The sequence below is a fragment of the Silene latifolia genome, chromosome 5 (genome assembly GCF_048544455.1).
Source record: "Silene latifolia isolate original U9 population chromosome 5, ASM4854445v1, whole genome shotgun sequence".
Lineage (NCBI taxonomy): Eukaryota > Viridiplantae > Streptophyta > Magnoliopsida > Caryophyllales > Caryophyllaceae > Silene > Silene latifolia.
The window spans coordinates 9,315,052-9,459,230 of record NC_133530.1 but is presented as its reverse complement, the minus strand read 5'-3'; the positions used below and the strand labels follow the sequence as shown (position 1 = coordinate 9,459,230).

The following is a 144,179-nucleotide window of genomic DNA, read 5'->3' as shown; positions in this document are numbered from 1 at the left end:
CTTTAAAATGTTATAGTGTATAAATGTACGCATATATTGACACAAATTTGTAAGGAATCTTCTAGTTAAATTTTGAACGACAATTAATTAGCACTACTACAAATCCAGGCAACTACAACGCCCCTTTAACAACGATTATTCACGAAAATCACAATAGACGTTGTAGAATGTATGACGCGAATTTTACTAAAATGAATTACAACGGGTATGGTTATAAACACCGCTGTTATAAGTTTTAACAACGGGTTACACATGCACAACCGTTGTTAATAATTTGGCGCAAAATTGGCGCAAAGTTAGTGAAAAGTAATCACAATGGTTACTTTTGGAACCCGTGTTGTTAAAACTTATTTGACAACGGTTGGTTTACAACCGTTGTTAAAACTATTTGACAACGGTTGTTCTTTAATAACCGTTGTCAATACCTTCCACACTATAAACCACACAAACACAAGTCTGCTACAGCCACAAAACACAAACCTTAATACACAAACACAAACCCAGCAGACAAACACAAACACAAACACAAAACACACACTTTCTCATCGTCTCTTTCTCTCTTTCTCATCGTCTCTTTATCTTCTCGCCGTCACTGTTGATTTCATTGTCTAATTATCAGGTAAATCTCGCCGTCCATGTTGGTTTCATCGTCTTTCATCGTCATTATTTTATTTTTCTAATTATTTCATTTGCATGTGTATGTGTTAGTTTTTATCGACCATTAATGTTATTTCTTTAAGTATTATTCGCTTAATTAGCTAGTAAAACAAATTAAATAAACTAAAACAAAGAAGAAGCAAGATGATAGAGAGGAATGCATGATAAACATAATTAATATATACGGAGTATATATATATAATAAATACATAAATTAAAAAAAAAAAATTACATTAATAAAAATGCAATTCTTATATTTTCATAGAGGGTCTTATTCTCCTCTATGATATCCGTCCTCTCCTCCTTGGCTATTTGGAGGTTCCGTTCAGCAGTTGCTATGTCGTCATATAGCTGCAACTACTGCTGCTCCGTCAAGCCATCTTCTGGCGTCCTTCAGAATGGATCGAGCATCCGCAAGGTAGCTCCTGAAACTTTCCTCAATGTGGAGCAACCGGCGGATGAAACTGTTGTTGTTCTCGATCATAGTAAGAGTCTTAAGGATGATATCATTCATCATTTTGTTGGAGTTTGGAGTTTGTTTTGAAAGATAATGAGGGTTAATTTATTTGGAGTTTGTTTTAGCAGTTAGGGTTTGGAGATGTATATAGTGAGATAATGGAATGTTAGTTGAGATAATGCTTGTATTTATACTAAGTAATGTGTGAGTTGAGTTGTTTTTTAATTAATATATATATGTTAGGAAGTTGTGCCATAATCATCATCATATCTCTCAATGTTGCTTCAAATCTTATTAATAACCCTTCTCATTCCATATTGTCCGTTCATATGCACAGTGATGACAGTAATAATGCATGTATCGGAATTATAACGGGCCGTAATTATGCATGCATCTAGTAATATTTAATTTAATTTTTTTAATTTTTTAAGAACAAACAACAACGGTTATTTATTAAAAAACCGTTGTCTTTAGTTATAACAACGGTTTTGTATATTACAACCGTTGTTATAACTTTCCCACCAAAATTGAGTCACACTTTCCACAACGGGTTTTTATACTTAAAACCGTTGTTAATAGTTTTAACAACGGATTCCTTAAGAAAACCAACCGTTGTTAAAACCTTTTACAACGGACGCTTTAACAACGTCCGCTGCCTGTATCTATAGTAGTGTAGGGATTATTTAATGCAATTGTATTCCCTTATTTATGCTAATCATAATCTTTTTTTTCTTATGATTGAATGCATATTCCAACCTGCAGCAAACCTTACCTTAGTAAGAGTAGCATGATTAATTTTATCACTTGTCTTCATAAGACATAAGTAGCTATTTTTTTTTTTTTTTTTTGGTTTAAATCGGGGTGTCCACCGTCGACAATAGTGTATAATTCCCTCTCCCATTGGCAGAGATCGAACCCCTGACCTCATGGTTAAGAGATGAGGTGAGCAACCACCACACCAAACACATTTGGTTAGACATAAGTAGCTATTAATGTGGACATTAGTGCAGAAGAAATTTAATTCCACGAAATAAAAGTCATGCCTATATTTACACGAAATTACAACGTGAAGATTGGAGCAAGTTTTAATTTATACTAGGTAGCATCCCGTGCTTCGCACGGTCAGTTTTAATAATTTGTTATTATATTTTTAATGTATTTGAAACTTATGTAAAGTTATTTAATTTTGTATTAGTATGGAGTATTTTATATTTTTTTCTAAGAATTATTATTTAAGAAAATATTGCTTATGTTTCCTATTTTACTCTTTTTTTATGCTGCTTTATGATTTGACATTAATATAATATTGTGTTATAAGCCTCATACTATTAGCTTTTTCTTTCTACCAAAAAAAAAAAACACTACTTTTACAATTTGATATTGATCGAGGACATCAAGATTCACTTGTTTTCAAAATGTGCCTCATGTATTTTTTGTATAGGTTTGAACTTTGAATTGAAGTAGAAGCTAAGTTCTGTTATCCTTCTTGATAAATGTCCTATTTTAAAATGTTGTCTAAAAGTGTTTTTTCTTAAAGAAATTTATAATTTTGAAACCTAGTGGTTTTTATGTTATTAATTTTTTGCATATTCACGTGTACAAAGCCAACTTACTCGTCTACCTTTCACCACTTTATTACAAATGAAAATTTTATTTCTATACAAAATTATTTGGGCTGATTAAAAGAACAACGTGAATTTGAAAATAAAAACACAATATATAAATATAGTTTATTTTTTCTTTTCTCAAAAAATAAATATATTTATTTTTTTCTTTTATTGTTTTTTCTTCCTAAAATTATTACTACGCTTGTATGTAAAAAAAAATAACTTTTAATCTTCATATGTACATCTTTATTCATTGATAATTGAGTATAACAAAACACACTAACTGCATAAATCATAACTATTTATATTAGCAAAGTAAAGCAAAATCTAATTTACAATACATTACAATAAATAAAGTTTTAACTAATCATGTCAAATCTAGTTTGATTAGGCTACGTGGGTTCATTCTTTGTGTTTTGTATGGCTTCAATATTGATGCACGTTGATATAATTATGAAATTGCTCTTCATCCGTGACCGCCTGCGAGTAAAGAGTGTAAAATTGGTTTTTATTATAGAAAAAAAAATTTATAAATAATTCTAAGCTTGCCACTTTATCTTCAAGTGTTGTTGAATCCCACAGAGCACTTTTTCACTCACTCGTATCACCGTCTTTGCTTGCTATTTAGAAGAAATTTGAAAAAAAAAATATTGAGGAAATTATTTCTAGTGGAACAGTAACTTATTATGTATCAAAATATTCTATATATAATTTTGTAAGTTTTACATTATTAATACACATACTATAACACAATCAAAAGTGATTGTAAACAAATAGTTTATTACATATATATAGAAATGAATTGCATGTATCATGTATGCATCTTGTAATCCGTCAAAACATGGTTGGACTACTTTTCATTTATTGTTTTGTCTTTTATTTGAAAGTTGTTCTTTGAAATTTTGTATACATTTTCTATGTTCAACACACAAATATTTTATATACAATTTTCAAAAAAGAAATGCACATATTCAATGTATATATATATAGTGTACATACATAATTCTTAGTTAATTTTTATTTTGACTTATTTATTTAATTCTACCAAACCCATTAGAAGATGATAAATGTCTAATCCACACTTTTTCAATCCAATTTTATATGTAGATATAAGATATCGCAAAAAAAAAAAAATGTTATATATAAATATAAAATAAGATATAGGATTATGTCAATAAGTATAACGGAAATTGTAGTCAATTGAAAGCATTTTTCACATAAATCGTAATGGTTTATATATATCTAATATTTTTTATAAAAATAACTTTTTATTAAATTTAAAAACAAATAACCATAATTATTTAATATAATTAATTAATAAAATTTATTAAACTATATTTAATATTTTACTAAGATTAATGCTACATTTATTATGTACATATTTAATAATTTGTCGTATTTAATGCTTGTAATTAAGGTTGAAACGCCACGTGGCGCATCCACAGCGTTTCAACCCAGTTTTATATATATACTAGGTAGTATCCCGCGCTTCGCGCGGCCTGTTTTAAAATTTTATTATTATAATTGAAGAAAAATAATATAATTCATATATAACCTTTAATATTTTTACCTATAAATAAAAATAAATTATTTTTTTCTCAATTTTTTTTTTTTTTAGGTTTAAGCTTAGTGTTTTAAATAAAATACGTATCATTTTAATTAAAACTAATAAGTTATACGGAGTAGTTAATTACGCATGATCAACGTTTTACAAAAAAAAAATTGTAATTGATCAAATATCATATTAATTAAAATAAAATTTATTTGAATAATGCAACAACAACATTAAGCTATCAAATTATATCATTTCATGATACGTTATGTTCCAAATCAGTTAAAATATTTATTCAAAATGATGTGAATATAATTTTATGTAATTTTTAATTTTGTCTGTATAACGTTTGATATTTATTTATCAAACATATAGGGTCTAAACTAAATTTATTCAAATGTTTTGGTTGTGTCTTACATGTGCTATGTGTCAAACATATATATAAGAAATTTGCACCTTTTGTTTTTTTTAACAACTTTATATAATGATGTTTAAGAGTTTACCCATAAATAAAATAGGTTGAACTTACTCAAATATCATTTTTATAAGATATAATTAGTCATAATCAATGTTTTATTCTTGACTTATATATATTTAACTGAAGATATTTACAAAAAAATTGTAACTGAATATCTAGTGGTACCCCTAAACATAATTAAAACATCTTAAAATACCTAAAATGCTCTAATCCGCCTCTTTAAAATGTTTAATTTATACATTTTTTATTGATTTTTTTGGCAATAATTTATCATGTCATTAAACATCGTCTACTCAATTATAAACATATTTTCTTTACAAAATTTAACATATTAAAAACGTGATTTTTAGTAGTTTGGGTATTTTTAGAACATTTTACTAAATTTAGGGATACCACTTATATTTTCAAAAATATAGGGGCACCAAGTAGAATGCGAAGAAACACGGGATACCACATAAAACAACCCTATATAATTTTATATTACTTAATAATAATTACTTTTCTTTTATTTATTCAAACTCACTCGCGATCACTATATACATACATGCTCATTATCACAGTATTTAAACCTCTCAAAATCTCATATGTATTTAATTTGTCGCAATATAATTTTTCGTTTCCATACTATCAAAACGTATACCTTAGTAGTTTTTTTTTTTAAAGTTTTGTTTTTAATAAATATAATGACTATTCCAAATATATTTTTCTTAACAAATTTAATGGTCTAAGTTTTATAACTTTCTCAAAATGTATTTTTACATAAAAGTAAAACATTGTAAGATACTCACTTTAATCATCTCTACATATCAAAATATGTTAATAAACATAATGAAAATTATACTCGATTGAAAACATTTTTCGCAATGAACATTTTTATTTACAATTTAGACTTTTTATCAAAATATTTTTTTAATAAATTTAGAATCAAATCAACGTCATTATTTAATGTAATTTTATAATAAAATTTATTAAATTATAATTAATATTTACTAAGATTAATGCTACATTTATTATGTTCATATTAAATGATTAGTTGTAATTAATACTTGTCATTAATGCTGTCTGGGACACGTGGCGCATCCACAATGTTTCAACCCAGTTTTATATATATATAAATAAGATATAAGATTCCACAAAATTACATGCCAATTTTACTTGTCTACATTTGTTAATAACTCGATCATTGTTATTGTCAACGAGGAAGTAAATGAACCCCATATGTATACTACTTTTATTACCTTTGTCCCAAGCATTTGTTTACTTCGATTAAAATTTCTTCGCAAAGAAATGACTCGGATTGTGGAAGTAGTTTCATCGTAAGGTTGAAACTTGCAAGTCAATGTATGGTAAAAATAGAATTTGAACTTTTTATTGCGAAAACAAAGACCTGAGATATTACAGAGGTGAATTACTATTAGAAGAACACGCAAAATACTTGCTCTCCTTGTTCCGCCATGTATTGATGTTCCCAACAAAGACTACCCATTGATCATAACAGGATACGATCCTAATACATTCCTTGAAAGCAACTTCAGCAAAATCCAACGATAAATCCAAAAGTGTACGTACAAGATCAGTGGACATCAACATCTCCTCCAAACTCTGTGTATATTCAGAACCACACTTATGTACACTCCTAGCAATATCAGCAACCCCTGAACAAAAATAAGCAAACTGCATAATCAATTCTAACACAAAAAAAAAAAGTTACAGACAAAATCAGCTCATTAGAATATCAATTTAGAAAGACTTACAAGATCGCCTCAAGTTCTTCTCCAAACTCTAGCTATATTCACAACCACCATCACATAAATCCGATCTTTGATGTCATCATAGAACCGGAAGAAGGCATGTCTCCAAGACGTTTTGATAACTAAAGTACCACAAACTCCCCAAAATCCAAAGATAAATCCAAGCAATACACTTATGTACAGCCCTAGCTTAAAGTTATCATTAGGCAGCTTCTCTTTGCCTAAATTATGTGGAATTATGGCTCCGTCGTCTTCATGACATTTAGGGAGTGGCGCTCCACAAAGTCCGGGGTTTCCCGCGTATGATGAAGTGTCGAAACTTTGTAGTTGAGTGCCATCTGGAATCTTTCCGGACAAGTTATTATACGACAAATCCAATACTCCTAGATAACTTATTTTAGCCAAACTAGTTGGGATTACACTGGAAATCTGATTATGTGATAAATCAAGAGATTGCAAAGCAGTCAATTGACCTATGCTCGATGGGATGACTCCACTCAAATGATTTCTTGATAAATTTATGGATACTAAACCAATAAGGCTTGAAATTTCGTCAGGGATATGTCCTTCCAGTAGATTGCTAGATAAATCCATGGCTTTTACGAGTCCAACTGAATCACGTCCTCCTCCAAAATTTTGTTCTTTTCTTTTCCACATTATCGATGGGTTATCAGTGAGATCATAGAGAATGGAATAATCAAAATATGTTAAATCAAAGGAGGCAGGTTGTAAGACAATAGTTGTGTTAACCATGCCTTGGAGATTGTATATGCATCTTGGGATGGTTCCACTAATGCGGTTGTTAGAAATATCCAATATTTGAAGTCGAGTGAGATGACATAAGCTCGAAGGTAACGCTCCAGAAAAGTTATTATATTGGAGGGTCATGATGCTAAGATTTTTAAGAAAATTTCCAACGGCATAGGGTATGTACCCAGACAGTAAATTATAGGCAAGATCTAGACTAATCAAAGATCTGCAATTCAGTAGGGACACAGGGAGTTCACCCCAAATTTTGTTGTTTTTGAGCTGTAAAATTAATAAATTATCAAAGTAACCCCAACAATCAGGGAGCTTCTCTGAAAATGAGTTATTTGAAAGATCGAGAGCGATTAGAGGCATTTTGGCTTGCGGGCACAAAAAAGAAACAATACCTTGAGAAAAGTGGTTGTTGTTGAGATATAACACCTTCACATAATTCAAAAACGGTGGTATTGTGCCCACGAAATTGTTTGAGCGCAAGTCTACTAATACCATGGAATCAAATGTGGTTGATGCATTTGGAAGTGGCCCATACATCATGTTTTGAGACATTTCTAATTGCTCTAATTTGGGTGATAATGAGTCGAAAAAAGAATTAGGGATCATGCTTGAAATACTAGTGTTGGATATATCAATTCTAGTTAAGTTTTTTTGAGTTATAAGCCACATTGGAAAATCTGGGCCAACCTTACATGATCTCAACCGGAGTTCTTGTAATTGAAATGGAGGAATCCAATTGGCACTAATGTTAAACTCCAGTTCTGTGTTATTCTCCAAGTTTAAATAACTTAAATTGGAAAGATTTGATAAATGTACACTGGTTAAAAACCCCTCCAAAGAATTAAAACCAAGATCCAACGTTTCAAGCTTAGAAAGTCCCCCAAGTGCTTCACTAATGGTGCCGTTAAGCTGATTCTCATAAACGTATAAGTCCCTCAAGTATGAAAGGTTGCCAATGTTGTCAGTAATGGAGCCCAACAATTGATTACCACTTAAATCTAAAAGCATTAGTGATTGGTGTGAACATGCAGATAAAAATTGGATAATCTCTGAGAAGTTGTACTTAAGACCGGTATTTCTTAAACCTAGGGTTTGCAAACTACATAAGTTACCAAGGAAATTCCAAGTATGGCTGGACAGTTGGAAAGTACTTCCAAACAGTTGAAAATTGTTAGAGAGGTCAAGGGAAACAAGGTTGCTCTCAAGTCCATTCAAATTCGACAACCAATCAAATATTGATGTATCATTCAAGTTATTTCCTAAAAGGCTAATAATACCAAGGGTTGTGGAAGAATTAATATATGAAAGAGATGAAGGCAACTTCAGAGATAGGTTACACAAATCCAAGCGAAGGGCACGTAAGTGAGCGAGATTGTTAACAGTAGACAACCAATTGTTTGTAGTTAGACTCAAATCAATACCACCCAAATCCAACTCCCTCAGCAACTTCAGTTGCGATAGCCACCTCAAAGTCTCCACCCCCATACCATCATCAGAATTAAGATTAAGAGATGATAATTTAGAGAGATTTCCAATTTCATGAGGAACGACTCCAGTAAACCCAACATAGGAAAGGTCAAGGTGCTCTAAGTTGGTAAGTGAGCCTATAAACTTGGGTAATTGTCCTCCAAAATAATTTCGACTGAGGTTTAAGTATTTTAAATGTTTCAACTCAAGTAGAGATATACCGATTCTACCTTCTAGGCAGGCATCCTTATTACTGGCGGCATAGTATGGTACCTGTGTAGGAAGATCGATGGCGATCACGTGGCCAAAGTGGTTGTGACACTGAATACCGCGCCATTGGCAGCAATCTTGAGTAACTCTCCAAGAATCAAGGAGTCCACAACGGTCGACACACTACTACAAAAATCATCATAGACATCTGACATTTTCATCAATAGGCATCAGATTTTCAACTGATGCACAGTTGACACATGTATATTCTCTAAGCTTATACATCAGTCTTAAGTCTGATGTCTATTCAAGAATAGACATCGGTTTTAATTTTATCTGATGCCCATTCCATGAATACGCATCAGAGTTTTACTAAAACCCAATGTCTATTGCATAAATAGACATCGGTTTTTAGTAAAGTCTGATGCATATTGTTTTATTTTATTTTAAAAAAAAAAATTATTACCGAATAAACTACATTCCTTTCATCGATGAGACAAACATAACTGACTAGTTTGCAAAATATTGTATACATATAATTGTTGTTTATATACAACCAAACCCATCATCTACACAAACTAATGAAGTACATTACATTATACTGAACATTCAGAAAAACATGGAATAGATAATTTGATGATGATCACTGTACCACGTCAAACAAAAAAGAGCACAACTTTGTTAGCTCAACAGCTCTTTTAAACTCACAAACTCCACCCCCTACAACAACAACAACAACAACAACAACAACAACAACATTAGATAGGTCCCTCAAGGGCTCCCACAAATAATGAGGTATAGGGTTAGTCAGACACAATATTATGCAGCTTTAACTATGTCGGAAGGTTGTTTACGACCCAAGACGAAGGTTGCATCGAATGACTCCTCTAGCCATGTCGCATACAAAATGGCACATGAGAATTCACAGCTACTCAAATATTCATGGCCTTTAAATTTGTCTAACGACAACGTCTTCTTCCATCATAAAACTCTTGAATGAGATCTAATAACCAGTTCAGTTTTTCACATTTTATTTACTATCAGAAGTTAGAACATAACCAAGATGTTGGCTAGTACAACTAACCATTTAATAATTGAAGTATGAGCCTCCACTGTGAACAAAACACGCTACTGCAAAGTCTAAGTCTTCAACTGTTGGCCGGTCATAAAATAGACCACCAAATGCTGTAAACCTTCAATCCACAGAAAAAAAAAATGTTGTAAAAAACGACTGGTGAATGAAAAAGTTAAAAGAAATTATCAAGAAAACTTATATGAGACAGTCTTGGTCTCGGACTGAGACCAACCCTCCCTCTAATCCCGTGAAATAACTGAACAAAACACCAAGGAAATTAACCCTTCAATGTTCCGTTTTCTATTCAGTGTTCCTGAAAAGACCAAGAAAGGAGAGGCAGCGCACCCATTTAAACAGTTATCCATGGTGTTCCTTCCATGTGTATGGAATTTTCATGCCAAATATTGCCCCTATCGACGAGTACACTGATAAAGAGATAGTTCCAGAGCTAAGGAAATGCTCGAACTGTGTCCATTAGAAGCGATGAGGAGATAGATAGATAAAGATTGAATTTAAGTAGTTTGGCGATAACGAAGTCATAAAATATATTACATACCTGAATTTTATCAGAAATGACTAAATTGTTGCATACCATCTGACACCCTTATCCTGCTTACCTGTTAACCCACCGAAAACTGAAATTAAGGATCAAATCAAACCAATGTAATGTAACTCAATTAACTAAAAGTATCTGCCTGGTACCTGTTGAATCCAATGAAAACTGAAATTAAGGAATAACTACATCAAAATATGATTTAGACATATGACAATCTTACCATTACACCTTTCATAGAAAAAATTGTGTGATTATATCAAGTAGTTAAAGAAATGGTTTAAGAGTTTTGCCTAAGAGAACCATCTTCAGCATAAGTTGGGACCAATTAATTTAGTATTTTATCAGTCAAGCCGCGACAAGTTAGTAAAGAAGTTGACTTTAGCACAATTGTTGTGTAATTTTCAACTCTGAAAATCAAGTTTCCATATGACATTTAGCAGAATAAAGTTGCATAGCCATCACAAACACTGAAATAAGAACACTACCTGTTCACCATCTTTAACAGTGCCCTGGTCTTGCCAAGTTCCGGCTGTCAATTCCGGGCTATTGCGAGGAGCATCCACGCCAACTGTACAACATTTACAAACAATTTGCGATTACATTTATAGATATCAGATATTAAACCATTTTTTTCTTCAGTCTGCTAGATATCTTGAGGCACTAGGGTAATTTGTGAAGCATGTAACTTGAGATTACGACTAATTTGAGTCGCTTAGAAACAAGACAACTATGAACAAAATATTCTGAAACTTTGAGCAATAGAACAGTGAACAAACAAAGGAAAAGGTTGTTTTTGTGAGGATTTTCTGGATTGTAATGAGAATAATAAAACAGACCAATGTATAGCATTGTTGACATTAGACCCAGCTTGCAGAGACCATATCGTGCTCCTCAGAATGAATTAGAATGCCCCATAGGTGCCAAATAAAAGCTAGATGAGTTAGCTTTCATTTCCAATTGGAATCACATGAAATGGCCTCCTGGATTATGAGTTATGTACGTTTGAGTGCAAGCAGGTCAAGGCTGAACTATGCTGTAACAGTTCAGCATTCAGGGACATTTTGCAGACCTTATAACTATTGCCTCAGGTTGAACCACTAGGTGTCTCATATACCAAATCGAAGCTAGATGAGTTAGCTACACTCTCCAATTGGAATCATGCAATAAAATGTCTTCAATTAAGAGATATATGGGTTTAAGTAAGTTCAGGTCAGAATTGTGCTGTAGATTATTCTCCTGCAGGGTCTGTTTGCAGAGGCTATAACTCGAGATACACATAAGCTATGAGCATGATTCCAGCTCTCAGTTTTAACTAACATTCCAAGCTTTGCAAAAATATAAAGAACATCAAGAATGACTGAGTGTAGCTCAAGATATGATGTAAAGAACAGGGCCCTGAATTCTGTTTTGCTGTTAGACTGCTCTTTTGAGTATGAATTTGTTACTTTGATACAACCATGATCTTTAAGACTTGTAATGCTTGTTATAAACAATAAACTTAGAGTTATCTTGATTACTCCTGTGAATTAAAACATAAAAATGAACAATCGCTTACTCTTTATTTCTTTTATCCAATTATAGAAATGAGAAGAGACCTACAATAATGAACAACAGCAGCAACAACACTTAAATAACAACAAGAAACCCCTAAATTAAGACAAACCCCTAAATTAACAATAGGAAAACTAAGTATTGAACTAAAAAATTGATTAACATTAAAGTTAACCCTAATTTTGATTAACGAGTAGAATTAGAGATTTGCTATGTTTATTAGCTTCAACTACAATTAAACTGAACGGTAAATCGCAGCTTAAATCAACTACTTCAGCATCAACACAACAAAATATTTGTTAGCACCAATTCTTATTTCAGACCAAGGTATCCGTCTTATTAATAAGACGGATACCATATTCTCTCACAAAATACCCATTTAGGGTGAGTGGAGAAGCACATGGGAGGTCCCACCTTTGTCCCCTCTACCCATTTCCTCTCACACAACGACCCGTCTTAAAATCCAACCCGTTTTAAGCAAGACTTACTCATTTGTTAGTCATATACTACTCTTTTGGAATACACAAAAGAATACATAAATGAACCCAATTTACAAATTAGAGAATCTAAACCCTAAATTTGAAAGAAACATAACCCTAAATCGAACCAAGCAAAAAATATAGAAGATTGAAGTAATTAGAATCGAAAATATACCTTCATGGATTCTGGAAGAGAGGCTGGCGGCGAGCAAAACGCGGTGGTCGAAAGGTGAGAGCGAAAGTTGGCGGCCAAAGGCGAATGAAGGTATTCGGTCGTTATTAGCTATGGAGAATGACGAGGGTCTACAGCCAATGGCGGCGAAGGTTTGACCCAGGTAGTGTATATCTGTATTATTTTTACTCAAGCAATGCATCTCTCTCACTCTCCACACATTGTATATCTGTATTATTTTTACTATCAGTCTCTGAACTAGCATGACAATCAAAGTAGGTCAAGCAAACACACAATAGAAGAAGAAAAAGTGATTGACCATATAATTTGAAGGTAAATTGAGGACTCATTTTATCTTTAATGTTGTGGATGAAACTGTAAATGTGAGTCGAACAAATTGTGTGAGTGGTTTATATAGAGGTCTCTACTCTTTTTTTCATGACTTGTAATTTTGTGAAATAGCTTAAGGTCATTTTCACTTGGACTTAATTTTCAGTTTTATTCAGGTCGATTCAATTTTTAGACACTTTCAGTCCACAAGAAAAAGGGACGAAAACTCGCTCCATTCCCTATGGTTGTAATGAATTTGAAGTCGTGCAACGACTTGAAGATGTGAAGTAGTATTGTCTTCATCTTCTGGAATGTAACTTGGGCATGACTTTTCAAGAAGAATCACTAATTTCTGCACTAACTAACAAAACAAAACAAAGGCTACTGATGAGTAATTAAACCTGTGATGGTTTGACAATGTCAAAGTGATTACATTAATTTTGTGGTTCACGTTTTTATGTTTACTTTTATTATTGGTTCCCAATTTGATCGGACCGTTCATAATTAATTGTATTCTTCTTGTTCTTATAATAAAAAATCTTAGCCTGTGATGCTTACCAGTTGACACGTTTATCTTCTGAACAAGGGAAGCCTGTATGGATTGCTTCAGCTTTTGCGGTGCGGATCTCAATTTTAGCTGGTATTAGCTGCGAGTTAAGAGCGCAGACATGTAAGAATTCATTTTTATAAAAATCGCAGACATGTAAGAATTCATTTTTATAAATCAAATAATAAATAGCAAAGAGGCTTTTTTTTTTCATAAGAATCCCAGTCCACAATAAACCTATCCATATTGGACAATTCTTTTTGCCTGTATGTCGCATGTCCAAATTCCGACACCACAAGAAACTTTCACACTTCAATTTCAATAAACAAAAAAGATAGTAAAAAACTAAACTGGTCGAAGTTTGCATGGCATCTTTTACTAGCTGGTACCGAGTTATACAGTAAAAAGCTATGCTAGCCGAAATTTATCAGACAAACAATACACAGAAAAATCTGTTAAGCAACCACTATACAAGATTGGAAGGTCTCTCGTACTTGATTCATTATCAGAAACCTAAAACACTGAAATATCAACTTTGTATTTAAGCTCCTAACATTTCTTCTTGTATTCTTATATGAAGTGATTGTGACATACAGCAATACAAAAAAAAAAAACAAAAACAGGAAACTGAGACATAAGCCACATGACAGACAAGATCTCCTCCAAATTCTGTGTATATTCACAACCACCATAACATAAATCTTGTTTAGGCCTAGAAGAAAGGCATTGGTATCGGGTTCATCATCTAAATTTTGCAGGAGATGTTTCTAGACATGGCAAAATAAATAAACCCGAACCTGAAAAATCGATGTAAAATTATCTGAATTGATAGCCCATCGAACACCCAATATGAGTAACTTAGATAGTACCCGAAACCCAATTCAATCCGAATTAAACAGAAACTGAACCGAATTCAATAATAATCGATGATACCCGCAACAAAACAAAAATTATTTGTTTTCTCATAAAACAATCGTTTTTCTAACACCATAAAAAGCTACGAAGTGCACACAATTTCACCTACGATCACATCAATTTTAGGCAATATCTCAATAAAAATCAAGTAATTAACCTAAAAAAACAACAAAATTCACCAAAACACTAACAAATCATCGCGTAACAATAAAAAGAGAGAAAAACGCACATATACCATCGCCGAAAACCTTATCAACAGGCTGGTTTCGGCCGAAAAGACGGGCGGCGGACAACTCGCCGCCGAAACTTCCTCTGAAGGACTAATATACGGCGGCGGAAACTGTAACTAGAGACATTCAAACAGCAGTCAGAGCTGAGAGACCCACCAAAAGTATAAAAGAAAGAGATAGCATTAAGAGATTTTAGAATTGGACAGAAAATGAATGTGTGTAGATAGCATTAGATGGGAGGATGGAGCAACGGAGTTTAGAATTGGACAGAAAATGAATGCCTCCTACCTTATTTGCTAACCAAAGTAGGCAATTTAGAATGTGTTTAGTTAAGGTAATCTACACTTGCGGTTTACAGAACAATAAAACTAATTACTCCGTATTTATTTTCAATAAGAGTCTCGAGCTCTCGATATAGGAGTCACATATATTCTTACAACTAGTTTAAAACCCGTGCAAAGTAGCACGGGTATATATAAAACAGTATTTTAATTTAGTTTCAAAATTATTTTTGAGAAACTTCAAGGACTTAGATATAAGTATGTATGGAACAATGAAATATTGTATTCCCTAGATGTCAATGATGGTACATGTAAAATACTACTCCCTCCATTCAACTCCACTTTGTTTTGTTTCTTTATCACGTTTCACAACACGACTTTTACGCTGTAAATATCTTTAAAGAACGTATTTGCAAAAATTATATCCGGTGCTTGTTCAAGAAGCTTGAATAGATTAAGAAAATACTCACTGCGTTCGAATCATTTGTTTCATATTAGATTAAAACACCCCTATAAAAATATAAAAGTAAGACGGCAGGAGTAGTTCTCTAAGCGCTGCACAAGCGGCAAATTTCTTCATTACAGTTGATAAATTATGCTATTAAAGATAATTTACACAATAAGACAACATCTAATGACACCCAAATATAATCATTAAATTACATGGAATAGGCCAAAAAAAAAAACTCTGGGACTGATATTAACTGAACTCAAACTCATCCTTGACCCCTGGGCCCTGAGAGTATTGATGAATCAACTTAAACAGGATGCGCATGAATTTGTCCCACCATTGTTGTGTATAGCTAGCAATCTGGCATTAGTATTGAATGTTCTAAAAAATCATAAAAGAAAGAAATCTTGAACATTTCCATGGCCTAAACCGGCCTAAACTATGAACCGACTGTATAATTGCAAAAGAAATAAGCGCAAGCTGCAAAATTACGACATGAAGTGTTTAATTCTCGTAATAAAAATAAGCTCTTGAAATAAAGTCTTATTAAAAATGTGTAGTAATAAAGCATTAGGAAAAATTCGACAAAACAAAATTTGTAAAATGTTAATTAAATCACTATGTGAAATTCGCATATGGTGTCACTAAATCTGCATTTTTGCATGATAAGATAAATATGTTCCCAAAAAACTTTTAAAAGTATAAAGTCTAATAGAATTTGCAGATATATAAAACTTATATTGAACAAAACTTTCCCTTAATAATCCCACACATAACCCAGTTAGTATTGTCACTCTTTTTAAAGACGTCCATGTCTAGTTGAGTGCAAAAGTAAGTCGTAAGGAGAGTAATGGAGAATTGGACCCTTATCCTACAAAGATAAAGACTAATAGATAGAACATGACAATTGCAACAAAATTATCATACTATAGAGATGCATAAACAGGATGCTTAATTAGTTCGATTGGAGAGCTACTCATTAAAGATGATCAAGCATTGTTACTGAGGAATATAGTTAATTAAATCTTATAATCCACATTAAGAACGGAAGTTACATAGGCTAGGGTAAAAAGAATAGAAATAGAATACTCCCTCCGTCCCAAATCCATAAAGCTAAAGACTACGAAGTATGTGTAAATTATAAATGCAAGAGAAAGCGAGGGGGAAAAAGATGAAAGATTAAGATAAGATATTTGGAGTGGAAAAATAGGAGAGGCAGAGGTATGAAAGTTTGACTCTTGAGTTCTTTGTATTGTTTAGGAAGTAGTATTATTATGGTAAAACATTTGTCCTATATACTCAAGTGGGATGATATTTGGCCGTTTCAATGTTAAGACGGATCTATTAGGCGGAAACTTTTTCATCCATGAGCGCGTGTTTCATAAAACGGTGTATAATTTGGTGAAATCTAATCATAAAAGATGCATCGTAAAAATTAATGCCGGATACTTACATACCAATTCCCAAATCTAATCACTATTTTAAGAACCGAAATCCCAATAAATCTACAATGGTATAAAACACAAAGGTTAGTAAGGATATCTATAGTACAAAGTTGTGTATGCAATTTTTTTCGTGTGAGATTCGAACATAGGTCATGTGTACTCCTCGTGGCTATACCACGAACTAAGCTAGCTAGTGCAAAATGGTGTATCTATATCTACTTCTAAGAATATTTGTTGTCACACCATTTTATCCCCTGAGACCATTCTTCCCTCTATATAATAAATATTCAACTTAAACATTTGACATATTCATCTATTGAGCTAATACAAAAAAGAGACTTAACTCTAACATTTCAAGAATAATACTTATTTGATATGCAAAAATACTTTAAAAGAGCAAATGGTGTAGAGAAGCCTATCATAGCTCAAGAGAAGGAGCATTTTGTATAGTTCATCTTTTTAAATTACCTGAAATCATTAACACATAAATCATATGGCAGCCCACATAAAATTATTTTGATCATGCCACAGGAGCCATGCCAACCATTCTTATTAACAACAGAGTTTGCGTAGTAACCGCTTCCTTTGATTACAGTGAAAGTTTGAGATTGCTAGCTTCTAAAAGATCAAAATGGAAAGCAAAATCAGTTGATATTATTTCACACACTCACTATTATCAAAATCTTAATTGATTACATCACATTAATTGTCATTATTATCAAAATCTCATTTGATTATCAAAATCTCAATGGAAAGCAATATTTCACGGTATCAAAATCTCAATGCAAAGCAATATTTCACAGTATCACTGCTATCAAACCTTAGATTTGCAAAAATTCCATAGATTAAAATGATAAAATGTCGGAGAACCATATTCAACCATATTCAAAATCATTTCTTGAATATGCGATAAAATCAGATAACTTCGAAGGCTAACTAACCTTATGTAATCTCAATCAAAATCATAGATTCATAGCCTCAATTATGCTATCATCATGGGACTAAATAATCAAACCTACATCCAAATCCAAAAATTAGAATGTAATTAAGATTAATATACTCAATTTTGTAAGCGATTATAGTTTAACGAATTTAAAGGGTAAGTAGTGAATTTACCGGAAATAGAGCATTACCTTTGATTTTGGGCAAAATAATTAATCAGAACCGAATTTATCAACATCAATTAATAATCCATCTTCTTCGATAGATAATTACACTTGGATGTAACTTTGAGAAGGATAGAAGATTGGTGAATGAAATAAATTATCAACCTCAACTTCACCGTGAATGGTAGAAATTTGGTTTAGCTACTGGATACATCATACATGAGGAAGGCGACGGCTAAAACGTTGGATGGAGATTTTTCTTTTATAAATAGGGTTGAGTAGTGTTTTGAGTTGAGCGGGAAAATTAGTGTGGAGTGGTTCTTGTTTTATAATTTAGTATAGATGAACATTTTTGATTTAGGAGCTAGTTGCATATTATATAAATGACTACCGATTACAATTGGCCTGCCGTTATTAATCACTATAGGAAATTGTAGTATTATGCCTTGAAAAATTGAAAGCAACTCGATCCAGCAACTCCTACAACAAGATGGGCAAACTGTAGAGTTATAGTTATAACACACATGTAGTTTATATAAAAGATTATTGCCTTACTACTGGATAAAACGTAGATTAGAAAGACACCCAACAAAAGTATAAAAGAAAAGGCCGAAGAGGGTTTGCGATGAGGAAGTAGAAAACAATACTCCGTACCATTTGGAATGTGAGGATGGAGCAACGGAGTTCAGAATTGGACAGAAAATGAATGCCTACATTCCCCTCGATATAGGAGTCACATATATTCTTACAATTTAGAATGTGTTTAGTTAAGGTAATTTAGAATGTGTTTAGTTAAGGTAATCTACACTTGCGGTTTACCGAACACATATCATACCTTCAAAAACTGTTCTCCGTGATTTCAAAGTGCAACGCCTTTTTTAAAGTCATGCGTTTACTCTGGTTTAGGTGAGTGCTCTAGCGAGGATTTGAGTATTCTCACATAGATGGTGGCTAAACCATCACGCCCCCATAGGTAGCTCAAGTGCTTTTCAGTAGCACTTCTCATAAGTGCTATGAAGGACAAAAGTCCAACCTCAAATAAGACACAATTCATCAAGTGCGTCTCAAAAGCACCACCATAAATAGCTATGGATTGTTAAATGCCATAGGAATGAAAACTATAGAGTCCATCAAGAATCACTCAATCTTGACTCAAGGACCTAAGCCCCATTTCCCTCGACATCTCAAGGAATACTCTCCTTGTTAACCCCTTTGTAAAAGGGTCGACAAGATTACATTCGGACTTCACATAATCCAAAGCAATCACTCCATTTTTCTGGAGTTGTTTTACCACACCGTGCCTAATTCGAATATGTCGTCTCTTACCATTATAGACATTATTCTTAGCAACACCGATCGCCGCTTGACAATCACAATGTAAGGAGACGGGTGCAACTTGTCCCCCCACATAGGCACGTCTGCTAGTAGGTTCCTCAACCAATCTGCTTCTTGACCTGCCAACTCAAGAGCAATAAACTCAGACTCTATGGTAGAGCGTGTTATACAAGTCTGTTTTGCAGACTTCCACGAAATAGCACCTCCACCTAAGGTAAACACATAACCACTAGTGGAACAAGTTTCATCATTACCTGAAACCCAGTTTGCATCACAATATCCTTCTAACACAGCAGGAAATTTATCATAATGCAAAGACAAATCAATTGTTCCTTTCAAGTATTTAAGTAAACGACAAAGTGCCACTACTACAGATATAGGCTAAAAACCGTTGTTATATAAAAAAGCGGACGTTGTTAAAGCGTCCATTGTAGAAGGTTTTAAAAACGGTTGATTCATCATTACCTGAAACCCAGTTTGCATCACAATATCCTTCTAACACAGCAGGAAATTTATCATAATGCAAAGACAAATCAATTGTTCCTTTCAAGTATTTAAGTAAACGACAAAGTGCCACTACTACAAATACAGGCTAAAAACCGTTGTTATATAAAAAGCGGACGTTGTTAAAGCGTCCATTGTAGAAGGTTTTAAAAACGGTTGGTTTTCTTAAGGAACCCGTTGTTAAAACTATTAACAACGGTTTTAAGTATAAAAACCCGTTGTGGAAAATGTGACTCAGTTTTGGGGGGAAAGTTATAACAACGGGTTGTAATATACAAAACCGTTGTTATAACTAAAGACCACGGGTTTTTTATAAATAACTGTTGTTGTTTGTTCTTAAAAAATAAAAAAAATTAAATTAAATATTACTAGATGCATGCATAATTACGGCCCGTTATAATACCGATGCATGCATTATTACTGACATCCCTGTGCATATGAACGGACAATATGGAATGAGAAGGGTTAGTAATAAGATTTGAAGCAGCAAAGAGAGATATGATGATGATTATGGCACAACTTCCTAACATATGTATTAATTAAAAAACAACTCAAACTACACATTGCTTAGTATAAATACATGCACTATCTCAACTAACATTCCATTATCTCACTATACATCTCCAAACCCTAACTGCTAAAACAAACTCCAAATAAACCCTACTTAATCTTTCAAACAAACTCCAAACTCCATCAACAAAATGAATGATATCATCCTTAAGACTCTTACTATGATCGAGAACAACAACAGTTTTTCATCCGGTTGCTCCATATTGAGGAAAGTTTCAGGAGCTACCTTGCGGATGCTCGATCCATTTTGAAGGACGCCAAAGAAGATGGCTTGAGCGAAGCGATTGCGGCTATATGACGATATAGCAACTGCTGAACGGAACCTCCAAATAACCAAGGAGGAGAGGACGGATATCATAGAGGAGAATAAGACTCTCTATGAAAATATAAGAATTGCATTTTTATTAATGTATTTTTTTTTTAATTTATGTATTATTAAATATATATATATATATATATATTAATTATGTTTATCTTGCTTCTTCATCTTGCTTCTTCTTTGTTTTACTAGCTAATTATGCGAACAATACTTAAAGAAATAACATAATGGTCGATAAAAACACATACATGCAAATGAAATAATTAGAAAAAGAAAATAATGACGATGAAAGACGATGAAACTAACAGTGACGGCGAGATTTACCTGATAATTAGAGAACGTAAGAGACGATGAAATCAACAGTGACGGCGAGAAGATAAAGCGACGATGAGAAAGAGAGAAAGAGACGATGAGAAAGAGAGAAAGAGACGATGAGAAAGTGTGTGTTTTGTGTTTGTGTTTGTCTGCTGTGTTTGTGTTTGTGTATTAAGGTTTGTGTTTTGTGGCTGCAGCAGACTTGTGTTTGTGTGGTTTATAGTATGGAAGGTATTGACAACGGTTATTAAACAACAACCGTTGTCAAATAAGTTTTAACAACGGTTGTAAAACAACAACCGTTGTCAAATAAGTTTTAACAACGGTTGTAAAATAACAACCGTTGTCAAATAAGTTTTAACAACGAGTTTCAAAAGTAACCGTTGTGATTACTTTTCACTAACTTTGCGTCAATTTTGCGCCAAATTATTAACAACGGTTCTGCATGTGTTATCCGTTGTTAAAACTTATAACAACGGTTTTTCTAACCATACCCGTTGTAATTCATTTTAGTAAAATTCGCGCCATACATTCTACAACGTCTATTGTGATTTTCGTGAATAATCGTTGTTAATGGGGCGTTGTAGTTGCCTGGATTTGTAGTAGTGTGCGTTCCAATGTTCAGCACTAGGGTTATGTGTATACCGACTCAGTCTACTAACAACATAAGCAATGTCTGGTCGAGTACAGTTCCTATAATTTTAGCATACTCTTCTTGGGAGACACTATCACCCAAGTTTTTACACAAAGATAGACTAGCATCATAGGGAGTTCTAGCAGGTATAACATCTAAACTGTTAAATTTTTTCAACACTTTTTCAACATAATGAGATTGACTTAAGAATATTCCATTTGAGTTTTTAACGACTCTAACTCCAAGAATAACATCAGCTTCCCCTAAGTCTTTCATCTCAAAACGTGATGACAAAAATTGTTTGGTTTTATTTACAACAAATAAATTACTACCAAGAATTAGCATGTCATCAACATATAAGCATATAATCACACAATCTGACCCAAACAATTTAGAATAAACACATGAATCAGAATTATTGGTAATTTAGCCATCATCAATTAAAGTGTCGTGAAATTTCTCATACCACTGTTTAGGCGCTTGTTTAAGACCATATAGTCATTTTCTTAGTTTACACACTTTACTCTCTTGACCCTTTACCACAAACCCCTCGGGTTGAGACATATAAATCTCTTCCTTTAGGTCACCATTCAAAAAAGCAATTTTGACATCCATCTGATGTACTACAAGATCATGAATAGCAGTTAAAGCAATCAGAGTTCTAATGGTGGAAATTTTTGTCACGGGTGAGTAAGTATCAAAATAATCAATGTCTTTCTTTTGTGTAAACCCCCTAACCACAAGTCTGGCCTTAAACCGTTCTATTGTGCCATCATGTCTCATTTTCTTTTTAAAAATCCATTTGCTACTAATGGGTTTACTACCTTTAGGCAGATCAGTCAACTCTTAAGTCTGATTAGAAACAATAGAATCAAGTTCATTTTTAATAGCTTCTTTCCAAAAATTAGCATCAATAGATTTAATTGCCTCGTCATATGTTTTTGGATCATCTTCTATTAAAAAAGCAGAAACAAGCTCATCACAAGCGCAAATATCACAAGCATTTTCAGTTAGGTGAGTTCTAACAGAATCAGTTCTAACAAAATCACTGCCAAAGTTCTTTTCAATTCTAGGCCTTTTACTCCTAGGTTCAAAAGCATGATCAACAGAGGTGCTACTACTAGCATGCATAGAACTATCAACAGGATTAACAGGCAAAACAAGAACAATAGACAAAGATGCATCTTTCTTTAAAGGAAAAACATGCTCAAAAAATTCGGCGTCTCTAGCCTCAGAAATAGAACGGTCACTCAAAGACATGAATCTATAAGCAGAACTATTTTTAGTATAACCAATGAAAATGCAATCATAAGTCTCAATTAGGTCCAATGGTAGGCCTTTTAAAGCTAGGTAAGCCTACTTTAGCCAAACACCTCCACACCTTAAGGAATCTCAAGTTGGGAGCATAACCTTCTCTATCTCATAGGGTGTCTTGTCTAGTTTTTTATGAGGTACCCTGTTAAGAATATGACAAGCGGAAACACCGCTTCCCCCCACATATCATCAGAAAGGCCAGAACTTAAAAGCATAGCATTCATCATTTCTTTCAAAGTTCTATTTTTGCGTTCAGCTACTCCATTAGATTGAGGTAAGTAAGGTGGACTCTTTTCATGAATTAAACCATTTTTCTCACAGAGATCTACTAAATAATTTGAGCCATACTCACCACCTCGATCTGACCTGACTCTTTTAATCTTTCTATCAAGTTGATTTTCTACCTCAGCATTGAACTTTTAAAAACATGTCCTCAGCTTCACTTTTATTTCTAAGCAAGTACACTTTAGTGTATCTAGAACAATCATCAATAAAAGTGACATAGTAATGTTTACCTCCTCTGTTCATAGTGTTTTTAAAGTCATCAGCTAGGTCGGTGTGAATTAACTCAAGAAGATTTGTATGTCTAGTTGTAACAGGTCTACTAGGTTTTTTAGCAAATCTAGCCTCGACAAAACTAGGACATTTTTCAAAAACTTTTGAAGATAATGACGGTATAAGCGATATAGACTTAAGCTTTTTAATCGAATCAACATTCACGTGACCTAGTCTACCATGCCAAATATCAATAGACTCAGCAATATAAGCAGAAGTAGAAGCATTATTATTAATGATAGGAGAATCAACGTTTAAAACAAATAAACCCCCACAAAACCCTTGTATGGCCACAAAATCCCCATTGCGCAACATTACAACCTTGTCAGCCTCAAAAACAAGTTTCACTCCAGCTTTGTTTAGTAAGGCAACAGACACGAGGTTTTTACTATCTTTTTTGTTTATCGAAATCAATTTGGACATGCGACATTTAGCAGTTTTGTTATTCCCTAAGGCATAGGGTATGTAACCAGACAGTGAATTATGGGAAAGATCTAGAATATTCAAAGAAGTACAATTTAGTAGGGATACCGGGATTTCACCCGAGAGATTGTTGCTGCCCAAATGTAGAACACTGAGATGACTTAATACACCTAGGGAGATCGACAATTTACAGAAGTCTGTCCTGCAAAATCCGAGCTGAAACCCTCCTCCTTACCCTCTGTTAGATATTGAGTATGTACGAAAAAAGGAATTGACAATAAAACCGCACCAAATCGACTCTGCTTTCCTAATTGAATAATTCGACCCTTAACAGTACCTGGGTATAATCGAACTTTCTACTGAGATAAGACTGTGCCCTCTGATTTTTGGCACACAAAAACAGAGACGTAATATAGAAGTATTTTGTTGTAGAATGTTATATGTTCTTTGATGCAGTAGAAGATTTTGTTTTACTGTAACTTTTTCTTCTCATCCCTTTGTCTATTTATAATGACAAAGGAGGGTATAGGGAGATGTATTTCTGAAGAGTTACAACTCTTCAGAAATTCCGGTTTCAATTAAAACCCGAGTAATTTAATTACTACCAACCTCCGTCATAGTTATTCGAACCGAAAACTATACCGTAATTCCGTAAATAATTATGTGAGTGTACACTCCGTACTTCCCGAACTCACATTATATTATTTAGAAATTACCCATTTACGAACCAATCTTAATTACGCTAAATGAATCGGTAATTACTCTTAAATCACCAACATTCCTCCCCCATTTAAGCGTAATTCAAGAATTTAAATAACCTAACAAACATACCAATTTATGAATAAATGAAAATGTCACGAAGATTGAATTTTCACATAGTGAAATTACACATTCCAAATATTCGAGTATCTGGGTGTGACTAAGCATTGAACCCTTTCTACCCATTTTGAATACATGAAGATAACTCACACATAAACTAATTTACTTCTAAAAATTACATAAACCGACACTTAATTACAAGCCTAGTGTCCCATATCTATTCATGAACATATCGGGAGTCAAACCCATACTCCCTTGAAGCAGCTATACTTCATGTTCATATAGGTTGATTCTTTTCATCGTGTCCTTGCAAACACACTTTTTCAAAAGATCAACCTTACAACATGCAAGTCTAAGCACACACCTCGGGATATAAATTATTTTGTGCTTCAATCTCTTAACAATAGGCCTTCCACATTGAATTCAGCCTCTAACATTGTATTAAAGGGGAATTGGGTATCCTATCGCCAAAGATCTTATACGAGTTTTAGTCTCATCCCGTCAACCGACTTTATAACCGGTCAAGTCCCTAGTTGACCCTTTATGCAAAGTGATCAACTAAAACTTGAGATCTCACAAAAGACAACCAAGATTATCCCCATTTATGATAGTCCATAAACCGTGTTATAGCAAACACCCTGGTGCACCGATATTCACTATCAAAATTCAAGGATGAAATTGGTCTAATACTTTTAAGTAATACCGTAGATTAATTAATTTCCTTAGCTACTTATCCTTAACCGGCTATGCTAACACTACGCGTACTAACTCCAATGTCAAACTCATAATGCAAATTCGCTTCTTGGAAGTCCATATACTCATGATACTTTCCAAAGTAAAATACACTACCACTAGTAGAAAATCACCTTCTATATTTGGTACTTCAATTTGCAAAATACTATCCCTCTAAAACCGAAGGAAAAATGACATAGGACAAACCATAATTCATGGTTTACTTTATACATTGTCACACTTGCTTAATCCTTTGCCAAAGATGAGTACTAGCTATACTAGTATACTTACACAACTTGTCAAACCGCAATAATTAAGCCCTTGTGAAAATCCGAGTTTTGATTCCACTTTTACCATTGGATAAAAATATCACACTCGATCCAAGAGTAAAAATAACCAGAGAATAATAATCATACTCTCACCCTTGATCCAAATATCAAAGATCATTTTACCTCCCCCATGTCCTTTATAAAAGAACACGATAATAGAATCGCCTTTTACAAGGCAAATCATCTTTAGTCTATTGCCAAAGATCAACTTGTCAATAATCTTACAACAAAAGACTACTCCTTTACCGGACTCATTAAATAACTATACATTCAATGCTATTGATATACCTCTAACATGGTTAAACCATCATGACTCCATAATCTCATTATGGTTATCACAAAACATCATTCCCAAGATTATATGGTAAAAGCATTTTATATCAACAAGATGTATCCTGCTAACATGCCTTACAAAGACTATCAAATAGGCATGAAAGATTTGCTATAACTTTCTGATTAGTAACAATAAAATTCATACAAATACTCCCAAATTATAGCACACTCTTCATGTTCATCAACAACAATGGCAATTGGCAATGGACAAGAAACCGCGCGCATGGTTCACGCATAGTACATACTATGCCAACCCATAGGAATTTATACATGATATGGGAATTTATGCATGATACAGAGTGTAAACTTAACTTCAAACTTGTCAAGTTATTTATGTTATACAAACACACTTAACAAATTCATTATCAAATCCATCAATAGTGGTGGATAACCCACTATGACAATAACGACACATATAAGGCTATTACAATAATTGAACAATCATATACTATTGTAAACCTCCTTAGCAAAATTATTAACCATCATATCCTCATAATTATGCATGACAAATATCGTACACAAAAAAATGTGCAAAACCTACGTAACTATGATATCGAAACGACCAAATCATAAACATATTTACTGATTAACCAAGATTATAAGTTTCATGCATCCACTCTTAAACATTGCAATAATTTGCATTTTTGATTTCATAATACCACAAATTTATGCTTGTTTAGAATATCAAGAACACCAAGACAATTACAGAAATCATCATTTACGTAAATGATAACCAACATCAGTAATCAAAACAACGAAAACCAAGTACAAAAGAATATATATATACTTATCTGTGCAGTGTGTTTCCGTTGCAGATATTAATTAGTGCAAATACGTCCATGGCAATCATGAAAAGCAAAGAACCATGATGAATAGACATTCGGCCCCTTTTTACCCTTCCTTTTGCTAATCTTTTGGACTACTTAGGCACGATCTTAGGCCTTTCTCTTGCATTTTGCTCCATATTCTCGCTACTATCGATTCCGGTGCTCTATTGTAGGTAATTGAGCTAGCTAGAGGAAATTTGGGAAGAAACAAGGCACAAGAGGAAGATAGCAAGGAAGAAAGAGGAGGAAAAGACGAAGAGTGACCCCGAGCGGGTGGCCGGCCGCCGGCCGACCGGCGGGCTGTCATATTGCCAATTTCGAGCTTCAAATTTGAGATTCCTCGGCGCCGGATGGGCAGCCGGCCGCCGGTCGACCGGCTGGCAGTCACTGCTACGCGTGTTTTGTATTAATTTCCCCTTTTTGTAACTTAAGTAGGAGGACACTATAAATACCCCCAATTTTCGGTGTTTTGACACATAACCCTAGATCTGAATTATTTCCCTTTCCAAGTTTCAAACTTTGTTAATTACTTCACTAATCTTTCCCTAATCATTCCTTAATTAGTCTAGTTCTTCAATTAATTAGTAATTGGAGTTGGGTTGTAAGAAGAATTGAAGGTTCCTCCTTCTTTGATTTTCTATCCTAATTCCTTTCTTACTATTTGATTGGTATTATTTCTTTCCTTGTTTTCATTTGTTTACATCTTGTTCTTCCTTCTAGTTTATTTGATTGTTTATGTTAAAATTGTTGATTGTTGTTTGTTTGTTGTTAATTTCATCTTTGTTCATCTTTTCATTGTTCCTTTTTGCTTTGATTCTCTCTCTTTTGTTCATCCTTGGATAGTCGTCCCCAAAGACTTAATCTTTGGGTTGATTTGGTTAAAGATTGTGTCTTTTGGATTAGTTAACCTTGTTATTAGATAAAATCTCTTTCTCTCTTGATTATTGTTGGATTTGTTGCATGATTAGTAGTGAGATTCATCTTCCCACCATGTTTGTGACCAAAGTTTCCATCTTTATTGTTTATTTTGCAATTAGGACCATGATTAGTGAGTAGTCTCCTTCTAGGACTCGGTTTGACCCGATATGGGTAATTTCACTAATTAATTGTCACTAAGGCTAATTTGTGGGGAAAATTGGTTAGGGTAGTCTTGGGGAATTTTCATGCTTAAGGTTTGGTTTCCGGATAATGTCGGCTTTTAACCCTTGTCCACCAACGGAAGTTGGTTAGGTTGTTAGTCGAGTATTTGGGGACCGACCCTTGTCACCAACTAAGGTTGAGACCGGAAGGGAGAACCGAGGGAGGGTGCCTCTAGGCTAGTGTTTGAAATCGACCTCCGGAAGGGGGAGTGGGATGACCCGGAATATGATGAGGGCTTAATGACCTTGACCTTTTACTTGACCTCCTTGGGAAAATGCATGTTCTTGGGGTTGTCGGGTTTTGAGTTAGGGAGACCGGCTTTCGAACCCGGGAGGGGGGTTAGTCGGAGTAGCTAGTGTCCTAGTGCGAGACCGGAAGGGAGGTTCTAGGCGAATTAGAGCCATCTCCCCCTTACCTCTCTACCCCTTTTGATTAGCCGAGACGATTAGTGTGTGGAATTACTCATATTCATGGTCGGACCGAGTTCTAGTCTTTCTCTATATTTGATCTATCTCCTATCCTTAGCTTGTTTTTACCTTATCTTGTTGTTTGTCTTTAAATTTGTTAGTTTAGCGTTAGTTTGCTACTACCCTCTTTGTTATCTATCGACTTAGCTAAGCTCAAGAATATAGACAATTAGTAATCACCCCTACTCCTTGTGGATCGACCCTCTAGAGTGTACAACGATAAAATCGTGCACTTGCGAGGTTTAACTTGAGACCATCAAACCACTTTTATCATATCATTCGTATTAGTCATAATATCAATGTTTGATCTCTTATTCTCCCTTACTTTTGGTGATAATCATCATCCTCTAATATCCTAGTATCAAAAAACTTGCGTGATGTTTTTGTTGGATTAATCTCCCCAAAACTCCTAATACTAAATGGTGAAATAAGTGTGTTGATGTTACAATGTAAATGTGTAGATGTATTACGTTTAACAAGATGGAACATACAATGCACTATATGTTATGAGATTGTTTTAATTAGAACAATCAATAACTTGTTGGAGGTTTTGAGATTAGTGTAGTATAAAAAGCTATTGGTGGTAATAGTTTTATGACACACAAAATTAGAAAGACAAATTACATTATATAGGTGAGAATACTTCTTGTTCTAAAGAGTGAAAAGAGAGTGTTCAACATCCATTAGAAATAATAAGAGTGAGGCAAAGTTTGAGAGAAAGTGACAATACTAGTGTGAGTGATTGTACTTACGAATTTTGTAATATCTTATTAAGTGAATTAATTTGTCGAGAGAGCCGTGGTTTTTCCCTTAGTTGAGAAGGGTTTCCACGTGATAAATTGTGGTGTCATTTTTATTTGTTCTTACTTACGTTCGTTGTGTGTGTTCCTTTGTAGTATCGTTGTTGGGTGAGATTCTTCCCACCTAGGGTTTACGGGACGCTTCCCCAAAAGTGGTATCGAGCCAGAAGGTTACGTATCTTTGGGAGGTGTGGGAGATTCTGATTTAGGGAGGAACTTATTTATCGTAAGTAAGATGGCGGAGAAATTTCATGTTCCATTATTTGATGGGAAGATGAATTTTATGGTGTGGAAAAGCACAGTTGAAGACTTGCTAGTCCAGTCGAGTCTTGATGAGGCTTTGGAATTGACTAAGCCATTAGAGATGAGTGAGTCTAATTGGGAGTCAAAGAAAAAGAAAGCCGTGAGTATGATAAGGTTGGCGGTAGCACCGGAGATTAAGTATAATCTTTTGAGCGAGAAGGAGCCGAGGGCCTTGTTAGAAAAGTTACAAGGCATGTATTCGTCAAAGTCGCTCACCAACCGATTATGTTTGCGATGGGAGTTGTATCAACTCAAGATGGAGGAGGGTGATACAAATTTACAAGACCACATAAATAAATTCAACCAGCTCGTGTGTCAACTCTTGAATGCCGATGAGAAGATAACGGATCAAGAGCAAGCTCTCTTATTATTGGCTTCATTGCCGAAAAGTTTTAGACCCATTGTGATGACGATGCTCGTGGGTAAAGAGAAAATTTCTTTGGATGAAGCTATAACGGTGGTGAGAGAAAATGAGAGGATGATGGCGAAAATAGATGGAGATGCATCAGCAAGTGATGGGGCACTAGTGGCAGATGGTTGTGAAAGAGGGAGAAGATCACAAAGACATGTAAATGGCCAAAGAAGTAAATCGAAGTCGCGCGCGAGGGACATAGATAGTGTAGAGTGCTACTATTGTCATGAGATGGGCCATATTCAACGAAATTGTCCAATGATGAAAGAAGACTTGAAAAGTGTGAAGTCTTTAAGAGAAAAGTTGGGCAAGGCTAAGGTTGATGATGTAGGTGATTCTTCCAATGTAGTGTGTGGTAATAGTAGTGATGATGAAGGTATATTCTTAACTATTCGGGACGAGGTGGAGTGTCAAGAAAAATGGGTGATGGATTCGGGTGCCTCTGTGCATGTGTGTAAAAACCAAGGATCATTTGATACTTTGCAAACTAATGGAGACTTTGGGCATGTCAAAGTGGGTGACGACCTCAAATTAAAAGTTGAGGGTGTAGGGAGTGTAAGAATGAAACTCCATGATGGCACCATAAGAACTTTAAAAAATGTGAGGTATGTCCCTAAAGCTTGTTCCAACATTATTTCTTTGGGTGTATTGATGACTCAAGGTAATCGATATGTTGGTAGTGGTAAATGGTGCAAAGTGTATCGTGGGAGAAGCTTGGTGGTGCAAGGGAGGAAGACGAAGAATAATATTTGCTATGTGGATGGACATAGCGTGAAGAGAAAGGCCGACGTAAAGAAGAAAGTCCGCTTTTCTGAGATAGTTGAAGTATTTGGAGCTTTGGGTCGAGGGAGGAAATTGTTGGATTAATCTCCCCAAAACTCCTAATACTAAATGGTGAAATAAGTGTGTTGATGTTACAATGTAAATGTGTAGATGGATTACGTTTTACAAGATGGAACATACAATGCACTATATGTTATGAGATTGTTTTAATTAGAACAATCAATAACTTGTTGGAGGTTTTGAGATTAGTGTAGTATAAAAAGCTATTGGTGGTAATAGTTTTATGACACACAAAATTAGAAAGACAAATTACATTATATAGGTGAGAATACTTCTTGTTCTAAAGAGTGAAAAGAGAGTGTTCAACATCCATTAGAAATAATAAGAGTGAGGCAAAGTTTGAGAGAAAGTGACAATACTAGTGTGAGTGATTGTACTTACGAATTTTGTAATATCTTATTAAGTGAATTAATTTGTCGAGAGAGCCGTGGTTTTTCCCTTAGTTGAGAAGGGTTTCCACGTGATAAATTGTGGTGTCATTTTTATTTGTTCTTACTTACGTTCGTTGTGTGTGTTCCTTCGTAGTATCGTTGTTGGGTGAGATTCTTCCCGCACCGGGTTTACAGGACGCTTCCCCAACAGTTTTCGCCATCAGTGTCGTCAACCAGTACATAACAATCAAGCATATGTACATCTTCATGTATAACAAATGGCTCAGCAAATTGTGCCCGTTCCACTTTTAAACATTAAATTTCCAAAATGAATTCGCAACTTGCATGTAAAATCTCCACCGAGACAATATAGTCTCCTTGCTAACGGTATCGATCATTATCACAAAACGATAAATACTAGAATGTATCCTTCATTGTCATTCCTCAACATTCGTCATCTTGACAGATTTCGAAATTATTCTATTAGATTGTTAGTTTTTGAGTATGTACGAAAAAAGGAATTGACAATAAAACCGCAACGAATCGACTCCACTTTCTTAATAGAATAATTCGACCCTTAACAGTGCCTGGGTTCGGCCTGGGTATAATCGAACTTTCTACTGAGATAAGACGGTGCCCTCTGATTTTTGGCACACAAAAACAGAGACGTAATATAGAAGTATTTTGTTGTAGAATGTTATATGTTCTTTGATGCAGTAGAAGATTTTGTTTTACTGTAACTTTTTCTTCTCATCCCTTTGTCTATTTATAATGACAAAGGAGGGTATAGGGAGATTAATTTCTGAAGAGTTACAACTCTTCAGAAATTCCGGTTTCAATTAAAACCCGAGTAATTTAATTACTACCAACCTCCGTCATAGTTATTCGAACCGAAAACTATACCGTAATTCCGTAAATAATTATGTGAGTGTACACTCCGTACTTCCCGAACTCACATTATATTATTTAGAAATTACCCATCTACGAACCAATCTTAATTACGCTAAATGAACCGATAATTACTCTTAAATAACCAACACCCTCTGCCTTTTTCTCTCTTTTGTTTTGAGATTTTGTGTGATTATTATCCACACAAAGTTGCTGCTCTTATTTCCCTTGTACACAAAACATGCTTCCCGAGAAGCTTTCACAAAGTCATAGTAATTGGGTCAAACAAGTTAATCCTTTTGTAATTAACATACAAAACACAATAAGAAAGTGGGCTGGATGCATAACAAATACTTGTTTCCCTCGTTCTGCCACGTACATATAATTCCCTCAACGAAGAGAAGGCGCTGATGTTGTCAAGAATGGTGTCCTATAGTTTGTTTCTTAGCACGCTTAGACGATAGCAAATGATCAAGACATTCAAGGCTGGTCTTAACTCTTAACTGCGCAGTAAAGTCGAATAATCACTCAACTATTGATATATCATTCAAGGCTGGTCTAAACTCTAAACCCCAAGAATCAAGGAGTTCGAGTTCTTCAAGCATGTATTATTCAATCCATATCACTCTCCACACAAGAGTAGGAGAAGGTAATTTTGTAATTTTGCTGCAAATTCGTAGTGACACCGATCCCCAAGAATCAAGAAGTTTTGTCACAAGTTCAGGAAAAAAAATTCACGGATCAAGATCATCGGCAAAAAGGTTTCATACTTCCAAAACATCTGGACGACGAATACCTAAGTAACCAATATCACGCCTCAGCGAAAATGGTTTCTGCATGTGGTTATAATGAGAAATGAAAATCGAGCGATGAGACTACTTCGAAAACAACACAATGCCATATAAATGTTGATACAAATGATATTGAAGTTATATTGCAACTCCACATTTAGCTCAACTAAAATCAGAAACATGAATAACCTGATGTCTACATATTAATTTAATGTTCCCAACAAAGAAATCTACATATTTCATCTAAATCTTCAAGATTTTTATTTGCTCATCTTGCGTTTTAACAAGACGACTATCAATCGATCATAACAGGAGATCCTAATATATTCTTTGAAAGCAATATCAGCAGCCCCTGAAAAACAAAAAAAAAAAAGCAAACTGCAGAATCAATTTTAACAAAAAAAAAAAATTACATACACAATCAGTTCATTAGAATATAAATTTAGAAAGACTTACGAGACGGCCTCAAGTTCTCCTGCAAACTCTAGCTATATTCACAACCACCATCACATAAATCCGGTCTTTGATGTCATCATAGAACCGGAAAAAGGCATGTCGGCAAGATGTTTTGACAACTAAAGTACCACAGACTCCCCAAAATCCAAAGATAAATCCAAGCACCACACTTATGTACACTCCTAGCATAAAGTTATCGCTAGGCTGCTCTTTGTCTATATTTTTTGGAGTTATGGCCCCTTCATCTTCATCACATTTAGGTAGTGGTGCTCCACAAAGTCCAGGGTTTCCCATGTATGCTGAAATGTCGAAACTTTGTAGTTGAGTGCCATCCGGAATCTTTCCGAACAAGTTATTATACGACAAATCCAATACTCCTAGATAACTTATTTTAGCCAAACTAGTTGGGATTTCACTGGAAAGCTCATTATGTGATAAATCAAGAGATTCCAAAGAGGTCAATTGACCTATACTCGATGGGATGACTCCACTCAAATGATTTCTTGATAAATTTATGGATACTAAACCAATAAGGCTTGAAATTTCTTCTGGGATATGTCCTTCCAGAAGATTTCTAGATAAATCTATGGCTTTTACGAGTCCAACTGAATCATGTCCTCCTCCAAAATTTTGTTCGTTTCTTTTCCACATTATCGATGGGTTATCAGTGAGATCATACGGCATGGAAATATTTAAATATGATAAATCAAAAGAGGCATATTGTAAGATATTATTTATGTTAACCATGCCTTGGACATTGTATATGCATCTTGGGATGGTTCCACTAATGCGGTTGTTGGAAAGATCCAATATTTGAAGTCGAGTGAGATGACACACGCTTGAAGGTAAAGCTCCAGAAAGGCTATTATTTGGTAGGGTAAGAATGCTAAGATTTTTAAAATTATTTCCAAAATCAGAGGGTATGTGCCCAGACAGTGAATTATAGGCAAGATCTAGACTAATCAAAGATGTGCAGTTTAGCAAGGACATAGGGAGTGCACCCGAGAGATTGTTGTTGCTCAAATGCAGAAAATTGAGCTTATTTAGCGCACCAATGGAGATAGGCAGATTTCCCCAAATCTTGTTGTTTTGAAGCTGTAAGACCAATAAATTATCAAAGTAATCCCAACAATCAGGGAGCTTCTCTGAAAATGAGTTGTCTGAAAGGTCAAGAAAAATCAAAGGCGATCTGGCTTGCGGACACAAAAAAGAAACAAGACCTTGAGAAAAGTGGTTGTTGTTGAGATATAACACCTTCACATAATTCAAAAACGGTGGTATTGTGCCGACGAAATTGTTTGAGCTCAAGTCTACTAATACCCTGGAATCAAATGTGGGTGATGCATTTGGAAGTGCCCCATACATCATGTTTTGAGACATTAATAATTGCTCTAATTTGGGTGATAACGAGTTGAAAAAAGAATTAGGGATCATGCTTGAAATACTATTATTGGATATATCAATAGTAGTTAAGTTTTTTTGAGTTATAAGCCACATTGGAAAATCTGGGCCAACCTTACATGATCTCAACACGAGTCCTTGTAATTGAAATGGAGGAACCCAATTGGCACTAATGTTAAACTCCAGTTCTGTGTTATCCTCCAAGTTTAAATAACTTAAATTGGAAAGATTTGATAAATGTACACTCGTTAAAACTCCCTTCAAAGAATTCCTACCAAGATTCAACGCTTCAAGCTTAGGAAGTCCCCCAAGTGCTTCACTAATGGTGCCGTTAAGCTGATTCAAATTAACGTATAATTCCCTCAAGTAAGAAAGGTTAACAATTTTGTCAGTAATGGAACCCCACAATTGATTACCACGTAAATCTAAAAACATTAATGATTGGTGTGAACATGCAGATAAAAGTTGGATAATCTCTGAGAAGTTGTACTTAAGACCAGTACCCGCTAAATTTAGGGCTTGCAAACTACAAAAGTTACCAGGGAAATTCCAAGTATGGTTGGACAGTTGTAAAGTACTTCCAAACAGTTGAGAATTCCAAGAGAGGTCAAGGTAAACAAGACTCGTCTCAAGTCCGTTCAAATTCGACAACCACTCAAATATTGATGTATCATTCAAGTTATTTCCTACAAGGCTAATAGTACTAATGGTTGTGGAAGAATTAATATATGAAAGAGATGAAGGCAACTTTAGTGATAAGTTACATGAATCCAAGAGAAGGGCATGTAAGTGAGGGAGGTTGTTAACAATAGACAACCAATTGTTTGTAGTTAGACTCAAATCAATACTACCCAAATCCAACTCCCTCAGCAACCTTAGTTGTGATAGCCACCTCAAGCTTTCAACCTTCATATCATAATCGTGAAAATGATATGCACAATGAAGATTAAGAGATAATAATTTAGAGAGATTTCCAATCTCATGAGGAACGACTCCAGTAAACCCAACATAGGAAAGGTCAAGGTGTTCTAAGTTACTAAGTGAGCCTATAAACTTGGGTAGATGTCCTCCAAAGTAATTTCGACTGAGGTTTAAGTATTTTAAATGTTTCAACTCAAGTAGAGATACACCGATTGTACCTTCTAGGCAGGCATCCTCTTTACTGGCGGGATAGTATTGTGTAGGAAGATCGACGGCGATCACGTGGCCAAAGTAGTTGTGACACTGAATACCGCTCCAAAGGCAGCAATCTTGAGTAACTCCCCAAGAATCAAGGAGTCCACAATGGTCGACACGAATACCACGTTTGAACTCAAGCAGTGCATCTCTCTCGCTCTCCACACATTGGATTCTAGCATGACAACCAAAGTAGGTCAAGCAAACACACAATAGAAGAAGAAAAAGAGATTGATCATATAATTTGGAGGTAAATTGAGGACTCATTTTATCTTTATTGTTGTGGATGAAACTATAAATGTGCGTCGAACAAATTGTGTGAGTGGTTTAGTTAATAGCTTGTTGGCGTATGTTTATATAGAGGTCTCTACTCATTTTTTCACGACTTGTAATTTTGTGAAATAGCTTTAAGGTCATTTTCATTTGGACTTAATTTTCAGTTTTATTCAGGTCGGTTCAATTTTTAGACACTTTCAGTTCACAAGAAAAGGGACTAAAACTCGCTCCATTCCCTATATATGGTTGTTAAAGCTTTTGAAGTCGTGCAACGACTTGAAGATGTGAAGTAGTATTGTCTTCGTCTTCTGGAATGTAACTTGGGCATGACTTTTCAAGAAGAATCACTAAATTCTGCACTAAGTAATAAAACAAAGGCTACTGATAAGTAATTAAGCCTGTGATGGTTTGACAATGTCAAAGTGATTGTATCCTTGGTGCGTTTTGATCTAACCTTTTCATACGTACCCCTTAATTATTTTGGAAAATGGTAGGGCACCCGTGAGACTAAAGTTTCAGTACCACTGTGATTAAAATAATTAAAAAGTTAAATTTCGATTTTGCACTAAAAAATTCGTGCACTGTTAATCTTCAATTGAAGAGGCTTTTAAATGAATTTTTTTCCAAAATAGGGTTTTATAACAAACAATTTAACGAAATGTGGTAACTTTGAAACTAATTACCCAAAATGGGTCCACGTAGGCTCGGTTTTGGCGATGCTAGGTTCAGATTAAGGTCGATGTGGTAACTTTGAAACTAATTACCCAAAATGGGTCCACGTAGGCTCGGTTTTGGCGATGCTAGGTTCAGATTAAGGTCGCTTAGCGGGAGAGCGACTTGAGGTCAAACCGCCCAGCCACTGAGCGACTAAGGGAAAAAAAAAGGTAGCTGATGGGAATCGAACATCGAACATGGAATTTAAAACAATCCCACCACACCCCTAACCATAACACCCAAGATAATATTATGATTTAATAAGGAGAATAAAAGTAGATATTTAATGTTAGTAGTAATAAATGCGTTCTGGGACTTGCACAACAATTACTCAATAATATTTTTAAGCACTTTAATTTGATATATAAATTGGATTGCTCTGCTGGTTAGGTAGTATAGAATAAGTGTTAATTTCGTGGGTGGTCTTGAGTTTGATCCTGTTAAACTGCGTTTTTTTTTTTTCTTTTTTTTCTCCAAAGACCCAAATCGCTGTGGGGGAGGACGATTTGAACTGAAATCGCTCACTCCCCGAGCGACTTGCCTTGAAGTAGCATACTGCGGTTTGGGCGAACATTAAGTTACACTTTGGGTAAGGTCGTTGAGCGGGAGAGCGACTTGAATCCGAGCCTAGCTTCGGTGAAGACGTGGACCCATTTTAGGTAAATACTTTGAAACTCAACCCATTTTATTAATTTGTATGTGTTTAGACCCCAATTTGGAAAAAAACTCCTTTTAAATGGTGTACATAGACGACTGACTTATTCCATTCTTTATTTACGTTTACTAAGACTTGTATACTTGGTGCGTTTTGATCTAACCTTTTCAAGTCTTATAAAAAGAGAATGAATGATGAGCAATTGAGAATGAATGCAGTCTATAAATAAAAAATTCGTGCACTGTGATGGAAATCAATATTATGTGCGCCAAATGAATTGAAAAAGGCTTTGTGGTCAGTCAATCTACAGCACTATGTCAGAAGATGGAAATCAATATTATGTGCGCCAAATGAAAAAAGCGAACAGGATATGATGAAAAATGGAAATACACGCCATGTTTCACAATTAGACAAGTCAAGACATAACAATTTTAACAATTTTTTTTATTTATAGACTGCATTTCACACACATTCATCCCTAAAAATAAAGGGAAAATGGAAATTAGAGGGGAAATTATTATTAAATGGGTTAAGAGAGAGAGAGATGGAGAGAAAGAAATGGAGAGGATTCTAATCCGTTTGTACCTATCAATACAATATCACAACGCCTTTAATAAGTATACACCTTCTACTTTTTCATTAACCTAGCAAACAACATAATTCACCAACTGTAACACCCCCGATTTTTCAACTAAATTAAAAATTACATTTACATTAAAAAGGCGCCAAAATACGGGGATATTAAAATCAATATACAAAATCTCTTTACAAAATGGTTTTTATATAAAATGATACGAAATAAAATAAAACATTTACAAGGTCTTTAATCAAAAGCTCGACTTGAAAATCTTTTGAACCGAAGCGGAAGTCACCTGAAAATAAACCGTCAACATGACGACACTACCTCAATATAAGTGGCCTCTATCAATTTAAATATTAAAACCAAAGGAAGGGAAACGAAAACTCTTTAGTTTAGCATTTCAAATGATAAAACAAATGAACTAATTTTGTCTCTACAAAATGGTTTGGTCCGAAGATGATTCAACAGCTAGAAAGTCAGAAACTTTACTTTCTAGAGACTAAGAGGTTAATAAAAAAATGACTAATCACATACTTTATGTGCACACCTCAATGTCCTGTGAGCTCAGAGAGTATCTAATGGCTCACTCTACCTCATACGACTACTAATGGCATTTTTGTAGGCATAGCTCGCCACTGCGGGTTGTGAGCAAAACTATAAACTTCTAAAGACACTTTTGTATGCCGGCTCGCCACTGCGGGTTGTGAGCCAAAATATAATCTTCTAAAGACACTTTTGTATGGCCGGCTCGCCACTACGGGTTTTGAGCCAAAATATAATCTTCTAAAGGCACTTTTGTATGGCCGGCTCGCCACTGCAGGTTTTGAGCCAAACCATAATCTTCTAAAGGCACATTTCTATGCCCGGCTCACCACTGCGGGTTTTGAGCCAAACTATAATCTTTTAATCGTATAGCTTCATGGTATAAGATATCTAATCTTTAACTACACAGCAATGTTTAGTTGTATACTCTCTTTATGGGACTTGCTGACCTGTACATGAAGCAATGAGCTGATAGAATTCCCTTGGATATTAGACAAACCAAATATAGCTTAAAAATCAAAATAAACTCCTCTAGATAAAATCATCTGCACAAAATACAAAAACGTAGGAAGAAAATCTACCAAATGCATCCTCTTAAAAAAACAAAACATCAATTAATATTTATGAAAAATCATCCTCAGATAGAAGTCGATTAGATAGTTCAATACTCGACCGTAAAAGACAACTTGGCACACATGCCTTATCAGTGGCGTCTCTAGGATTCTAGTAACGGAGGTGCGGATTTCTACGAAAGTTTTTTATCATTGAAAATATGATTTTATCCCCATTACAAATAATAAAATAATAAAATATTTATCTTGGTCATCCATAACATCAAAATATAACAATTTATATCATCTATAGAATAACACTTAAACATATCGTAATAAAGGTTGCTTAAATGAAAATAATTTTTTTTGAGGTTCATACATGAATACATCCAAATAGCTAAAAGTACTAATTAATATTTAATAATAACCCAAGTATGATACGGAGTAATAATGCCATGAATATATGAAATGGGCTAGAAGTGGGAATTAATGCTTGAGTTTTTAGTTGATGAAATGGGCCAACAAATCGCGCCACCCAAAGACCAAAATAAAATAAAATGCTAGTAGCTGGATTTGAAACTGAGTGGCAGGGGGAAGAAGGTGGGACTCAAACCAATGCACCAACTAAATACTACTGAAACATATATGCTGTTCTTTTTACTTATTTTTGCAGAAACATGGGGGTGCAGGTGCATCCACTGCACCCCCCGTGGATACTCCACTGTGCCTTATAACTCTATATAATACCAATATCCTAATCTCAAGATCAGTGGCATACCGTCAAATGTTCCTTTTAAATAAAAACTGCTCAACATTCGGAGTAAATCTCCGAATTACTCACCCACGAATTAAAGCAACAACCACAGTGCTGAGTTGTCGCACTGTGGTTAAAAGTCAATTTGTCAAAGAGTCCCTTTTTTCATGCTAATCTACACACCCACGTTCCAAGAGTGATTTAATTTACATTGTTTGGTACTCTCTAAGAGTAGATCTCTTAGGCTCATTAAATAAATAATCAATAAAAAAATGACATAATTTATCCCATAAATTTATCTAAATTATCAACTAATTATAATTAAGAAAATTAATATCCCTAAAAAAAATAACACATAAATCACAATTAATATCAAAGTAATACTAGGCGTTAAAAATCAATTTTAAAAACAATATTTAGTTATGTCAATTGTGATGACAGTTTTTTTAATAATAAGTTATATAAACAAATGTTATTAATAATCAAAGTTAATTACTTAAACTACCTTATAAAAAAAATCAAAGTAACGATAGTTAAATTTATATCGCTCCAATTTTAAAATGAAAAAAAAAATACAAATAAATATGGAGAAAACAAAAAACAGTAGTAAGTAGTTTTTTTAAAATAAATTAAGAAATCTTTATATTAAGTGATCGAAAATACACTGAAAGAAAACCTAAAGAATTGTAAAAGTAAATAAAAAAAAATGCTTTTTTGACGTGCTAATATAATAAATAATAATTATACATGAAAATCACACTAAAAAATTTGGTGACCAACTGACCATACATGCAAATTTAAAACACAGATTAATTAGGGAGTAAGAAGAGATGTATACAAAATTACAAACTTGAAGATTAAAAATTTTGCCCGGGTACGGAATTCGGAATTAAAATTAGGCTGTGTATAAACTTCAAGATATTAGGGAGGAAGTAGAAAAGATATGAAAGCATGCATGGAGTTGGGATAGATGAAAACGGCGGAAGTGAAAACATTGAAATATGGAGTTGAGATAGGGTTTATGTATATATACATGAGTCAACTTAAGGAGGAGGGTTTCTCTCCATTTCCTAAAAAGAAATGGAGAGGTCATTTCCTTTCGGTGGTCCAGATCATATTCTGACATCATCGAACGGCTCAAAATTAATGGGTACAAATAAAGGAATAATGAGGTTTGGTGGAAAAAATATTATTAAATGAGTTTAAGAGAGGAAATGGAGATGAAATGGAAAGAAAAAAATGGAGAGGATCCATTTTGCAACTCAAGGGGTGTTATTAGTGCTGGGATTTTGGGCCAGTGTGCTCTTCACAGTAATCCCGATTATTTATGGGTTAATACTCGATAAAAATGAGTGGTTTTTATTTATGGGTTAATACTCGATAAAAATGAGTGGTTTTTAAAAACAATATACGTATTCATCTTAAAATTAAAACGGGTTAAATAATATTTCATTTGTTTAAATAAGAAAAATATTTTATTAATCCTAATGCATTTTATTTTTTAAGTTTAAGACGGATACTTCCGTATTTTAAATGAGAATTTGTGTCACATAATTGGGTTGAAATAGTTGTCAATTATCTTAATTGTTTGTATAGATAATGTACATAAATGGATTACGTATAGAAATTTTATATACATAACGTTTTTTTATAGTGTGTACCGAATCTAGCTTAGAAGTTATTGTATTAAATAGTGTACACATAATGACCACATTTATGTTGTGTTAAATATACATATATAGCTCGAAAAAGGAATTGTAAAACTTCGGTTGAATTTATCGAAAAAGAAAAATACAAAGAGTTTAAGGAAAGGGAGAGAGTATGTTATAGTATGTATAAAATGAGAAATGGTTTAAAAGTGTCATTTTAAATATGCACGGGTCAAAATTTTCATTTTCTTCGTGGCTAGGTCCTACAATCGAGCATGGGTTGGACCAAATGAGAAATCGTTTTAACAATTGCACGGGCTTGGAATTCTATTCGGGCCGTTTCAATCTTACTGACTTTGTGTTATTTTTCATCTGAATAATTTTGTGAGAGACCTCTCATAACCTCTTATGAGAGACCTCTTTAGTAGTTGTTGTATTAAATAGTGTATACATTTTATTTCTGAAGCTTAAGACGGATACTTTAGTGTCTTAAATGAGAATTTGTTTCACATAAATTGGTTGAAATAGTTGTTAATTATTTTAATTGTTTGTATAGATAATGTACATAAATGGATTACGTATAGAAATTTTATACATATGAATCTAGCTTAGTAGTTGTTGTATTGCTACTTACATAATGACACTTATGTTGTGTTAAATATACATATATAGCTCGAAAAAGGAATTGTAAAACTTTGGTTGAATTTATGGAAAAAAAAAATTGCAAAGAATCTAAGGAAAGTGATAGAGTATGTTATAGTATGTACAAAATGAGAAATGGGTTAAAAGTGTCATTTTAAACATGCACGGGTCAAAATTTTCACTTTCTCTGTGGCTACACTGGCTAGGTCCTACAAACGAGCATGAGTTGGACGAATGAGAAATCGTTTTAACAATTGCACGGGCTTGGAATTCTATTCAAGCCACTTTCATTTTACTGACTTTGTGTTATTTTCATCTGAATAATTTTGTCTCATATATATAAGTCAAGTTTGTATGAAGTCGCCTAAGTAATAAAACAAAACAAAAACTCAAATTTAGTTAAGCAAGACGATATGTATGCCTACAACAACTATTCAACCAATTGACCCTAATGCATCATTTACGCTAATCGTAAATGAAATTTATTATTCAAATATAACTTAAAATATGACTAATATAAAATTGTGTAATATTTCTAAAGATAACTAATTTTAAAAGGAAATAATTAATTACTATAAAAATGATCAAATTGTTACTAATCTTTTCATAATAACAAATTTAAAATAGCTTACCCGTGCAATTTGCACGGGTATAAAACTAGTCAAATAAGAAACCAAAATTCGTCATGTCTCAATCAGGTACAAAACCATTGCCTACTCTAATCTCATGAGCAAAGTCATCTCATCATCTAATTAACTTCAAGAGTTCTAATAATTATATTCATATATCACTTGAACTAAGACCTACTCATTATGCTAATTTCTAATCAACAAGAATTCTTTTCATGAAAAATGTAACCGACACTAAGCTAATCAATTACTCTGTATACAAACTAATTCTAACATAATTGAATTCGACATCCCATCCCACCGAAAGACTACTTTACGAAGTACAAAATATATAACTAATAATATAGTTAACTAATAGCCACAACAATAATATATCTTCATTAGAATTTCAGCACATAAACCTATTAAGCCAATAATGATTAGCAACCTGGAACAATTATAATAATATTAGGGTTGATAAAATCGGGTTACCTTAAACTGTAAAATCAACGGTAAATCATTCGCAGGTTATTACAGAAAACCAATCATGCAATAAGGAGGATGCACTGACAGTGGCACATACTATAGAAGCCTATGGCCGATCGATGAACAGGGAGCTTTGTTGGTAGTGAATCGACAACAATTTGAGAGGGTCCGAAAAGCGACGACGTTCCCGCTCGACGAAACAGGTTCGAAAAATTGCGGCGTTCCTGTCGATTAATCGAAAGGAGACCTTACATGTGAGAGGGCGTGTGAAGAATCACATGTAGGTCTCCCACATCGAAGAAATAGAGAAGAGTGATCCAGCTTATAACCCAAGAGGCTACTCCTCCCATTGCCAATTGGTTTTGGGATGGAACCTCCTTGGACTTGTAAACTGGACACTCTCCCCTCCTCGACGGGTGCGGCCTAGGTCGGTGTGCGATCTAACAGGTTACACAAGCTTGAAGGAAGGGCTCCGAAAAAATTATTACCTCCCAGGGTAAGGATAGTAAGACTTTCAAAGGCGGAGGGTATATGTACCCATTTAGCGAATTATGGGTAAGATGTACAGTTTGCTAGGGTATATGTACCCATTTAGCGAATTATGGGTAAGATGTACAGTTTGCTAGAGAAGGGGGGAGTTCACCAGAGATATTGATATTATGTTGCTCAAATGAAGGACATTGAGATTGTTTAGAGCACCGATGGAGCGTAATAAATTCCCCCAAAGTTTGTTGTTTTCTAGATGTAAAATTAATAACTTGTTGAAGTAAACCCAACAATCTAGAAGCTTATCAAAAAAAAAGAATTGTTTGATAAGTCAAGATAAATTAGAGGCATTTTGATTTGTGGACACAAAAGAGGAACCAAGCCTTGAGAGAGGTTATTGTTCTTTAGTTGGAGTACTGAAGCATTTCTCATAAATGGTGGTATTATATTGCGCCACTGAAATTATTTGAACTCAAAAATTATTTGAACTCAAACTTATCCATCGTGAAGCCTCGAATGTAATTGATACGTCTGGGAGTACTCCGTTCATCATATTTTTATACATTGCTAGTTCCTCTAATTTGGATGACAACGAGCTGAAAAAGGAAACAGGTATTAAGGATATCAAAACCGTAAACGATAAATCCGAAACTACTAATCCCACGTGACCTATTCTATTGTAATTTAGTTATGCTTAGTCCTTGTATTTAGTTAAGCTTAGTCAAAGTCTTAGCTTGTATATCCTAGTTTATAGTTACTGTTATAGGAATTAGTTTAAGCTAAGTTAACCCTAATTCTTAGTATATACTCCTATATCAATGTATGTAATCAGTAATATTTATCTTAATCAATACAATTCTCATCTTATACTTTACAACAGGTATCATGTCTGAAATACTAGCGTTGGATATATTAATATAGGTTAAGTTTTTTTTTGGGTTATGAGCCATATAGGAAACTTAGGGCCAACCTTACATGATGGCAAATAGAGTTTGTCCAACTAAAATGGGGGAACCCAGTTGGCACTAATGTTAACCACCAGCTCTGTGTAATACCCCATCCTTAAGATCTTCAACTTGGAGAGATTTGATAGATGTGCGCTAGTGAGAACTCCTTCCAAAAAATTCGTAGAAAGACCCAATATCTCAAGCATAGGAAGTCCCCCAAGCGCTACTTGACTAATAATGGTGTCGTTAAGCTGATTACTAATAACATATACTCCCTCCATTCAACTTCACTTTGCATGTTTCTCTTTTGTACACTATTCACAAACGGACATTCAACTTCAATTTTCTCACGATACATAAGTAAAAATATATTCATGTAAAATCTTATTTGATTCGTTTTTAAGAGTACATTAAAAATATCTAACTTTTATAATTTTTGCAAATACGTAGCTAAATATTTTGAACTCAGGTCTATAAATTTGGTTAATTGTCCTCCGAAATAATTTGAACTGAGGTCTAAATATTTTAATTGTTTTAGATTAAGTATAGATACATTGATTGTACCTTCTAGGCATGGCTCCTCAGTATTGGAGTTGTAATTTACGAGTGACGGAAGATCGAGGGCGATAACGTGGCCAGAGTGTTTGTGACACTGAACACCGTGCCATAGGCAACAATCTTCAACAGCTCCCCAAGAATCAAGGAATCCACAAAGATCGACACGATTTATTTGTCATGTAAGTTGGCATCTGTATTTACGACGAATGATGGAGTAACCAATATCACAACTCGGCGATTATGGTTTCTGTGGTTATGAGAAATGAAAATCAAGGGAGATGAGACTAGTCGGAAAACACAATGACAAACAAACGCTGATACATGAGATAAATGCCATGAGGTTTTATTGTGACTCAAACTAAAATTAGAAACATGAACTTGATTTCATCATATCGACGCACTTAATTCAAACTAAAATTCAACAAAGGAATCTCTACATCGTCTGAATGTACAAGATTTGTGTCTTAACAAGACGACTACCAATTGATCATAGCAGGAGATTCCTTGAAAGCAACATCAGCAACCCCTGATGAACAAAATAAGCAAAACTGCAGAATCAATTTCAACACACAAAAACCAAGTCCATGTACAAGATTAGTGAATTAATTTTAGATTAGAAATACTTACACGCGAGATGGCCTCAAGTTCTCCTCCAAACTCTTTGTACATTCGTGATAACAACCACATAAATCTTGTCTTTGATGTCTAATTTTTTGGGAATTATAGCTGCTTCATCTCCATCACACTTAGGGAGTGGTGCTCCACAAAGTCCAGGGTTTCCCATATATGCTGAAGTGTTGAAACTTTGTAGCTGAGTGCCGTCTGGAATCCTTCCAGACAAATTATTGTACGACAAGTCCAACACTTCTAGAGAGCTTATTTTTGCTAAACTAACAGGGATTTCACCGAAAATATGGTTATGTGATAAATCGAGAGATTCCAAAGAAGTCAGTTGACCTATCTTTGGCGTAATAGCTCCACTTAGATGGTTTCTTGATAGATTTATTTGTTTAAGGCCAACGAGGATTGAAATTCCTTCCGGAATTTGTCCTTCTAGTATATTGTTAGAAAAATCAATGACTTTATTGTGTCCAAGTAAATAATCGTCTTCAAAGTTTTGTTCTTTTCCTTTCCACATTATCAATGCATTATCATTGTTTTCAATTGATGATTGCATGTAAACTAATGAGATATCTTGTAAGCGACTATCTGCGGTAACCATGCCTTTGAGATTGTATATGCATCTTGGGATGGTTCCACATATGTGGTTGTTTGAAAAATCCAGCATTTGAAGTCGAGTGAGGCGACACAAGCTTGAAGGAAGGGTTCCAGAAAAGTTGTTATCTCGCAGGATAATAATGCTAAGATTTATAAAAACTTTCCCTAAGGAATAATCAAAGAAGAGCAATTTAGTAGGGACTCCGGAAGTTCACCTGAGAGATTGTTGCTGCTCAAATGTAGAGAATTGAGTTGATTTAGGGAACCCATGGAGATTGGCAAATTTCCCCAAAGCTTGTTGTTTTCAAGATGTAAGACTAATAATTTATCAAAGTAACCCCAGCAATTCGGAAGTTTATCTGAAAATGCATTGTTTGCGAGGTGAAGATACATTAGAGGCATTTTAGTTTGTGGGCACAAGAAAGGAACTAGGCCTTTAGAGAAGTGATTGTTGTTGAGTCGTAATGCTGAAACATTTCTCAGAAAGAGTGGTATTGCTCCACTGAAATTGTTTGAACTTAAATCTATCAATGGTGAAGCTTCAAATGTGATTGATACATTTGGAAGTATCCCATACATCATATTTCGAGACATTGCTAATGCCTTTAATTTGGGTGATAACGAGGTAAAAAAAGAAACAGGTATCGTGTCTGAAATACTAGTGTTGGTTATATCAATAATTGTTAATTTTTTTTGAGTTGTGAGCCAAATAGGAAAATCAGGGCCAACTTGACACGATCTCAAATACAGTTCGTCCAACTGAAATGGGGGAACCCAGTTGGCACTGATGTTCAACACCAGCTCTGTATTAAAAACCAAGCTTAAAATAATCAACCGGGACAAATTTGATAGATGGGCATCGGTGAGAACTCCTTTCAAAGGATTGAAAGAAAGACTCAGTGTCTCAAGCATAGAAAGTTTTCCAAGCGCTTGACTAATGGGACCGTTAAGCTCATTATTCTCAACGTATAGTTCTTTCAAGTAGGAAAGGTTGCTAATGTTTTCAGGAATGGAGCCCCATATTTGGTTAGAGTTTAAACCTAGATACATTAGTGACTTGTAGGAGCATATAGACAAGGATTGGATAATGTCGGAGAAACTGTAGTTGAGACCGGTGTTAAATAATTCTAGGGTTTGCAAATTACATAAGTTACCAAGGATGTTTAAACCAGTCTGTTGGAAATCACTTTTGAACAGTTGTTGATTATCCGAGAGGTCAAGGTAAAAAAGGTTGGTCTTAACTCGGCCCAAGTCATACAACCACTCAAATATTGATGTATCATTCAAGTTATTTCTTCTAAGGCTAATAACACCAAGGGTTGTCGAAAAATTAGTACTCCGATATGAAAGAGAGGAATCTAAAGGCAACTTTAAAGATAGTTGACAATCATCCAAGCGAAGGACTTGTAAGAAAGGGAGATTGTTAACAATAGAGACCCAATTGTTGCTGGTTAGACTCAAATCAATACCACCCAAGTTCACCTCCCTTAGCAATGTTAGTTGCGAAAGCCACCACAAGCTTTCAACCCTTATGTTATAATCAGAATAATAATGTACATAATTAAGATCAAGGGATGTTAATCTCGAAAGATTTCCAATCTCACGAGGGATAACTCCCGTAAACCCTGCATAGGAAAGATTAAGGTACTCTAAGTTAGCAAGTGAACCTATAAACTTGGGTATTTGTCCTTGAAAACGGTTATAACTAAGGTCTAAATATTTTAAATGTTTCAAATCAAGTATAGATACACTAATTGTACCGTCTAGACAGGTCTCTTGGTTGCCATCATCGTAAGGTGTTTGGGGCGTACGAAGATTGAGGGCAATGACATGACCAGAGAGGTTGTGACACTGAATACCTCGCCATAGGCAGCAATCTTGACTGACCCCCCAAGAATCAAGAACTCCACAACGGTCGACATTAATGCCACGTTTGAACTCAAGCAGTGCATCTCTCTCGCTCTCCGTACATTCTATTCCCTTACTCTTATTATTATTATTATTATTATCTATCTCTGATTTAGCTTCACAACAAATGATGGTTAGCCAAGTAATCAATAGTAGAAGAACAAGCGAGTGCATTTCTCTCATTTTTTGTTTAATGTGAGTGAGTGATTAGTTGTATTGGTTGAGTATGTATATATAGAGGGTTCATATCTCCACAGGAAATTTTTTTCTAGTAATCGAATTTATTGGCAATTTCCAATTTTACCCTTTAAAGAATCGTAGCAAACTCATCGCGACTTGTAATTGGTTGTTTAATGCTTTTTAAGTCGTGCAATATAATTTATCTTTATCTTCCATTTTTTTTCATACACTAACGTCCACAAAATGGTTACTTATGTGGATGATGGACAAGTGATTAGATTAATCATGCTACTCTGATTAAGGTAAGGTTTACTCCAAGTTGGCTTATGCATTCATACACCAGGCCAGTCTCTTGATTATCATTGTAGGTTGGTCTTAAACTCTTAATTGGGTTCAAGCATTCTACGCCCTTATTTTCATGATCAATCCCTGATCTAGCATGACAGCTAAAGTCAGCTAGCCAAACACACACCACCACCAACAACAACAACAACATCAGAGCCTTAATTCCAAAATGATTTGGGATCGGCTGACATGAATCATCTTTTCGAACCGTCCATAGATGAACACACGCCTCAAAATGCGAATAGAAAAGGGGAAATGAAAAACAAAAAGGGAGAACGTAAATGTAATGGAAAGTCAAGGTAAACTTAGGGGTTTTAAAATCGAATTCCGGATTTCTTTTATAAAAACTTAAAATTTAAATCGAGAGAAAAGATTAAAACGATTTTGAAAACCGAAATACAATTAGGGATCCGGAATGCCTTAAAAGTAAACTAAGTAAAATATATAAGAAAGTGGTTGGTAAAAAAATGTAATAAAGGAGAAAAGAATAAATAATTTAATTTCTTTAAATTAAATAAAAACACTAACTATGTCAAAAAAACATCAAATACTAAAAATCCACATGTATCATTTCCCTCCATTGTGCCCTCTCCATTACCATACTCTCCTCAAGCCCCAAAAATCTCATGTCGTGCTCTATCACTCTCAACCATGTATGTCTCGGTCTTCCTCTACCTCTAGGGACCTTTTCTGTTCTCCAAGTCTCCAGCCTCCTAACTGGTGCGTCCATAGGTCTCCTTCTCACATGGCCAAACCATCTGATGAATAGCATTTTAGTCACTTTTTACCCCGAATTTATATCTTATTACGACTCGATTTTGCGTGTTTAATTGTCTAAATAGCTCATTTAATTACTAATTTATAATAATTAGTCGTCTTAGCTAGAATTAATAATTAGTCGGATTCTTGTTTCATATTAGTATTATTATTACTTTATTATGATAATATGTAGGTAAGGAGGAATGACACGGAGTCCGAGTAAAATAAGACGGAAATAAAGCGGGTTAAGACGGAGTCACATGAAATGGTGAAAGAATGTGTTGAATTATGTTCCACAAAGTCAACGCTTGCCTATTGTTTTACGCAATAATACAAGCCCAATTTGACCCTTCCATTTTCGTTGGAATTAACCAACAAACACCCAAATTCATTTCACCATCATCACTACTGTATACCTCTCCTCTCCATATCGTTCTCCATGTCCACTATAACCAATTTGTCCATCATTGCATCCCAAATTGTACACGAAATTAGCCCATTAATCCGACTATCAATCGACCTCCATCACTCTTGAACCGGGTTCGAAATGGGAGCCCAAGTTGCAGCTATCATTTGCAATCTCCATCATTGAATCACCATCACCAACCTCGTGCATCATCAATCCAGCCAGCAATCAGCCGCTCATCATCACTGTTCTACTCACCACGAGCCGTCATAGCCTCCACCCTACGGCCAGAGCAGCAGCACCACCGGCATCCACCGCCACCAACAGCCAGCAGCTCACATTCTTCAACTCGGGACTGAAATTCAAGCACCAGCCGACAACACGGCCGCCGGTCAACCGGCTGCCACGACATTCCTCCCTCCTTGTTCACGCATGAGAAAGAAACAAATGCGCTGAGCCGTGCGACCGGCCGCCGTCCTCCACCGGCCTTGAACACAGGTGTATTTGTCGTCCAATTCTGAAATGTCTCGGCGCCGTTCAATTCTCCGGCCGCCGGACTGCCGGCCCTTGGCCCCTGCTACTATTTTGCATCCGTCCTTTTCCTCCTTTGTTTGTCTTTTTGTTTTTGTTTTGGGTTTTGGAATCAAGGTGTCGTGTAATTAGAGGGTTTTAGGATTATTATTATTATTATTATTATTATTATTATTAAATTATTGTTATTATTACTAATTAGACTAGTATAAAAGGATGTCTCTTATTAGACACCAAGACATCCCTCATTACTTACCTTAGAAATTAGACTAGATTATTATTCTCTCCCAATATTGTAAAACCCTAATATTTACTCTCTCAATATTTATTCAATTAAAGTTTTAGTCTTTTCTTAATATTAGTGTAATTGTTCTCTAGCTTATCCAAGTTCTTCTCTTTTCATTAGTTTACAATTAGTAATTTTGGGTTGTATTTGGAGAATTGAAGAATCCTTCCATATTTCAATCCAAGTTCCTTTTTTTGCTATTAAATTGGTATAATTCTCTCCCTTAATTTCATTTGTTTACATTTACTTTTTTTCTCTTCCTTATTCATGTTCCCAATTGTAGTTTCTCCTCCAAAGATTGAGTCTTTGGGTTATTGAGTTAAAGTTTGTGTCTTTTTGCATTAATCTCTTTCCATCTTAGATTAATTTGTCTTTCCTCATAATTTTGTTGATTAATTGCATGATTAGTAGTAGAATTTATTCTCCCACCATGTGTATGCTTAAAGAATCCATCTTTATTGTCTCTATTGCTTTTAGAACCATGATTAGTGAGTAGTATTCTCACTAGGGTGCGATTAGACCCTAACATGAGTAATTTATCTAATTGAGTTCATTAAATTAGTTGTTGAGGAGGGGTTATTGGGTTTAAACAAAGGAATTGGATTGTTGTGTCTATTTGGGAGTAATTGTCGGTTTTGACCCTTGTCCACCAACGGGAGTTGGTTAGGTTGGGATTGATTACATTACCCTTTTTGGTCGTGTGCCGACTTGGGCTTGAGGTTGAGCAGGGAGGAGAACCAAGTGGGGTGCCTTTGTTTTTCGGTTTGAAGTTCACCTTCGGGAGAAGGGTAGGGATGACCGGGAGTTTATCGCGGGCTTAAACCCTTGATCTTGATGAGAGGTGAGCGGAGTGGGCCCACTTTGGTGAGCCTTGAGTCTTGAGTCGGGAAAATCGAATCATGAGCCCGGGAGGGAGTTGATTTGGTATCACTAGTGTCCCACCATGAGCCCGGGAGGGAGTTGGTGGGCGAATTAGAGGCGTCTCCACCCATTACACTTCCCCCTTAACAACTAGTTGAAGGAACTCATGATTTATTACGAATGTCGGTGGTTTAGTCGCTCCCTAGGCTTTAATTAATTTGAGTAAATCGTATTTGTTAGCTTGCTTTCTCATTCTATAGTTTAATTAGTTTAATTTATTTCTTGTTATTTAGTTTAGTCCTTTAGATAATAATTCATCCTTGTTTTCTCCGACTTAGCTAAGCATAAGAATTTAGACAATTAATAGTCACCCATGCTCCTTGTGGTTCGACCTCGACTACCCTACTACATTAGTTGAGTAAATTGTTTGATTGGGGGAGTGCGACAAAACCCCGCTATCAAAATGGCGCCGTTACCGGGGAGCATTGGCTTGATATTAATTGTTTCGTTCTAGTTTAGACTAAGTTATTGTTGTTTTTGCACACCTTGGTGTGCCATCTATCTTGCTAATCTATTCACTTGAGTGTGTAGTGGTTTTTAAGAATCCATTTGAAAATTCGGAAAGTACAACAATGGGTGAACCGGTTCCGATTAGGGACTACATGGCCCCAAAGCATATTGTGAATTCTAGTGTTCAAAGGCCTAGGATTCAAGCCAACAATTTTGAAATTAAGAATGCTTTGCTTAACCTAGTGCAAGATAACCAATTTTGGGGAGGTCCCTTGGAGAATCCTAATGACCATCTTAATGATTTTCTTGACAATTGTGACATGTATAAGATGAATGGGGTATCCGATGATGCGGTCCGTCTAAGGTTGTTCCCTAGATCACTAAGGGGAGCGGCTAAGGATTGGCTAAAGAATTGTGATCCCGACTCTTTCAAGACTTGGGATGAGCTCTCGTCGGCCTTCTTGAAAAAATACTTTCCTCCTTCAAGAACGGCTAAGGTAAAGAGTGAGTTGCAAGGGTTCACTCAAGAGGAAGATGAGACTTTGTACGAGGCTTGGGAGAGGTACAAGAAACTCCAACGGTTATGCCCTCACCATGGCATATCCGAGCCCGAGTTGATCAATAATTTCTACAAAGGTTTGACACAAGACCTAAGGCTATTTCTTGATTCGGGTTCGGGTAAGGGAGCCTTAGATATCTTGGGTCACAAAGAGGCAAAAGAGTTGATTGAAGAGATGGCCTCAAGGACAATGGATTGGAACAATGAAAGACGAACAAGAAAGGGTAAGGGTAAAGACTCTAATACTGATACGGTGCTCAATGTGGAAGTGAAGAGTATGCTTGAGGACCTCACTCAACAAGTAGCATTATTGAACTCCAACAAGCCCTTCAACCCCAACATGAGGCAAGTGTTATCTTGTGAACTTTGTGGTGAAGAAGGACATACCCCAATTAATTGTCATTTGATCCAAAATTTTCAAGTCCAACAAAATCAAAAACCAACTTGGGAGCAAGCCTTTGAGCAATTGGTGATTGCCAACCAAAAATCCGGTTCTAAACTTGACAACCACATTGCTTTTCAAAGTCGTGTTAATGATGAGATTAGAGCTTCTCAAAGGGCCACGGAAACTCATGTTGCTCAAATTTCACAACAATTGTGTCAAATGGCTCAAAATTCGGGCAAGTTTCCAAGTAACACGGTAAAGCCAAAGCAAATGAATGCGGTATTCTTGAGAAGTGGAAGGCAATTGGAGGAGGTTGTGAAGACTCCAAGGTGGAAAAGGAAGAGGGTTTCTAGTGGATCAATGAAAGAGACACCGGTTGAAGTTGAAGTGGAAAAATCAAAGGAAGTTGAAATGGTTGACCCACCAAAAGAAGATGAACCGGTTCCATCAAAAGTCAAAGAACCTACTCCACTTCTAAGGGTGTATGTTGAACCAATTCCCTTTCCACAAAGGCTTGCAAGGCCAAGAATTGAGAAGAAATATGAGAAGTTCATTGATATTTTGAAGAGTATGAATGTCACCATACCATTTCTTGACATGATCACCGAAATCCCTAACTATGGAAAGTTTTTAAAGGAACTTGTGACTATGAAGAGAAAGAGTGAAGGGGTACAATCCGTTAACCTCTCTAGGGAGTGTAGTGCAATCCTCACTCACAAACTTCCTAGCAAACTTGAAGACCCGGGAAGCTTTTCTATTCCTTGTTCTATCCAAGGGGTGAAGATAAAGAGAGCTTTGTGTGACTTGGGAGCTAGTGTTAGCTTAATGCCTCTTTCCTTGTTTAAGAAGCTACACTTGGAAGACTTGAAGCCTTCAAAGATCTCCTTACAACTAGCCGATCGTTCGGTTAAGTATCCCTTGGGTGTGATTGAAGATGTTCCTTTGAAGATTGGAAAACTTGTGATCCCATGCGACTTCTTTGTCATGGACATGCCCGAAGATAGCCATGTGCCAATCATTTTGGGTAGGCCTTGCTTAGCCACGGGAGGTGCTATGATAGATGTTAAGAGTGGAAAACTCTCACTCCAAGTAGGTAATGAGAAGATTGAGTTTGAACTCAACAATTCCATGAAGTCTCCTCCTATGGGCAACTCTTGTTGTAGGGTGGATATGGTGCAAGATAAATTGGATGAACCTAATTTAGAGCCTTCATTTTTGGACCCATTGGAAGCTTGCTCAACAAATGAAAAGGGAAATGAAGGTGATCTTATGTTGAGAGTTGATGTGAAAGAAGTTTTGGGTGAATATGATTCAAGAAAAGATGAATTTGAAGACCAAATTGATTATGAGATTGAATTATATTTGAGCTCTCCGGATTCTTTTGGTCTAGGCTCTCTTGAAGGTACACCTTGGTTGGAGAACTCTTCAAGTGATTGGGAAGCTCAAATTGATGCCTTGGAGGCGGCTCTCAATGGAAATAGTTCGGCTCAAAAGGAGAGTCAAGAAAATGGGGATAAAAATGACAACATCATGAACCTCAATGTTGAGAAGTTGACTCCTCCACCTACTATTCCCTACCAATTTCCTTACTTTGGTGACCAAGAGGAGAGTTGCCCAACAAATGAAACTTATGAGATTCCATTCCTCCTACCACCTAGCTACCATTCCAAGTTTAAGGGTTCTAACCATCAAAAGGACCCAAGAAAGGAAGCCAAGGAGGGTAAGAGGAACTATGATAAGAAGTGTTGGAAGAGAGGTCGGGTGCGGTTTGCTATAGCTTGGCACTATTTGTGTCTAGTTGAAGGTTTTGATAGAGCATTTGACCGTCTCCTCCGTGCCTTGAGTGACATGGATCATGCTACTTGGAATTTGAAACAACAAAATTTTGCATGAGAGGTTTGGTGGAGTCCCTCAATAACCACTTGTATGTATTCTCTTCCCTTACTTATACTTTACTTGCATTTTTGTTTCCCCCCCCCCCCCCCCCCCCCCCCCCTTACATTTGTTCCATTGAGGACAATTTCACGTTTTAAGTGTGGGGAGGGGATTCATTACATAAAAATCTTAAAAACTTGAAAAATTTAAAAATACCAAAAACATGTTATTTATTTTCAAATATTCAAAAAATCAAAAACATGTTCTTACATTTTGGAAAATTCAAAAAACCAACAAAAATATGTTATTTATTTTTCCTATTCTCCCCCTATGCTTTGTTCCATTGAGGACAATGTAAATGTCAAGTGTGGGGAGGGAAATATCCACTTTGTGCATATTGTTTATAATTGTATATATTTGCTTGTTAATTTGAGAAAAATACAAAATGCCTAAAAATTGAAAAATTTGAAAAATTTCAAAAAAATTGCATTGTTTATATTATATTATATATATTGCATTTGTCCTAACCATTTTGATAGGCAACACATGAATCATCGGAGAAGACGCTTGGTAAAATTCTTCCAATTCTTTCTCCTTTATCCTTCGTTTTCTTTTTGTATATATAAGCATGGAGGAGGACGGGATATGTGATGTGGGTGTTCCTTTTGGGAACCGTTTTGGATATGCTTGTGTTGTTGGTGTGTTGTTAGGACTAGAACTTGTATGCATTTAGATTAGACATGAATATATGTGTTCACTCTTGCATTCACGTAGTTTGTTCATATGTTTAGTTGCATTTCATACACGTTGCATCTCGTATGTAAATAATTGCATAGATGGTCTAAATGTGGAGGGTATATGTCGTCAATGATGATAATTGTTTTGCCCGTGTCATTTCCCTCTTGATAGCTCGTGCCTTTTGATGACACATGTTAGGGTTTTTGCTTGCAAAAACCCGGAAGTCTAGCTTAACAACCAAGTTGCGACCGCCTTGTGAGACCGTGTTAGACCCGAGACTTGACCTAGGCTCGACATAGCTACTAAAATGTGAGGATAGAGCCTCCATATGGCCGGTCCATCAAACCGGTCCTGTTTAGGTCATGAGAGTAGTTCTCCTTACGTGGTATGTCATGTCAAAACGCATAAGTATGGAGCTCGTTCCTTGATTCCGTAGAAGTGTAGATGTGCATATTGAGACAATTTTGTTCAAATACAGTAACCTCGCAATAGCCAAATAAGCTTTTGTTATGCCCTTGAGTCAATTGTTTCCTTTTGTTAACCCATTTTGAGCCTAAGCCTTATCGTTTTTATTGCCAACAAAATAACTACATCCCATAAACAACTCACCTTGGTTGAGTAGTTCGTCATTGTGGTTCTTTTGTGGAGTATATTTGGGTTGAAATTTTGACTCATCTTGAGGTGTATGATCTTAATGCCACATGAGTGAAATGCAACTTTGGCTACTTTTGTTTAATAAGAGGTGAATAATTCGTGAAAAATGCAAGAAAGAAAATCAAAGAGAAAAGAAAAAAATGAAGAAGAAAAACAAATAGAAAAAGAGAAAAATGAAATGAAAAAAAAAGAAAAGAAAAGAATGTATATTTTTGTTTCAAATAAAGGGTTGGTAGTTTGCAAATTGAGTTTGTTTTGAAGAGTATTGAATAATTTTTGGAAATAGCAATCTTGCCATATTGTGTGGAAGAATTCATTTGCATGGGTAGAGTTTAGCGGATTGGTTGGATGTGACGACTACTTAACCGATAGCCTCACATGTCATAAAACGGTGTTTGCACCAATCCCTTTTTACCTAACCCAAGCCCCGTTACAACCCGATTGTCTCTCTTGTATGTGCATCATTTTACATTTCTCTTGCGGAAATTGGATATAGTACCATATTAGATTGCGGGCATGCTTCGCAAGTCGAGTTAGAAGAGTGATTTCGGTTACTTTTTGTCACAAAAATCACCCTGTTCTTTCATATTGAGTGACTAGTGAAACCCGTGAGAGTCGGACTTTGGTCTCCTTTTGGTCAAAGGTTTGATATGGAGTCGAATCTTGCGTGTGTCGTGTCATTCTTGGGAGTATAGCGAAGTACTTCCCCTTTCCCGCCTAGAATTTGTTTCTTAGGCACCTCGTGTTGTCATAGGTTGCTTGAGCTAGAATTAGGGGATAGACACCTTGGTAAGACCTAGAGACGACATCCTCCATTAATGACTCTCTTTGTTCGATTTTTGAAAGTAAAACGGCCGCTTAGATGAGGAAAGCGGTTTGACTTTTTGTGATGCATCTTATATGTTGATTCGTACTTAAATGTTAGATGTGTCAAAATTTTCCGCAAGCCCCCACTTGCCTTGCATCGGAATGCATAACTCATTGTGTTTTGGTGTGAGTTGAAGGGACGGAGAAGGCCCGTTAATTGCCTTTCATCGGATATTAGTAGTTTAGATAGTCTTTTATATTAAGGGTCTCGGTTTAGTTTAAATGAGCTTACTCGAGGACGAGTAAGGTTTAAGTGTGGGGAGGTTTGATGAATAGCATTTTAGTCACTTTTTACCCCGAATTTATATCTTATTACGACTCGATTTTGCGTGTTTAATTGTCTAAATAGCTCATTTAATTACTAATTTATAATAATTAGTCGTCTTAGCTAGAATTAATAATTAGTCGGATTCTTGTTTCATATTAGTATTATTATTACTTTATTATGATAATATGTAGGTAAGGAGGAATGACACGGAGTCCGAGTAAAATAAGACGGAAATAAAGCGGGTTAAGACGGAGTCACATGAAATGGTGAAAGAATGTGTTGAATTATGTTCCACAAAGTCAACGCTTGCCTATTGTTTTACGCAATAATACAAGCCCAATTTGACCCTTCCATTTTCGTTGGAATTAACCAACAAACACCCAAATTCATTTCACCATCATCACTACTGTATACCTCTCCTCTCCATATCGTTCTCCATGTCCACTATAACCAATTTGTCCATCATTGCATCCCAAATTGTACACGAAATTAGCCCATTAATCCGACTATCAATCGACCTCCATCACTCTTGAACCGGGTTCGAAATGGGAGCCCAAGTTGCAGCTATCATTTGCAATCTCCATCATTGAATCACCATCACCAACCTCGTGCATCATCAATCCAGCCAGCAATCAGCCGCTCATCATCACTGTTCTACTCACCACGAGCCGTCATAGCCTCCACCCTACGGCCAGAGCAGCAGCACCACCGGCATCCACCGCCACCAACAGCCAGCAGCTCACATTCTTCAACTCGGGACTGAAATTCAAGCACCAGCCGACAACACGGCCGCCGGTCAACCGGCTGCCACGACATTCCTCCCTCCTTGTTCACGCATGAGAAAGAAACAAATGCGCTGAGCCGTGCGACCGGCCGCCGTCCTCCACCGGCCTTGAACACAGGTGTATTTGTCGTCCAATTCTGAAATGTCTCGGCGCCGTTCAATTCTCCGGCCGCCGGACTGCCGGCCCTTGGCCCCTGCTACTATTTTGCATCCGTCCTTTTCCTCCTTTGTTTGTCTTTTTGTTTTTGTTTTGGGTTTTGGAATCAAGGTGTCGTGTAATTAGAGGGTTTTAGGATTATTATTATTATTATTATTATTATTATTATTAAATTATTGTTATTATTACTAATTAGACTAGTATAAAAGGATGTCTCTTATTAGACACCAAGACATCCCTCATTACTTACCTTAGAAATTAGACTAGATTATTATTCTCTCCCAATATTGTAAAACCCTAATATTTACTCTCTCAATATTTATTCAATTAAAGTTTTAGTCTTTTCTTAATATTAGTGTAATTGTTCTCTAGCTTATCCAAGTTCTTCTCTTTTCATTAGTTTACAATTAGTAATTTTGGGTTGTATTTGGAGAATTGAAGAATCCTTCCATATTTCAATCCAAGTTCCTTTTTTTGCTATTAAATTGGTATAATTTCTCTCCTTAATTTCATTTGTTTACATTTACTTTTTTTCTCTTCCTTATTCATGTTCCCAATTGTAGTTTCTCCTCCAAAGATTGAGTCTTTGGGTTATTGAGTTAAAGTTTGTGTCTTTTTGCATTAATCTCTTTCCATCTTAGATTAATTTGTCTTTCCTCATAATTTTGTTGATTAATTGCATGATTAGTAGTAGAATTTATTCTCCCACCATGTGTATGCTTAAAGAATCCATCTTTATTGTCTCTATTGCTTTTAGAACCATGATTAGTGAGTAGTATTCTCACTAGGGTGCGATTAGACCCTAACATGAGTAATTTATCTAATTGAGTTCATTAAATTAGTTGTTGAGGAGGGGTTATTGGGTTTAAACAAAGGAATTGGATTGTTGTGTCTATTTGGGAGTAATTGTCGGTTTTGACCCTTGTCCACCAACGGGAGTTGGTTAGGTTGGGATTGATTACATTACCCTTTTTGGTCGTGTGCCGACTTGGGTTGAGCAGGAGGGAGAACCCAGTGGGGTGCCTTTGTTTTTCGGTTTGAAGTTCACCTTCGGGAGAAGGGTAGGGATGACCGGGAGTTTATCGCGGGCTTAAACCCTTGATCTTGATGAGAGGTGAGCGGAGTGGGCCCACTTTGGTGAGCCTTGAGTCTTGAGTCGGGGGAAATCGAGTCATGAGCCCGGGAGGGAGTTGATTCGGTATCACTAGTGTCCCACCATGAGCCTGGGAGGGAGTTGGTGGGCGAATTAGAGGCGTCTCCACTCAATACACTTCCCCCTTGACAACTAGTTGAAGGAACTCATGATTTATTACGAATGTCGGTGGTTTAGTCGCGCCCTAGGCCTTAATTAACTTGAGTAAATCGTATTTAATAGCTTGCTTTCTCGTTCTATAGTTTAATTAGTTTAATTTATTTCTTGTTATTTAGTTTAGTCCTTTAGATAATCATTCATCCTTGTTTTATCCGACTTAGCTAAGCATAAGAATTTAGACAATTAATAATCACCCTTGCTCCTTGTGGTTCGACCTCGACTACCCTAATACATTAGTTGAGTTATTTGTTTGATCGGGGGAGTGCGACAAACCCCGCTATCACCATCTTAGTCGGTTTTCTATCATCTTGTCCTCTACTGGCGCCACTTTTACCTTTTCCATAATCACCTCATTCCTTAACCGATCTTTCCTTATATGTCCGCACATCCACCTCAACATGCGCATCTCCGCCACACTCATCTTTTGAATGTGACAATGTTTCACGGCCCCACACTCGGAACCGTAAAATAAGGCAGGCCTAATTGTCGTGCGATAAAATTTTCCCTTTAATCTTTGGGGCATATATTTATCGCATAAAAACCCTGAAACACTCTTCCATTTCAACCATCCCGCTTTAATTTTGTGAGTCATATCTCCGTCTAACTCCCCATTTTTTTGAATAATAGATCCTAAATATCTGAAGAAATTTGACTCTGTAACGCCCCGTAAATTTCGGACCGTTAATATGTTCGGAAATAGTTTATTAATCAAATAAAATTTGATATTTAAGGTAATTAAAGTAAAAAGAATTCAAGGAAATATAATTTTATTATATTTTGAAGAAAAGTATTTATTTTGATAGTTTTGAAATGTTTAAAAATAGTTTAAACCGTGTAAAATCTTTTATTTCGAAATAAGGGCGTATCGGGGGGAAAATGACAATTCGTTTGAACGTTGGGTAAACGAATTTGGAAATGGGTCGTATGAATACTCAATTTTATTATAATCTCGTGTTTAAAGACTTTGGACTTGACGGAATTTGCATTTGACTTACGGATTTAATTATTATTGAAACAAGTCAAACCCGACTCGTAAAAATCCCGACTAAAAATCTCGCACTTCCTTTTTCCTCCTTTCCTTCCTCCCTTACGCGGACCACACCTCCCCCCTTTTCTTTTTTTTCTGATTTCCCCTATCATCATCATCAACATTTTACCAAAAACACCATTTTCACATTCAAGCTTAAAATCGCCATAAATTCTTCGTTACTAGTCCGTTTTTCGCATAATTTACCTTTCCGGAATCCCCTCGCCACGATCTACAACTTAGTATGTTCTAATTTCAGTTTTCATTAAGTTGTTTTAAGACCAAATTTCGGAATTTTCGGTTTATATGCTTATTTTTGTGTTTTAATTGTTTATTTAGGTGAAGAATTGGAGGACGAGTTCGGGGACTCGTATATTATAGAGGATAGCGGCTAGTTGTTGTTAGGGTTTCGGTTTTGAGGTGCTAATTGCTCATTTTCTAGCTTAAGGTAACATATTTCGAGTTACTCGACGAAAGATCGTCACATGTTTTTGATTTTTGTATGTTTGGTGATTTTTACTTGAATAGTAGTTTTCACATGATAAATTTGTTGTATGCATGTTTAATTTGTGCCTTTTGTTAGTTTAAATTATTAAAGTTGAATTGGGGACGATTAATTAATTTTCAGACGGTCTCTTACTAAACAAAAAAGGAAAAATAAGGTGGTGTAGGGGGACGGGCAGCAGGCCGTGGCAGGCCCACGGCTGCCCGGGTTGGTCCGTGCTTGTTTTGTGGTTTTCGTACAATATTGGTCATTTTAGGTTGAGTATAACTAATGTAAGTAACAAAGGGGTAGTATTTTGAATTGATTCATACTAGTAATAAAAAGTATGTTAATGATAAAACTATGCTTATGTTAATAGTTATCACATGTTAGGATAGTTTACAAAATGAATTTGTAAATAATAGGCTCAAAATGAATTTTATAGCGATAATTGTAATGTTTTGTTGATTGTGCCGAAAACTGAGCCTTAGTCCCTTTGACTGATGCGATGTCAGTTAATTGAGTGATTGGTCACCGCAATTTGACCTGCACTGCCGCAGGTGGGGTTGCGGGTAAAAATTCGGTTGAATGAATTAGATAATCGGCCTTTTTCTTGTTTTAGGCCATTTATTATATCTCTATTTCACATGTGTAATTAGTTGAATTTAAATAGCTTCTTATTTAGTTAGTTGAATTTAAATAGCTTCTTATTTTGTAGTAATTGCCCTAGATTCCCTTAAAGCCTTAAATATTGTTAGAATTGCTAGGATTGGAAATTAGTATTGAGTACTTATTGAGGAACTGTTGGATTGTATGCTGTATATAACCTTTCACATGATAGAATATTAGATTTTATGTTGGTAAGTAGGACTTTTTGCCCTCTTATGGTTAAGTGGGTGTCTTAAATGACTTGTGTGGTGAGTCTTGTGTGGTGTGGGCTAAAGTATTCAAGCTGGGACTAGCTGGGACTAGGTCCTAGGTGAGTATTTCGGCCTTCATCATAGATAGGTCTTTATAGTCTCTGACGAGTATATGTTCACTGCTTGATAGCCTTTGTGTTCCTGACTAGTGGATTTATATCCAAGTTGGGGCATGACCTCGGTACTTATTTTGATAGTAAGTGGTCGGCTTAAGTACTAGCCAACCCTTCGGTGGTGTCCTTAGGGTACTCACTTCACTTTGTTTTAAAAAAACGTTGTGGGTCTTGGGTGCGGTGGTGTGTATCCGCATGTCTAGGTCTGCGCAGATTTTAGGCTAGGGTTGTGTTGTCTCTTGGCCATGTTTTCTTAATAGTAACCGCTGAGCCAAGATACCGGTTCGATTACCTTCCCTACCTCGTGGTATAGACTCGAGTTACAAAGTGACTATTGACGGTGCTAAGAACTTATGCCTGTCTTTGATATATTGCCCTTTCTTGTTTGATGATTCTATGAATCATAGAAGGTGAGATGCAAGCCGGCTATGGTTGATAGAGTTTGGATTACAATTTGTTAAATGTTTCACATGTTAGTTTAGTTTGGTCAGTTTAGGGCTCATATGTTAGAATAATTGATAATTGTATTCTTTATCATCTTGTTTACATGTTTTACTACATGTACATTAATTTTGACGATTCGTGGCTGGGAGGACTCGAAGTTACTCCCCACTGAATTGTGGCTTTCGTGTTTGTATAAAATGCGATTGACAGGTTGTTGATGCTTTGTTGGGGGTCACAGACGAGCTAGTGAGCAAGGAACCTTGGACCTAGTTGGCTTTCTTTTGTAGAACCCCTTTACACTTTTGGTTTGTATATAATTTGAAGGGACATATGTCTCCCTTTTCTATTTTGGTTTGTATCCTTATATTTCCGCGTCTTTAGTTATGTATGTAAAGTAGTTCATCAGCTTTTGTAGGGTTTTGGCACCCGCTTCTGGGAATGTTGGACTTCTTGAGTTGGATTGGTTGTGAATGGTTTAGTTAGAAAAATTTTTGAAATTGCAGGTTTTTGGACTAGTTGAACCATTTACAAACATATCCTACCAGTTTTTCTGTAGAATTTACGTATTTAATTAAGGCTAGAATTAAGGGTGTCACAGACCCGGCCCCTGAACAACATTCCCATCGAAAATAATACTCCCCGCCTCTGTCGATCTCAACCCCGCCACTTTAGCGAACTGACACCTCAAATACTCAGTCTTACTCCTGCTCAGCCAAAACCCATGAGTCTCTAAAGTCTGCCTCCACAATTCCAACTTTCTCTCCACCCCCTCTTTCGTCTCATCAATCAACACAATATCATCAGCGAACATCATACACCAAGGGATGTCGTCCTGAATATCCCTTGTCAACTCATCCATAACTATAGCAAAGAGAAAAGGACTAAGTGCGGAACCTTGATGCACCCCGATGGTTATATAATTTGGAGGGAAATTGGGGACTCATTTCTTTAGGGTGAAGGACTAAGAGGGGTAATGCTGAACGAATTGTGTGAATGGAAACCTCTATCGTTTCAGACCCCAACTTTCTGAAGTAAACTGAATCAAACGTATAACCTGAACGAAACTTAACCGACCTGAAGGAGTAGTAAAATGAATTATGTAGGACCTAAACCGAACTGCATTGAACTACAATAAATCAAAACGATTGGGGCCTAAGTCGAGCAATGATTTGAAGATGTCAAGTGGTATTGCATTCATCATAACGACATAACAAAGGCTACTGATAAATATGTCTACGATTTTGACAATGACAAGTAGTTAGATTAACGGTGTCGTTCATATCATATCGTCCTGGAATTCCATGATTGTTATTGCAGTATAACCTGAAGTGCTCACTGATCGACAAGAGTGACATTGTATCTATGTTTACTTTATTATGGTAAAGTTGAAACCCACATAATTAACTACAATGGTAATATATAGAAGAGATGTGTACTCAATTCGTCATGACTTGTACTTTCCCGGAAAATAGATTAAGACTACTCCATTCCATTCTGTACGTTGGTTAATGATTTTTAGGCCGTGCAATAAACAAGATAGACATAGAAACATAATGATGTAAGTTACTCCGTTATTGAATAGAATAGAATACAATACAATACAATGAATTTGAAATGAGCGACCTATTAAGTAAGTATGACGTCGACCTCTTATATTGGCATCTTCTCTTATTATGCACAACTGCACAAGCATAACGATTAATTCGTCTAAACCATCATAATGAGCGTGACTTGAGTGACTTGAGTTTGTTAGTCGCCGCTTTAAACGACTATGGGTGAGTTATTAGCAAGATCAATGAGGAGTCTATTGATCGAATACGAAAGAGGGGGGTGAATTGAGTATTAAAAACGATGCCCACTTTTTCGAAATATATGATGTAAAATTAATTATTTGATTTTATTGATTAAAATCAACTAATTAATTTACTAATAGCGCAAAATCGAAATAACAAAAATAAAGAAAGAGAGACATACAGGATTTTTGAAGTGGTTCAGTTTCACAAGTCGAAACCTACGTCCACTATTCTCGATTAATAATTTTTAGTACCTTTCTACGGATTACAAAAATTATCAATCCACTCGTATAATCAATTATATGATTATAACTCAGATTGAGTATCGCTAAATACTCTAGATTGCTCTTACGTTAATAAGAAAAGCACAACGATAAATACTAATCTCACGTTATGCGAGTGAGTATAATATCTTTGTGTACTTAGTATCCTATAACGATTTCTCTTTGAATGATTGACAAAATTGATGCGCAACTTTTGTATAAGCAATTTGTAAAATAAGAATTAAAGCTCAAATAATTTTTGCTTAAATATTTTTCTCTTGAAAGTGTAGATGTGTGTCACTGATAAATGTTGAATGAAGAGAGGTATTTATAGTTGTAGAGAATTAGGGTTTAGAATATTCTGGAAGGTGTGAAAACCCTAAATAACTTGACGAACAAGTAGGAGGCAAGGGTGTGGAGATTTCGGCCTATAGGGTTTCGGCCGGCCCCTAGGGCTTCCTTCGGTCCATTCGGCCTCCATAGCCCCCAACTAATCGAGATAGAATTTTAGTTGAAACCCTAGGTTGCATGACGACATAAATATCGTGTTACAAACCAATAGTACATCTAACTTAAATTCTAATTAAATAATTCCAATTATATAAATACTCTCTTATTCTTATAAAACATTAAAAATATATTTTCCAAAAATTAACGCATAATTTTTGTCTATCAGTGCAGTTATGGCTATGAGGTAATAACTTCACTAACCTTTAAATCAAACAAAGTAAAACCATTACCAGATGACGACCTATACTATCTAATCTTCAGTAGATCTTCAGTAAACGAATCGTCTCTTCACAAGTCTCTCATCTTGAGTCTCGTTGTTGATATTTGATCTTGATCTTGAATATTACGATCAAATGTCTTTGAAGTAAACCTCCTTGGTCCAATACTTCAAGCTTGCGTCATTGTAATTGTTCATTTCTATATTAAGACTTGAGCACACAATTACACGCATATGTTTATAATATTAAGTCCACATATAAATCATTACTGTCATTATCAAAATAATTAATTAGGACTAAAGGTCCAACAGTAAATAGCATGGTCGATCCTTGTATACGTTTGTTAATAACATGATCAACATTGTCGACGAGGAAAGAATACGTATCCAGGTCTGCTTCTTTTGTTATGGTAAGGTTGAAACCGGCGGAATGAATACAGTGGTAAAAAATTGAATTTGAAAGTTTTCTTGCGAAAACAAAGATCGAAAATATTAGATAGTGCGGTAGTGGCGAACTTGTAACAGAATTTGATGTTAATGGACTGCGCGTATACTCCATCTTTTTATCGAGTTTGTATTTGTCACTTGTCAGTCTTTAGCAATGGCAAAGTCAGGATTTTAAGTTAGCGGGGGCGAAAATTTTCAGCGGGACAAAAGGGTTATTATAAGGGGACCTCGAAAAAATCCAAAAGTTTAACTAAAAAATTTGAAAGTGTACATATATTGTTTTGAATACATAAATTGAGTGGTTGGCGTATGCATTCATACACCAGTCTGTCGATTATCGTTGTTTGTACTGTGTTTGTTGAAAACTCAATCTATGTCGTTGTCGACAAGGAAGGAAATGAATTATTCCATGTCTACTACTTTTACTCCCTTTGTCCCAATCATTTGCTTACATTTGATTGAAAAAACACAATCAAGATAGAGGATGTAAAATGGTAAGGTCGAAACTGGCAAGCGGATTTACAATGTATGCGGTAAAAGCAGAATTTGAAGTTTACGGCTAAAACAAAGACCGGAAAGTGGCGAAAATAGTACAGAGAGGCGAATTGAACTAGTATTGGAAGAACCAGCAAAATACTTGCTCCGATCCCCTCCTTCTGCCACGTACATTGTACATATAATTCCCTAATCAACAGAATGCATCGATGTTGGTTGTCGGGAATGGAGACTTATATTTGTTTAGAGCTTAATTCTAGGCGAATTGAACTATTATTGGACTAATTATAGAAAGTCATGGCCGTGGTTGGTGTCAGACAAGTGTATATTCGATTCAAATCATTCCATAGCACGGTTCGTCGATCGCATATCTTTTCTGAATATTTGATTACCAGAGATGTTAAGAATATATAATCAAGGCTGGTTTAATTGCAATCAAGCTTAATAACCACTCAACTATAACCATTAGGAATGACATCCATAAATCCAACATTGGAGAGGTTAAGGTGCTCTAAGTTAGCAAGCGAGCCTATAAGCTTAGGAAATTATCCTTGGAAACGGTTACAACTAAGATCAACTAGAGAATTACCAATTGTACCTTCTAGACATGGCGTATAGTCATAATAACTGCTCACTTGGGGCGTAGATAGACGGAGGGTGATGACGTGGCCAGAGTGGTTGTGACACTGAATACCACGCCACAAGCAACAAGGTATGGCGGTCTGTTAAATCATCATTGTAGTTTGACGGACGTATAACATGGTTGGTCCCTCACTCCCTCATTTACGTTTGTTAATAATACAATCAACGTTGTCGTCGTTGAAATTGGCACGATGAAGTACAATGTAAGCTAAAAACATAGAATGCTGACTATAATAGGAGTAAAGTCGCTACTTTATGTAGCCGCTTTCCCTTTCGGGTTTTTCCTAAAGCATTATGTTGCGTTATATATATATATATATATATATATATATATATATATATATATATATATATATATATATATGTCACCTGTTATTCTCCATTACAGATCAATGTTTGTTGTTGATCACGTATCTAAGCCATTACATCGAACAACTGCTTATTTTCAAGCATTAAGAAAAACAATCTAAAATAGAAGCTGGTAAGTACAACAACGTTGTAGTTGTGATCAGTGGCATGTCTTCGATACCAAGTTGGTGTCGCGGTTAAACAATCTATACAATTAAACTTATTAAGATTTGCAATTTAGTGAAGCTGAGTAGTATCTAACATCGATTTTTAATAACCGCCTCGAACTCGCGGTTAAACAATGAGCACTTTTAATTTAGGACTTTGCATATTTCAAATGACTACCAATTGTAATCGGTTTGCCTTTATTAATCAAAACAAGAAATTCTAATAGTACATGCCTACTTGATAAGTTGAAAGCAACACAATAAGCAAACTGGAGAATCAGGTTTACAGACAAGATTACTAGATTAAAAATAGATTAGAAAGACTTACGAAATGGCCTCAAGATCTCCTCCAAACTCCGGCTATGTTCACCATCACCATCACATAAATCCGGTCTTTGATGTTGTCATATAACCGAAAGAAGGCATATCTCCAAGATGCTTTGAGAATTAAGGTGCCAAAAACCCCCCAAAATCCAATTATGAAACCAAGCACCACACTTATGTATACTCCAAGCATAAAGTTATCATTATTATGGTGCTTATCATTTACATTTACGGGGATTATAGCCGCTTCGTCTCCATCACATTTAGGGAGTGGTAATCCGCAAAGTTCAGGGTTTCCTATAAATGATGAAGGATCTAAACTTTGTATCTGAGTGCCATCTGGGATCTGTCCGAACAAGTTATTGTATGACAAGTCCAACACTTCTAGAGAGCTTATTTTAGCCAAACTAACAGGAATTTCACCAAAAAGATGGTTATGTGATAAATCAAGAGATTCCAAAGAGGTCAGTTGACCTATCCTTGACGTAATACCTCCACTTAGATGGTTTCTTGATAGATTTATTTCCTTTAAGCCAGCAAGAATTGCAATTTCTTCTGGAATCTGTCCTTCTAGAATATTGTTAGAAAAATCAATGCTTTTTACGTGTCCCAGTATATACCTGGTTTTTAAGAGTTGTTCTCTCCCTTTCCACATTACCAATGTATTATCAACGGGACCAAACGATTTGAAAATGGGTGACAAATCAATTGAGATATCTTGTAAGAGACTTTTTGTGTTAACCATGCCTAAAAGATTGTATATGCATCTTGGAATGGTTCCATTTATGCGGTTGTTTGACAAATCCAAGATTTGAAGTCGAGAGATGTGACACAAGCTTGAAGGAAGGGTTCCAAAAATTTTATTATCTCGCAGGATAAGAATGCTAAGATTTTTAAGATTATCTCCTAAGGTAGAGGGTATGTACCCGGACAGTGAATTATGAGCAAGATCTAGAATAGTTAAAGACGTACAATTTAATAGGGACGAGGAGATTTCACCTGAAAGATTATTGTTGCTCAAATGAAGAGCCTTGAGCTGATTAAGTGCACCTATAGAGATTGGTAAATTTCCCCAAACCTTGTTGTTTTCGAGGTGTAAGATTGCTAATTTATCAAAGTAGCCCCAGCAATCCGGAAGCTTATCTGATATTGAATTGTTTGATAGGTCAAGATAAGTTAACGGCATTTTGGTTTGTGGGCACAAGAATGAAACCAGTCCTTTGGAAAATTGGTTGTTGTTGAGGTGTAATACGGTAACATTTCTTAGATAAAGTGGTATTGCGCCACTGAAGTTGTTTGAACTCAAGTCTATATACGAGGAAGCCACAGATGTGATTGATAAATTTGGGAGTACTCCATACATCTTATTTCGAGACATTAATAGTGATTCTAATTTGGATGATAATGAGTTGAAAAATGAATCAGGTATCGTGCCTGAAATACCAGTGTTGGATATATGAATATAGATCAAGCGTTTTTGAGTTATGAGCCACATTGGGAAATCAGGGCCAACCTTACATGATTCCAAAATGAGTTCGTCCAACTGAAACGGGGGAACCCAATTAGCACTAATGTTAACCACCAATTCTGGATTATACTCCAAGTTTAAAAAACTCAAGTTGGAAAGATTTGATAGATGGGCACTCGTGAAAACTCCTTCCAATAAATTCCAAGAAAGACTCAATGTCTCAAGCGTAGAAAGTCCGCCAAGCATTTGACTAATGGTGCCGTTAAGTTGATTATTATCAACATATAATTCCCTCAAATGAGAAAAGTTGCCAATGATTTCAGGAATGGAGCCCCATACATTGTTATCGGATAAATCTAGAGTAACTAGTGACTTGTGTAAACATGCGGATAAGGACTGGACAATTTTGGAGAAGTTGTAGTTGAGACCGATGTTGGCTAACCTTAGGGTTTGCAGACTACACAAGTTACCAAGGAAGTTCATAGTATGCTCTGTCCGTTGAAAATAATTTTCAAACATTTTTGTATTAGTAGAAAGGTCAAGGTAAACGAGGTTGGTCTCAAGTCCACTCAGGTTGGACAACCACTCAAATATGGATGAATCATTCAAGTTATTTCCAGAAAGGCTAATAATAGCAAGGGTTTTTGAAGAATTAATATGTGAAAGAGATAAAGGCAACTGTAGAGATAGGTTACAATAATCCAATCGAATGGCATGTAAGAGAGGTAGGCTGTTAACAATAGAGAGCCAATTGTTTGTCGTTAGGCTCAAATCAATACCACTCAAATCCAACTCCCTTAGCAACCTTAAATGCGATAGCCAACTCAAGCTTTCTACCCTCATCATATTAGAATAATATTCACAATTAAGATCAAGAGATGTTAATTTGGAAAGGTTTCCAATCTCATGAGGAATGACGCCGGTTAACCCAACATTAGAGAGGTTAAGGTGCTCTAAATTAGAAAGTGACCCTATAAATTTGGGCATTTGTCCTTGGAAATAATTAAAACTGAGGTCTAAGTAATTTAAATGTTTCAAATCAAGTAAAGATGCATCGAGTGTACCTTCTAAACATGACTCGTCGTTATCATAGTAATTTTGGGGTGTTGGAAGACGGAGGGAAATAACTTGAGCAGAGTGGTTGTGACACTGAATACCGTGCCACTGGCAACAGTCCTGAGTGACTCCCCAAGAATCAAGGAGTCCACAACGGTCGACGAGAATGCCACGCTTGAACTCAAGCAGTGCATCTCTCTCACTCTCCACACATTGAATGGCTTTTTTAGTATTGTCAATCTCTGATTTAGCATGACAACAAAAGTAGGCCAGACAAACACACAAGAGAAGAAAAACAAGCAAGTGATTATATAATTTGGCAGTAAATTGGGGACTCATTTTATCTTTCATGTAGTAATGACTTATGGGTACATGTATATGATTAATATGAACCATTGGCGTATCGCGTATGTATATATAGAGAGTGCTCATTTCCACGCCACGGAATTGGATGGTACGTTGCCAATTATACCCTTGAAAAATCGTATATGTACGGAGTAGCACTACTTCGTAATTTATTTGCTATATTCCGTCCCTAGTATTACTCATTTCATCCCTAACATAAACCTTATTGTCCTTGAATTTTTAAAACTCCTTTATACATTAGTTCCTTTTTTTTTTCTCACTTTCGAATTCCGATTTCAAAATTTAAAAAACTCGCTGTATAAATTAACAAAATCAAAACCGCTTCAAAAAATTAAAACCCCACATATCACTTTTCGTTCCTTACGTATTTTAGTAACGTTGATTTTCATATATTAATAAACGGTAAGTAATAACAATTATAATTAATAACTAAAAACGATTAAATTTAAAACAAAAATGACGATTAGAATCGAACAAAATTTCAAACGACCATAACTTTATGCTCGGGTGTCTGATTTTGACGAATTTTTTTTCAAATCGCATAACTTTACGAGGCGCATAAAATGGTAAAAAAAAATTGAAAGTGATCCAATTCGTGTGAAAAACACGAACTGACCTAGGCCGGTTCATGTGATTTCCACGAACTAGCTTAAGCTAGTTCGTGTAAATCACAGGAATAGGCCTAGGTCATTTCAAGTGGATTACACGAACTGGGCTAGGCTGGTTCTAGTAAACCACATGAATCGGCCTAGATCAATTCGTGTGTTTTACATGAATGGACCATTTCAAATTTTAGTCACTTTTTACCCCGCATTTATATCTTATTCCGACTCGATTTTGTGTTCTTAATTGTCTAATAAGCTCATTTATTTACTAATTTATAATAATTAGTCGTATTAGTTATATTTAATAATTAGTCGGTTTTATATAATATTAGTATTATTAACATTATTTATTATTATATTAATTTAATGTGTAGGGAAGGCGGAATAATAAAGAGGGGATTCGAGTCAAGCGCAATTTGAGACGGAACTTAAAGAACAAATCGGATCGAGATGGAAACAAGACGGGTCAAGGTAGAGTCAAAGGAAGGTGATGGAAAGAACCACATAAGCAAAGTCAACTCCTGACTTTAGTAACAGAGCAACAACCTTTCGTCCCTGCACTCCATCACCATTAACAACCCATCACCATTAACAACCCAACACCATTTCGTTTTCTGCTATTCACCATCACCTTCATCATTCATTAACATCATTCTCCTCATCACCATTCCCGATCAACCTCCATATTACCATCACTAACCTCATCCATCACATCCCAAATCACCATTAACAACCTCAACCACAACGACATCACCTGCATACACCACCAATTCCGTCCTCAACTTTGAATGACAATTACCCTCGCATCAAACTCCGCTCTTCTTCATCATCAATTCATCACCTCGCATTAAACCATCATCAAACCACCATTTCAGCAGCCGCAATTCGCCATCTCCATTAAAACACCTTCACCACCATTATTCAACACCTCCTCCATAAGCTCACCTCCATTCCTTCATCCTCCTTCTTCATTAATTCGCATTCCATCAACCACCATGGACATTGTCTCCGTGTTCAGATTCGAACTCGGGATCGAAACCGAGCTTTTATGAAGCTTCGTGCTCCATGCCGGTGCCCCGGCAGTCGACTCCATCAACCGGCAGAACACACCCAATTTGTTCTCCTTTTTGTGATGGCCTCGCTACCGGTATAGGGACCGGCAGCCGTCTAGCCGGCAAAACGCACCAAATCAACATTCTCGCATCAAATTGTGCTCTATACCGGTGCCCCGGCTGCCGACAGGCCGGCATAACGCACACCCATCCTTTTTCTGCTCTTTCTTCAATGGCCTCGCTGCCGGCATCAAGCCCGGCCGCCGGTGGACCGGCAAAGCACCTCTGCTGCGTTTTACTCGTGTTTCCCTTCCCCTTTTTCCTTTTTCTTTTGTTTTTGAATTGATTTGTCTGGGATGTAATTTGTGTCGATGAGTTTGGTAGTTAGGATTAGAGTCATTATTATTATTATTATTAGTGTCATAATTATTAGTAGTAATTAGTATAAAAAGACTACCCCTTTACTTACATTAGCTACCACATAACTACTCATTACACATTACTACCTTAGAAATTAGATTATAAATTAGTCTCTCTTACTCTCTCAATATTTGTAGAACCCTAAATATTTTCCTTTCAATATTTCTTCAATAAAATTTGTAATCATTACTTAATTAGTTTAAGCAATCTCTTGTTTATCCAAGTTATTCATTCCATCAATTCAAGTCCCCATGTTATTGGTATAATTCCTTACTCTTATTTCACTCTTTAATTTCAATTGTTTACATTTGCCTTCTTTTAAGTTTTGTTTAATTGTTTATGTTTGAATACTACTTCTTATTGTTTAATTGATGTTATTCTCTTTCTTGTTCATCTTTTCTTTGTTTTCCATTGTTGTTGTTCTCAAAGATTGAGTCTTTAACTTTCTTGTGTCAAAGATTGAATCTTTGAGTTGTTTGTGTTAAAGGGTGTGTCTTTTAGTTTAATTCTCACCCATCTTTAGTTTAATTTGTCTTTCTTCATAATTTGTGTTGGATATTTGCATGATTAATTGTAGAATCCATTTTCACACCATGTTCATGATTAAAGACTCCATCTTTGTTGTTTATTTATCCTTTAGAGACATGATTAGTGAGTAGTCTCCTTCTAGGACTCGGTTTGACCCGATATGGGTAATTTCACTAACTAATTATCATTAAGGCTAATTTGTGGGGAAAATTGGTGAGGGTAGTTTAGAGGAATTTGCTTGCTTAAGGTTTGGGTTTTGGGTAGTGTCAACTTGTGACCCTTGACCACCAACGGGAGTTGGTTAGGTTGTAAATTGGATACCCGAAATTTGACCTTGTCACCAACTAAGGTTGAGACCGGAAGGGAGAACCGAGGGAGGGTGCCTCTAGACTAGCGTTTGAAATCGACCTCCGGAAGGGGGAGTGAGATGACCCGGAATATGATGAGTGCTTATTGACCTTGACCATTTACTTGACCTCCTTGGGAAAATGCATGTTCTTGGGGTTGTCGGGTTTTGAGTTAGGGATACCGGCTTTCGAACCCGGGAGGGGGGTTAGTCGGAGTAGCTAGTGTCCTATCGAGACCGGGAAGGGAGGTTCTAGGCGAATTAGAGCCATCTCCCCCTTACCTTTCTACCCCGTTTGATTAGCCAAGACGATTAGTATGTGGAATTACTCATGTTTATGGTCGAACCGAGTTCTAGTCCTTCTCTTTATTTGATCTATCCTTTATCTTTTAGCTTGTTCTTATCTTGTCTAGTTTATAGCCTTTAAATTTGTTAGTTTAAGTGCTAGTTTGTTACCACCCTCCTTATTTTCTCCGACTTAGCTAAACATAAGAATTTAGACAATTAGTAATCACCCTTGCTCCTTGTGGTTCGACCTCGACTACCCTACTACATTAGTTGAGTTATTTGTTTGATCGGGGGAGTGCGACAAACCCCGCTATCAAAATGGCGCCGTTGCCGGGGAGCATTGGCATGATATTAGTTGTTTTGTTCTAGTTTAGACTAAGTCTAAGTTGCTTTGCACACCTTGGTGTGCCGTTTGTCTTGCTAACTCTCTCCTTTAAGTGTATAAGCTTTTTGCATGAGAAGATTGAGTTTGAAATCAACAAGTTCATGAAGTTTTCCTCTATGAGTGACTCTTGTTATAGAGTGGATGTGTTGGAGGTTGATATGAAAGGAGATTTAAATGAAGATGGTTTGAGGGAAAGTGAGTTTGAACCTCAAATTATGAAGGAAATTGAATTGTATTTGAACTCCCCAAAATCATTACTTGATGTTGGGTCTTGGTTAGATGACTCTTCAAATGATTCTTGGGAGGCTCAAGTTGATGCCTTAGAGATGGCTCTTAATGGAGGTGGAATGGAGTATACTAAGAGTTGTGAGGAAGATGAACTTGGCCCTTCCATATGGGACACTTATGAAGACTCCTTGCAAAATGATAAGTGTGGGGAGGGAAGTTATGAAGAGCTTGGTGCCCCTATTTGGGATGTTTATGATAATGAGGAAGACTCCCCACTATCACCTCCTTTCGAAATCTTTGAAGAAGAAGTGCTTGTCAATGACAAGTGTGAGGAAAAAGAAAAAAGTTGGGAAATGGAGGTTGATGAATTCGAAATTGCCATTCTTGGAGAGTTGAGAATCCATGACAAGAACTACGATCTTGGAAGTTTTGACAATATTTTGGAAGAAATTGATGGTTTTCTCTTCGGAAATGGTTCGATTCACATGGAGAGTCAAATTGAATGTGATATGAATGGTAGTAATTTGAACCTCAAAGATGAGAAGTTGACTCCTCCACCTCATTTTCTCCACCATTTCCCTTGTCTCGAAGACCATGTGGATATTTATGAGATTCCATCCGTCTCTCCTTCTAGCTACTACATTGAAATGGAGGATCCTATACACCAAGAGGATCCTAGAAACAATACCGAGAGAATCAAGAGGAAGAATGGGAGGAAACGTTGGAAGAGAGGTCGGGTGCGGTTTTCTATAGCTTGGCATTCCTTGTTTCTAGTTGAAGGTTTTGATAGAGCATTTGACCGTCTTCTCCGTGCCTTGAGTGACATGGATCATACTAAGTGGAGATTCAAGCAAGACAATTTTGCATGAGAGGTTTGGTGGAGTCCCTCAATAACCACTAAATTGTATATATTCTCTTCCCTTACTTATACTTTACTTGCATTTTAATTTCATTATATAAAAATCATAAAAAATTGAAAAATTTGAAAAATCTCAAAAACATGTTATTTATTTTATTGCATCTTTCTTTCAAAAAATTCAAAAATTCCAAAAAATGAATATTTCAAAAACACAAAAACATGTTCTTAATTTGAAAAATTTGAAAAACACAAAAATATGTTCTTTAATTTTCCTTTCTCTCCCTATACTTTGTTCCATTGAGGACAATGTAAATTTCAAGTGTGGGGAGGGAAATATCCATTTTGTGCATATTGTTTATAATTGTATATATTTACTTGTTAATTTGATAAAATCACAAAAATGCCTAAAAATTGAAAAAATTTCAAAAATTTCAAAAAATTTGCATTGTTTATATTATATTATATATATTGCATTTGTCCTAACCATTTTGATAGGCAACACATGAATCATCGGAAAAGACGCTTGGTAAAATTCTTCCAATTCTTTCTCCTTTATCCTTCCTTTTCTTTTTGTATATATAAGCATGAAGGAGGGCGGGATATGTGATGTGGGTGTTCCTTTTGGGAACCGTTTTGGATATGCGTGTGTTGTTGATGTGTTGTTAGGACTAGAACTTGTATGCATTTAGATTAGACATGAATATATGTGTTCACTCTTGCATTCACGTAGTTTGTTCATATGTTTAGTTGCATTTCATACACGTTGCATCTCGTATGTAAATAGTTGCATAGATGGTCTAAATGTGGAGGGCATATGTTGCCAATGATGATAATTTATTTTGCCCGTGTCATTTCCCTCTTGATAGCTCGTGCCTTTTGATGACACATGTTAGGGTTTTTGCTTGCAAAAACCCGGAAGTCTAGCTTAACAACCAAGTAACGACCACCTTGTGAGACCGTATTAGGCCCGAGACTTGACCTAGGTCCGATATAGCTACTAAAATGTGAGGATAGAGCCTCTTTATGACCGGTCCATCAAACCGGTCTCATTTAGGTTATGAGAGTAGTTCTCCTTACGTGGTATGTCATGTCAAAACGCATAAGTATGGTGCTCATTCCTTACCGTAGAAGTGTCGGTGTGCATGTTGAGACAATTTTGTTCAAATAAAGTAGCCTCTCATAGCCAAATAAGCTTATTTTTCACCCATTTGATCATCTTTCCCTTTTGTTTACCCAATTTGTGCCTAAGCCTTGTCATTTTATTTGCCAATAAAATAACTACATTCCATAAACATCTCACCTTTGTTGAGTAGTTCGTCTTTGTAGTTGTTTTGAGAAGTATAATTGGGTAGGAAATTTGATTTTTATTGAGGTGAACGGTCCGAAATATCACAAAAGTGAAATGAAGCTTAATGGTTGACTAATTTTTGCATATTTAAGAGGTTTACAAGAAAAAGAAGAAAAAAAAAATGCAAGAAAGAAAATCAAATAGAAAAAGAGAAAAATGAAATGAAAAACAAAAAGAAAAGAACGTATATTTTTATCTCAAATAAGGGGTTGATGGATTTGCAATTGATCTTGTTTCGAAAAGAAATGAATGATTTTTTTTTTTTTGGAAGTGGCAATCCTTGCCAAGCTTTGTGGAAGAATTCTTTTGCATTGGTTTAGTTTAGTGAATTGGTTAGATGTGGCGACTACTCGATCCGATAGCCTCACATGTCATAAAACGGTGCATGCACCAACCCCTTTTCACCTAACCCAAGCCCCATTACAACCCGGTTGTCTCTCTTGTATGTGCATCATTTGACATTTCTCTTGCGGATATTGGATATAATACCATATTAGATTGCGGGCATGCTTCGCAAGTCGAGTTAGGAGAGTGATTTTGGCTACTTTTGTCACAAAAATTACCCCGTTCTTTCATTTGAGTGACTAGTGAAACCCGTGAGAGTCGGGCTTTGGTCTCCTTTTGGTCAAGGGTTTGATATGGAGTCGAATCTTGCGTGTGTCGTGTCATTCTTGGGAGTATAGCGAAGTACTTCCCCTTTCCCGCCTAGAATTTGTTTCTAAGGCACCCCGTGTTGTCAATGTTGGCTACTTGAGCTAGGATTAGGGGATAGACACCTTGGTAAGACCCGGAGACGACATCCTCCATTATTGACTCTCTCTATTTGATTTTTGAAAGAAAAAAAAAAAAAAAAACAACCGCTTAGATGAGGAAAGCGGTCTGACCTTTTGTGATGCATCTTATATGTTGATTCGTGCTTAAATGTTAGATGTGTCAAAATTTTCCGCAAGCCCCCACTTGCCTTGCATCGGAATGCATACCTCATTGTGTTTTGGTGTGAGTTGAAGGGACGGAGAAGGCCCGTTAATTGCCTTTCATCGGATATTAGTAGTCTAGATAATACTTTTATATTACGGGTCTTAGTTTATTTAATGAGCTTACTCGAGGACGAGTAAGGTTTAAGTGTGGGGAGGTTTGATGAATAGCATTTTAGTCACTTTTTACCCCGCATTTATATCTTATTCCGACTCGATTTTGTGTTCTTAATTGTCTAATAAGCTCATTTATTTACTAATTTATAATAATTAGTCGTATTAGTTATATTTAATAATTAGTCGGTTTTATATAATATTAGTATTATTAACATTATTTTATTATTATATTAATTTAATGTGTAGGGAAGGCGGAATAATAAAGAGGGGATTCGAGTCAAGCGCAATTTGAGATTTTTTAACTTAAGGAACAAATTGGATCGGATTTTAAACAAGACGGGTCAAGGTAGAGTCAAAGGAAGGTGATGGAAAGAACCACATAAGCAAAGTCAACTCCTGACTTTAGTAACAGAGCAACAACCTTTCGTCCCTGCACTCCATCACCATTAACAACCCATCACCATTAACAACCCAACACCATTTCGTTTTCTGCTATTCACCATCACCTTCATCATTCATTAACATCATTCTCCTCATCACCATTCCCGATCAACCTCCATATTACCATCACTAACCTCATCCATCACATCCCAAATCACCATTAACAACCTCAACCACAACGACATCACCTGCATACACCACCAATTCCGTCCTCAACTTTGAATGACAATTACCCTCGCATCAAACTCCGCTCTTCTTCATCATCAATTTATCACCTCGCATTAAACCATCATCAAACCACCATTTCAGCAGCCGCAATTCGCCATCTCCATTAAAACACCTTCACCACCATTATTCAACACCTCCTCCATAAGCTCACCTCCATTCCTTCATCCTCCTTCTTCATTAATTCGCATTCCATCAACCACCATGGACATTGTCTCCGTGTTCAGATTCGAACTCGGGATCGAAACCGAGCTTTTATGAAGCTTCGTGCTCCATGCCGGTGCCCCGGCAGTCGACTCCATCAACCGGCAGAACACACCCAATTTGTTCTCCTTTTTGTGATGGCCTCGCTACCGGTATAGGGACCGGCAGCCGTCTAGCCGGCAAAACGCACCAAATCAACATTCTCGCATCAAATTGTGCTCTATACCGGTGCCCCGGCTGCCGACAGGCCGGCATAACGCACACCCATCCTTTTTCTGCTCTTTCTTCAATGGCCTCGCTGCCGGCATCAAGCCCGGCCGCCGGTGGACCGGCAAAGCACCTCTGCTGCGTTTTACTCGTGTTTCCCTTCCCCTTTTTCCTTTTTCTTTTGTTTTTGAATTGATTTGTCTGGGATGTAATTTGTGTCGATGAGTTTGGTAGTTAGGATTAGAGTCATTATTATTATTATTATTATTATTATTATTATTAGTGTCATAATTATTAGTAGTAATTAGTATAAAAAGACTACCCCTTTACTTACATTAGCTACCACATAACTACTCATTACACATTACTACCTTAGAAATTAGATTATAAATTAGTCTCTCTTACTCTCTCAATATTTGTAGAACCCTAAATATTTTCCTTTCAATATTTCTTCAATAAAATTTGTAATCATTACTTAATTAGTTTAAGCAATCTCTTGTTTATCCAAGTTATTCATTCCATCAATTCAAGTCCCCATGTTATTGGTATAATTCCTTACTCTTATTTCACTCTTTAATTTCAATTGTTTACATTTGCCTTCTTTTAAGTTTTGTTTAATTGTTTATGTTTGAATACTACTTCTTATTGTTTAATTGATGTTATTCTCTTTCTTGTTCATCTTTTCTTTGTTTTCCATTGTTGTTGTTCTCAAAGATTGAGTCTTTAACTTTCTTGTGTCACAGATTGAATCTTTGAGTTGTTTGTGTTAAAGGGTGTGTCTTTTAGTTTAATTCTCACCCATCTTTAGTTTAATTTGTCTTTCTTCATAATTTGTGTTGGATATTTGCATGATTAATTGTAGAATCCATTTTCACACCATGTTCATGATTAAAGACTCCATCTTTGTTGTTTATTTAGCCTTTAGAGACATGATTAGTGAGTAGTCTCCTTCTAGGACTCGGTTTGACCTGATATGGGTAATTTCACTAACTAATTATCATTAAGGCTAATTTGTGGGGAAAATTGGTGAGGGTAGTTTAGAGGAATTTGCTTGCTTAAGGTTTGGGTTTTGGGTAGTGTCAACTTGTGACCCTTGACCACCAACGGGAGTTGGTTAGGTTGTAAATTGGATACCCGAAATTTGACCTTGTCACCAACTAAGGTTGAGACCGGAAGGGAGAACCGAGGGAGGGTGCCTCTAGACTAGCGTTTGAAATCGACCTCCGGAAGGGGGAGTGGGATGACCCGGAATATGATGAGTGCTTATTGACCTTGACCATTTACTTGACCTCCTTGGGAAAATGCATGTTCTTGGGGTTGTCGGGTTTTGAGTTAGGGATACCGGCTTTCGAACCCGGGAGGGGGGTTAGTCGGAGTAGCTAGTGTCCTATTGCGAGACCGGAAGGGAGGTTCTAGGCGAATTAGAGCCATCTCCCCCTTACCTTTCTACCCCGTTTGATTAGCCAAGACGATTAGTATGTGGAATTACTCATGTTTATGGTCGAACCGAGTTCTAGTCCTTCTCTTTATTTGATCTATCCTTTATCTTTTAGCTTGTTCTTATCTTGTCTAGTTTATAGCCTTTAAATTTGTTAGTTTAAGTGCTAGTTTGTTACCACCCTCCTTATTTTCTCCAACTTAGCTAAACATAAGAATTTAGACAATTAGTAATCACCCTTGCTCCTTGTGGTTCGACCTCGACTACCCTACTACATTAGTTGAGTTATTTGTTTGATCGGGGGAGTGCGACAAACCCCGCTATCAAATTACTTATATTCGTGGGAGAACCGAGTTCTAGTCCTTCTCTTTATTTGATCTATCCTTTACCTTTTAGCTTGTTCTTATCTTGTCTAGTTTATAGCCTTTAAATTTGTTGGTTTAGTACTAGTTCGTTACCTCCCTCTTTGTTTTTTTATCGACTTAGCTAAGCATAAGAATTTAAACAATTAGTAATCACCCTTGCTCCTTGTGGTTCGACCTCGACTACCCTACTACATTAGTTGAGTAAATTGTTTGATTGGGGGAGTGCGACAAATCCCGCTATCACGTATCGCGTATGTATATATAGAGAGTGCTCATTTCCACGCCACGGAATTGGATGGTACGTTGCCAATTATACCCTTGAAAAAGACTACTCATTAATCTTTAATACCAACAATTATATGTATGTTTGACTGTTGATTACAATGAACAAGATTGAAGATTCAAACTAAAAAGAGTAACGTTGTTAAATAAGATATATGTGCATATGTGCATCACATATAGATTATAGCATGGTTGTAACTGGCAAATTGAACTACAATATAATTTATGGTAAAAACAGAATTTGAACTCTACGGCGAAAACAAAGACGTGATATATTACAGAGGCGAATTAGTATCACTCTCCACACAAGAGTAGGAGATGATGATTTAGTAATTTTGCTGCAAATTTGTAGGGACTCCGATCCCCAAGAATCAAGATGTTTTGTCACAAGTTCAGGAAAAAAAATTCATGGATCAAGACCATCGGCAAAAGGGTTTCATACTTCCAAAACATCTGGACGACAAATAATGGAGTAACCAATATCACGGCTTGGCGATTATGGTTTCTATGGTTATGAGAAATGAAGATCGAGCGATAAGACTACTCGGAAAACACAATGCCATATAAAAGCTGATACAAATGATATTGAGGTTATATTGCAACTCCACATTTAGCTCAACTAAAATCAGAAACATGAATAACCTCATGTCTACATATTAATTTAATGTTCCCAACAAAGAAATCTACATATTTCATCTAAATCTTCAAGATTTTTATTTGCTCATCTTGCGTTTTAACAAGACGACTACCAATCGATCATAACAGAAGATCCTAATATAGTCCTTGAAAGCAATATCAGCAACCCCTGAAAAAAAAAATAAGCAAACTGCAGAATCAATTTTAACAAAAAAAAAAAAAAAAAAAATTACATACAAAATCAGTTCATTAGAATATCAATTTAGAAAGACTTACGAGATAGCCTCAAGTTCTCCTGCAAACTCTAGCTATATTCACAACCACCATCACATAAATCCGGTCTTTGATGTTGTCATAGAACCGGAAGAAGGCATGTCTCCAAGATGTTTTGACAACTAAAGTACCACAAACTCCCCAAAATCCAAAGATAAATCCAAGCACCACACTTATGTACACTCCTAGCATAAAGTTATCGCTAGGCTGCTCTTTGTCTATATTTTTCGGAGTTATGGCCCCTTCATCTTCATGACATTTAGGCAGTGGTGCTCCACAAAGTCCAGGGTTTCCCATGTAGGCTGAAATGTCGAAACTTTGTAGTTGGGTGCCATCCGGAATCTTTCCGAACAAGTTATTATACGACAAATCCAGTACTCCTAGATAACTTATTTTAGCCAAACTAGTTGGGATTTCACTGGAAATCTGATTATGTGATAAATCAAGAGATTGCAAAGCAGTCAATTGACCTATCCTCGATGGGATAACTCCACTCAAATGATTGCTTGAAAAATTTATGGATACTAGACCAATAAGGCTTGAAATTTCGTCAGGAATATGTCCTTCCAGTAGATTGCTAGATAAATCTATGGCTTTTACGAGTCCAACCGAATCATGTCCTCCTCCAAAATTTTGTTCTTTTCTTTTCCACATTATCGATGGGTTATCAGTGAGATCATACGGAATGGAAAAATCTAAATTTTTTAAATGAAAGGAGGTATATTGTAAGATATTATTTATGTTAACCATGCCTTGGAGATTGTATATGCATCTTGGGATGGTTCCACTAATGTGGTTGTTGGAAAGATCCAATATTTGAAGTCGAGTGAGATGACACAAGCTTGAAGGTAAAGCTCCATAAAAATTATTATATTGGAGGGTCATGATGCTAAGATTTTTAAGATAATTTCCAATGGCATAGGGTATGTACCCAGACAGTGAATTATAGGCAAGATCTAGACTAATCAAAGATTTGCAATTCAGTAGAGATGCTGGGAGTTTACCCGAGAGATTATTGTTGCTCAAATGCAGCAAACTGAGCTTATTTAGTGAACCGATAGAGCTAGGCAGATTTCCCCAAATCTTGTTGTTTTTGAGGCGTAAGACCAATAAATTATCAAAGTAACCCCAACAATCAGGGAGTTTCTCTGAAAATGAGTTATTTGAAAGATCGAGAACGATTAGAGGCCTTTTGGCTTGCGGACAAAAAAATGAAACAAAACCTTGAGAAAAGTGGTTGTCGTTGAGATATAACACGGTCACATAATTCAAAAACGGTGGTATTGTGCCGACGAAATTGTTTGAGCTCAAGTCTACTATTACCGTGGAATCAAATGTGATTGATGGATTTGGAAGTGCCCCATACATCATGTTTTGAGACATTATTAATACTTCTAATTTGGGTGATAACGAGTTGAAGAAAGAATTAGGGATCATGCTTGAAATACTAGTGTTGGATATATTAATAATAGTTAAGTTTTTTTGAGTTATAAGCCACATTGGAAAATCTGGGCCAACCTTACATGAGCTCAAATCGAGTGCTTGTAATTGAAATGGAGGAACCCAATTGGCACTAATATTAACCACCATATCCATGTTATTTGACAAACTTAAATAACTTAACTTGGAAAGTTTTGATAAATGGACACTCGTGAAAACTCCGTTCAAAGAATTTGAAGAAAGATCTAATCTCTCGAGCAGAGGAAGTCTCCCAAGTGCTTCAGTAATGGTGCCGTTAAGCTGATTCTCATAAACGAAGAATTCCCTCAAGTATGAAAGGTTGCCAATGTTGTCAGTAATGAAGCCCCACAATTGATTTTGACTTAAATTTAAACGCATTAGGGATTGGTGTGAACATGCAGATAAAAATTGGATAATCTCTGAGAAGTTGTACTTAAGACCGGTATCCCTTAAACGTAGGATTTGCAAACTACATAAGTTACCAAGGAAATTCCAAGTATTTGACAACTGAAAATTATTTCTAAATAGTTGGTAATTATCAGAAAGGTCAAGGTAAACAAGGCTGATCTCAAGTCCGTTCAAATTGGACAACCACTCAAAAATTGATGTATCGTTCAAGTTATTAAATGACAGGCTAATAGTATCAAGGGTTGTCGAAGAATTAATATATGAAAGATCAGATGAAGGCAAGTTTAGGGATAGTTTACAACTATCTAAACGAAGGACTTGTAAGTGAGGAAGTTTGTTAACAATAGACAACCAATTGTTTGTAGTTAGACTCAAATCAATACCACCCAAATCCAACTCCCTCAGCAACCTTAGTTGTGATAGCCACCGCAAGCTTTCAACCTTCATATCACAATCGTGAAAATGATATGGACAATGAAGATTAAGAGATAATAATTTAGAGAGATTTCCAATCTCATGAGGAACGACTCCCGTAAACCCAACATAGGAAAGGTCAAGGTGCTCTAAGTTACTAAGTGAGCCTATAAACTTGGGTAATTGTCCTCCAAAATAATTACAACTAAGGTTTAAGTATTTTAAATGTTTCAACTCAAGTAGAGATACACCGAATGTACCTTTTAGACAGAATTCCACATCGTCATTATTAAAGTGATTTTGCGGCATAGGAAGATTGAGGGCGCTGATGCGTCCAGAGTGGCTGTCACACCGGATACCCCGCCATAGGCAACAATCTTGAGTGACACCCCAAGAATCAAGGAGTCCACACTGGTCGACAGTAATACCACCTTTGAACCGAAGCAAGGCATCTCTCTCACTCTCCACACAATTTATGCCCGTATTATTATTATTATTATTATTATTATGAGTCCCTGATCTAGCATGACTACTAAAGTATGTCAGCCAAAGACACAATAGCAGAAGAACAAGCAAATGGTTCATTTTATGTTTAATGTCGTTGATAAATGGACGTTGAGAATGAATCGTCAATTATTGTGTGAATGGTTTGGTTATCGAATTGGCGTATGTATATATAGATGAGATGTGTACTCAATTCGTCATTACTCCATTCCATTCTGTACGTTGGTTAATGATTTTTAGAACTAAAGTGCTCAATGGGAAGAGTGACATTATTTGCATGTTTGCTACTTTTATTAAGGAAAGGTTCACGGATGCATTCACACACCAAACTGTTGCTCGTCATTTTAGTGTGATATGTAATTATCCGACTTAGACCCAAATGACTTACTCATAACCACGAGATGCGAATTACCCGATTGGAACTTTACCAAAATTTCATCATACACAAAGTCATTAGCAGAAACAGGCAAAACCATTACTCAATAACTCAAATGACCCGTTGGTTGCGTCTAGATGCAATAAACAAGATAGACATAGAAACATAATGTTGTAAGTTACTCCGTTATTGAATACAATACAATACAATACAATGAATTTGAAATGAGCGACCTATTAAGTTTGACGTCGACCTCTTAAATTTGCATCTTCTCTTATTATGCACAACTGCACAAGCATAACGATTAATTCATCCGAACCATCCTAATGAGCGTGAATAGATAGGTTCTCCGAATCATTTGTGATATACAAGCTCAACGGTTAACTCTTAACTAATCTTAGGGGAAGCGGATGAGTCATAATATAAGGTACACTCGAAAAAAATTCAAAAAATTTAATTAAAAACTTCGAAAATCCCAACCACCAGGAGGGCAAGGGCCCCTGCTAGCCCCCCTAACTTCACCACTGTGTATAGTTCCATTAAATAGATGACTTACGGTCTTCAATTATTTTTTCTACACTATTGTACGCGTCCACACGATGGCTACTTATGTCTATGATGACAAAGTGATTAGATTAATTATGCAACTCTTATTATGGTAAGCTTTACTACAAGTTGGCGTATGCATTCATCCACCGGTTTCTTGATTATCATTGTAGTTTGACGACGGAAATAGCATGGTCGATCCCTTGTATACGTTTGTTAATTTCATGATCAACATTGTCGACGAGGAAAGAATACGAATCCAGGTCTACTTCTTTTGTTATGGTAAGGTTGAAAACGACGGAATGAATTACAATGGTAAAAATAATAGAAATTGAAATTTATGGCGAAAACAAAGATCGAAAATATTGCATAGTGCGGTAGTGGCGAACTTGTAACAGAATTTGATGTTAATGGACTACGCGTATACTCCATCTTTTTATCGAGTTGTATTTGTCACTTGTCAGTCTTTAGCAGTGGCGAAGTCAGGATTTTAAGTTAGCGGGACGAAAATTTTCAGCGGGACGAAAAGGTAATATTATAAGGGGACCTCGAAAAAATCCAAAAATTTAACTAAAAAATTTGAAAGTGTACATATATTGTTTTGAATACATATATTGAGTGGTTGGCGTATGCATTCATACACCAGTCTGTCGATTATCGTTGTTTGTACTGTGTTTGTTGAAAACTCAATCCATGTCGTTGTCGACAAGGAAGGTAATGAATTTTTTCATGTCTATTACTTTTACTCCCTTTGTTTCAAGAGAAATTCTTGGGTACACCCATGGGCGGATCCAGAAATAAAATGAGAATCTATATCTATATCTATCTATCTATCTATATTAATAAAGGAAGCTTTTTTCGAGCAATTTGGTAGTCTCCAAGCTTTTTAAACTACCTAAATATTATTAATTTGTTTTTAAATACCTAACTATTAATATTTATATTAGAGGTGATAATATTTGATTATTATCTTATATACGCTAGATATCAACCTCCACTACTATTGATATGTTTTTTAATAAATAAAATAGAACTTTATCCAAATTTCACCTCCAGCTAATTCTTAAATCCAAATAGAAATACATTATGTGTAAACCTTCTCCTGCTCAACTACATACACCTATGAGACGATCAAGGAGATGGACTCAATTTGTTGTTCTACAAACATAAATAAATAATAAAAAAACAAAAAAAACAATGAATATTCCATATAGGAATTTTGGTACATGACGACAACTAAGCTATATATCTAGGATATATATTAAGATAAAAATTGAACTAGCTATAATTATAATATAACTTCTACTTTTTGCATTTGATGACTATAAAAACTCTACTGGGAAAGAACTATGTCATGCCTTCTATATATACTCAACGAGGAAACAAGCAAGACGTTGTATTGATAATTTGTTTTCCGTTCATAATCAATATATATATGTCATACGACTCACACCTTCTTTTAGGTTGTAGTTTATTCTTAATAGTAGTTAATGGTCCTAATTGTATCTCATATTCATGTGTTGTTTGTTCTTAATGATGATATGCACATTGTTTTTGTTTGAGTTAAAACTTAGTGTTGATTTGTTAATATAATGTTGTTATTTTACTCACACTAACTAATAGCTTGAGTTTTCAATTTTTTTTTTGTAGGAAGTATTCCATCACGATCGAGACAAAATCAATTAGCAGCTCGAGCAACTTTTAAATGATAACATCGTCATTGATGCGGTTAGAAAAGTTTTTCTTTTTTCCCGAGAAACACGTAAAAGAAGCACGCTTTTAAAACTACTCATATTTTAGAACTATTAAATTTAAAACTCAATATTAAGATATTGAAAACATTCGTTGAATTTGTATCCCACCTCTTTCATCTCTTTTAAAACTAAAAATTTAGAATTATTAAATTTACACTTTGATTTTGGTCGTGTGGCTTATGTGGTCGGTGCGCAATACGGTGAATTATGATCGATGAGCAATATGGTGAATTGCGATCGACGAGCAATACAAAGAGATGGAGTACTATATCACCACGTGCGATGTAGACAAATTTCTTAGAAACGAATATTGTTAAATTAGTTAAACCAAGATATTACTTAATCATTGAAAAAGAATCTCATGCATGAGAAGAGTAGAGTAGTACATATATTAGTTGGAAATTGAGAAAGATAATATTCTTCTAGATTTTTTACTTTCAAATTAAATAACACAATTAACCAAAATAGATGGAGTATGCTGCTTTGCTACTTATTATTCCTACTGCCGCAAACTTTATGTTCACAGATAAAGTTTAGAAGTTGAGAATATCAAAATGGACTCAAGAGTTAGGATCAATGGCATGTTACTATATTGGTCTGATACGCTCATACGCATAACAAGCATAAAAATATGTTGAAAATTAAGAGGATCAAAATACAAACAAGTTGAAATAATGGTATTTTTTGGGAAAAATCTTAATAATCGATTTAATCGATTTAATTACAATTATCAAGCTTCCTTTTAAAGCTATTAAGGTAGTTTTAAAATTATTAGATTCATTTACAAGTTATTAAAATATATTTACAATAATTTTGTAAGCGAATTGAACTACATTATAAAGTAACTTAGCAAACTTCAGTTAACACAAATTTTATATTGTACAAAAAAGTCCAATAGAGACATGAATAATTATGTTTGCTTTATTTATGAGGGTAAAAAAAAATAAACGTAAACTATCGAATGGGACGAAGGAATTTTTCAATATCAATTCTATAGAAATCAATCATTAAAATATAAAATAACATGATACAATGATATTACAAAGTAACCTGCCTTAGTCCTATAATCCGGCCTAAAATTAGATGTGTCATGGTCATGATTCATGAAGTTTATTCTTTCAATATGATTATAAGCTATTTGGGGTACCAAACACATACGAGCTAAGAAATACCATGCGTGATTAACCTCACAAAGTCACAACAGTTTTCATTAGGGAGTATTATTTTTGCAAAAAATTGATTTATTAGGTAACTGCGATGATGAAAAATGCCACTTTTATTAATATAATGCCAGTATCGAACAAATAGTGGCAGCTTTTGAGAACCAATTAACTGAAATATATTGATTTGCAATTTCCCATTTTTTTGCCAGCCTGAAAAATTAAGATCGTTTGATACTTATAATAAGTATTTACGAAACAATCTAAACAAAGCGGTTTTTAATAATCTTCACGGGACTTATTTATTACTAGAAATCAGCCATTAGAGAGCTAAAGAATACCTTTTTTTTATAATTAAAAATATTACAAAAGATTTTACCAAATGGCCCGTGCATCGCACGGGCATTAAATCTAGTATATATATAAAAGAGAGTTTTTTCGAGCGATCTTAGAGCGTCCACATCATCAAAAATAAATTTAGGAAAGTATAATTTTGATGTAAAAAATAAACTGAAAAATCTTTTAATTATTATAATATGTATATTTCCTAAATTATATTCTAAGTGATATTTCCAATTTTTATATCAAACTTTTACATTTCATTTGGCAAAAAAATATCGTTAAAAAAATTATGAAAATAATATAATTAGCTTTGTGGTAAAAAATGCTATCATTAGAGTATAGATTTCATATTATTTGCACATATTAAAGATTGTGTACTTCTTAATACGTAAAATTGTGTACTTTTTAATACGTTTTGTCCCACATTGGAAAATAAGTAGGTGTGCTGAATATACTACATATAAATATTAGAATTGTCCCACATCAGAAAAAAAATCCAATTTTTGTGAATATATTACTTATAAATAGTAGAATTGTCCCACATCGAAAGATTAGTATAAGTTGATGTGATCCTATGATTATAAATAGGAGGCATATTTGGAACTTATGTATCCACCCAAAAAATTTGGAGTCTCATAAATATTGTTTTAAAGAGCTCTTAAGATTTTTTTATCATTATCTACGATATGATATAAAAAATAAAACTAAAAATTTCACTAATGGTTGTCTTCTGAATGTAGTAATAGAGCGTTAATGAGTCGTTATATGTACGAGTTAGTTAAATATGTAGAAGTTGTGTAATTGGTGTGAATTTCATTAACTGACAATAGCGTACATATATAGAAGAGGCAATACAATAACCTAAAGATACAAAAATTCTAGGGCAAGCAAAGTATACAAAATACAAGAGGCTGGCCTCTGTTCGTCCCCTCCCACCCCATAAGTCCGTTCTATAAATATAAAAGATATGTACTTTTTAGTATGTTATATGTCCCACATTGAAAAATAATTTAAGTGTGGTGAATATATTATGTATAAATAATAGAACTGTCCCATATATATACATTTTCTATATTATATAAAAGTGGTGTTTATAATTTTGATATCAAAACTTTATATTTCATTTGACAAATAAGTATTGTATGAAAATTATATAATTAGATTGTGACAAAAAAATGTTATCATTAGAGTGTAGATTGTATTGTATTTTCTCATTATTAAATCGGGTTGATGTCAAAGTAGGTGCATAAAAAATGGTGTACTTAGTAAGTTATTTGTCCTACATTGAAAACTAATGTAAGTGTGGTGAATATACTATATGTATAAATATTAGAATTGACCCACATCGGAAGATTACCATAAGGCAGGGTGATCTTATGATTATAAATAGAAGTCATAACCCAAAATCTTTTGATTCTCTTAAGTATTGTCAGAGAGAGCTCTTAAAAGAGTTTGTATTACTGTCTCTACAATAATAATTTCTAACCTAAGTTAATCTTTGGAAAATCTTTTAGTTATTATAATATATACTCTGTATTTCTTATTTTATATTCAAGTGATGTTTCTAATTTTTATATAAAAACTTTTACATTTCATTTGGCAAAATAATGTCGGTAAAAAAATTATGAAAATAATATTATTAGATTCATAGTAAGAAATGTTATCATTAGAGTATATATAGATTTCATATAATTTGCACATATTAAAGATGGTGTATTTCATAGTGTGTAATATGTCTCACATTGAAAAATAATATAGGTGTGATAAATATACTACATATAAAAAATAGAATTTTCTCACATCGAAATATAGCATAGGGTGGGTGATTCTATGATTATAAATAGTAGGCATCATTGGAACTTAGGCATCAACCCAAAATCTTTTGAGTCTCTTAAGTATTGTCTTAGAGAGCTCTTAAAAGATTATATCATTATATTTTCTACCTATAGATTTTATATGTCCCATATTGAAAAATAATGTAGGTGTGGTAAATATACTACTTTTAAATAATATAATTAGAATTGTGTTAAAAAAATTTTTATCGTTAGAGTATAGGTTCCTATCATTTGCACATATTTTAATTATGATAAAAAAAATAGAAAATAAACGTCCATGGTAACATGTGTAATCTATCAAAGTTCAAGGTTACCATGAGAAATTTCCAATATTATAATGATATAGTTAATTAAATTTTCATTTAAAAGAGAGATATCCGTACCAATAAAATAATAAATGGGGTATTATTTTTTAATTGTTATTTTATTGCCACGACATCAAAGATAACGTCCATTTAACAGCTTTTACATTAGGGGGTACCATGGGCAAAAAAATGGAACCTCAAGGGTACCATAGGTAGATTCTTAAAAGTAGGGGTAACATGGAAAATCTGACAAAATTAAGGGGTACCACGGGAAATTTCCATATCTCAATTATGTTAAATTTTTTTTGAAGAAAAACAACGTACAAATATTAATGGAAGATCTTGATCATATTATTAAATTTAAATATAACTATTAGATATAATGAGTAGCAATTGTCTGTATTCGGTATTCGAGATCTGGTTGGATGTCGAACTAAGTGCAAAAAAGATGGTGTAATTCTGAATATGTTATTTGTCCCACATTGAAAAACAATGCAGGTTTAATGAATACTCCCTCCATTTATCTATTTTCTTCCCATTTGCTTTATTGCGGTCTCCAAGACGGAACTTTGACTGTATTTTTTTACATCTATATGTTACTTTTTTTTGTCGGAATTTTTTTAAGTGAAAGATGCATTGACAATAAGTGTAAATGTTTTTGTTTTACAAATTTATATATTTTATTCCCCAACTTATCTGCGGTCAAAGTTCGGAAACTTTGACCTTCAAAAAGCAAATGGGAAGAAAATAGGTAAATGGAGGGAGTATATATTACGTATAAATAGTAGAATTGTCCCACATCAGAAAAAAATCCAAGTTTTGTGAATATATTACTTATAAATAGCAGAATTGTCCCACATCGAAAGATTATTATAAGGTGGGGTAATTATATGATTATAAATAATAGTTAACCCACGTATATATATTAATCTTTTATTTTTTTTGAAAGAGATATTTTAATAATATGTAAACAAATCATAAGACATAAAATGTAAATATTAAGCCCTTATAAATTTTTTTTTTTTGCATTATAAATTAAGTTAATAACCCCGTTGCAACGCACGGACATTCAAACTAGTATAAGAATTAAATCAATTCTCCATAAATAATAGCACATAATCTTAATAAAACAAAAACTAAGGCATCTTATTGGCTAGGGTGTACGATATTCTTGTACTCCCGGTGGACCTTAGGATTTGACTAATTATAGGAAGTCATGGCCGTGGTTGGTGTCAGACAAGTGTATATTCGATTGCAAATCATTCCATAGCATGGTTTGTCGATTGCAAATCTTTTCTGAATATTTGATTACCAGAGATGTTAAGAATATATTCAAGGCTGGTTTAATTGCCGTCAAGCTTAATAACCACTCAACTATTGAGATATTTCCAAACAGGTCAATAGGCATATATATATCCTTGGCGTAATGATCCGCTCAGACAATGTCGTGACAGATTTATGAATTTAAACCAACAACATAGATAACCGACAACTATCATAGCATGCTTAGACGATTACAAATCTCTTCATAATATTTGATTGCCACAGGGGTCAAGACATTCAAGACTGGTCTTATTTGATATCATTCATGTCATTCTGTTTTAATGAATAAAAAACAGAGGTTTTGCAACAGGTTCAGGAAGAAATTCACAGGAACATGAAGATAAATACCAGTGTGGTTTTATTATACAACTCAAGTAAAATGTGTAACATAAAGTTGATGTTGCGATGTCGACGTACATAAATCAATGTTCCCAATTCAACAAAGAAATGTACATACTTCATCTATGTCTACAAATTTGTAATCAGTTTCTGCCCATTTTGAGTTAACAAAAGACTATCAATTGATTGCAGCAGAAATTTGGTCTTAAAAGCAACATCAGCAACCCAACCCCTGAACAAAAGAACCCAACTGCAGAATCAATTTTCACACATAAAAGTCTATGTACAGTACAGTAGATTAATCTTAGATTAACAAAGACTTACAAGAAGGCCTCAAGTGCTCCTCCAAACCCTGGCTATAGTCACAAGAACCATCACATAAATCTTGTCTTTGATGTCGTCATACAACCGGAAGAAGGCACGTCTCCAAGATGTTTTGACAACTAAAGTACCACAAACTCCCCAAAATCCAAAGATAAATCCAAGCACCACACTTACGTACACTCCTACCATAAAGTTATCGCTAGGCTGCTCTTTGTCTATATTTTTCGGAGTTATGGCCTCTTCATCTTCAGGACATTTAGGGAGTGGTGCTCCACAAAGTCCAGAGTTTCCCATGTATGATGTAGTATTGAAACTTTGTAGTTGGGTGCCGTCTGGAATCTTCCCGGACAAGTTATTGTACGACAAATCCAATACCTCTAGAGAGCTTATTTTAGCCAAACTAAGTGGAATCTCACCGGAAAGATGGTTATGTGATAAATCTAGTGATTCCAAAGACATCAGCTGACCTATCCTTGACGTAATAACTCCACTTAAATGGTTTCTTGATAGATTTATTTCAATTAAACCAACAAGACTTGAAATTCCTTCAGGAATCTGTCCTTCGAGCATATTGTTTGAAAAATCGATGATTTTAATGTGTCTCAGTAAATAATCCATTCCAATGTTTTGTTCTTTGCCTTTCCAAATTATCAAAGCATTATCCCTGTGAACAATTGTACCGACTTCGGACGGGAAATAAAAGACGATAGTTTGTAAGAGACTTTTTGTGCTAGCCATCCCTGTGAGATTGTATATGCATCTTGGGATGGTTCCACTTATGCGGTTGTTTGAAAAATCCAACATTTGAAGTCGGGAGAGATGACACAAGCTTGAAGGAAGGGCTCCGAGAAAGTTGTTATCTCGCAAGATAAAAATGCTAAGATTTTGAAAAGTATTCCCCAAGGCAGAAGGTATGTATCCAAACAATGAATTATGGGAAAGATCAAGAAAAATCAAAGAAGTACAATTTATTAGGGATGCAGGGAGTTCACCAGAGAAATTGTTGTTGCTCAAATCTAGAGCTTGGAGCTGATTTAGTCTACCTATGGAAACTGGCAAATTCCCCCAAAACTTGTTGTTTTCGAGGTGTAAGACTAATAATTTATCGAAGTAACCCCAACAATCCGGAAGCTTATCCGAAAAAGAGTTGTTTGATAGGTCAAGATAGATTAAAGGCATTTTTGTTTGAGGACACAAAAGAGGAACCAATCCTTTAGAGAAGTTATTGTCGTTAAGTTTTAATGCTGAAGCATATCTCATAAATGATGGAATTGCGCCACTGAAGCTGTTTGAACTTAAATCGAACACTGGTGGATTCACAAATGTGGTCGATACATCTGGAAGTACCCCATACATCTTATTTTGATACATTGTGAGTCCCTCTAGTTTGGGTGATAACGAGTTGAAAAAAGAAACGGGTATCATGGCTGAAATACTAGTGTTGGATATAATAATAATGGTTAAGTTTTTTTGGGAAATCAGGGCCAACCTTACATGATTCCAAAGAGAGTATGTCCAACTGAAATGGCGGAACCCAGTTCGCACTGATATTAACCACTAATTCTGTGTTCAATGCCAAGTTTAAGGAACTCAAATTGGAAAGATTTGATAGATGGGCACTCGTGAAAACTCCTTTCAAAGAATTCCCAGAAAGTCCCAATGTGTCAAGCATAGAAAGTCCCCCAAGTGCTTCACTAATGGTGCCATTAAGCTGATTATTATCAATGTTGAATTCCCTCAGGTAAGACAGGTTACCAATGTTGTCAGGAATGGATCCCCATACTTGGTTCACGGCTAAATCTAGATTTTCTAGTGACTTGTATGTACATAAGGATAAGGATTCGATTATGTGTAAGAAGTTATAGTTGAGACTGGTGTTGTATAATAGTAAGCTTTGCAAACTACACAAGTTGCCAAGTAAATTCATAGCATATCCAGTCCCTTGGAAATTACTTTCAAAAAGATGATTATTAAAAGAGAGGTCAAGGTAAGTAAGGCTAGTCTCAAGTCCATTCAAGTTTGACAACCACTCAAATATTGATGTATCATTCAAGTTATTTCCTTGAAGGGTAATAGTACCAAGGGTTGTCGAAGAATTAATATATGAAAGAGAAGAAGACAACTTTAGAGATAGGTTACAATTATTCAAGCCAAGAACTTGCAAGAAAGGTAGGTTGTTAACACTAGAAAGCCAACTGTTTGTAGCTAGACTCAGATCATTACCACCCAATTCCACCTCCCTTAGCAACCTTAGTTGCGAAAGCCATCGTAAGTTTTCCACCCTCATATAATTACCATTAAGACCAAGATATGTTAGCTTGGAAAGGTTTCCAATCTCTTGAGGAATGACGCCCGTAAACCTCACATAGGAGAGGTTAAGGTACTCTAAATTTGAAAGTGAGCCTATAAACTTAGGCAATTTTCCCCCGAAATCATTATGACTGAGGTCTATATATTTTAATTGTTTCAAACCAAGTATAGATTCACCGATTGTACCTTGTAAGCAGGGCAACAGCATGTCGCTAGTGTAATTTATGAGTGTCGGAAGACTGAGGGCAGTGACGTGGCCAGAATGATTGTGACACTGAATGCCGTGCCACATGCAGCAATCCTGAGTGATTCCCCAAGAATCAAGCAATCCACAACGGTCGATACGAATACCACGTTTGAACTCAACCAGTGCATCTCTCTCACTCTCCATACATTCTATGCCTGTTTTATTACTATTATTACTATTATTATCAATTCCGGATCTAGCGTGACAGGTCAGCCAAAGACACAAGAGTGGAAGAACGTGCAAGTGATTATATAATTTGGAGGTAAACTGGGGACTCATTTTATCTTTCATGTATTGATGAAATGATAAATTTGGGTTGAGTGAATTGTGTGAGTTGTTTAGTTAAATTAGCTTCTTAGCGGATGTTTATATAGAGGTCTCTACTCTCATGACTTAATTATTGTCTGAATACTCTATTTGTCTACCTTTGATTAAAATAACACGAATGGCTTATTATTTTGAAAGTACGAATTACTTCTTAATAAATTAAAAGCTAAATGAATGATTGAGATAGAGGGAATAAATTCAAGTCGTGTTCTTTTGGAGTTAATTTCAGTTCAATTTAGAAGATTTATGTGCCAAAAATACAAGGCCTAAGACTCGCTCCATTTTTCTATGGTTGTTAATGCTTTTTAAGTCGCGCAACGACTTGAAGATGTGAATGGTATTGTCTTCATCTTGTGGGAGTGTAACTTGGGCATGACTTTTCAAGAAGAATCAATATTTTCTGCACCAAAATTGACACAACAAAGAACAAGACAAAGGCTACTAATGAGTAAGCCTATGATAGTTTGACAATGTCAAGTGATTACATTAATTTTGTGGTTCTTGTATGTCGTCCCGGAATTCCTTGATGTTTATAGAGCCCTAGTGTTCACTGAGAAGAGTGACATTTTGTCTCCATATTTCCACAAAATTACAAGCCAATTTTTCGCTGGTCTACGTTTGTTAATAACTCGGATCATTCTTCTTGTCGATGAAGAAGTAAATGAATCCCATGTCCCCAACATCTGTTTACTTTTGATTAAATACCCTTCACAAAAAATGACTGGGGGCGATAGTTTACAAAAAAATGACTGGCAAGTTGAAATACTCAATTTATGGTAAAAACAGAATTTGAACTTTACAGGCGAAAACAAAGACCGGAATTACAAGGAGGTGAGCAAGTATCGGCTGAAGTACCGCTGAACGCGCAAAATACTTGGCTTGCTCACCTCGTTCCACGGTTTCTTCGTGAAGACGAGGATTGAACTAAATAAATCGTCGAGAACTTTCATAGCACGCTTAGACGATTGCATATCAGTGGTAAATACTTAATTATTAGAGATGTCAAGATGATATTTAAGGCCTCTGTCTTAATTGCAATCAAGTTCAATAATATATTCCCTCCGTCCCGCTTAATTGTTGTTCTTTATTTTTGGCATAAAAAAGAGTCAATTACTAAATGACAGATGGAACAAATTGAGTATAAATCATCAAATTGCTCATCAAGTTCATTCTTAAAATAGAAAGGATACCACAATATGAAAAAGGACAACAAATGACCGGGACAGAGGGAGTATCATTCAAGTTATTCTGTTTTACTGTTTTAGGCTTGTCAAGCTTGTTCAGTTAAAAATTACCGCAAGCGAACGGGTCCGTTGTAGTGCTTAGTTGCTTACGGGTTGATCTGAGGGAGGTTAGGAACTAAGTACTAGTCAGTCTTAAACACCGAGTCAGCTACACGGATCAATAATAAGTGGTGATTAAGTAAACTAAATAAACTATTAAAGCAATAATAAAATTAGAAAAGACGAAATCAATAATAATTAAAAGGCTAGAGTTTATATCATCGCTAGACAAGCTCATAAATAGTGACACGATTGCTTAATTATTATTCAAGTGAGACTACGCCTCTAACATATTAACGATCCCTTCCGGGTAACGATAACTCTTCCTAAATATGTATAATCCCCGCTCCCGCATGTAAATTAGACACATAGAAGCAATAAGACCATAGTTTTATCCCAAGTATACAAACTAACATTCCCATGAAAAGTCGTATAATCAAGATTAGAAGTATGTTCTTAAATGAATCGCCGCTCCCGCATATAAATTCAATTGTAACAATAATAAGTAAATGAATAAGACGGTTTAAACATACAATAAAATATCGTCCAACTTCCGTTGATAACTACAAGTCATTTTTTGTAAAATCATATCAAATTTGTTACCCAATTCATAATAAATTCTAATCAAACTCGAACAACAATTTCGCAATCGGTTGCAATTAAAACATGCTTGTATTGACTAGCAATGATACAAACCCTAAAAATGAACTACTCGCTAATTAATCTAAAATTAATCATAATAAACATTATAATATAATAAAGCACAATAAAACTAAATAAGAATAAAGGGAAGAAGAAACTTAGTCTTGTATTAGAAGGAAATGAAAGAAGATCGCAGAAGTAAAATTCAATGGCCGAAGTAGTTCTGTACATTTTAGACTTAAGTAAACACTATGAACCATCGGGAGAAATTGACATGTAAACAAACTAAAAAGTTTAGACTTAAGTAGCAATGTAGTGTCATTGAGATCCAAAATTTATATGAAATTGAACCATTGATTTTCAAAGTACAATAAAACGGGGACGGATGAAATGTTTGTCTTCAATGTACACTTTACAAATATGAAAGTGCCCCTGAAAAAGGATTTTAAAAGATTGATTTAATGATTGTGTAGTGGTCAAATTGGTCAGTCTATGCAATGTGACTGGTACCCAGAATGATCTGGGCTTACGTGGTCGCGCAAAGCAAGCATGTCGGCGTCGAAAAGTAAGAGCGTGGTCTTAAAATGCAAAGGGAGAAGATAAGGGCGGACACTCACGTGAGAAATATGTGAGGCGAAGACCTCTATTTATACTAATCACGAGGAGGGGTTTAGAAAAAAGACCTAGAAGAGTCACAACGAAAATAAGAAAGAAATAAACTGACTTTGATTTTTGGCGCTGAGACACGCCCGGAAAGGCTTGCTTACAAGAGAATTGCCACTGAAATAAATAAATTGAATTTTTAATTTCCTCTTGATAATCCAATATGTTAAAACGAATATTAGCATACTTAAATATGCACGTTAATAAATTACGATAATTTATTGTGTACGATAAAACCGTTTTATACGAGAATTGACGAATCCGGACTTGAGTTTCCTTCTTTGAGCCCATCTTGTCATATCAATGCAGCAACGCCAAACTCCCGTATAAGGTACAACGGTACAAGAACAATAGGACGCTCCCAGAGTCCAAGTCTACCACAAATTTCAATTTACCTCATATTCATTTGTTGTACAAGTATTATTCACTTGCTTAGAAAGTAATTCGTATTTGTTTCTTACAAAAGTTGTAGTTAAACTACAAATCCATAGTTATACAAATTTAATCTTATATAAAAAAAAATTACAATTGCAATACAACATGAGTTACTTTCACCCTAACCAAGTTTTACCACAATCCTACGTCAAAAATTTGCAAACCACCAAGAAAGATGAACAACTTCATCTGCTTCGTTTACTCTCCGACATACTCAATGCCCATATTGCTTATTATTCGATGGAGGCCATGCCGCTAACATTTTTTTTTTTTTTTACAAAACCTTATTCTTTATGTGAAATAATTTCATGAATTAAATACATGATATTACTACCCTTTTAAAATTCTATTATTAGTGTTTAATTTCACTTAAGTATTTACAGAATTTGTTTGTAAATTACTTAAATTAAATAAATATTTTCTTTTCCATATATTTTATATTTTCCTAAGAAAATATTTTATATGATCTTTAATACTCATTTGTCGATTAATTAGTTTTGTAAACATCTTCTATAGACAACAAAGTTATAGTATATTTTTTTTTTAGTAACAACAATAGTGAATTAGTGCCTTTCAAAAAAAGTAGTGAATTAGTGACAATACAATTTTTATTTTTTTTAACTTCATTTATTCTTCTTCGTTCTTAATTTTATATGTATTCAGTTTTTTTATTTCGAATACATATAATACTACTCCATATGAAATATCTTGAAATTATAAACTTATAGTTAATCCATACTTTTTTATTATAGTTTTGTTTAGTTAATTAATTTTAAAGCTAATGGAATATGGATGGATTTTTAAAGGAAATAAATGAATTAAATTAATACAATATAATAATAAATTGGTAATCCATGTTATATTAGTTTGTCATGTCACATTGTTATTGTGTATGTGGCTTTTTTTCATCCCATGTGGCATTATCTACGTAGCATTTTTAGCCTAACCTTTTAATAATATTTTATAGATTAAAGATATGACTTTGATTAAATCCTCCTAACTGAATGTGTTAATTGGAATCAAACCCAGAGGGGGAAGAAAGACAACACATTAAACAACCCGAGTTCCCGACACTCATATTTGTGTGGAATCCACCTCTTACTCGTAAAGTTGGCCAAAGGAACGGGTCAGCCCGGCCCTACCCGCCACACAGGCTCCTTTTCGCCCGCCCTGGCCTGCTCCTGGCCATGTAAGGCCCACCTAATACACGGACCTGGTTCGCCCTAGCCCATTTATTTTAGGAACTACGCAAAAAAGGAACTAGGGCAAGTTTAAGAATTCGAGGGATTTTTAGGGTGTGTTTGGATAGCAAAAGTGGAGGGAAAGAAAGGAGACGGGGAAGGATGGAAGGGAAAGAGAGAGTAGGGAAAGGTGAGGGGAAGGAGAATGAACTATGGTTGTTTGGATATAATTTATCTTCAAATATTGCTTATTGTGGAGAGATTTTGATTAGGATGGTAGAGAAATTGGATCTCTCCATATCTCTTCCCTCCATTTCCCTCCACCCCTAATTTGCTATTCAAATCATAGATTTAAATCCCTACTTTTCCCTTTGTTATCTCTCCAAATTTCTCAATTCAAACACGCCTTAAAAGTTTGACCGAGGTTAACTAGATAAATGAGGGTGTGAATGACACGTGGTGGAAAGAGAGCTTTGAAGATGTCAAGGTCTATGAAGCATCAAGCAAGTGCTCTTTGGCGGCGTTACCACCTTAAGTTTTTTATGACCTCCTTAGATCATCCACAATAGAGAGAGCTTATCTTTCTCTTATTTTGCCTCACTCCCTCTAATTTTTGGACACCTCATTTTTTCTTTCATTCACTTAATTCTCACCATATCTATCCTCTTTTTTTTTATTTTCTCACACAATAGAGAAGATCATCTTATGTTCCTCTCTTATTTAAATTACTCACCAATTTTTATTAAAGAAAATAGTAAAAGAATTATTGTCCATATGGCAAAAAGTAGTTGATTAGTAGGTACAAGGGCCAAAGTTAGCTTTCCTCTAAAATCCTATAAAAGTAGAGGAAGTGACTACCTTCCTCTTGTTAAGAGGACACTTAACATAAGTCCCACAATAGAGAGGATGTCCTCTTAAAAGAGAGAGTACTAAGAGGATGTTCAATCCTGTCTATTGTGGATGCTCTTAACTTTGCATTGGAGTAAACAAACCTCTTAACTTTGTTATAAAGTGAAATCAAGTCCTTTCTATTTTTCCGGTCAAAATCTCACCGAAATTTTCAATTTCTCTTCAAATCCGATGGAATATGAAATGCGGTTAAACCCGTCTCAATATCAGCAGAATATAGGTACCCAGTACTCGACTTATCGAAAAAAAATGAACAAACTCCTAATCATAACCTCCCTCTCCTCCTTTGTTTTCTGCAATGCCAATAACACATCTTCCAATGTTTGACTACTTAATTTGAGATTTTGAGTGCAAATTCCACAAAGTAACCACTAATAATTCCAAGGAATTTGTTATGTTAATTACCAATAGCAAAGAACTAAAGATGAATATGAAATTAATTAATACCCTAGAATTCAGTTGCACAATAAATAATGATGTTGATCCGACAAATTGAGGTTGTCGGAAACAAGGACGAATGTTATCGGAAAATCGACGGTCGCCGGAGATCACCTGAAAATGGCATTGATTTTAATTTGGGGGAACTGTGATGATTAATGCATTGATTGAAGAGTGTGCAAAATGTGTGATGTTGGTATGAGCAAATCAAACTGAGAAATTGAAAAATCCGGTGAGATTTTGGCCGTAAAAATAAAGGGGACTTGATTTCACTTTATAGCAAAGCTAAGGGGCTTGTTTACTCCAAGGCAAAGTTAAAGGAGTTAATCTCACATTATAGCAAACTTAAGGGGGTTGTTTACCACTTTCCCGCTAATTTGGATTAGTATTTCGATTTTGACATTAAGATTACGGTATAGTAATTATCGTATAACAACGTTTTATATTATCATCAGGTGATTCTATTATCTAAAAAAATAACTTGCGGAGTATTTATTACGGAGTAACATTGAGGGGTCGTTTGTTTCGCGCGTGGGTATGAGTTTGGAATCAGGAATCATATCTGGGTGGTATAGGGTTGAAACTTCATTCCTCATTCCAGGTGTTTGTTTCAATTCATGGTGATATGGGTTTGAAACTCAATTAAGGCTAAAATGTGTAAAATATAGTATTTTAAATAATATTTTTTAATATTATAAAATCATGAAAATAAATATTTAATCAATAACTATATAAAAGTTCATTTACAATATTGCCATAATTTTTATTTTCACATACTCACCCCCACCTTGGGTATGAGAAATCCATACCTCATGGGTTTGAGGTATGGGTATGAAACCCTTATGTTTGCTAAACAAACACTTGGTATGAGTTTGACTCATTCCAAACTCATACCTCATACCTTTTGTATTTGAACCAAACACCTCCCACTACAAAAAGAAATAAAACAGGTGACCGATTTTGGCGACTGCAATCAGTCGCTAAAATCAATTTAGCGACTGATTTCAATCGCCAAAAGCCAGTCGCAGACATTAGTCGCCTTTTCTGATTTTGGCGACTAATGTCGGTCGCCAAATTTGGCGACTGAAATATCAGTCGCCAAATGATAAAAATAGCAACTGAAATGGTAGTCGCCAATTTGGCGACCGAAACCAGGTAGTCGCCAAATTAACGACTGAATTTCGGTCGCTAAATTCACTTTTAGTCGCCAAATTTGGGTGACTAGGCCAATATCACTGAGGCAAATTTGGCGACTGATTTCAGGGTAGTCACCAAATTGGCGACTGAAATTCAGTCGCTAAATGCCTTTTCAGTCGCCAAAGCCACTGATTGTTTTGGTAGTTTTTTTCGTTTTCATTGCTAGCCAAATATTTACAACCTGCATACAAACCGAAGTTCCACAACGCCATACATCCCAAACTTCAACACACACAACACCATACATTTTAAATTTCAACCCAACACCGCACATTTTCCCAAACTTCATTTCATATATTGAAAATGAAAGTTATACAAGCTAACATATTCTAAAGTTCAAGTCTTATTACATGCTAAATTAAACTTACTTAACTACTTGGAAGCCAACACCGGCTCCACTCCCTTCTTGTGGACCATGCAGATCAAAAGGATCGTAGTCGGGTCTAGGTCCGGGGTTACAACCTTGCCACCAAGTCTCAAACACTGCCATTTTTTCCTTCATTTGGCGGAATTCTTCATCACGTTTTCTTTCACGTTCATCACGCTCTCTTACTTGAGCTTGAAGTTGACTAATAACTCCCGGTTAATACGTGTTGCTGGGAATTGTTGAAGTCGATCTCCTACGCGTGTTCTCATAGAAAGCCGGTATTGAACTTCTGGTACCATACACGTGCCCTTTCTTGAATCCATTCACCAACTCAAACCATATGTCATTATCCGCCTTTTCTGGATTGGCGGCTTTTGCATGTTCAAATGCATCCTATAATATTAAACAAATGGTAGTAAGTTAATATGGTAACCAAAATATATAAGACATTAAAAAAGAGTAAATTAACAAAAATAAAGTGTTAGGGAAAACTTACATATAATTCCTTGTCTTTTGGCTTAGTCCAACTTCTAATCCCTTTGTGGTCAACGCTGGAATGCGTGTCCAGAAAGGTTCCGGTACCGTCATAACCGGCTTTGACTTCTTCTTTCCTTTCTGAATGAAAAAAAAAACATACATGTTAGAAAATCAATAAAAAATCTAACATAAAATAAACATGTGAAAACCAAAAAAAGTGTGAAATAATAGACAAACTTACACCCAATACACGATCCCAGAACGATCGGGATCCCTCGTAATGAGTAGGCTCGACCACGGCATCTATCTTTCCTCCTTTTTTTGTTTAGGGATGCTTGCTTAGACTTTTTCTGAAAAGCTTCACTTTTGGTATGCTTTATTAAGCCTTCATACTTCTCACCTGCAATTACACATATGAAATCATAACTAATAAATTACTGATATTATTTATAATATAAGAGAGTACATGCTAATTAATACAAATAACAAAACAAGTTAATTAAATACTCCCTCCTATTCACCATTTTCTTCCCTATTTACTTAAACGGATTATTCAGGTTTTCTTCCCCTTTCCTTTTTCGGAAAACTTTTACTTTTATTTTATTTATTCCTCTCTCTTATCACCAAGCCTCAATCAACTCACAATTCCTTATTTAATTCTTATTTATTCATTCCTCTTTCCTCTTAGTTTCTATAAATGATGAAGGATCGAAACTTTGTAACTGAGTGCCATCTGGGATCTTTCCGGACAAGTTATTGTATGACAAGTCCAACACTTCTAGAGAGCTTATTTGAGCCAGACTAAGAGGAATTTCACCGGAAAGATGGTTATGTGATAAATCAAGTGATTCCAAGGAGGTCAGGTCACCTATCCTTGACATAATAGCTCCACTTAGATGATTTCTTGATAGATTTATTTGTTTTAAGCCAACGAGATTTGAAATTCCTTCAGGAATTTGTCCTTCTAGTATATTGTTAGAAAAATCAATGACTTTATTATGTCCAAGTAAATAATTGTTTTTAAAATCTTGTTTTTCTCCTTTCCACATTATCAATGCATTATCACCAGGAAAAATCATACTGTAATCGGGTGAGTAAACATCTGAGATAGTTTGTAAGAAACTTTGTGTGTCAACCATTCCTATGAAATTGTGTATGCATCCTGGGATGGTTCCACATATGCGATTGTTTGAAAAATCCAATATTTGAAGTCGAGAAAGGTGACACAAGTTTGAAGGAAGGGTTCCGAAAAAATTATTTTCTGCCAAAATCAGAATACTGAGTTTTTTAAACATTAAATGGCCCATGGCAGAGGTTATGTTCCCAGACAATGAATTATTTGCAAGATCCAAGATAACCAAAGACGTATTATTGTTACTCAAGTGAAGAACATGGAGCTGATTTAGTGTACCAATGGAGACGGGTAAACTTCCCCAAAGCTTGTTGTTTTCGAGGTGTAAAGCTAGTAACTTATCAAAGTAACCCCAACAATCCGGAAGCATATCTGAAAACGAGTTGTTTGATAGGTCAAGATAAATTAGTGGCATTTTCGTTTGAGGGCACAAGAAAGGAACAAAACCTTTGGATAAGTTGTTGTTGTTGTTGTTGTTGTTGTTGTTGTTGTTGTTGTTGTTGTTGTTGAGTTCTAATACGGAAACATTTCTTAGAAATAGTGGTATTGCACCACTGAAGTTGTTTGAACTCAAATCTGTCCATGGGGAAGCTTCAAATGTGATTGATACATCTGGAAGTACTCCATACATAATATTTTGAGACATCGATAATGATTTTAGTTTGGATGATAGCGAGGTAAAAAAAGAGACGGGCATCGTGCTTGAAATACGAGTGTTGGATAAACCAATCGTGGTTATGTTTTTTTTTAGTAACAAGCCACATTGGGAAATCTGGGCCAACCTAACATGAGGTTAAAGAAAGTTCGTCCAATTGAAATGGAGGAACCCAATTGCCACTAATGTTAACCACTAGTTCTGTGTTATCGTCCAACCTTAACGTACTCAACTTCGGAAGATTTGATAGATGGGCGCCAGTGAGAACTCCCTTAATAGAATTTGATTGAAGACTTAACATTTCAAGCATAGGAAATCCCCTAAGCGCCGCTAGACTAATGGTGCCGTTAAGATGATTACTATCAACGATTAACTCCCTCAAGTTAGAGAGGTTTCCCAGGTTGTCAGTAATGGAGCCCCATACTTGGTTTCCCATTAAATTTAGAGATACTAGTGACTTGTGTGAGCAATTTGACAAGGATTGGATTATGTCCGAGAAGTCGTAGTTGAGACCGGTGTAATATAAATCTAGGAATTGTAAACTACATAAGCTATCGAGGAAATTTATAGCATGTCCAGTCTGTTGGAAATTAGTTCCAAACAGTTGTTGATTATTAGACACGGCAAGTTTAACAAGGTTGGTTGCGACTCCACCTAAGTGGGACAACCACTCAAATATGGATGTATCATTCAAGTTATTTCCAGAAAGGCTAACAATATCAAGGATGGTCGAAGAATTAATATACGAAAGAGAGGAAGACAACTTTACAGATAGATTGCAATTATTCAAGCGAAGGATATGTAAGAAAGGTAGATTCTTAACAATAGAGAGCCAACTGCTTGTAGCTACACTTAAATCAATACCACTCAAGTCCACCACCCTTAGCAACCTTAGTTGCGAAAGCCAACGCAAGCTTTCCACCCTCATATTACTGGAAGAAAAGTCACAATTAAGTTCAAGAGATATTAATCTGGAAAGATTTCCAATCTCATGAGGAACGATACCTGTCGACCCAATATTAGAGAGATCAAGGTGCTCTAATTTAGAAAGTGAACCTATAAACTTGGGTATATGTCCTCGAAAACGATTATAACTAAGGTCTAAGTATTTTAAATGTTTCGAACCAAGTAAAGATACACCGAGTGTACCTTCTAAACAAGACCCGTCATTGTGATTATCATAGTAACTTTCGGGTGTTGGAAGACGGAGGGCAATGACTTGACCAGAGTGGTCGTGACACTGAATACCGTGCCAATGGCAACAATACGGATTAACTCCCCAAGAATCAAGGAGTCCACAACGGTCGACACGAATGCCACGTTTGAACTCAAGCAAGGCTTCTCTCTCACTCTCCACACATTCTATTCCCATAATATTACTATTATCAATATCTGATCTAGCATGACAACTAAAGTAGGTCAGACAAACACAAAAGAGTAGAAAAACTTGTGACCCAAAAAGAGCAGAATGAATAATAGCTGGTTCTATTCTAAGAGTGTAGCGAAATCGATCAAATGTGATGGTTATTTAACTACTGATTTAAAGTAAATGCAATAATACTAAAATGATGAGAAGCAACAAGAGTCCCGTTGATAAGTTATTAAGTAACAAAACGCCTATAAGGTACCAAACACCTCTTTATAGAGTTCGTACGTAATTGGTATCCTTGAATAAAACCTGTTGAGAATAAAGCTTCAACTCATACGAGTTATACATGTAAGAATCTCATATTGGAGAATTAGAGAAAAGAATCACTATATAAGGCAAGAGGATACTCCCTCTATTGCGAATTGGTTTTAGAGAACCCTCTTGGGTTTGTATTGTGGACTTTAAAATTTTATGGTCTTTTAAGTTCACTTTAAAATTTTATCGAAACCACAAGAACATAAGCATAGTAAACCCCCTAACTAACCCCAACTAATTATTCAACAACTTGTTAAATACGAGATTTAATCACATAAATTAAGCACATCGGGGATTAGTCGATTTCTAGTAAAAGACTACACATTAATCATACCTACTTGATATGAAAAGTAATACGGAGTAAAGATGAAATCTTTAATACCAACAATTACATGTATGTTTGATTGTTGATTACAATGAACAAGATTGAAGATTCAAACTAAAAAGAGTAATGTTGTTTTTCTCTATAAAAAACTGAAAATGAGACACTCGATCTCAAAAATAAGATATATGTGCATATGATTTGGATCCTCTCCATTTCCTTTCTCTCCATTTCCTCTCACAATCTATTTTAATAATAATTATCCCTTACACTCCCATTTTTCCTTTACTTTTATGCGTAAATTGAGAACCGTTAGATGTTGCCAATATGCGATCCGAACCATTAATAGGAACTTGTCTCTCCATTTCTTTTTAGGAAATGGAGAGAAATTGGGCTCATGTGCATATGTTCATCATATAGCATGGTTGAAACTGGCAAATTGAACTACAATATAATTTATGGTAAAAACAGAATTTGAACTCTACGGCGAAAACAAAGATCGAGCGATAAGACTACTCGGAAAACACAATGCCATATAAAAGCTGATACAAATGATATTGAGGTTATATTGCAACTCCACATTTAGCTCAACTAAAATCAGAAACATGAATAACCTCATGTCTACATATTAATTTAATGTTCCCAGCTAAGAAATTACATATTCTATCTAAATCTTCAAGATTTTTATTTATTATTTGCTCATCTTGCGTCTTAAGAAGACGACTACCAATCGATCATAACAGGAGATCCTAATATATTCCTTGAACGAGATATCAGCAACCCCTGGAAAAATAAATAAACAAACTGCAGAATCAATTTTAATACAAAAATAAATTACATACATACAAAAGCAGTTCATTAGAAGATCAATTCAGAAAGACTTACGAGATGGCCTCAAGTTCTCTTGCAAACTCTGGCTTTATTCACAACCACCATCACATAAATCCAGTCTTTGATGTTGTCATAGAACCGGAAGAAGGCATGTCTCCAAGATGTTTTGACAACTAAAGTACCACAAACTCCCCAAAATCCAAAGATAAATCCAAGCACCACACTTATGTACACTCCTAGCATAAAGTTATCGCTAGGCCGCTCTTTGTCTATATTTTTCGGAGTTATGGCCTCTTCATCTTTATGACATTTAGGTAGTGGTGCTCCACAAAGTCCAGGATTTCCCATGTATGCTGAAATGTCGAAACTTTGTAGTTGGGTGCCATCAGGAATCATTCCGGACAAGTTATTATACGACAAATCCAATACTCCCAGAGTAGTTATTTTAGCCAAACTAGTTGGGATTTCACCGAAAAGCTCGTTATGTGATAAATCAAGAGATTCTAGAGAGGTCAACTGACCTATCCTCGATGGGATAACTCCGCTCAAATGATTTCTTGATAAATTTATTGATACTAAAGCAATGAGGCTTGAAATTTCTTCAGAAATATGTCCTTCCAGAATATTGTTTGATAAATCAATGGTTTTTAGGAGTCCCACTGAATTATATCCTCCTTCAAAATTTTGTTCTTTTCTTTTCCACATTAACAATGGATGATCACTTACCTCATACGGAAAGAAATCATATAAATCAGCTAAAGCAGATTGTAAGACATTATTTGTGTTAACCATGCCTTGGAGATTGTATATGCATCTTGGGATGGTTCCACAAATACGGTTGTTGGAAAGATCCAGTATTTGAAGTCGAGTGAGATGACACATGCTTGAAGGTAAGGCTTCAGAAAGGCTATTATTTTGTAGGGTAAGAATGCTAAGATTTTTAAAATTATTTCCAAAATCAGAGGGTATGTATCCAGACAGTGAATTATGGGAAAGATCTAGACTAATCAAAGATGTGCAGTTTAGCAAGTTTAGCAAGGACACGGGGAGTCCACCCGAGAGATTGTTGTTGCTCAAATGCAGCAAATTGAGCTTATTTAACGCACCAATGGAGATAGGCAGATTTCCCCAAATCTTATTGTTTTTGAGGTGTAAGACCAATAAATTATCAAAGTAACCCCAACAATCAGGGAGCTTCTCTGAAAATGAGTTATTTGAAAGATCGAGAACGATTAGAGGCGTTTTGGCTTGCGGGCACAAAAAAGAAACAAGACCTTGAGAAAAGTGGTTGTTGTTGAGATATAACTGGTTCACATAATTCAAAAACGGTGGTATTGTGCCGACGAAATTGTTTGAGCTCAAGTCTACTAATACCCTGGAATCAAATATGGTTGATGCATTTGGAAGTGCCCCATACATCATGTTATGAGACATTATTAGTATTTCTAATTTGGGTGATAACGAGTCGAAAAAAGAATTAGGGATCATGCTTGAAATACTAGTGTTGGATATAACAATTGTAGTTAAGTTTTTTTGAGTTATAAGCCACATTGGAAAATCTGGGCCAACCTTACATGAGCTCAACCGTAGTTGTTGTAATTGAAATGGAGGAACCCAATTGGCACTAATGTTAACCACCAGTTCTGTGTTCTCCGCCAAGTCTAAAACACTTAAATTGGAAAGATTTGATAAATGTACACTCGTTAAAACTCCCTTCAAAGAATTCCTACCAAGAATCAACGCTTCAAGATTAGGAAGTCCCCCAAGTGCTTCACTAATGGTGCCGTTAAGTTGATTCCCATAAACGTATAATTTCCTCAAGTATGAAAGGTTGCCAATGTTGTCAGTAATGGAGCCACACAATTGATTGTCACTTAAATCTAAAAGCATTAGTGATTGGTGTGAACATGCAGATAAAAATTGGATAATCTCTGAGAAGTTGTACTTAAGACCGGTATCGTCTAAACGTAGGGTTTGCAAACTACATAAGTTACCAAGGAAATTCCAAGTATGGCTGGACAGTTGGAAAGTACTTCCAAACAGTTGAGAATTCCTAGAAAGGTCAAGGGAAACAAGGCTGCTCTCAAGTCCGTTCAAATTCGACAACCAATCAAATATTGATGTATCATTCAAGTTATTTCCGTAAAGGCTAATAATACCAAGGGTTGTGGAAGAATTAATATATGAAAGAGATGAAGGCAACTTCAGAGATAGGTTACAAAAATCCAAGCGAAGGGCACGTAAGTGAGCGAGATTGTTAACAGTAGACAGCCAATTGTTTGTAGTTAGACTCAAATCAATACCACCCAAATCCAATTCCCTCAGCAACGTTAGTTGCGATAGCCACCTTAAGGTCTCCACCCTCATACCAACATCAGAGTAACCAGATACACAATTAAGATTAAGATATGATAATCTAGTGAGATTTCCAATCTCATGAGGAACCGCTCCTGTAAACCCAACCCGGAAAAGGTCAAGGTGTTCTAAGTTACTAAGTGAGCCTATAAACTTGGGTAGATGTCCTCCAAAATAATTCCGACTGAGGTCTAAGTATTTTAAATGTTTCAACTCAAGTAGAGATATACTGTAACACCCCAGTTTATGGAGGAGCCTTTAGCAAGACATTCCCTAATAAACCGGACTGTTACCATCTCGGTTTCCCGAGGTAGTGAATAACAAATTAAACTCCAAGGCAATTTATATAATATTTTAACTTAACTATTACAAATCCTCTTTTCAACTCAAATTACAAGAATTGACATAAATAAAAGTGAAAGTCTTCTAAATGATGAGCTAGCTACTAAGCCGTCTGATCCAATGTCTCACGCCCATCCAGCTCCCATCCTATCTCTTAAACCTGTCAAGTCTGCTCCCCATAAAACGGTTCATCACAGGTGTTCACGAATATACGGTCAACCATGAGGTTGAGTAGGAAAACAATAAAACAAGTAAATATGATATGCATGATACTCCGACACCTCCATCTCCATCTCAACTCATCACACACATCTCATACCGGGAACGCTTGACCATACCGATCCCGGTAGACTATATATCGACCGAAGGCGATCGCCACTCAGCGGTGAGGACACCAGGGCAAGTCTGCAGAACCCCCTGGGCCTTATCACAACATCACATCGTATCTCCACATCATCACCACCACATCATCCTCCAACTCCAATGCATATGAAATGCTGTGATAATTAATGCAATGCAATATGTATATAATTCGAATCGATAAATCATAAAGTCATGCCAGATACCCGATGTTGTGATATCATACTCAATACGATAAATTCAGTCAATCACTTCCCAAATATAAATGATAACGTAAATCAATAACCAGGAATCAAGTCAACACAATTCAACTATGACGATAATAGGACAAGTGTATTTCCCTACCTCAAAGTGCCAGCAAATCCAATTAAGCAGTTAAAGCATTCCAGAAAACAAAGCAATGCATTTGATTATCGATCCTTCACGAATCCGTCACCTAAAACAATTATAATATTTATAATTACTAACTACTAAATATAGACATCTCTCAAAATAGAAACTTTCCCGATATAGTAACTTTCCACTTTAATCAGTCTTGACTCAAAACCCGACTTGAATTATTTAACTGGTTCGGGAATTAATTTAAATAACCGATATGATAATTTAAAAGATTAAACGAATTATTCGATTAAGAAAACCCGAATCAACTATTGGACAACTCAACAATCCCGACTCAAAACCGTCTCTGAACATTTTAAATAACTCGGGAGTCAAATTAAATAACTAATTTAGATGACGCGGAATTAAATTAAATAACCATTTTAATGAATTAAATGATTTAAGGAAAAACCCGAGTCACACAAACAATTCAAACAACCCGTCTTTAATTATTTACTTAACTCGGGAATTAAGTTAATTAATTTAGAATACGACCCGATACGAAATATAACGATTAAATGATGAAAAAAAACCGTTTAAAAAACCAAACAGCCCGCACCCCTTCACACGCGCACACACACCACCACAAGCCACCTCACCACCGCGACAACCACCTGACCCAACACCCACTCTGACCTCACCACCCACGACCACCACCGGCCTGGTCGATCGCCGCCCGGCGAGTCGAACCCAGGGCGGCAATCTGGCTTGGTTCACTGCCGTGCCTCCCCAAACGACCATGTTCTCTCCTTTACCACCACCGCACTCTACACCCATAACCCTGTCAACCACCACAGCCCCACTCGCCGTCAACCCACGAACCAAGACATGGTGAAACCACCGTTTCGACCTCCCCCTAGTCCACGGTGGAGCCACCCCAACCCTTGACCTCTCTAACTACTTTGAAACCCGCATTTTAAACCCGTTTGTTACCCCTTATCGCCGTCGCCTCTCTCTGTCACTACCACCACTTACAACCACCCCAACAACCACCACGACACTCATCTCACACCACACTACCCGTATACTCCATCCACAACCACCAGGAACAACTTCCTTAGTCACGAAACAACATTAAACCCCCGACAGAAACACAAAAACAGAGAAAAGGGGGGGTTTGTTCTTACCTTTCTGCCGCCACCTAGGGCCGCCTAAGAACGCCGCCAAACACTCCTAGCTGCTCCTTGCTATGCCGTCAACAACCATGGCTACCCTCTCTCTCTCTTTATGCGTGAATGGTTGAGATCTCAGTTGAGGAAAGGAGGGAGGCGTGAGGGAAGAGGGAGGCGGAAATGAGGGAGGGATTAGGGTAGTGATTAGGTTAATCTTAGGTTAAAATTAGGTTATATGGTAAATGGGTAAATGGGTTATAACATTTGGTAAATGGGTAATTGGGTTATGACCTCTTGACCCAAAAATACCACCTAAAACTATAAACCCGACTCGTCTTACAATATGAATCAATTAATTACTTTTACGATACTACTAAATAATAATATCTCGCTCAAATAAAATACGGGGTATTACAGTCTTCCCCCCTTAAAATGAACTTCGTCCCGAAGTTCGCTCCCGTACTCAAACATCGCGGGGTATTGTATATCGTACATACGGACGTCACGCATTTCCAACTTGGTTAACACACACTTTTGACACAACAATTAACATAACAAACACGGAATGTTACATTCTGCCCTCCTAAAAATAAACTTCGTCCCGAAGTTTAACTCATCTTTACTTAACCCAACTAACTACGACTAATAATTACCTGGGAACACAGATATATAACAACTATATAATCATCTGAGAACACCGTCATCTTCCATCTAAATTCCGATCTCAAACTCAAGTAACTCAATAACCATGGTCGCATAGGACCGTAAACATAACTCCCGTAATCATCACTCGGCTCATAGGCCAACTCATAACTCATTACCAGTAGTTTAACTATACTCTTCTTTTACACCTCAACCAACTAACAGAAGTAGGAACAAACATATAGAACTCATTTGCATAGGTACCCCACAACGAAACACTTACTTGATCAAAACCACCATCTACAAATAAGTGCAATACAAACATTAAGATTTTACAATCCTACCCGACTAAAAACATGGTTACGTCCTCGTACCCTCTTTTCAAATTTTCATATACCTATGCAACAAGATCATTATCAACCACACGTGTGGGAAAGAATACATGATAAGAGGTTGCGCATCAACATTAAGGTCGAAACAAGGTTTTATTAAGGAATTAAGCGATTGTCAACACGTAACATTTATTACTAGCTCATGCGTAACTTAAAAACACAACATCAACTAAAAGAACAACACGAAAGGAATCATGGTTTACCCGGTTTCACAACTAATAAATTTGATGATCGATTATAGACGATGAACGAGCGAGAGCAAAATCAACAAAACAATTTAAGAACTTCTCACATTTGCAAACATATCACAGAAATAGATCTACCACTACTATCTATCACAATCACAGGATCTTATTGACATGTCCATACAACCCTTTATTCACTCACTGGTTTAGGTCACGAATTAGGTCGATGAATTTAAGCAATCAACAACATACTCATAATTCATATCTTAAATTATAAAAATTGTTTGCACGATATCAATTCTGAAAACATGTTTCCCAATAAAGGTAACTACATATGATCTATGACAACGACAACATTACTTCCATATCACCCTATGTTTCACATTTTAGCAACCATATCATTCTATTGTGTCCAGCAACTTAGTATAATTCATTTTCAGCAAAACAGGAGATATTGTATAAATAGTTTAAACATATACATTTGCCATCATATACTTTGTAGAACACTAGCTATGATAAAAGGTTAGCAACTTGAACAACTTCCCTGATTTGCATGACTGAATAATTAGGCAACTAGTAGGCTCAATTAAATGTAACTATAATGACTATCATTTAAACCAATGCATATCATGTGAATCATCAAAGGGTTATCCCATTATAATTGCCAACGTAGTTATCATAAACAATCTTTATTATAAGATAATTGATAGTAACGACTCGAGAATATAGATATGTCAAATGTCGTGCTACAATTGCAGAATCACTTTGGCACTTTATGACAATATAGTAACGAACATATTCAATAAGGAATAACAACACTGTTTATTATCATGTTATAGGTTTTAGATTCGACTGAAACAATTTAATGCAATGAAAGTTATAAGTATAACTATAGGCACACCGACTCACATAAAAGACATTAGAACTCATATGTCATTCTACATGTGTGAACATTTAGACATATTCATTACTACCCTCCATGTGTAAACATTTAAGCACAATTATTATACTTATTCATGCAAGTAGATTAGCACAACTAAATTAACTTTTAACGCCATCAACTTTACCAAGCTATGACAATATAGTTTTATTTTTATATATATCTGACCACTATGCAAATATGATGAACATACTAGAGATATTACAACGTGCCAAACATACATAAAATATGCAACAACTGGATTCGTATAAAATATTTCACTCTTGATTAAGAATCAATTTAAGCTATCCCATTTTACTCACGCTATCATGCCAACAACGTTATCAACTAAGTTTTAATTTTAACACTTGTTAAGATACATAACTACTGAACATGCGTGCTACTATCGTCATATAAAGCATTATAAATTCACATTACTAAGGCTCATGAATTATTCAAACAACTGCATGAAACTCAACCTAGAACGCACATTTTTACAAGTCATGTTTCACATTGTAACTTTCAAAGATCACGAATAAATAACCGTCCGATTAAAACTTGATTCATATTATTTTTATAAAACACGGAGAGTTAAAAGACACAGGGGAAAATAATTAGGTCCAAAGCACAAAAATTTCATTTTTAAAGAATTTTACAACTCAGTTGGTCCAAACAAACATGTGACAGCAATTGGTCCAAAACTTGGGTCAGTTTGTAAAACCTACCGTTTAATATAGAGACATCAAGAATTTTCGTGGTTTGTTAATTTGAAAACATATGCGAATCTTCTGATCGATGGAGTTGGAATTATGCAAAAATTATTAATACAATTTAAATGAGGATTTTTACAAAATCGTTGGTCAAAACATCACTGCACAGGAACTTCCTGACCACAGCCCACTAAAATATTTATTACTCCTAATCCATATATCATATAAGCATGAAACCAACGTCAAATGAACACTAACTCACGAGGCTATCTCTCGTAAAATTTTCATCCCTAGGCAATAAACAGAAAAGAAATGGCAGTAAGATCAATTCGAGAGTAAAATCATACAACGTGTTTCAGCACTAGGTCATTCATTTTCTATGTTTCAAACTCTTACAACCATACTATCGATACTAACTCATCCTAACTTAAATCTCACTTTGTACTTTTGTAAACATCTATCCCGTAGAATCCCTTCGCATCTCGATCTACTCCTTACATCTAAATCACGATTGCTATGACTAAACATGCAATTCAACAGTGTTTCTAATTACTATCACGATACTATACTAGCATGGCTTCGGGATCACATAACCGCATATTACTAGGCATAATAGTACAATCAACACATCATTCAACATCCAACTAGGTAACTATCATCGACTCGCAATTATTTTCATACTCCCGGCTACCACAACACTTCATTGATTATTAACCTGAACTAGGAAATTTTATTTCTCATTTCTACAACATCATATGCTCACGTCATCATTCATACAAAATACTTACCGTAGCGTTGTCTGCGAGAATGGTTAGAATATATGGGTCGCAAGGTATACATCACTCGGTTATGCAATAATCAATGTATCAATCAATTAACACTTAGGCAACGATATAGGAATTTCATGTTCAACCTCAAGCAACTTTTCTACCCTTTCTCTCATATACACTCGGGGTTTCCGAGTCAAGCGAGAGGGCCGGTTCGGTGTGAGGGGCCCCTAACTCATACCTTACCTTGGTGTGCTCCTAACAGTTCTATCCCGGGGTTCATTTTAATTAGACACTTCCTATGTTCATTGGGCTCATTGGTTTAGGCCTGAGGATCGTTCGCTCTGATACCACTTTGTAACACCCCGGTTTATGAAGGAGCCTTTAGCAAGACATTCCCTAATAAACCGGATTTATTACCATCTCGGTTTTCCGAGGTAGTGAATAACAAATTAAACTCCAAGGCAATTTATATAATATTTTAACTTAACTATTACAAATCCTCTTTTCAACTCAAATTACAAGAATTGACATAAATAAAAGTGAAAGTCTTCTAAATGATGAGCTAGCTACTAAGCCGTCTGATCCAATGTCTCACGCCCATCCAGCTCCCATCCTATCTCTTAAACCTGTCAAGTCTGCTCCCCATAAAACGGTTCATCACAGGTGTTCACGAATACACAGGGTCAACCACGAGGTTGAGTAGGAAAACAATAAAACAATAAAATATGATATGCATGATACTCCGTCACCTCCATCTCCATCTCAACTCATCACACACATCTCATACCCCGAACGCATGACCATACCGATCCCCGGTAGACTATATATCGACCGAAGGCGATCTGCCACTCAACGGTGAGGACACCAGGGCAAGTCTGCGAGAACCCGCTGGGCCTTATCACAACATCACATCGTATCTCCACATCATCACCACCACATCATCCTCCAACTCCAATGCATATGAAATGCTCAACAAAAATTAATGCAATGCAATATGTATATAATTCACCGGTGATAAATCATAAAGTCATGCCAGATACCCGATGTTGTGATATCATACTCAATACGATAAATTCAGTCAATCACTTCCCAAATATAAATGATAACGTAAATCAATAACCAGGAATCAAGTCAACACAATTCAACTATGACGATAATAGGACAAGTGTATTTCCCTACCTCAAAGTGCCTGACAAATCCAATTAAGCGATTAAAGCATTCCAGAAAACAAAGCAATGCATTTGATTATCGATCCTTCACGAATCCGTCACCTAAAACAATTATAATATTTATAATTACTAACTACTAAATATAGACATCTCTCAAAATAGAAACTTTCCCGATATAGTAACTTTCCACTTTAATCAGTCTTGACTCAAAACCCGACTTGAATTATTTAACTGGTTTGGGAATTAATTTAAATAACCGATATGATAATTTAAAAGATTAAACGAATTATTCGATTAAGAAAACCCGAATCAACTATTGGACAACTCAACAATCCCGACTCAAAACCGTCTCTGAACATTTTAAATAACTCGGGAGTCAAATTAAATAACTAATTTAGATGACTCGGAATTAAATTAAATAACCATTTTAATGAATTAAATGATTTAAGGAAAAACCCGAGTCACACAAACAATTCAAACAACCCGTCTTTAATTATTTACTTAACTCGGGAATTAAGTTAATTAATTTAGAATACGACCCGATACGAAATATAACGATTAAATGATGAAAAAAAACCGTTTAAAAAACCAAACAGCCCGCACCCCTTCACACGCGCACACACACCACCACAAGCCACCTCACCACCGCGACAACCACATGACCCAACACCCACTCTGACCTCACCACCCACGACCACCACCGGCTGGTCGATTGCCGCCGGCGAGTCGAACGGTGGCGTAACAATCTGGCCGGTTCACTGCCGTGCCTCCCCCAAATGACCATGTTCTCTCCTTTACCACCACCGCACTCTACACCCATAACCCTGTCAACCACCACAGCCCCACTCGCCGTCAACCCACGAACCAAGACATGGTGAAACCACCGTTTCGACCTCCCCCTAGTCCACGGTGGAGCCACCCCAACCCACCCTCTCTAACTACTTTGAAACCCGCATTTTAAACCCGTTTGTTACCCCTTATCGCCGTCGCCTCTCTCTGTCACTACCACCACTTACAACCACCCCAACAACCACCACGACACTCATCTCACACCACACTACCCGTATACTCCATCCACAACCACCAGGAACAACTTCCTTAGTCACGAAACAACATTAAACCCAGAGCGGAAACACAAAAACGAGAGAAAAGGGGGTTTGTTCTTACCTTTCGCCGCCACTACCGCCACCTAGGGCGCCTAAGAACGCCGCCAAACACTCCTAGCTGCTCCTTGCTATGCCGTCAACAACCATGGCTACCCTCTCTCTCTCTTTATGCGTGAATGGTTGAGATCTCAGTTGAGGAAAGGAGGGAGGCGTGAGGGAAGAGGGAGGCGGAAATGAGGGAGGGATTAGGGTAGTGATTAGGTTAATCTTAGGTTAAAATTAGGTTATATGGTAAATGGGTAAATGGGTTATAACATTTGGTAAATGGGTAATTGGGTTATGACCTCTTGACCCAAAAATGCCACCTAAAACTATAAACCCGACTCGTCTTACAATATGAATCAATTAATTACTTTTACGATACTACTAAATAATAATATCTCGCTCAAATAAAATACGGGTATTACGGTCTTCCCCCTTAAAATGAACTTCGTCCCGAAGTTCGCTCCCGTACTCAAACATCAGCAGGGTATTGTATATCGTACATACGGACGTCACGCATTTCCAACTTGGTTAACACACACTTTTGACACAACAATTAACATAACAAACACGGAATGTTACATATACCGATTGTACCTTCTAGGCAGGCATCCTCATTACCAGAGTAGTAGTATGATACCGGTGTAGGAAGATCGACGGCGATCACGCGGCCAAAGTGGTTGTGACACTGAATACCACTCCAAAGGCAGCAATCTTGAGTAACTCCCCAAGAATCAAGGAGTCCACAACGGTCGACAGTAATACCACCTTTGAACCGAAGCAAGGCATCTCTCTCACTCTCCACACAATTTATGCCCGTATTATTATTATTATTATTATTATGAATCCCTGATATAGCATGACTACTACTAAAGTATGTCAGCCAAACACACAATAGCAGAAGAACAAGCAAATGGTTCATTTTATGTTTAATGTCGTTGATAAATGGACGTTGAGAATGAATCGTCAATTATTGTGTGAATGGTTTGGTTATCGGATTGGCGTATGTATATATAGAAGAGATGTCTACTCAATTCGTCATGACTTGTTCTTTCCCGGAAAATAGATTAACTACTCCATTCCATTCTGTACGTTGGTTAATGATTTTTAGGCCACACAATGACTAGTGATTAGAATATTTAGATCAATAACTAATGTCGTTCCTCTCGTCCAACAATTCCGCGACGTTTTTAGAACTAAAGTGCTCAATGGGAAGAGTGACATTATTTGCACGTTTGCTACTTTTATTAAGGAAAGGTTGAGTGGTTGATGGATGCATTCACACATCGTGACACCAATCGGTTGCTCGTCATTTTAGACCCAAATGACTTACTCATAACCACGAGATGCGAATTACCCGATTGGAACTTTTAACCAAAATTTCATCATACACGAAGCCATTAGCTGAAACAGGCAAAACCAGCACTCAACTTAAATGACCCGTTGGTTGCGTCTAGATGCAATAAACAAGATAGACATAGAAACATAATCCTCTATCTATAAAAGCTGAAGCCTTTAAAAGCTTCCTATTGGCTGCAACATTTTAGGGAAAATTCATCCCACGTTCAAACCTAAATGTTTATTTACCCTCTCTCCTCATTTGCTAATTAATTCCTCTCTCTCTCCCCTATTATCATGTTTTCCTTGATTAATTACCCTCTCTCCTATTTCCACGACTCATTATTTACTCTCTCACTATATTATTAGTTAATTATTATTATGAATACTATGTTATATAATATGCTCATATAAAATGATCATTTTTTATGAGTAACTTTCATTAAAAAAATATTAGAAATAAAATCAATGCAAGAAAACTTGAAAAACCGGAAAAAAATATTGAAAAACAGGAATTTTTTTAAAGAAAACGTATACATAAAATGCAGTAATATATTACAGAATTAGTCAAAGTAAAAGAAAAAAAATCATATCAAATCGCAAAAAAATCATCACAACAATAATACTTATCAGTTCTGAAAAAGAAATGTTGTAGCGAATAGTGATACTGAGCAGATTTTTGCGAAAAAATAAAATTTTTGAAACAGTAAAAAATATAGTATTGACATGAAACAGGCAAAAAGAACCAAATAATATGCTCATAAGGCCATTAAATCGACTATTAAAAAAACAAATATAAATTAGGGAAAATACTTATATTAATTACTTCATATAATACCCCAATAAAATAAATTCAAATTTGACTTCTAAAATCCTCATGCAAACCCGGTGTAAGAGGAAAATACGAAGAAAAAAATAAAAAAGAGTGAATAAAGTATTAAAATTGGAAAATTTGACAAAGACAATAACAAACATATAAATATGCAGGGAGGGTGAGAGATAGAGATGATTCAGATTTAAGAGTGAGGCTTTTCATTTTTTCTTTTTTTTTTTTTTTGACGGAGAAAGTGTCACGGTGACTAGGTGAGACCGTGAGGGTGTGTGTTAAAAGTTGAGTAGGTTAGGTTTCTTTAAGAGTATATGGGTATGTGCCGAGTCTTTAACACTCACTTTGGCCCGTTTAACCTATAACAATGAACGAGGACCGACCATATGAAAATAGCGACTAAAGTCAATAGCCATATAGTATGAGTATCCCACAAATAATACTCCATTGTTATTTCATTATTTTTATATTTTTAAAATCCATAAAGTATAGGTCGTTCTTTATACTCTCTTATTCACTCATTTTTTCCCTTTCCATTTTGCACAAGAAATAAGAAAATGGTTTTAGACCACATAAAACACTCTACCCCACATACAATTGAGTTTGGACAACACAAAACCTTCCAAAAAAAGAAAGAGAGAAGAAAATCCGACTATCATGAAAACGAAAAGAGGGAGAAAATGAGTGAATAGGATGGAGTATACATTTCATTAAAATAGAGGTATCCGTCATCACTTTAAAACGAGTCTAATATCATCCAAAATGCGTATGTTGGACAATTTTTTTGATTTTTCCCTATGCATATGCATTCTGTTTAGTCTTATTTATAATACTCCGTATTAGATTCGTCTTAAACTTATGATAGGTATACCCGTCTTAAATGATAATATGGGATTTACATGTTTGAACTTTCAGATATTTGCTTAATATTTCGTCTACTACATTGTTGTCAGAATCGCGATTCGATCCAACGATTCTACGATTTTACGATCCAAAAATGCTTGACCGATCCTGAATCCTACGATTCTATCATAGTTTTAGAATCTTACGATCCTATTAATTTGAAAATTTCTAGAGATGAGATGATAATACGATCCTACGATTTTACGATCCTACGATCCGATTCCATAATAAAAAAATTAATATATATTTTTATATAATGACACCGTAAAACCCAAATTTCGTGTAAGTTGTTCATACAATGATACTAAAATCATTAATTACCAATATTTAATGAATAAATATTAATAAATAAGTGTTTTGATTTTCAATTATATGTTTTTACTAAATAAAAAATTATATTTAGTGAGTTTGTAGAATCTTGCGATTCTACGATCCGATTCTACCGATTCGATCGTATCCTCCCCATCGATCCAAAGTAGAATTTCGATCCTGACAACATTGGTCTACTATATTGCTTAACACTATTTTTATATAGAGCAAAAGTCCAAAAGGTATATGTTCAGAATAGTCGTGTCATATGATTGTTCGGTTCCTATCCATTGAAATTAAATGAATTTTACAAAAATCTTCATAATTTTCTTGCATTTTTAAAAGCACCCCGTGCATTTTTTGCACGGGTATAAAACTAGTGTTGTAAGTTACTCCATTATTGAATAGAATTGAATAGAATACAATGAATTTGAAATGAGCGACCTCTTAAGTATGACTGCGACCTCTTAAATTGGCATCTTCTCTTATTATGCACAACTGCACAAGCATAACGATTATTTCATCTAAACCATCATAAATTCATAATGAGCGTGAATAGATTGGTTCTCCGGATCATTTGTGATATACAAGCTCAACGGTTAACTCTTAACTAATCTTTTTGTATAGGGACCTTTAAGACTATTATTGGATTTAACTAAAAAAATTTTGGTGGGGACGGATGAATCATAATATAAGGTACACTCGGAAAAAATTCAAAAAATTTAACTAAAAACTTTCGATGGCTACTCAAGTCTATGATGACAAAGTGATTAGATTAATTATACTACTCTTATTATGGTAAGGTTTACTACAAGTTGGTGTATGCATTCATACACCAGTTTCTTGATTATCATTGTAGTTTGATGGCGTAAATAGCATGTCGATCCCTTGTATACGTTTGTTAATAACATGATCAACATTGTCGACGAGAAAAGAATACGAATCCAGGTCTGCTTCTTTTGTTATGGTAAGGTTGTAACCGACGGAATGAAATACAATGGTAAAAATTGGATTTTAAATTTATGGCGAAAACAAAGAAGTCTTAGTTGAGTGCCATCTGGTTTCTTTTTTTGGGTTGATTTGTGTGGTCCAAATTAAATTACATGTGGGGTAGTGTGTTTTGTGTGGTGCAAAATCGATCTCTTATTCCTTGTGCAAAAAGGAAAGGGGAAGAATATAGTGAATATGAGGGAGTATATATATATTGTTGGATTGGATTATGTTCGAGAAGTCGTAGTTGAGACTAGTATCCAAGAAGTCTTAGTTGAGTGCCATCTGGAATCTTCGAGAATATGTCCTTCTAATATATTGTTAGATAAATCCATGTTTTTTGCAAGTCCCTGAATGCTATTAACAGATACTGGATTTCCAAAAATTGGCTCAGATACTGGACTTCTAATTGTCATGGTGCTTGGCGAGGACGCCGGCTGCGTTGGCGATTTGTCCCTGAATGCTATTAACAACAAAAGTTAGGTTTGGTTACACATTGGGCTTGGTCGCTGACCGAGATGGGGACTTAGATACGAACCTAGCTTCGGGTATGACGTGGACCCATTTTGGGTAATTAATTTGAGACTCGACCCATTTCGTTAAATAATTAGAGAAAATCGCCTATTTTGGAAAAAAAAAATCGATTTTATCTTTAACGTTGTGGATAAATGGGTTGAATGAATTGTCAATTGTGAAAGTGGTTTGGTTATCAGATTGGGGTACGTATATATAGAGACTGTTGAGTTTATGGATTCAAGTACCTAAGAGGGGGAGGGGGTGAATTAGGTACTATTTTAAAAATTATAACTTCAACTTTATTGAATTAAAGTGAGTTACGAGAACAAAAGAGATGAGAGGATACTTTGAATAATATTGAAAGATTGAACAAGTATCAATATGAATGTTTGCTGAAGTATGAAAGCAACAATCGTTCGGACTGTATCTATTTGTCTCAATTTGTGGAGTATTACTGCAGACCAAATGCGACAGTATGATGAACTGTTACTTCTAAGGTTAAGCAAAGCAAAAACAAACAAACAAAGTAAATTGCAGCGGAAATAAAGTAAAGAACAATGAACACGAGATTTTTGAATTGGTTCGGCAAATACTCAAGTGCCTACGTCCAATCTACCTTTTTATTACTTTCCTTTAGTGATCTACTCCGAAAACTAAAAGACCCTTGTAATAAAAGACACCAACCTACTCCGGTTGTAAAGCTAGTACAAGAACTACTCCGTTCTTATGACAAGCTAACTCGCAACCTACTCCGGTTGCCAACTCACAACCTACTCCGGTTGTCAAGAGTAAAAGACTACTCCGTCCTAAACTCTACTAACACACTTAGAATGTTATAGGATCAAGTTTCCACTAACACATTCTTAACAAAGAATAGAGGTGGACAACTTTTACAAGATCAACAATTCTTAAGCAAGAGAGTTTAGTATAGAAAAGCAACAGTAGCCACGACTGTAGAAACTTAAAGACACTTGAAGACTTTTAAAGGATTTTGCAAATAAAACACGATTTTAAGCTCTTAAAATTAATTTGCAAAGATGGAAGAATTATTTCAGAAAAGTCTTAAGGATTTATGAAGGTGAGACTCGGTTTATATAGAGGAGGTGAGTGAAGGGGGTTGCTAGGGTTTTGAAGGGTCAAAGACCTTACATGTGAAGGGCAATAGCAACCACCCAAAACTTGCACCAAAGAGGGGTCTTTTGCAAAGGTAAGAATAGAGAAAGAAGGTTTGAAAAATAACATTAAATGCTCATGCAAAATTAGAAAACAAAGGATGTGAGACAAGTCACATGATGACAAGTTATCACAAATATGGCAAAAAGTATTTCTTGTTTTCTTAAAGACCAAAGGATTGAATTTGCACAAAGAGGAAATATTTTGAATAATTCAAACCACTCTTTAATGAAGACTACTCTTTAATAAAAATCTGATTTTTTATCTTTGAAAATAAAAGTCACGTGAAAGCTTTTGAAAGATAAAAGGGAGCTTCAAGTTTTTACGAGTTGTGGCATAATCCAAACAAATTTTTTGCGTGTGAAAGCAAATAAATGTCTGGACTCATTTCTATTACTCTAGTATACTCTACTTTCTTGCTTGTACATTAGATGACACTCGACTAAATACAATGGGATTAATAACAACTTCAACACTTCTTAATCCAAGCTTGATTACATCATTAATCCTGAAAAGGTAAACTAAGATAACACAAATCAAATGGGCATGTTATCATCAACATAAGGAACCCAACAAATTCCCCCTTTGATGATGACAAGCCCCAAACGAATGTATAAGCAATGTAAACACCTTGATTCAAGATTTTTAAACAAGCAAGATCAAATGATAGAGAAGGGACAATATTACCTTACGAAGGCAAAAGTTAGAATTAAACTATCATGACAATTTTACATTGCCCCAAACAAGAATCAAGCTAAGAAGGTTAGACAAGCCATTAGTTTAATCAAAAAGCAAGGAGATTTAAAGCATGAGTTTACCTTTTCCCCCTCTTGACATCATCAAAAGGATAGGGATGTCACAAGCATTAGAGTGCAGATATTTCATAAGAAAACACAAAAAAGACACATGGAAGTGTGACAAGGTAACAAAGTCAACATAAACAAGGATTAGGCATAAGCTAACCAAAGTTCAACATAGCTAAACAAAGTTTAAAATACACCACCAATTGTTCAAAATAACAAGCAAGGAAAATAAGTCTTAGAAAGGCACAACCAAGGTGGAACAAAATGAAGGGGTACGGGTAAGGGTTAATAGGCCGAGAGGAAAGGGAAAGGCTAAGGAGAGGAGGCTTGTTCACCATCCGAGCCACTACCCAACGGGTCATCATCCACATGATCATCACCAACTTCTTTTGTTGACACAAGGGTGGAAATGATATCCACCTCACCACGGATGAGGTCCAAAGTAGAAGCAAGGGCCGAAATTGCCATGTCCTTTTGACGAGCATCTTCCCTAATCCACGCACCCAACTCAGCCACGGCATTAAGCACTTCCCGCATACTACCCGTATTCACTTGACTTGTTGACCCAACTTCCGGGTCCTTCTTAATTTTCACAGAGATCAATTCGTCATTTTCAATTTTGATCAACATCTTCCCCATTTGCCCATCACTCATAACATCACACATATCCAACGAACCCAAGCTAGTGTTCACTAACACCCCTTGTGCCTTGAGCACAACCGATAACCACATGCCATAGGGTAGGTGAATCATACTAGAGGAAGGTCGACGAAGCTTGGTCGAAATGAGGTGAAAACGTTTAAACATTAACCCGACTAGGTTCACCTTCTTATGGGTAGCAATATGATAGATTAAGTATTGTTGGGCTATGGTGAGTTTTCCCTATCACCCGAGGGGTAAATAGAGCGACAAAGCATATTAAAGATGATCCGAAGAGGAGGTGGGATTTGGGTGTTGCTCACGGGTCCAGGAGAAACAGTTTTGGGACACACTACTTGGGCAACATTAAGTGGTGAAGCATAAGGTAAAGCAACCCATGTTTCGGAGGGGAGTTTGTCAAAACCTCCGACTGGAATATCAAGGGCGGTAGCGAAATCAGATTGAGATAGTTTAAGAGGCTTACCGTTCACCTTAGCCGTAAGAGTTTCACCCGACTTATCAACCCGAACAGTTGCAAAGAACTGAATCACCTCGCTTACAAACACTGGTTCACGCATTTCCAATAGCTTTTCCCAACCTTGAGCTAAGACCATATCACGGACGGAGTGAAAAGCAGGCGGCTCAAACCAAGTTTGGTTGTAAACCCGAGGAGAGTGGATTGCTTTGATGTTCATCAACCTTTCACAGTTTTTGTAAATGGAGGTAGGGAGGTCAATACTCTCAAGGTGATCCCAAACGATGGCCAAATCCCATTTCGAGGTTAGGGAGACCGGATCGGAGGGAGAAAGGTATACAAGCTTTTTCTTCAATGGTTTCGATTTTTTCTGAGGAGGTTCACTTGGATTTTCAATTGGAGCATCAACAGTGGGGTTGTCAACATTACTCTACTCGATAGTTTCTGAAATTGGGGGTAATTGGGATGAAGAGGCTTTTTCCTTTCTTTTGTTGTTCTTTTTCGCCGGAGTCGGGTCAGACTCGCCGGACTTAGAGGGATTCTCATTTAAATCAAACTCGGTTTCTTCTTCAACATCTTCAATATTTACCAAAACCGGTTCAGTGGAAGAGCTTGGAACTGAAGAGCTTTTCTTCCGACCACCACGAGTGCGCCGTCCTACCATTGTGGAGATGGGAATGTCGTCGGATGATGGAGGGTCAGTGGGGTTCGGTGATGGTTGAGGGTTTGGCGTATCTGGGTTTGATGAAGGGGTCGAGTTTGAGGTTTGAGGTGGGAATGCATAGGATGTTTTAACTGGAGTCATGGTTGGAGTTGTTGATGTCGGTGGGTTGGATGTGACAGGTGGTGAGGTAACTTTTGTGGGTTTAATGGGTATGGGTGTGTTAAATGATGTTTTTACCATGGTGGGTTAGGATAGGTGATGTGGTGAGTTTAGGGAGATGAAGAGATGGACTTTGGGTAGGAGTTTGGACGGGTAGGAGTGGAGGGTGTGTTGGGGTAGTTAATGGCCCATTTAATGAGGTAAGTGAAGTAGTTGGCCCAACTAGACAAATTTAATCACTCGAAATAAAAACGCAAGGTAGCATATAATAAACGTATTTTTAGATATGAGGTTGAGTGATTACCGACTCACAAATACGGTGTCAATTTTTTGGTCAAAACATGATGTCAATGCACTTAGAACACTTAATAACATATATCCAATTTTAATTTAATCAATTAAGGAATTTTGTAAAACTCACACTAAAAATCACAAGCTATTAATTAACCCAATTTCTAGTCTAAATTTCTCAAAATGTTCTCTTGCAAGTGGCTTAGTAAAAATATCGGCAATTTGATTTTCGGTCTTGCAAAAGATAAGTTTAATATGTCCTTTTTCCACATGATCACGAATAAAATGGTGACGAATATCAATATGTTTGGTTTTAGAGTGTTGAATAGGATTTTTGGAAATATTTATTGCACTCGTATTATCACACATTAAAGGAATGGAGTCAAAAATAATACCAAAATCCAAGAGTTGTTGTTTTACCCAAAGGAGTTGAGAACAACAATGTGCCGCACTAACGTACTCACTCTCGGCCGTAGAAAGAGCTACCGTATTTTGTTTCTTTGAGGCCCAAGAAGTCAAGCAAGGACCCAAGAACGTTGCAATTCCGGAGGTGCTCTTTCTATCTACCGTGCACCCCGCATAGTCCGCGTCCGAAAAGCCTATAAGATCAAAAGGACAATGTAAAGGGTACCATAGGTAAAGATTTTGTGTTCCAATCAAATACCGAAGAATTCGTTTAACGGCTTTGAAATGTGATTCTTTCGGATTTGCTTGGAACCTAGCACATAAACAAATACTAAAGAGAATGTCAGGACGACTTGCGGTCAAGTAAAGAAGTGAGCCTATCATACCTTTATACACCTTGTCACTAACATTCTTACCGAGTTCATCTTTGTCCAATTTGGACCCGGCTACCATAGGTGTATCATGAGGCTTACCATTAGTCATCCCAAATTTCTTAAGCATTTCCTTAATATACTTTTGTTGATGGATCATGATTCCTTCATTTGATTGCTTAATTTGGAGCCCAAGGAAGAATCCTAGCTCACCCATCATGCTCATTTCAAACTCCGATTTCATTAGTTCCGAAAAATATAAGTAAAGGAGTTCATTTGTTGCACCAAATATAATGTCATCAACATATACTTGTACAACCAACAGTTCACTGGACTGTTGCTTCAAGAACAATGTTTTGTCAACGGAGCCTCTTTTAAAACCATTTTCAATAAGAAATTTAGACAATCTATCATACCAACATCTTGGTGCTTGTTTTAAACCATAAAGAGCTTTGTCTAATTTGAAAACATGGTTAGGCAAATCATTGTTCTCAAAACCCGGTGGTTGCTCTACAAAGACATCTTCTTCCAAATATCCATTTAAGAAAGCGGTTTTGACATCCATTTGGAAGAGTTTAATGCCTTTGTGAGCCGCAAAAGCTATAAGCAATCGTATGGCCTCAAGTTTAGCTACCGGTGCATAGGTTTCATCGTAATCAATACCCTCTTGTTGGTTATAACCTTGCACCACTAGTCTAGCCTTGTTCCTTACAATTTATCCCGATGTCATCGAGCTTGTTGCGAAAGACCCACCTAGTACCAATGACGGTACGATTAGGCGGTCTAGGGACTAGGTGCCATACCTCATTTCTTTTGAATTGATTGAGCTCATCTTGCATGGCAAGCACCCAATCTGCATCGTCAAGGCGATTACATTTGAAGGCTCAATTTGAGATAGGAAGGCATTATGGGCACAATACTCATTGAGGTGAGCGAGATTGTTGACGGATGATCTTGTTCGAATTCCCGAGTTGAGATCACTTGTGAGATTAGAGACACTACAAAAAAAACGCGGAAAACTGACGGTAGATGTGACGGAATTTGAAGTCCGTCAGATATTTTAAAAAAGTGACGGCCATGTGACGGAAAATCCGTCAGATGTCCTATAGTGACGGAATTTCCGTCACAAACCGTCAGATGATACTGGCGCGTAAAAAATCCAAAGGCGCCATTTAGATTTGACGGAAACGCCGTCACTAATTAGCCTACAACTGACGGAAGATCCGTCAGAAGTTCTCAATTCTGACGGAAATTCCGTCAAAGGTTGTCCCTCAATTATTGCCCAGCTTTCAATAATTGAGATAAAGTATCTGACGGAAAAACCGTCAGGACTCCGCTTTTTTGGAGACATCTGACGGAATTTCCGTCAGATAAGTCAAACAGAAATTTGACTTATGTGACGGAAATTCCGTCAGATGTCTCCAAAAAAGCGGAGTCCTGACGGTTTTTCCGTCAGATGCAACTTAAATACCGCACAGCACAGCCATCCTCGTTCCCATCGACTATTTTCCCCCAAATCAATTTCTACTACTCTATTTTCCCCAAATTCGCCGACCATCACCACACCACCACCACTCACTCGTGCCGCCGACCACCACCACCCCAGGTTTGTCATTTATATCTTGTTTTTCCTTTTCCTTTTCCTTTTCTTTTTCCTTTTCTTGTCTTTATTTATATTATTCGTATAGGTTAACGACACCGCCACCGCCGCCGCCGCCGCCGCCGCCGCCCCGGTCCTCCACTGCCGGTCCTCCACTGCCCCGGTCCTCCACTGCCCCTTCCTTTTTACTTATTAGTAAAATTAATTAGGTATTTTTAATCTCTTTTTAATTAATTTTTTTGTTTAATTAGTTTAATTATCTTAATTAGTATTAGTTAGTGTTGATGCATGTTGAATTAGGATAAAAGCTATTTTGTTGTAGTTTTTTTTGAATTGTTAAATTTTGTGTAGTAGTTAGTAGTAGCTTAATTAGCTTAATTAGTAATAGATAGTATTAGTTTTGTGAATTGTTAAATTTTGTGTAATGTTAATGTTTTTAGAATGATAATTTGAATTAATGTTAATTAGATTAGATATTTAAAATGAAAAATTAGTCATGTTACTTAGTTTTTGTTAATTGACATTATTAAGAAAGTAGTCATTGTTGTATGTTTTGTTTTTAATATTATTGAAATTAATGTTCATATTGACTTAGTACCCGTTCAAAAATTACTCATTAGGAGTAATTTTTGAATAGTCCCCGTTTTGGGACTGTCTTTGTACGTTTCAAGTCACTTAGGTAGTAAACATGTATTTGTGATTTGTTAATGAGGAAAGAGCTCGGTGACAATTCCTTTAATGTTCTCTGAATGCATATGTGGAGTAATTACTTATTCTACATTGTGTATTTGGAGAACTAAGGGGAATTGCTTTGCCTTAATTTTTTCCTCATTAATAAATTACAAGTGTATGTTTGCTAGTGACTTGAAACGTACATTGATGGGTTTAGGTTGGAGTGATAAGGACCCAATTCAAAAAAAAAAAGACTACTTATTGACAATAGTTATTTGTTGGTGATAATGTTTATTGAGTATTATTTTTGATTGTTATTGTGTTTTTATGACATATATACAAATAAATTGAATTGTAGATATATATAAACATGAAAAGATTAGAACGACAATGGATGTATGAAAGATTAGACGAAAAAAAGAAACCGAAGCGTGAATTTGCAAAGGGGGTGAAAGAGTTTATTAACTTCGTGGGACAAAGTAGTATGTATAAGAATTTTGGTGAAATAAGATGTCCGTGTAAGAAATGCAATAACAGAGCTTTTAAAGGGAAAAAAGTAGTTGAAGATCATCTTTGGTCGAATGGTTTTGCCGATAATTACTATGTATGGACGTATCATGGTGAGGAAATGCCTAACGAAGGAAGTTCAAGTAGTATCGTAGTTAGTGAAAATCCTTACCGTGAGCTCGTGGAAAATGCATTACGTGATAATGTTGAACAAATATTGGAGGAGCAACTGAATCCCGACGACCTTAGCGATGAAGAAGTGCGTTATGAAACCCCAAACCCCCAAGTTTCTTCCTTCTATAAAATGCTAGAAAAAGCTGAACAACCAGTGTATGAGGGAGGTAATATGAGTTTGTTGCAAGTGGCAGCTAGGTTGGTAGCACTCAAATGTGAGAATAACATATCTCTTAGATGCGCGAATGGGTTTGTGTCGTTCGTAGGTGACATTATTCCAAAGAATAATGACATGGCGCGCAATTTTAATGAGATTAAGAAAGTGCTTAAGGGACTCCAACTACCACACCAGAAGATTGATGCATGTCCTACTGGATGCATGCTTTTTTGGGAGGAAAATGCTAATCTTGAGGAATGTACAAAGTGTCATGCATCTCGGTATAAAAGTACAAAAAATTCAAGTGGGAGGCGTATTCCTTGTACACCGTTAACTTATTTCCCGATTGCTCCAAGGTTACAACGATTATATGCAACCAAGCAGATAGCAGGTGAGATGAGTTGGCATCATAGAAACTCTCGATTAAGAGAAAGGGGGACAATGGCACACCCAAGTGATGGAGAAGCGTGGAAACATTTTGATAGAGAGCATGCAGAATTTGCAAGTGAGCCTCGTAATGTTCGGCTTGGTTTGTGTACAGATGGATTTAATCCTTATGGGCAATTTGGGAGGAATTAATCATGTTGGCCTGTGATTGTCACTCCATACAACTTACCTCCTTGGTTATGTATGAAGCGACAATTTATGTTCTTATCTCTGCTCGTTCCAGGTCCTAAGAACCCTAAGACAAATTTGGATGTGTACCTGCAACCGTTGATTAAAGAGTTGAAAGAACTTTGGGAAACCGGCGTGTACACTTACGATGTTTCTAAGAAACTAAATTTTCAATTAAAGGTTGCATTAATGTGGACGATCAATGATTTTCCGGCATATGGCATGCTTTCCGGTTGGTCCACAAGTGGGTACCGTGCTTGTCCTTATTGTCAAGAAAAAGAACATAGATCTTTTTGGCTTAAAAATAGCAAAAAGGTTTGTTGGTTCGATTGTCACCGTGAGTTCTTAAGACCTGATCATCCTTTCCGCAACAATTGTAAGCACTTTCTAAAGAACAGAAAAACTGAGAGTCGCATAGCCGCGTCGAAATTAACAGGTGATGAAGTGTGGGATTCCGTTAAGGATTTGCCAAAAATAGTTGATGCTTCTGATCAAGAATTGAAAAGATTGAAAGACAAGAATGAAGGTTGGTGGAAACAAAGCATACTTTGGGAACTTCCTTACTGGAAAACGTTGTTAATTCGACACAACCTGGACGTTATGCACATTGAGAAAAACTTTTTCGAACAACTTATCAACACGATGATGGATGTACCAGGTAAAACTAAATTTCGCCCTAAGGAAAAACTAGACTTTAATGAACTTTGTTATAAACGGCCAATATCATCTAGGTTTGTTTTAGAAACTGCGGAGAAAAAGGCTCTATGTGAATGGGTTGCTAAATTGAAATTCCCGGATGGTTATGCTTCAGATTTGAGTCGGTGTGTTGACCATAAAAATAAGGTGTTGCATTCCATGAAAAGTCATGATTGTCATGTCTTTATGGAACGGCTACTCCTGTTGCCTTGCGAGAGTTGCTCCCAACTAATTCTTGGAATGCAATAAGCGAGATCGCCCAATTTTTAGAGACTTGTGTACTTCTACGATTAGAGTTGATTCTATGGAACGTTTAGAGAATAACATTCCGGATATAATATGCAAGTTAGAGAAGATATTTCCCCCATCTTTTTTCAATTCCATGGAGCATTTGCCAATTCACTTACCTTATGAAGCGAAGGTTGGAGGACCTGTTCAATATCGATGGATGTATCCATTTGAGAGATTTCTTAATCATATAAAAAGAAAGATTGGCAACAAAGCTCGGGTGGAGGGTTCCATATGCAATTCTTTTTTGTTAGAGGAAATTGCAAATTTCTGTTCCCTATATTTTGAAAGTCACATTGACACAAAAGCGAAAGATTTAGATGTTGGTGTGAATTCCGATGACGACATAGATTCAATGAAATTACCCGAGTTATTCAATGCTGACATGGGTACTACAACTGGGAAATGTATTCAGAGGCACTTGATTCAGAAAGAGTATGAAGATTCTCATTTTTATGTGCTACGGAATTGTGGGAAATTGTTAGAGTCTTATGAAAAGTAAGTTATTATTTCGTCATTACTCAATACATTTTTAATTATTAAATAAGATCAAAATTATAGGTAATACATAATTAAAACATTTTCCCCCTATATATAGGAAATTTGAGACACATATCAAACTCACATTTCCTGATGTCATGTCCTCTGATGATGTTTGGAGCAAACATGACAAAAGTTATCCGAAATGGTTCCGAAATGAAGTAAGTAATACGTTTCATACTATCATATACCAATCCATTTATTTTGTTTGTCCATATCATTAGTTATGGAGATTATTAATATATATAACACATTAATTAACATATTGTTTTATTGATAGTCTTATAGATTAAAGGACCCTTTAATAGTAGCTCTAGCATTAGGTCCTAGTAGCAAGGTGAAGACATGGAGACGATATTCTATCAATGGCTATAAATTTCGAGCTTATAAGGAGGGAGTTGATCTTTCGAAAGCTACCTCAAGTAATGGGGTTTGTGTGAATTCTACAGAAGGGTTGGACTACTATGGAACCCTAAATGAAGTAATTGAACTTGGTTATTATACCGAGAAAAGAGTTTATAGGGTGATATTGTTTAAATGTGATTGGTTTGATAATTCTCAACTAGGACTTAATATCCATAAGGCATACGGACTTGTAGATGTAAATGAGAAAAAGAAGTTTCGTGGACATAACCCATTCGTGGCAGCTTTTCAAGTCGATCAAGTTTGTTATGCTCCTTATCCAACCACTAAGAAAGGTAATCAGCAATGGTCCGCGGTTTTTAAAATCAAGGCAAGATCACATGTTGATGCTCCTGTTGACGAAATTGTCTTCCAAGAGGATGTGGTTGTCAATGATCACGCATCTTCACCAATTTTGGTGGAAGAGTCAGAAACTGAAGATGAATATGAAGTGGTTGTGGAAATGGGTGAAAGGGAATATGACGGGGATGTCGGAGAAGAAGAGGATAATGAAGTTGAAGTTGAAGAAAATAGAATAGAGGAAAATGGGGAAGAAGATGAAGAAGTCGGAATACTTTTTTAAGATGATGATGAACCTCTTTTGATTCATAGTGATAGTGATAGTGATGAGTGATGGTAGTTGTTGTAATTCTACTATATTAATGTATGAATTTTAATGAAATCATTTTTATGTATGAATTTTAATCATTGAATCAAATTGAAGCATTTTAATCATGACACTTCATTTTTGTTGGACTACCAATTTGCGGTGTTAATTATTTATTTATTATATTGTTCATGACACTCCAATTTGTACTAACGATTTTATTTCAACTGACAATTTCTGTTGTTTATGATTAGTATATGGCAGGTTTGATTCGAAAGATAATAGGGAGCGGTAGTGGGGAAGTCGCGTAACCAGGAGAACGATCCAATTAATAATGAAGATGACGACGATGTTCAGACATTTAATCCGGAAACGGATAATATGCAGATAATTCTATCACAAAACAGACCAAATGGTAATTGGTAAGCGTTCTAAAACTTATTTTTAGCTTTATGAAATATATATCATTCAATTCATTTTATTTAAATTTTCAATATATGGTTGTTTTATTTTTTGGTGGAATGACAAGTGCATAAAAAAAATATGTCGGTTGGTCGTTCACAAATAACATTACAGATGAAGAGTACTTCACCAAATGGAGTGAGGCGAGCCAAGCGCAGCGTTTGAAGATGTGGAATTGGTTTAGGGTAATTTAAAAGTTACCTATTATTTATTTTACGTTAAACATTTTTATTTTATTTTTATTAATTAAAGTCATCTTCTATTACTAATTAAATACTTGTTTTTGAAATAGAAACATGTGAAGTCCGTCGATAAAGAGTATAACCCTTATCCCGATTGGCAAAAGGAGGTCACAAGGCGGATTACCAAGCTTATTAATGGACTCAAGTATCTAAAGAACAAACCCGAGTGGGTACCGCTCTCTTGGTGGGTGAATCTGAAGGAAAGAGAAGAAAAAGACCCTGAATTTGCCAAAAGTTCTAAGACAAATAAGGCAAATAGAATGTCGGGTGCTAAGGACGGGAAAGCACTAGGCACTCATACTCTAGGCCGTAAGCACTACTACAGATACAACCTATAACAACGGTCAAAAACCGTTGTTATATAAAAAAGCGGACGTTGTTAAAGCGTCCGTTGTAAAAGGTTTTAACAACGGTTGGTTTTTTTTAAGGAAACCGTTGTTAAAAATATTAACAACGGTTTTAAGTATAAAAACCCGTTGTGGAAAGTGTGACTCAATTTTGGGGGGAAAGTTATAACAACGGGTTATTTATAAATAACCGTTGTTGTTTGTTCTTAAAAAATAAAAAAAAAAAAAATTAAATATTACTAGCTATAAATATTAAAGCATCCTTTACTAACATATTAAAGCATCCTTTACTAACATTCATTAATTGAAACAACATGGCAATGAACCCTAATTTTATCAACAACGAAGAATGGCTTACACAAACGATTGAAGATGATGGGAAGGTTCTCGCCGGGCTTCCGGCCGATCAACACCCATTAATCAAAGCATCCCTTGAACATCAACGGAATTATTGGATTAAGAGGCGTGAAGCGGTCCGGCTTGTCAACAAAGCCTCATCATCATCATCATCTTCATACCCTCGTCTACCGATACTCGCAACTTGTTTGCGAGCCGAGAGATATGTTGAGTGGTACTCTTCCAACCTTATCTCCACATGCAAGTCGTGTCCTTGCATATATTCAATCTGTTATTGCAAAATATGAAGCCAATGACCCGGAAGTTAGCGGTATACCAGAGTGGCGTGATTGGTGGCAGGTTGAGAAGCGTTTTTACGCTTTAGGGGTTGTTCCGGCTTATTATACATCTTTTGATTTACGATAATTCTTTGTAATGTATTTGGTTTAAAATTAAATGAAATGATCATTTTGAAAGTGTTGAGTTATGCTTGTTTGATTTGCTTCCATTTTTTCAACTCCATAGATCTATCTGTCATCATCAAGATCCGATTATGGCACAACTTCCTAACATATATGGCACAACTTCCTAACATATATATTAATTAAAAAACAACTCAACCCACACATTAGTATAAATACATTGCATTATCTCAACTAACATGCATTTCCATTATCTCAATATATTCTCCAAACCCTAATCGCTAAAACATGCTCGATCCGTCAAGGACGCAAAAGAAGATGGAAATGAAATAATAGGAAACACATACATGGAAATGAAATAATTAGCAGATCTTTGAACGGAACCTAATGGTCGATAAAAACACATACATTGAAATGAAATAATTAGAACAATAAAATAATGACGATGAAACAAAACGATAATTCTGAACGTACGTAAAGAGACGATGAAATCAACAAAGTGACGGCGAGAAGATAAAGCGGCGATGAGAAAGAGAGAAAGAGACGATGAGAATGTGTTTGTGTTTGTGTTTGGCGCTTCTTTGGGTTTGTGTTTGTGTATTAAGGTTTGTGTTTTGTGGTGCAGTGAGACTTGTGTTTGTGTGGTTTATAGTATGGAAGGTATTGACAACGGTTATTAAACAACAACCGTTGTGAAATATGTTTTAACAACGGTTGTAGAAAACACCCGTTGTTAAATAAGGTTTAACAACGGGTTTCAAAAATAACCGTTGTTATTACTTTTCACTAACTTTGCGCCAATTTTGCGCCAAATTATTAACAACGGTTCCTCATGTGTGACCCGTTGTTAAAACTAATAACAACGGTGTTTATAACCATACCCGTTGTAATTGATTTTAGTAAAATTCGCGCCATGCATTCTACAACGTTTATTGTGATTTTCGTGAATATTCGTTGTTAAAGGGGCGTTGTAGTTGCCTGGATTTGTAGTAGTGAAGAGTTGCTCTGATGCTTTCAAGGAATTGGTAAGTCAAACAACTCCCTCCAAATTTATTATTTTTCACAAATTGGTTACAAGTATTATTAATTGCCGAATATAATCATTTTACGTTATTTTTATGCTACTTTCAGGGTGAGTCGGCCACACCATACAAGTTGTTTACAAAGACGAAGAAAAACAAGAAGGGGGAGTGGGTTAATCCTAGAGCCGCTAAGACCGACGTAAGTTAATATTTATTTTATTTCTCTAATTAATAATGTTAATAGTTATTATATTTTACTCATTTTTAAATATAACATCATTTTTTCCTTATTTGTTTTCTTTTAGGCCATCTATCAAGAAGAGATGAGTCAACCGACGCCCCCCGGAGAGGCTCCAGACGAGTTCCGTTCGTTCTACAAAGCGGTCGATGGTTTTGACAATCGTGGAAGATTTTTCGGGAGCGGTGATGTAGCGGCCGAAAAATGGTTTGAACGTCCGTGTAACAAAGGTACTCGCCGATCATTCTCTTACACTCCTACCCAGTATACTCAATTTGCCACCCAACTAAACAATGAGAGAACCGCACGACAAAGTCTTGAGGAAACGATCCGTCTCCAAGCTCGGGAAATGGCGAGAAATAAAACAAGCAATGGCTGAGATGCGCGCATCTCAACCCCCTCCCTCGTGCTCCAGTTTCCGCCCTTTCCGTAGAGAAGACAATGAGGATGGCGGACATGGCTTTGGTGATGACATTATTGAGCCTCTAGGTAATTATTAGTGTTTCTTATGTTGGTAGTTTAGTAGTGACTTATGATTATGGACTTTATTAGTTTAGTTGGTATGTAAAAGACATTTTATGAGACATGTAAAAATTTGACCTTTAATTTTTATGTAATAACTTCGGTCTTCCAATCGTGTTTGGTTTTCTTTCGTTGTCTACTCTTGATTCCCGCTCATGCGGTTGACATGATAATGGATTCCCGCTTGGCGGTCGACGGTCGTATTTGGTTTTTGCAGGTTTGGTGCGTAAAAACAATGCACAATCCGCATTGTGGGGCGACAAAGTCGCCTTTTCACCATCTTGCTCAAATCAATCTGACGGAAATACCGTCACATGAGTCAACAAAATGTTGACTTTTATTGACGGAATAACCGTCAAAAAAGCGATCTACATCGACGGAATAACCGTCACATGTTTGGCAGTCCTGACGGAATAACCGTCACATAAGTCAAACAACTTGTTGACTATTGTGACGGAATTTCCGTCAGTAGTGGCTCTATACTGACAGAAGATCCGTCAGTATTGGTCAACAATTCGTTGACTTACCTAGTCACCCTAAAAGTGAGATTATGACGGAATAACCGTCAGTTGTGCTAATTCATCGACGGAAATACCGTCGTAAAGCTATTTCTACGTGACCATTTGTAGTGACGCTTTAATCCTGACGGAATAACCGTCAGGAATAGCCATTCCTGACGGAAAATAGGCTGTAGTGACGGTTTTTTTCCGTCAGTTTCCCGCCTTTATTTTGTAGTGAGAGTGGATGAGAGCTTTGATGTTTCCACTTCTTTGGAACAATGGTTTCTTGTTCCCCCTCACAAACATCGATCCACGATGATTGTTTCTATTGGCCTGGAAGGTTCTTCATCCTCTTTGTTTTGGGTTACTTGATTATGGAGGTGGATGCAACGATCGTTGGGTCTGTTGCTTCAGGAGAGGAATCGAAGTACTACGTGTTCCCCCGAGTTCTGCTCTCCTTTGAAGGTGACAGTCTCGTGTCTGTTGCAATTCAGTGTTGGGAGCTTCTTCATCCGTGAACACGAAGTCTTTTCGAACAAGGCCAATCTCAAACTCATCATCCTCGTCCTCATCATCATCATCCATGTTTTGTACCTGTCCAAGCACACTAGATTCATCAAAAATGACATGGATGCTTTCTTCAATTAGCAAGGTTCGTTTATTGTAAACTTTATAGGCCTTGCTATGATCGGAGTACCCAATAAATACTCCTTCATCACTACGTGGATCGAACTTACCCAAGTTGTTTTTACCATTGTTGTGAACAAAACATTTGCTTCCAAAACATCTAAAATATGAAATGTTGGGTTTTCTTCCACGTAATGATTCATAGGGAGTTTTATTTAAAATACTCCTTATCATGACACGATTATGAATGTAGCAAGCGGTATTTACCGCTTCGGCCCAAAAGTTCTTAAGCAACTTACTAGTTAATAACATTGTTCTAGCCATTCCTTCAAGGGTTCTATTCATCCTTTCAACCACACCATTTTGTTGCGGGGTTCTAGGAGCCGAGAAGTTATGGTCTACACCATTGTCATCACAATAAGCACCAAATGATGAGTTTTCGAATTCGGTTCCATGATCGGTTCTCATTGAAACAAGTTTTAAACCAAGTTTATTTTGAATTTTTCTTAACCAAATTAGAAACTCATCAAATGTCTCATCCTTAGAGCTTAGGAAGAGTGCCCAAACGAACCTAGAGTAATCATCAACAATGACACACACATAACGACTACCACCTCTACTTCTAGTTCTCATTGGTCCACATAAGTCGATATGTAAAAGTTGCAAAGGTTGAGATGTACTCATAATTCTTTTGGATTTAAAGGAACTTTTAACATGTTTACCTCTAGCACATTCATCACATACTTTATCAAAATCAAATTTTATATTAGGAATGCCTTCAACTAAGTCAAGTCTTTTAAGGGTATTAAGAGTTTTTGTACTAACATGACCAAACCTTTTATGCCATAACCAAGGATCATTGTTCATTACACTCATGCAAGACATGGTGTGACCGGATAGAGAGTTCAAATTAGTTAAGTAAACATCTTTGACACGTCTTCCTTCGAGTATTAGTTCATTAGTAGTGGCATCAAAAATTCGACACATATTGGCACGAAATTCAACAACATTACCCTTATCACAAAGTTGAGAAATGCTAAGGAGATTATGTTTCAAACCTTTGACAAGCCGCACATTGTCGACACAAAGTAAGGATGACTTACCAACTTTTCCAATACCAATTACTTCACCTTTCTTGTTGTCACCAAACCTTACCGTGCCACCATCATATGCTTTAAGTGAGAGGAATTGGCTTCTATCACCCGTCATGTGACGAGAGCATCCACTATCCAAGTACCAATTGCGGCCGCCTCTCACCAAGCCCTACACAAGATTAGTTTTTGAGTTTAGGAACCCAAATGAATTTGGGTCCCTTTTTGGGATCAACATAACTTGTGGTGTCTTTCTTAATGTTCATTTCTTTTAATGTTTTGGTGTTCTTATCAATGTCATCAAATCGTTTTTTACATCCATTAAAAACATGACCATTGTCACCACAATAATTGCAAATGATGTATTCGGGAAGACCTACGTACTTCCTTCCTCTAAAATCATTTTTAGGCTTTCGGATGCAACAAATCGATCCGACATTTGTTCCATTTGAACCCCAAACCAGCAGATTTCTCACATTTCTCGGTTTGATTCGTGAGGAAGTTTAACACGGTTTGACTTCCTTCCCATTTTTCAGTGATGTTCTTAGCATTAACAAGTTCATTGGTCAAGTCGTTGACACGTGAGAGAAGATGCAAATTCTTTTCCTTTTCTCTTTTAAGTTCATCATTGTTAGCACTTTCTATGGACAATCTTTTCTCAACAATGAAGTCATGGGTGTGATTGTTGAGTTTAGACACGAGATAAATGATTCTTTCTTTGGACTCTTCATATTTAGATGTCATCTCGTCAAGTCTCTTGCTTAGATCAATGACTTCATCGGATCTATGGTGAGGAGAAGACCTAGAAGTGCTACATTCGGGCATACCTTTTTGAAAGAAAGTAAGCCTATCATGGAGATCTTCTATTTCATTCTTGAGACAAACAACCTCACTTTTAAGACACTCATTTTCATTTTCCAACCATTCACTTTTTCTTTTAAACTTGTCTAAATCGTGGTGGAAAGTGAGTCTTAGAAACTGTTTCTCTTAAGTCTACAACTTCAACTACAAGGTCATAGATCTCATTTTCAAGAGCATCTTTGTCCTTCAAAATGTCATCACGTTCCTTGGTTAGAGAGAAAACTTGCATCACCAAAGTAGTGTTGACATTTTCAAGGTCAGAGACATCCGTGGGGGTCAACCTAAGACGCTCAAGTTCTTTAGTCAAATGTTTGTTTAACTTGTTGACTCTTTTAACTTCATTATATGCCTCGGATGTGACGGTGACGTGATCTGTTGCTTTTAGTTCATTTTTCAGATTAAAGTTCTCTTGAGCAATTTCCTCAATCTCATTTTGCATTAAATCAAGCTTATTAGTTTGAGACTGACACTTATCAAAAAGTTGGTCAAGAAGCTTACATACTGTAACACCCCGATATTCAGAGGAGCCTTAACTAGGCCTTCCTTAGCATATAAGGGCGTTACCATCTCGGTTGCCCGAGGAAAGTAATTATCAAACGTCAATAAAAGAACTATTAAGTTGTGTTACAAGTGATTTAAACCAAAATGCAATACATTGTTACAACTCAGGGACTACTCGCTATGACCGTCACAACTCGTGAAGACTCATCCCTGCCCGAAAATCAGCTATCAACATCATCAACACCTGTTAAGACCGACTGCTCACCATAAGGGATCACGGCAGACACATAACAAACAAACCACCAAACAAGGTCAGTACTGAGACAAGACAAGCCAACGACAACTACAATCAACAATTCAAACAACACTACCAACTCCAACCTCAGTCACCACAACCCAATCAACTCAGTCACTGACTGTCCACTAGACCAGCCCTGCCAGTGGGGGACCGCAGCCGTTCCCACCTAAGCCCCGCTCATTGATGGTATCAAGCTATACCTCGCAAGTGCACGATTTTATCGTTGTACACTATTAAGGGTCGATCCCACAAGGAGCTAGGAAGACTACTAATCGTTTTAACTCTATGGTTTAGCTAAGTCGACAATAATGGGAGAAAGTTATACTAGAACTACTAACAATAAGGTAGAACAACTAAAGAAGAAATAAGAGAAAAAGCAAGGTAGAATGAAGGGTTGTAAACCAAATGGATTAAAAACCTAAGACTCGGTTCTTCCCAAACAATTCGTAATTCCACACAATCAAATCTCTAGGCTAATCACAAGGGTAGTTAGGTGAGGAGGTGACGACTCTAATTCGCCTAAGACCCCCCTCTCGGGTTCGAAATAGGACACTAGTACTACCCACCAACCCCCCTCTCGGGTTCGAAGGTCGGAATCCCTAACTCAATACCCGACTACCCCAAAAACATGCATTTTCCCAAGGTAGTCCAATATTTGCTAAGGTCATTAAGCCCCATCAATTTCCGGGTCATCCCACTCCCTCTCTCGAGGGTCGATTTCAAACGCTAGTTTAGAGGTGTCCTACCCCGGTTCTCCCTTTCGGTCTCAATCAAGGTTAACAATAGGGTCAAGTCTCGGGTATCCAAATCACAACCTAACCAACTCTCGTTGGTGGTCAAGGGTGGTAAGTCAACACTACCCAAAAGTCAACCCATAAACCATGTCATTCCTCTAAACTACCCTCACCAATTTCCCCAAATAATTAGCCTTTATGAAATTCAATTAGTGAAATTACTCATGTTGGGTCAAACCGAGCCCTAGTGGAAGACTACTCACTAATCATGGTCCTAATCGCAAAATAAACAATAAAGATGGAATCTTTAAACATAAACATGGGTGGAAGATGAGTTCTACTTCTAAACATGCAATAATCCAAGAACAATTGTAAAGAAAGATAATTTAAACTAATAACAAGGATGAACAAGCTAAAAGACACAATCTTTAACTAAATCAACCCAAAGATTAAGTCTTTGAGGACAACTAACAAGGTTGAACAAAAGAAAGAGAATCCAAGAAAAGAAGAACAATGAAAAGATGAACAAGGATGAGAACAACAACAACAAACCAACAATAACAACAATTTTAACATAAACAATCAAACAAACATGAAAGGAGAACAAAATGTAAATAAATGAAAATTGGGAGAGAATTAATACCAACTCAATAGCAAAGAAAAGAACTTGGATTGAAATAAGAAAGGAGA

The 144,179-nt window shown here is 35.9% G+C and overlaps 8 protein-coding genes, 3 long non-coding RNA genes and 1 other non-coding gene across 14 annotated transcripts; 1 reads left to right on the top strand and 11 right to left on the bottom strand.

Moving 5' to 3' along the window:
* Positions 1–9,432: 9,432 nt before the first annotated feature.
* On the bottom strand, positions 9,433–11,136 carry LOC141655877 (uncharacterized). 2 transcript variants are annotated; one of them, XR_012548219.1, is made up of 4 exons: positions 10,573–11,136; positions 10,362–10,481; positions 10,026–10,134; positions 9,433–9,661 (listed from the first exon to the last, which is right to left on the bottom strand). It is a non-coding gene; the product is annotated as an uncharacterized LOC141655877 (long non-coding RNA). The 2 variants fall into 2 exon arrangements; XR_012548218.1 differs by having other exon boundaries at positions 10,362–11,136.
* Positions 11,137–15,604: 4,468 nt separating this feature from the next.
* Positions 15,605–18,391, bottom strand: LOC141655876 (uncharacterized). Of its 2 annotated transcripts, none has more exons than XR_012548216.1 (3): positions 18,107–18,391; positions 17,915–17,988; positions 15,605–15,888 (listed from the first exon to the last, which is right to left on the bottom strand). It is a non-coding gene; the product is annotated as an uncharacterized LOC141655876 (long non-coding RNA). The 2 variants fall into 2 exon arrangements; XR_012548217.1 differs by lacking the exon at positions 15,605–15,888 and adding an exon at positions 17,314–17,591.
* A 14,969-nt stretch (positions 18,392–33,360) lies between these two features.
* Positions 33,361–36,403, bottom strand: LOC141654790 (receptor-like protein EIX2). The gene is made up of 2 exons (XM_074461906.1): positions 33,560–36,403; positions 33,361–33,455 (listed from the first exon to the last, which is right to left on the bottom strand). Exon 1 carries the CDS (start codon positions 36,401–36,403, stop codon positions 33,569–33,571), a length of 2,835 nt encoding a protein of 944 aa, XP_074318007.1. The 3' UTR covers positions 33,361–33,455; positions 33,560–33,568.
* LOC141654784 (receptor-like protein EIX2) lies at positions 33,361–126,663 on the bottom strand. Its single transcript, XM_074461900.1, has 5 exons — positions 126,445–126,663; positions 114,157–114,173; positions 108,739–111,268; positions 82,365–82,389; positions 33,361–33,431 (listed from the first exon to the last, which is right to left on the bottom strand). Exons 1-3 carry the CDS (start codon positions 126,661–126,663, stop codon positions 108,748–108,750), a joined length of 2,757 nt encoding a protein of 918 aa, XP_074318001.1. The 3' UTR covers positions 33,361–33,431; positions 82,365–82,389; positions 108,739–108,747.
* On the bottom strand, positions 46,969–48,894 carry LOC141654789 (receptor-like protein EIX2). The gene has a single exon (XM_074461905.1). It carries the CDS (start codon positions 48,892–48,894, stop codon positions 46,969–46,971), a length of 1,926 nt encoding a protein of 641 aa, XP_074318006.1.
* On the bottom strand, positions 53,084–53,190 carry LOC141658340 (small nucleolar RNA R71). The gene has a single exon (XR_012549231.1). It is a non-coding gene; the product is annotated as a small nucleolar RNA R71 (small nucleolar RNA).
* On the top strand, positions 61,318–63,451 carry LOC141655875 (uncharacterized). Its single transcript, XR_012548215.1, has 3 exons — positions 61,318–61,457; positions 61,555–61,663; positions 63,387–63,451. It is a non-coding gene; the product is annotated as an uncharacterized LOC141655875 (long non-coding RNA).
* LOC141654788 (receptor-like protein EIX2) lies at positions 68,396–71,245 on the bottom strand. The gene has a single exon (XM_074461904.1). It carries the CDS (start codon positions 71,243–71,245, stop codon positions 68,396–68,398), a length of 2,850 nt encoding a protein of 949 aa, XP_074318005.1.
* Positions 78,775–85,361, bottom strand: LOC141654787 (receptor-like protein EIX2). Its single transcript, XM_074461903.1, has 4 exons — positions 82,625–85,361; positions 82,334–82,389; positions 78,998–79,051; positions 78,775–78,852 (listed from the first exon to the last, which is right to left on the bottom strand). Exons 1-4 carry the CDS (start codon positions 85,359–85,361, stop codon positions 78,775–78,777), a joined length of 2,925 nt encoding a protein of 974 aa, XP_074318004.1.
* LOC141656652 (receptor-like protein EIX2) lies at positions 93,266–95,060 on the bottom strand. The gene is made up of 2 exons (XM_074463624.1): positions 93,585–95,060; positions 93,266–93,492 (listed from the first exon to the last, which is right to left on the bottom strand). Exon 1 carries the CDS (start codon positions 95,007–95,009, stop codon positions 93,594–93,596), a length of 1,416 nt encoding a protein of 471 aa, XP_074319725.1. The 5' UTR covers positions 95,010–95,060; the 3' UTR covers positions 93,266–93,492; positions 93,585–93,593.
* On the bottom strand, positions 95,020–96,285 carry LOC141654786 (receptor-like protein EIX2). The gene has a single exon (XM_074461902.1). It carries the CDS (start codon positions 96,283–96,285, stop codon positions 95,020–95,022), a length of 1,266 nt encoding a protein of 421 aa, XP_074318003.1.
* LOC141654785 (receptor-like protein EIX1) lies at positions 105,975–107,219 on the bottom strand. The gene has a single exon (XM_074461901.1). It carries the CDS (start codon positions 107,217–107,219, stop codon positions 105,975–105,977), a length of 1,245 nt encoding a protein of 414 aa, XP_074318002.1.
* Positions 126,664–144,179: the final 17,516 nt, after the last annotated feature.

What these genes read in the sequence shown, in the direction of transcription:
- LOC141654789 (XM_074461905.1), bottom strand. Translation starts at nt 48,894, where the DNA reads ATGAGAGAAATGCACTCGCTTGTTCTTCTACTATTGATTACTTGGCTA.
- LOC141654785 (XM_074461901.1), bottom strand. Translation starts at nt 107,219, where the DNA reads ATGGGAATAGAATGTGTGGAGAGTGAGAGAGAAGCCTTGCTTGAGTTC.
- LOC141654788 (XM_074461904.1), bottom strand. Translation starts at nt 71,245, where the DNA reads ATGAGTCCCCAATTTACTGCCAAATTATATAATCACTTGCTTGTTTTT.
- LOC141654786 (XM_074461902.1), bottom strand. Translation starts at nt 96,285, where the DNA reads ATGGAGAGTGAGAGAGATGCACTGGTTGAGTTCAAACGTGGTATTCGT.
- LOC141654790 (XM_074461906.1), bottom strand. Translation starts at nt 36,403, where the DNA reads ATGAGTCCTCAATTTACCTCCAAATTATATGATCAATCTCTTTTTCTT.
- LOC141654787 (XM_074461903.1), bottom strand. Translation starts at nt 85,361, where the DNA reads ATGAACCATTTGCTTGTTCTTCTGCTATTGTGTCTTTGGCTGACATAC. An exon ending in TCTTCTGTTATGATCGATTG is followed by an intron (nt 79,052 to 82,333) that starts GTAGTCGTCTTG and finishes TGGTGTATGCAG; the next exon opens with GTGATGTCGTTGTGGTTGAG. An exon ending in TTTGGGATGTGATGGATGAG is followed by an intron (nt 78,853 to 78,997) that starts GTTAGTGATGGT and finishes GATGGAGTGCAG; the next exon opens with GGACGAAAGGTTGTTGCTCT.
- LOC141656652 (XM_074463624.1), bottom strand. Translation starts at nt 95,009, where the DNA reads ATGATACCCGTTTCTTTTTTCAACTCGTTATCACCCAAACTAGAGGGA.
- LOC141654784 (XM_074461900.1), bottom strand. Translation starts at nt 126,663, where the DNA reads ATGGGGAAGATGTTGATCAAAATTGAAAATGACGAATTGATCTCTGTG.